The sequence below is a fragment of the Puccinia triticina genome, chromosome 16A (assembly GCF_026914185.1).
Source record: "Puccinia triticina chromosome 16A, complete sequence".
Classification (NCBI taxonomy): Eukaryota; Fungi; Basidiomycota; class Pucciniomycetes; order Pucciniales; family Pucciniaceae; genus Puccinia; species Puccinia triticina.
In genome coordinates this window covers 1,368,400-1,480,969 of record NC_070573.1, presented here as the reverse complement: position 1 = coordinate 1,480,969, position 112,570 = coordinate 1,368,400, and the positions used below count along the sequence as shown (strand labels likewise).

At 47.9% G+C, this 112,570-nt stretch overlaps 12 protein-coding genes across 12 annotated transcripts; 7 read left to right on the top strand and 5 right to left on the bottom strand.

Moving 5' to 3' along the window:
* Positions 1-5,788: 5,788 nt before the first annotated feature.
* On the top strand, positions 5,789-10,519 carry PtA15_16A159 (uncharacterized protein; the record flags this gene model as incomplete). Its single annotated transcript, XM_053163821.1, has 8 exons — positions 5,789-5,816; positions 5,884-6,312; positions 6,379-6,534; positions 6,720-8,840; positions 8,903-9,029; positions 9,097-9,241; positions 9,308-9,754; positions 9,878-10,519. The coding sequence occupies 8 exons, from the start codon at positions 5,789-5,791 to the stop codon at positions 10,517-10,519; spliced, it is 4,095 nt and encodes a 1,364-aa protein (XP_053027808.1).
* Positions 10,520-26,784: 16,265 nt separating this feature from the next.
* Positions 26,785-28,429, bottom strand: PtA15_16A158 (uncharacterized protein; the record flags this gene model as incomplete). Its single annotated transcript, XM_053163820.1, has 5 exons — positions 26,785-26,912; positions 27,030-27,136; positions 27,205-27,482; positions 27,573-28,226; positions 28,325-28,429. The coding sequence occupies 5 exons, from the start codon at positions 28,427-28,429 to the stop codon at positions 26,785-26,787; spliced, it is 1,272 nt and encodes a 423-aa protein (XP_053027807.1).
* A 541-nt stretch (positions 28,430-28,970) lies between these two features.
* On the bottom strand, positions 28,971-29,754 carry PtA15_16A157 (uncharacterized protein; the record flags this gene model as incomplete). Its single annotated transcript, XM_053163819.1, has 4 exons — positions 28,971-29,052; positions 29,164-29,276; positions 29,378-29,503; positions 29,605-29,754. 4 exons carry the CDS (start codon positions 29,752-29,754, stop codon positions 28,971-28,973), a joined length of 471 nt encoding a protein of 156 aa, XP_053027806.1.
* Positions 29,755-30,108: 354 nt separating this feature from the next.
* Positions 30,109-33,047, top strand: PtA15_16A156 (uncharacterized protein; the record flags this gene model as incomplete). The annotated part of the gene is made up of 7 exons (XM_053163818.1): positions 30,109-30,302; positions 30,410-30,755; positions 30,828-31,394; positions 31,482-32,055; positions 32,142-32,320; positions 32,399-32,663; positions 32,746-33,047. The coding sequence occupies 7 exons, from the start codon at positions 30,109-30,111 to the stop codon at positions 33,045-33,047; spliced, it is 2,427 nt and encodes an 808-aa protein (XP_053027805.1).
* Positions 33,048-33,766: 719 nt separating this feature from the next.
* PtA15_16A155 (uncharacterized protein) lies at positions 33,767-36,093 on the top strand (the record flags this gene model as incomplete). Its single annotated transcript, XM_053163817.1, has 7 exons — positions 33,767-34,262; positions 34,453-34,560; positions 34,627-34,706; positions 34,812-34,908; positions 34,993-35,228; positions 35,296-35,661; positions 35,749-36,093. The coding sequence occupies 7 exons, from the start codon at positions 33,767-33,769 to the stop codon at positions 36,091-36,093; spliced, it is 1,728 nt and encodes a 575-aa protein (XP_053027804.1).
* Positions 36,094-39,509: 3,416 nt separating this feature from the next.
* PtA15_16A154 (uncharacterized protein) lies at positions 39,510-43,310 on the top strand (the record flags this gene model as incomplete). Its single annotated transcript, XM_053163816.1, has 5 exons — positions 39,510-39,726; positions 39,829-39,959; positions 41,868-42,064; positions 42,111-42,248; positions 43,139-43,310. 5 exons carry the CDS (start codon positions 39,510-39,512, stop codon positions 43,308-43,310), a joined length of 855 nt encoding a protein of 284 aa, XP_053027803.1.
* A 1,256-nt stretch (positions 43,311-44,566) lies between these two features.
* On the top strand, positions 44,567-45,481 carry PtA15_16A153 (uncharacterized protein; the record flags this gene model as incomplete). The annotated part of the gene is made up of 2 exons (XM_053163815.1): positions 44,567-44,765; positions 44,955-45,481. 2 exons carry the CDS (start codon positions 44,567-44,569, stop codon positions 45,479-45,481), a joined length of 726 nt encoding a protein of 241 aa, XP_053027802.1.
* A 1,482-nt stretch (positions 45,482-46,963) lies between these two features.
* PtA15_16A152 (uncharacterized protein) lies at positions 46,964-48,297 on the bottom strand (the record flags this gene model as incomplete). Its single annotated transcript, XM_053163814.1, has 2 exons — positions 46,964-47,496; positions 47,604-48,297. The coding sequence occupies 2 exons, from the start codon at positions 48,295-48,297 to the stop codon at positions 46,964-46,966; spliced, it is 1,227 nt and encodes a 408-aa protein (XP_053027801.1).
* A 2,245-nt stretch (positions 48,298-50,542) lies between these two features.
* Positions 50,543-53,085, bottom strand: PtA15_16A151 (uncharacterized protein; the record flags this gene model as incomplete). The annotated part of the gene is made up of 7 exons (XM_053163813.1): positions 50,543-51,162; positions 51,234-51,287; positions 51,356-51,641; positions 51,715-51,932; positions 52,015-52,021; positions 52,148-52,524; positions 53,010-53,085. 7 exons carry the CDS (start codon positions 53,083-53,085, stop codon positions 50,543-50,545), a joined length of 1,638 nt encoding a protein of 545 aa, XP_053027800.1.
* Positions 53,086-55,660: 2,575 nt separating this feature from the next.
* On the bottom strand, positions 55,661-59,270 carry PtA15_16A150 (uncharacterized protein; the record flags this gene model as incomplete). Its single annotated transcript, XM_053163812.1, has 4 exons — positions 55,661-55,925; positions 55,998-56,169; positions 58,017-58,319; positions 58,787-59,270. 4 exons carry the CDS (start codon positions 59,268-59,270, stop codon positions 55,661-55,663), a joined length of 1,224 nt encoding a protein of 407 aa, XP_053027799.1.
* A 20,568-nt stretch (positions 59,271-79,838) lies between these two features.
* On the top strand, positions 79,839-81,263 carry PtA15_16A149 (uncharacterized protein; the record flags this gene model as incomplete). The annotated part of the gene is made up of 5 exons (XM_053163810.1): positions 79,839-79,962; positions 80,039-80,442; positions 80,516-80,668; positions 80,737-80,834; positions 80,900-81,263. 5 exons carry the CDS (start codon positions 79,839-79,841, stop codon positions 81,261-81,263), a joined length of 1,143 nt encoding a protein of 380 aa, XP_053027798.1.
* A 426-nt stretch (positions 81,264-81,689) lies between these two features.
* Positions 81,690-82,199, top strand: PtA15_16A148 (uncharacterized protein; the record flags this gene model as incomplete). Its single annotated transcript, XM_053163809.1, has 1 exon — positions 81,690-82,199. The coding sequence occupies one exon, from the start codon at positions 81,690-81,692 to the stop codon at positions 82,197-82,199; it is 510 nt and encodes a 169-aa protein (XP_053027797.1).
* Between the last annotated feature and the right edge of the window lie 30,371 nt (positions 82,200-112,570).

Sequence of the window (112,570 nt, the reverse complement as noted above, 5' to 3'; positions counted from 1 at the left end):
TAGTAAGTTAGCTGAAACATGCTCTTGGAAAGGGATGAAAACCCAAATAGGGGTGTTCAAAGTTGAAATGATGAATTTTTCAAATCATAAAACCATAACACTTTTGAGTAATAATTTTGATGTACCATTTTAGAATCATTGCTCTATTTTGAGTGATTGGGTGTTGTAATTAGAATACAGGCCCAGGGGACCAGCAGGGACCAGCACTCTGCTCACAAAATGAGGAGGGTGCTGCAAACCACATCAGCTGTGGAGCTAGGTAAGCAAAGTGAACCTCTCTCCGCAGCCCAAGCTGCCTGTGGAGAGTGCATCACACTTTGATGAATGCTGCAGGTACATACCAACAATCTGAGCAGTGTGACAGTACAGTGACATCCGCACTTCAGGAGGAAAGGGGTTACGGAGAAGGAGTGGGGAACCGTGTAGCTTGATTACATACTCTGCTTAGGGTTTGCTTCTTTGTAGATAGATCCGTGTAGAGCCTGTATCTCTCTTCTCTTGCTATGCAATTCACTCATCTAGTCATTATTGTTCTTCACCTCAATAGGTGAATACCTCTTCTTCTTGTGTCCTTTGCTTCTGACAATCTCCCTTGTGCTCATCTGTGGTCCACTGGCACTTCTCAAGCAGCAAGATCAATAAAGTAGAAAAACTCTGCCAATTGTCATTACTGGAAAGGATCTTGATCAACACATCAGGCAAGTCCTTGATTTCCTGAACAGCTGGTAGACTAGCTAGCTAACAGCTCCTCTCCGCTTGAACCGGTAAACTGCCTGCAAACAAGACCAGAGCAGCCACAACCTGAAACCAAAACAATTAGATTGCAGGACACTACAAACATTATGTACTTTACATGCATGTATAGCAGTTCAAAGTTATGGTATAGCGGTTGCATTTTTTTAAAGTAATGCAGATTAGAGATGGCCATTTTGCACCCGCTGGCGGGTACCCGCCACCTTTCAGGATGCAACTGTGCGCCCTGGCAGGTACCCAGGGCTGTTGTGGAGTGAATTCCTTGAATTTTTACTAGGATTGAACATCTCACACCGCCATGGGTACCTGAAAGGGCGCACAGTTGCCTTGTGAAAGGTGGCGGGTACCTGCCAGCGGGTTCAAAATGGCCATCTCTAATGCAGATTGTATTGTTGAATTGAAGAAGCAATTGAATTTGTATACTCTCAAATTTACATCTTCATGTCAAAATGCATCTTTGAAAATGGCCCATTAGCGGCATTTTCCCTCATCATCTGGAATAGAAGTAGCTTAGAGCATGCACATTGGGGTGGACAAGTTCCGCAACTGTGAATCAAATGGTGCCCAAATGTTCTCCATTGAATAATCTTCCATAATAAATAATATTCTCACTGATTGTGGCATTACACACTGGTGCAAAACAGCAAAAACAGGTGAAAATCCTGCTATTTAGCTGGCTGCAAGCATGCACATTGGGGTGGAAAAATGCCGCAACTGTAAATTGAATGGTGCCCAAATGTTCTCCATTCAATATTATCTCATAATCGACACTCTCCTCACTGATTGGATGATTTCCCGTGGGCTAAAAATTCAGATCTGTCAGGCCAGGTTAAACCTTACTGGCTGGTGAGAACTTGATCTCAATCACTTTTCACCAGCAAGTAAGGTTTAGATCTGTGGAATTTTAGTCTGTACAGGGGGTGTAGATCCTACGGGAAGTCTTCCATTGTCCATGGCATTACACACTGGTGCAAAACAGCAAAAACAGGTGAAAATCCCGCTATTCAGGCTGCAAGTATGCACATTGGTGTGGAAAAATGCCGCAACTGTAAATAAGATGGTGAATTTTCTCCATTAGGGGGGTTCACAATTGAATCTTACTAAACTTTGGAGCCAAGTTTAAGGCCTTTATGAACAAACTTTTAAAATTTTGGGAAAATGCACAGCAGCAGGTGAGACTGATCAATCAGTGCAATTTATCATTTTTTTTTTTTTTAAAAATGTTCATAAACACCTTAAAATGTGTCCCAAAGTTTTGTAAATTTGAATTGTGAACCCCTATTGAATAAGGGGGTTGAGAAATCAACTCCCACAAATTAAAAAATTGACTCCCACAAATTAAAAAATCGACTCCCACAAATTAAAAAATCGACTCCCAAACACAATTTACGTCGCGCGGACCGCCTTGGGATGTCTTTCCCGGGTCCTCGCGACTGCATTTTGACCCGGGGGCGCTTTGGGAGTCGGAATTGTAATTCCGCAATCACAAACGGGAGTCGGGATTTTAATTTTACAAAAAATCCCAGAAAATAGAGAAATATTTATATCTCCTCACTGGAGCACCCAAAAGCTCCCAAAATTTTACAGCAATCTAGATACACTGTCTAGAAAAGATTTTGATATTTACAGCAGTAGACACCATCTGGAAGGCCTTGTGGAACAGGGGGGTTAATTTGGCAGATTTCCTACTAAGGCAAACCCCAGAAACCTTATCTAAGGTGCTCCAAATGGCCCCAATTTTGTTCTGCCACAAGAATACACTCTTTAAAAGATATGCTGAGCTTCACGGCATTCGCACTCCTCAGGGAGACCCTGTGTAGCCGGGGGGGCGGATTTGGCGGATTTCCTACTAAGGCAAACCCCCAAAACCTTATCTCTGGTGCTCCAAACGGCCCCAAATTTTTTCTGCCATAAGAATACACTCTCTAGAAGATATTTCAAGCTTCAAGGAGGTATTACACATCAGGAACACCTTCTATTGACCGTGGTGTAGCGTAGCGCAGCATAGATGCACTATTTTTTAGTGTAGCCTTAGCGCAATTGCGTGCATCTGAGCTAAATGTAGGCGCACAGGGTGAAAATCCATTTCAGCTTTTAGCGTAGCGTTAGCGCAGATAGGCGCAATTGCACTTATGCTACACTAAAAAATAGCGCATCTACGCTGCGCTACGCTACACCATAGTCAATAGAAGGTGTTCCTGATGTGTAATACCTCCTTGGAGCTTGAAATATCCTCTAGAGAGTGTATTCTTATGGCAGAAAAAAATTGGGGCCGTATGGAGCACCAGAGATAAGGTTTTGGGGGTTTGCCTTAGTAGGAAATCCGCCAAATCCGCCCCCCGGCTACACAGGGTCTCCCTGAGGATTGCTAATGCCGTGAAGCTTAAAATATGTTTGAAAGAGTGTATTCTTCAGGCATAAAAAATTTGGGGCCGTTTGGAGCACCATAGATAAGGTTTTGGGGGTTTGCCTTAGTAGGAAATCCGCCAAATCACCCCCCTGGCTACACAAGGTGTCCCTGAGGTGTTCTAATGCCGTGAAGCTCAGCATATCTTTTAAAGAGTGTATTCCTGTGGAAGAACAAAATTGGGGCTATTTGGACCACCTTAGATAAGGTTTCTGGGGTTTGCCTTAGTAGGAAATCTGCCAAATTAACCCCCCCCCCCTGTTCCACAAGGCCTTCCAGATGGTTTCTACTGCTGTAAAGATCAAAATCTTTTCTAGACAGTGTATCTAGATTGCTGTAAAATTTTGGGAGCTTTTGGGTGCTCCAGTGAGGAGATATAAATATTTCTCTATTTTCTGGGATTTTTTGTAAAATTAAAATCCCGACTCCCGTTTGGGATTGCAGAATTACAATTCCGACTCCCAAAACTCCCTGGGTCAAAATGCAGTTGCAAGGACCCGGGAAAGACGTTGTAAGACTCAAAAGTGGTTGTGAAACCCTTTTGCTGAATGGAGAAGGGGATGATGGAGGTGCAAACTCTGCCCTTCTATACTATCAGATAACAAGACCCACCAAGCTAAGCTTGGCAAGTTTTAATCAAGTGATAGGTCTGGTCTAGTTCCAGATGAAGTTGTTTGATGACAGGTATGTGAGATTTGAGAGTGAGTTCAGTAGTTATTTGCAAATATAAGGGTTGTAGTGATGGGTGAAGGTGATGGTAAGTGTGAAGGGTGGTATGTAAATAACTGGGGAATACTGAGCTGAGGGAAAAACAACTGGGGGGGAGAGAGCTCCTTATATAGACAAATGTGAGGGATTTTAGCTACAAGGGGGACCCTGGATGAGGGATTTTAGCTGGTGGGCTGCATACAAGTGGTGTCAGAAGATACTAAATACAGGCAGAAAGTGGGGTGAGAAATGAAAGATGATGTCATACTAATGCAAGGAGCGCATAAACAAAGCGGAGAATGTCAAATACAGAGGTACTTCATGCAAGGGGTGCATGAGTGGTGTCAGACTAATGCAAGGAGTGCAGAAATGGGGTCAGAAGACTGCATGCAGCTGCAAGGGGTGCATAAATGAAGTGGGGACATGTCAAATACAGAAGAAATGGGGTTGGTCCCCTGCATATGCAGTGGAGATAAGAGGGATAGAAAAGAGTATGTGTTTGGCTGGGGCTGAGTATGCGTATACCTGGGAAAGGTGACTTGAGGGGTGTGACAGGTTAATGACTGAGGCTGGCCGTGTCCATGAGGGTCCAAGAGGGTGTAACTTCCAATCCTGCGGGGTTCCAGTGACGCTTCCAGTGGTGACTAAGGGTAAAATTGGCCATAGAATCCATTTCTGAGGTCCATTTGGTATATATCTTGAGGCGTATTGTGAGTAAATATGTAGTATAGAAAAAACTTTTGATTTTTCACTTTTCCGTCTACCACAACGTCCTGAGGCGGTCCGTGCAATGTAAATTGTGTTTGGGAGTTGATTTTTTAATTTGTGTGAGTTGATTTCTCAACCCCCTTGAATAATATTCCATAACAAGTACTCCTCTCACTGATTGTGGCATTACACACTGGTGCAAAACAGCAAAAACAGTTAAAAATCCTGCTATTTAGCTGGCTGCAAGCATGCACATTGGGGTGGAAAAATGTGGCAAATGTAAATTGAATGGTCCCCAATTGTTCTTGATTGGATATTATCTCACAAAAAACACTCTCCTCACTGATTGTCCATGGGATTACACACTGATGCAAACCAACTTATATTCCAGATAATGGAGCCAAATCCTGCTAATGGCAAATTTTCAAAGACGCATGGTGTGCTCAATGAGCTGTGAATTTTGAACAATACCAAGTCAAATCCTCTTTCAATTTGATAATTTTCATTTGTAGTACTCAAAAAAAATGCAACCGCTATATGTTGAACTGCTATACATGCATGTAAAGTACATACATAATGTTTGTAGTGGGAGGTGAGCTGTAAGGACAAGAGCACGAAAAAAGAGTCTAAGACGGCTGATTCTGTGCCAGCAGTGCAGCCCGATCATTGTGCCTGAGCTAGGCCAACAAGAGGTTACAAGCCCGGCCAAGTCTTAGTAAGCAATCTAAGAAGAAGAAGGAAATAGGGGATGCTGAGACAACACATTAAACAGACGCTCTCACTTCTCTCTCTTATGAACCCCTGGCCAGGGGGAAACAGATTTGAATTTTTGCACTGTCAAGCTCAGCTATAGTGATGATACACTGTCAGATGGTGTTGGATATTTTCTTTTTTCAGGTTGAAATGTTTGTGGTGTGTGGAGTGCCATAGGGAGTGTTCTGTCTGAGCTGGGGTTATTCTCTTGAAGGCTGCCAGAGTGCAGTGGATAGCTTTCGAGTGGCTGTGGATCAGTCAGTGGGATGCTGATGTGTCAGTTTGTATGGCTTGTGTTCTGCTGTGTTGTTGAGCTGTGGATGGATTGATTCGATATTGGAGCTGGTTGGGTTGGGAATATGATTTAGCTGCTTCTCTTCTTCTTCTTCTTCTTCTTCTCACTCTCACTCTCTGATCACTCTCCTTCGACCAGCCAGCAGCCAGCAGCCAGCCGCGGCGATGGCCGACGACCCTCGACCGGGCACGGGTGAGTCTGTCGGCTGTCAGTCTGTCATCTGGAATCATCGAATTGACTTCCTTTGATCGCCCAGCAGCAGCCATCCTCATCTCCCCCCCACTAGACCGAGCCAGCTCCCCCGCCGAGAGCTCCACCCTGCGCCTCAGCAGCAGGCGCTCATCCTCCTCACGCTTCTCCCTCAGACACTCCCCAAACCCAGCAACACCACCCAACACCACCACCAGCCCAACACCCAACACCGCCTCCACAAACAGACTGTCCAGCGCCATGAAATCACTCTTCAACCGCAAACCATCGATCACCTCCTCCTCAGGCTCAAGCTTCTCAAACACCTCCTCACACTACTCCCGCAGACCCATCCCCACCGACCCAAGCCGCGACCAGCCTGAACCCGACAACGACCGCGACCTGATCACCGACAACTGCCCCGTCTGCATCGAAGACCTGCGCATGAACCTCATCGGCGAGAAGCCACTGGTGATCCCCAAGTGCGGCCACCGTCTGCGTCAGTACACCCAACCTTGTCCATCCCCGCCCCCATCCCCAAGCTTACATTCACACACACACACAGATGCCTCGTGCTTCGAGGCCGTCTACGGCCCACTCGACGAGGCCAGGCGCACCGGCGCCGTCCTCGGCCTCTGCGGGATATGCCGCAAGGACATGCGCCTCGTCGCCTCGGGAGCCGCCTCCAAGAAGACCCTCGACCTGAACCGCTCCAAGATCAGTTGAGTTTGAACACACACATCATCATCATCTCATCATCATCATCATCATCATCATCATCATCATCATCTACTCATCTCGTAACCATCTCATAACCATCTCATAATCATCTCGTAACCATCTCATAATCATCTAATCATTTCATAATCATCGTCTAATCATCTCATAATCATATCTCTTCTTTAGAAATACCGCCTCCCTCGACAGCCACTCACAAGATCCACTCCATCACCCGCAAGACCCTGCCGACCACCGACATGATCGACGAGGACTCGGACGACGACGAGGATGTCCAGCCCTCGGAATCCGAGCTCGAGCGGGAAGACGAACTGCTGGGCTCCTGGAACGAGCTCGACCAGCCCGGTCTGCTCCACCCCGGCGGCATCGAGAGCCTCCGGATCGAACACAAGCGCCAGCAGACCGCCAAGAAACCCCCGATCCTCAAGCCCACCCTCACCCTGCTGGCCGAGAACCCGAACCTGTTCCTCAACAAGGACTCCGACAAGTCCCAGCACCTCACCTGCATGCTCTCCATCCAGCTCCCCAGCGCCTATGCCCCCGCCCAGCCGGCATACCCCACCCCGCTCTCCCCCACCGGCCTGCCCTCCGATATCCATCACCACGGATCCCCCTTCCCCGGCAGAAGCGCCTCCGTCGCCCCCATGTCCCCCCCGCCCAGCTCCGGCTCGCGATCGATCTTGCTATCCCCAGCTACCAGCCAGCACCCCCACGACAAGACCCGCCCCGCCGATTGCAACGGAATCCTCAAATCCCCCATCACCCGCGAGAACTCCATCACCTTCATCCCGCCCCTTCCCGTCCACCACGACCACCTCCCCCCCTTACCCGTCGACGGCTCACCCCGCCACTCCTTACAGCCCGTGCTCGACGATCTGCTCGATCGGATGCAAGACTGGAAGGGCCACTCGTCCAAAGACTTTGGAGTCTTGCAAAAATACGACCAGCTCTACGTCGAAAAGGAGGCCAACTGCCGCCAGTTTCTTGTTTACCTCTTCGAGGACGCTCTCCTCTGCGTCTCTGCAGTCCAGCGAGACTCGATCACCCAGGGCTGGACCCAGCAGGACGGCCCTAGTGGGCGCCCCGCCCCGCCGTTGAAGCTCAAGGGCCGGGTGTACATCCGCCACATGCACTCGGTCTCGGTGATCCCCAACGACGCTTCCAACGTCTATTTCCTTCGGGTGAAGATGAAGGACGAAAAGATGGATGCGTTTACGATGCGCTTCGACGATCTGGGCCAGCTCGAAGACTGGCACTCGCACATCAACGCCTTGATCCACAAGCGGAACAACCCCGTTGCCGATCCCTCCCCGCTCCAAGCGCCCTTCCGGATGCGAGAGATGGATCACTCTACGCCGATCGGCATCCCCTCCACCCCGCTCAGCCTGCCGCCGACGCCCGTGACGACCAACTACCCCGGCGTCGGCCCAGCGCTCGACCGCGACTCGCTGCGCATCGCCGCCAACTCCACCCGCTCCTCCCGCTCGGACAGCCTCCAGTCTGCATGCGATTCGCGGAACAACGACGGCGGGACGGCCAGCTCGCTGATGTCCGGCTCCACCAAGACCACCCTGGTCACCTCGATCTCCACCCTCTCGTCGGTGGGCGAAGAGTACACCGAAGGAAGCTGTCCGGACAACAACCCGAGCTTCTCGAACCCGTTCCAGACCGACCAGCAGCAGCAGCAGCATCCGTTCTCCTTCCGGGACGTGCCCTCGCTGCAGACCAATCCTGCCTTCCGATCCGCCTCCCTCCGCCACGACTTCCGGCCCATCGACCTGGCCCTCGTCATCTCCATCCCGTTCCCTGAGCCCTCCGGGTCCCCCAGCAGCTCCTCGTCCTCGTCGACCTCCCTGAAGCTGCGCCTGCTGAAACAGTCTCTCCAGTTCGTAGTCTACCACCTGCACCCGCGCTCCCGGCTCAGTCTGGTGGCCTTCACCGTCGGCACCAACAACAACGGAGGAGGCGGAGGGGCGGCGCGAGGCCAGGGCCAGCTGCTCTACACGCCCTTCCTCACCGTCGGCAAGGCGGCGAGTCTGAAGCGGGTCGAGTTCGCCATCGAGCAGCTCGCCCGTTCCGGCCGCACCGAAGGCATCCTCACAGCCCAGAACTGGAAGTACTTCGGCGAGGACATCGTCGTCGCCCAGCAGGCCGAGGACTGCGCCAACGGGTTTGCTGGCCTCGCAGTCGCCGACGATCCTCGGAGCGTCCAGGATAGGGTCCAGAGACGACTCCGGATGCTTGAGAGACACGAGGACAAGGTGTCTGTCGTCACCGCTGTCAATCTAGGTACACACACTCTCATCCTCATCATCTGCGTCGTCGGGGATACTGACCTGGCTTCTGTATAGCATACGACATGATCCTGCCCCGGAAACAGAAAAACCCGCTCAGTGGGATCATGCTGCTTAATGACTCGAGAGACTGCTCGACCAAGCCGGAGATGACGCTGGTGATGACCCGCGCCGAGGCGATCCAGTAGGTCATCTTTCTCTTCTCTCGATCGGCGTGTATTATTAGAAGCCGATCCTTGTCGCGTGTCTAGGATCCCGATCCAGTCGATCGGCTGGGGCGAGAGCCATAACCCCAGCTCGCTTTGGCAGCTGTCCAACCATACCGGCGGGACCTACAGCTTTGTCCGCGACCATCAGTCGATCAAGGAGGCGATTGCAGGCTGTGTCGGGGGGATGGTAAGCGCGGCGTGGTGTTTTTGTTTTGCTTGCTCAGTGAGACTGATTGGGAGATATTGTGTTCAGCTCTCGGTGGGCATGTCGAATGCGCGGGTGAGCATCGGGATCGCGGAGCCGAAGTGGTTCAAGATGAAGAAAGTCTCTGGGATCACCCACGTGATCTCCTCGGATGGCCAGCACGCGGATCTCGAGCTGGGCCAGCTGCGGTTCGGCGAGCGGCGGGACGTGCTGGTGGAGGTGGAGATGCGGTCGGCGCGGGAGGTGTACCGGACGCAGAGCCGGCGGTCGCGCGATGGCGACCAGGCGCTGTTGGGCCTGACCGGCCCCGCGCCGATCGAGACGGGCACGGATGCGTTCTTCCGGAGCCAGCTGGGCGGGGATGCGCATCTGGGGATGATGGGGGAGATGGACGCGTTTACGCGGTTCTACGAGGCGCAGTTCGACGACATGAACGACGACATGGGGCTTCTGGAGGTGAATGTGACGTACCGGGACGTGCAGGCGGGGAAGAACGTAGGCAAGCTCGGGCGGGCGGCGGTGCTGAGTGTGACGGTGACGCCGACGGCGGAGCCTCCGACGACGACGACGGTGCTGGGCGCGGCGAGCGAGCCGACGATCGTGCGGCGGCGGGTGGAGCTGCTGACGTCGGACTCGCTGAGCCGGGTGCTGTTGCTGGTGTCGCGCAGGATGGACGGGCAAGGGCTGCGGCTGATGCACGAGAGCCGACGGATCGTGGCGACGCTGCTGACGAACCTGTTCCACCTGGACCCGGGCTCGACGGAGGCGGTGGTCGGCCGACGCGCCCTGGCCCTTCTCGACGGCTCTGTCCGCCAAGCCCTTGCCCCGGACCACGCCGAGACCTTCGTCGTGCTGGCGGGCTGCTTGCAAGTGCTTCAGCGGATGATCGAGGGCCTGGACGAGCTCCGCCGGGGTCTCTCCGAGCTCGTCCACCCTTCGCCTGGCGGCCGGGCCCACGAAGAGGGTCTCCGGGCCCAGCTGTATGCCCGGTTCGAGGCCGGCATGCGCAACTTCGCCGCCGAACAGGCCGGCATCCTGCGCGACCAGAAAGCCTGGCTCGTCCATCCGGCCTCTGCGCCCCTGCTCCCCTCCTCCGTCCCCGGCACGCCCGGCGCCTCCCAGCCCTCCTTCGGCCCGCTCCCGCCCTCAAGGCCCCTCCCCGACGCACACACATCGGTCCTCGAGGAGACCTACTTCCGGGCCGACTTCGCCGTCTGGATGCGCAACATGATGGAGCACTGGATGCCTGAGCGCTACTGACCGCCCCAAGGCCGATCCTCCCTTGCTTGCTCATATGCAGCGGCCGGCTGCGGGCTGCTGCCGGCTCCCCGGGATATCTTCCGCTCCTTGCCCCGCGCTCTTCCGTGCTCTGCTCGTGTGCCCGGCCCTTTGTATCCAGCCACGATCAGCGCGGCTCTTCTTCTTCTTCCCCTTCTTCTCCTTCTCCTTCTCCTCCTTCTCCTTCTCCTTGTCCTTGTCCTTGTCCTTGTCCTTGTCCTTCTCTTCCTTCTCCTTCTTGGCTGTTTTCTTTCCGGATTGGTTTCTTCCAGGCTGTTTTCGTTTCGGATGGCTTTCTTCTCGGACTGCGTTGCTTGTGTGTACATATAATGGGCTGTTGTGGGTTGTTGCGGGGGACGTATTTATAGGAAAACACGCGGTGTCTGGGGCCCCCTGAGGCGCTGGCTGGCGGGCCTGGGCTTGGCCGTCCGGTACTCATACATGGCTCGGACACTCCTCGTCATGTGCGTTTGTCACTGCAGGCACGATCAAGAAATGCTTTCAGAACTAGGAATCTGTTCCCGCCAGCCGTCGGTGCTATGCCGCTGGAGGAGCATTGACCAAGGGGGAGAAAACAGCCGTCACGGGGACGTTCCTGTTCTGTCGCGTGTGCATGGCGCAGTCTGCACAATCTTGAGAGCCGGTCACTGAGCGCCCGAGACAGCTTGCTCATCCTCAAACTCAGCAAGTCCGAAGGCGGGGGCGCGAGCTGACTTACCTGCGTCCCTCTATTGGAGAGGGGGACGCCGTCCCGCAGGGACCCTCCGCTTCGCTCCCCCGAGGAGGGAATTAAGTAGCTCCACCGGAGGGACTTTGCGGTATTGGTGATTCGGGCCTGAGAGGGATGGCGAAAAACACGATTTCCAGCATCGTTGCAAGAGCTCGCTTGCCTCCAAAGGGGTCGTCAAGACGTCTGGATGCCATGAATGCCCAGGATCTTGTCTATTTCTGACGCGCCTCGAGCATCGCCTTTGCGCATTCCTTGCCCACAACAACCCGTTGAAGATGGGGGGCTGCACGAGCCACGCCCGAGGATTGTACAGCATAATTTGCAGTGGAAATCTGCATGCGTCGTGCCTTGAGAAAGGAAATGACAGGTATCCAGGACTGATGTCTATACTTGACTTGTTCTTGCCAGGATGAATGTTGAGATGGTGGGGCCCGTATGTAGTCTTTGTATGCTTGTACTTAGATATGCGTCTACGAAGCAGCCCATCACTCCAGTCTACCGGCTTCTCACTAGCTTTTCTTTTCCCTCCTGAATATCAGACTTCTCATTCACTGTCAAGCCCTAACTTAACAAAGTCCCTCTATTTGAGGGGGGACACTGTCCCGCCGGGACCCTCCGAAGGAGGGACTTACACCCAATGTCCAAGTTTGGGCTGACAGAATCAGAACTATGTCTTTTTTCAAACGTTTCTGGCTTCACCCTTTTGCATTGGGCAGCAAAGGTTTGGGGGAACAAAAGATTCTCAAGATCAAGGAGAATCTCTCCAAATTTTTCTGAATTTTTCAAGGCCTTCAGAACCCCTCAGATCCATTTTTTGTGACTGTCTGTGGTCCGCTTCATCCTATATTACAAAGTTCACACTGTACAGAATCCAAAACTCATGATGTTACAAGGGACATTGCAGATCAAGAAGACAGGTTGGGGATAGGTGGGTATAGTACATGGATAAAGGAGACTTTGGTCATCATGCAAATCCAAACAATAATGAAATTGGACAGGAAATGGATGGGTGAGAGCAGTTTTAAAAAAGTCCCCATCAAAAAACCAAATGCTGTCAGCCTGTAAGTCCGTTTAGCGCATAAGTCCCTCCCTCCGGTCGGCGCAATGCGACCAGTGTTTTACCACTCCACCTGTAGGAGGGTGGGACTTAGTTAAGTTAGTGTCAAGCCCCCCTGCATGAGTAACAGTAGCCGCCATTGTTTCAGTCCCTGGTGTCCCTCAACAATGAATTTTTTGCTTACTACACACCTGGTATCTTGGGTTTGGGAAGGAGAAAAATGGAAACAAAGGTGCCAGGAGATGGCCAGGCATCTGATGAAGTTTCCATGTAGAGGATGATTACACCAAGACAGCACTGTGCAGGGGCCTCAGCATAAAAAAGCAAGGATTATTGGCATTTCTCTCAGGCAAATTTCACCAATAAGTCCTAAGCCCCTCCCAGCGGGAGGCCTTCAGCCTCCCTCAGGAGGGACTTAGTTAAGTTTGGCTCATCCTGCACTCTGCCGTCTTAGGATCCAGGACGCTCAGGTCCCACCAGCCTCCATCTTCCTCTGCCCAGAACAAAAAAAAAACAAAAAACAACACCAAGAAGGAGATGGGACTGTTGGTTTATGGGGGATCAGACCTGAGACTATGCTGCACACTCCCCTGGCCTGCCCGCCCGTGCTGGGTACCTGGTCCTGTGCCAAGTACTCAAGATTCAAGACAGCCTCTGTGCAAGCTCAAGAAGACTTGCCCGCACTGGCAGTGGGCACATGTCCCTATAATCTGGATATCTGCAAGCCAAACCTAGCCAATGCAGGCCATTCCTCATAAGATCCCGCCATCGACTTGCGGCTGCCTCTTTGGCAGATAATCACTATCTCTGCCCTATATCTGCTTCCTTCCTACTCTTTTCTGTTCCCTCAATCTGGCTTCAAATCTGTCAAACATCTGCTCTAAAAGGTGTTGAGCTTCACAGGTTGTATGCTTTCACACATTTTCCTTTCTTTTCCCTTTTCTGGGGCATCTTGGTTGTAGTGTAGTTCTGGAGCAGCGGGGTCGGAAGATCCTTTCCTCATCCTTCCGCACCCATCCTCATCTTGACACTGCCTTGTGTCTTGCTGAGTTTTTCTCTTCCAGATTGTTTATTTTCATTTCCATTTCTCTTTCTCTTTAATTGAGTGTGCAATCAATTCTGATCTTTCCTCACCCCTCCTCATATCAACACTGCCTTGTGTCTTGCTGCTCCAGATCATTCATTGCAAGAAAAAGCACAATCAACAGTCATGCAGTATCTTTGATCAACTCAATCAGCTCTGAATTCAACTTCATCTTGTCCTAGCTCAACTGCGTGTTAAGATGCCTGTATTCTAGTATTCTTCTATGAAATCCTATGCGGTATTTAGTCTACGCTGGCTCTGATCCAACAACACTCACTGAATCAAAAAAAATATTATCTTTGTGTTCAGCAACTGTCACAAGACCCTGTACCGTCTTTTACTTCCAGTCCCTCAGGCTTCAGCCTGGCTTGCCTCAACACCCAGTACTTCAAAAATGCATCAATGAAACTCTCATTTTGGAGACTCACTTTATTCTCTCTTTGATTAATTTTATTCTTACTGATCAGTGATCTTGTTTATTTATCTTTCAGTCCTGATTCCTTCTTTCCTGTTCTCATTTCTTTTTGTAGTTTTCTGTGAGATCTTGATATATGATCATTGGTTATTCTTTATTATTACTTGATTTTATTCTTTTTTTTGTTTCTCTAACATTTTTTCTTCTAGTTCTGGTCTTTGGTCTTTAGAAATCAATCATAGGCTTTTTACCATCCACATCAAAGATGCTGCTGGCAAGAGGGGGGGGGGGGGGGGGGGCAGAGGAAACTGGACAGAGGAATGCTACCGGGGGGTAACAGTGGGTGGCTACTTTACTCTACAATAACCAGGCCTGAAGAGTAAAGTAGCAACCTTCAGTTATTTTTTTCATGGTTATTGTTAACGCTAGCGCGCGGATAGCCGTGTCACATTTATTGTAACTGGCAATTCTCCATACGGCCGTGACTGGTAAAGTAATACTTTATTGTAATGAAAGGCTAATTTTTCCCTAAAATGGCCCTTTCATACTGCTGTCACCAACGGTGAAACAGTACGGTACATGTGTTGGTATTTATTGGTATTGGTATTTTTTTTGAGTCCAATACACTGTATTGGTATTGGATCAAGCAACGGTGAAACAAATACAATACATGTATCTGTATCTGCCTGTATTTGTGTCTGTTTTGCACCCAATACTATCTATTTGTATTGTATTCAAAGACCAATAATATACAAATGTATTCAAACTTTGGTATCTTGTTGCAAATACAGCCCAATACAAGATACTGTATTTTTATGTTTTTTGATAGTTTTCCTGTACACAGTCCACAGTGGCCAAAACAAGAAAATCAAGTTTTAATAATTTATTGATACAATACTATGGTATTGTATCTTCAGGCAGATACAATACATTTGTATTTACAATTTTGTATTTTTCAACAGATACAATACACAAGTATCTGAAGATACTGTATTGTATAGTATCTGTTTCACCGTTGGATCAAGTCACCAAACCAACAAAATCCATGGTATTGTATTGCCAATACATTCTGATACAATACAATACAGATGTATTGCTGGGAGGGGCCATTGGATTGAGCTCCAATTGCCCAGAAAAGGCGTTGTTTTTTTAGATAAAATACCACCATATTGTATCTTTTTTTCAATACAATACATGGTATTGAATTCTGATGTATCAAAAAAACAATACTATACGCAGTATTGGCCAATACCAATCCCGTATTGCATTGTTTCACCATTGCCGTCACTGGTAAATTAACACATTGATAAGCAATGAAAGGCCAAGGTTGTCCTAAAATGGCCTTTTATTGCTCAACTAGACTCTTAGGGCGGCTGCGACGCTGCTTGTATCAGGCTTATCATTAATGAACAGGATTAAAAAAAATTATCTCAAAAATTCCTATTGAATTGTAATTTGCGCTTAAATTCCTGGTTTTTGTGTAGAAATACCTTGTGTGGACCCAAAAATTTGGTTTCCTGGCATTGTCAAATTTCAAGGCAGCATAGTAAAATTGCTTCTTGCTGCAAGGCACTCAGGCTTAAGACATCTTGCAAGGAACTTGTAAACTAACAATCATTTTAATGGGAAAAATGTTTTAAAGTAAGAAACCGGAAGTCATAATCATTTTTGAACATAAGTGAAACTCAAGAAGCCTGATATATAAGCTGTACTTCTCAAACTCTAATGTTCCCTAGACTTCCAGAAGAGACAAAAATGACAAATATCCTTTACCCTCTTTATTTGAAGATAAATCAACACATGACTACTTCAAATAGCCAGTTTCCCCGGAAACTCAAGCCTGACTGTCTCACAAAAGTATTATTGGCTGCATGTAAGCTCTTTGGATCAGATTCATCCACATCTACAACTTGGGGCCATTGGATAATCCCAGTAAACTTCAATCAAGTTGATTGTAATCAAATCCTGAGTAACCCACTGCTGAAAAATTGAAAAAACTGATGATACATAGTCAGCATTTAGTCCAATTTTCATGCATATTTGACGCCATCATCCTTCCCAAATTCCTCAACATTTAATCCTGGCCCTCACTCATTCATCAATTCTAGCCCCAGACGCCTTGGCATGTTTGATGGATAGTACCTCCCGAAGGTTTTTATTGGAAGCTTTCTGAGAACTGCTATTGTCAGGCTACGGCTGATCCTATTTTTCAGGCCAAGTTAATGAGCCATTACAAGTACTTGCACCATCCATAACGCCGGCGTGACCAGGAGTCACGGTGGCGTCACCTTGATACACTGCGGTCAGCCCAAGCCTTAGGAGGCGTCAGCAGGTGAACCACTGCTGTGGGTGCTGCTGCAAAAGGGTGTAACAGCTGCGCTACACGCTTTTTTCTGTATCTCTAAAAATAGAAGGAAAGATGTCAGCAGTACATAGATTATTTTGGATATTCAGAATTCTCCTGCTCCCCGGAATCAAAAGCACATCTTTGTATTCTTGGCACTGGGATTATGTGGCTTTAAATCCATGAAGCAGGTGAATTTGAAAAGCTCAGGACAGCTGCGCTGAAAATAGCACCCAAATGACACCAAAGGACTACCACTTCAATAAAGAAAATTTAAAAAAGCCTTTTTTGATTCATGGATGTTGGGAGTGGGAGGATCCAGAATATCCAAAAATATTTCTGTAATTTATTTTTGGAGATACAGGTAAAAACATGCAGCGTAGCTGTTACACCCTTGGACTGCTGGTTGCAGATGCGGGTCACAGCATCAGTCGGAAGACTCAGAGGGTTGCCACTGAGGCATTAAGGTTGGGGTGGTGTCCTCCGGTACTGCCAGCTGTTGGCGGCACCGGATTGCACCGGTCATGCAGCCACCCACTGAGGTCCCTGTCATATGAGCATCCTGGTTGCTCGCCTGCCTAATACTTTGCACTCTCCTTGGATGGAAGGAATCCCTTCCGGTTGAAGGGGTTGTATAGCCTCTTCAACTGTAAGGCATCCCTTCCGGTCAGAGAGGTTTTACAGCCTATTTGGCTGGAAGGAATCCCTTCCAGTTGAAGGGGTTGTACAGCCTCTTTGACTGGAAGGAATCCCTTCTGGTCAAAGGGGTTTTACAGCCTCTTTGACTGGAATTTTTTCCTTCCATTCAAAAAGAATATAAAGAGGGCTGCAATTTCAAGGGTGAATTCACCCCATGCTCCCCCACCTGGGCACTTTAAAGCCAAGGGGGAGTGTTGAGCTCTAGTGTTTTTGTTTCATGTTTCTCTCATGTTTTCCTGCTTCAAACCTTTCTCTCATCTTTCACAGCCGTGACATCCTGTATGTAGTTACCTGAGGCAGCAGAGACGTGGAAGCCCTTTTCCTCATCCTTCCACGAACTCACTCATCTCTGTGTTCTGCTGCCCCAGGTTAGTGTTTCTTTCTTTTTCTCTTTTTCTTCTTTTTCCTGTTCTTTCATTTCTATGATGCAATGAATCATCCTTCCACAAACTCACTCATCTCTGTGTTCTGCTGCCCCAGGATGATTCATCTCATCATGGGGGCTTAGGGTGCTGGTTAGCGGGATTTGCCCCAGCCCTACTGAGTTGGATAAAACCATAAACTCTGGGTTTTTTGGCTCAATAAACAGGGGGAACCCTTGAACCAAACATCCATGAGTTACAGGTTTTATTAAACTGAGATATTTTGCTTGATAACTGCTGCTCTGCGCATAGATATCTTAGAATCCTTGAAAAAAAAACCCTCCTTCAGTGCTTTATTGATATTGCTGTTCAGTTGTCTGTTAGTCTGCTACCATGATACATTACCACAGTATGGAGGGCTGTTGGATTGACCCATGAGCACTACCAACCAACCACCCAGCTGGTAGCCACAAGTGTCTGTAGCCTAGTTGGTAAAGGAAGCACTCTAGTTTCTGTCTCATCATAGCTGAGGTTGTGAGTTTGACTCTCACCAGACACATCTTCATTTTACAGTCTCTACAGCTTATGAGCCCCGAGCTACCTGAGCGCTACTTGCTTATAATAGAGAATTGATGAAGTTGTGAATTCTTACTAGTAAGACCACACAAACACCTATAAGCCTACATCTAGATCATGGGTTCAATCCCTACGCTGTGAGAACTCCTTTGGGACGGGTGGCAGTTCTGCGAGGGGGAAATACCAGTTATAATATTTCAAATATGTAAGAAGCTATTACAACTGTTACGGGTGGTTTGAAAGACCTGCCCCTCTATGATACTACACAAGAGCTATCACAACAAATTTATTTATTGTTGTGGCAAACTAATGATAGAGAAAACTATGTGCAGCAGTCTGTTATCAGACCTAGATCAAACTTGAATTCAGCGGAAAGTGGATTTTGTATGGGAAATGGAGTTGGAGTGGTTTACAGCAGCCTTGAGTCAGATAATGGAAATGAGTCTTAATGTAAGATATGTTTTATATGGTTTTATATGTTTGTGATATGAAATTGGAGATAAACTGATACAAGACTTCTGATAGAACTGATGTTATATGTGAACTATTCAAAGTGTCTTTGCCCTCTTCCTTAACCTTCTGTTAAGAGCAAAATTGGTTAAGATCACTTTGACTTGTTAAGAGCACAAGTGGTGATACTAGCTACTTGACTACTTGGAACTACTCTGTGGCATGAAAGATGTTGATGGGCAACTTGATTGAGATCACATTGCTGGATTTATGTGGATGAGGCTTGTAACTCTGAGTGAGATGTGTGTTCTGGTTAGGATTGCCTGAGTGGCATGCCAAAACTGAGGAGGGAAAAGGTCCTCCTTTTATAGTAAAATGTGAGGGATTTTTGCTGGTGGGGATCCTTGTGAGGGATTTTTGCTGGTGTGACCACCACACAGGTGTCCATGTGGTGATGGTATCCACGTGGTTGTGGTGGTGGTGTCCATATGGTATCCACGTGGTTGTGGTGGTGGTGTCCATGGCGCCTACACAATTATGGAGGTGTCCACAGGTGGAGCCATGCTGTGGTACGTGGGTGGAGCCAAACAACAACCCTGGAGGTGTCCACAGGTGGAACCATGCTGTGGTGTGTGGGTGGAGCCAAACAACAATCATGGAGTTGTCCACAGGTGGAACCATGCCATGGGCAGAGCCAAACCACACCACTACATTAAAAATCATTAATTACGTCAACAAGGACTTTTTTTGCGCAGCGTTTCCCCTTGTAGGGTTGCGGAATAAGTGCCTGTCTGCGTAATCAATGATTTTTAATAAAAGGAACAACCTGAGAGGACGACTATTATGGCAAAGCCAGTCAATACCTCCCAAGGCCCTGTGACTCAAAATATGAAGCGAAATTGGAATACGTATTTATATGTGGGTGAAATTTGAGTATCTTAGCTCGATGTGTTGCTTCGGCTGCTCCGGTGATTCAGATGACCAAATCAAAGGTAGCAGAGAAGCTCCTATTTATATTCTCCACCGTCACATGAGGAGCGCGGGCCAACGGCATTTCCACGCACAGCAACTGGTCCTGGACATTTTGTCTTGCACGCTGTTCTTTGTTCTTTTTCAAAGGCAATCAGTTCCGGCCATCGACTCCCAATGAACAAAGCTCCCCAATACGAATTCTGCCATAACTGGCTCCGACCCACCCGGTGCATTTCTATATCAAACAACCTGATGATCCAAATGCGGAATTGCTAACGCCAGACATTGAAATTGTATCAACTCCTCGTCGCAAATGGAATAGCTTTTATCAAGTTGCTTTTCAACATCAAACCCCACTTGGTTAAAAGTAGATCAGCAACTACAATAACTGCTTTTTTTGGTTCATTGTGAGTGTTTATCCCACTTCCCAATTCCTCTTCATTTCCAAACCTGTTGCTAATCCTGTTCTTGGAACCAAAAAACCACTGCATTCTGTATATTGTGCTGCTAACTTTGCCATAAGTGGTAACCATTTTGACGCATCCTTAGTCCGTGGCTACGATTTTCTTGCTCAACCCTGCGCGAAGGCATCACACTTTTCCAACAACAAAATATTGTTCTGACGCCACAATCTTGAGCATGCCAATGCGGCAGTTCCGCCTCGCTACCGCGAAAAAAAAAACAGGACTGACAATATTTAATCACCTTCTATACACGTTCGACGCCTCCCCGTTTAACCCATTTCCTCCTCCCCTTTGTTCTTGTATGCGCTGAGCAGAGCGCTGGTCGTGGATTTACACCAATTCCGGGTAGCTTGATCCCTGGTCGGCCCCACCTATTGTTCTGTCGCGGTTGATTAAATCAATCCTACAGCTGCCGAGTTGTGTCCATTGGCCAACGTCGAAAATTTCTTCTCCCCGCTGTGGATCAAGTCTTTATTACTCATCTCATTACACTACCAGACACAAAATATTCAGAATGCCACCTGATTTTGATCCAGGCGTAGTCACTAGATTAGCATCCCATCACCATGAATCTCATATTTTAGAAAACCTCAGGCACAAGATACCTCATCGGCTTGGCCCGTGTGATGATGTGTGTATCAAATGCGGAGCGATTCACTGGGCGCTGGAGAGGAATGTCGCGGACGCCCGGAGCCCTCAAGCGAAATTTCCCAGCTGTTGTCAAATGGGTGCTGCATTAATCCCTACAAATAATACCACCTCATATCATGAACTGCTTTGGAACTTACTCGTGAATCACGATTCAGGTATGTGGTTTCTGTTCCGACTTGAGGACTTGGAAGGTGCACTGATGCATATTTTTACGTCCAGTGTCACTGGAACTTCAAAGGCACATACGTGCGTACAACGACGCATTATCCTTTGCTTCCCTGGGAGCGGAAGTCGACCGTTCAACGCAAGGCCCGCACGGCATATTCAACTTCCGAGTCAAGGGTAACTTATACCATAATGTGAGGGCATTGCAACCAGCCGGACAAGTGGCCGCCGGTTTCTCCCAAATTTACGTGGTTGGCTCTGGCGACAAAGACGAGGCTGAGGTCCGCGTTGTCAAATCTGGAGTAGACCTCGACTTGCGTTTGATGTTGCACTTGCAGACTTTGATGGATGTTGTTAATCCATATGCCCAATTCTACCGCCGGGTTATGGCTGTGACGCGAGAATCCCCCACCGCGAAGTTGGTGTTGCGTAATATCACTGCTCACAACTTTAACGCAAAGACCTACAATGCGCCCAACGTATCAGAGGTTGCCATGGTCATCCATCAACCAAAAAAAGACCAAATTCACCTGAGAGACGTTGTGTTACACAATAAGACTGGCGAAATTGAACGGATCACCGACGAATACTCTGGCTACTTGGCATTACGGTATCCAATCCTATTTCCTAGGGGCGAGGGTGGTTGGGTGCATCAAAGCCCCAGTTCTTCTGTCAATAGAAGTAAGTTTTGTAAATGTTTTCTGCATGTGGCGGGAAATGCTAATTGTGATGGATTTTTTCTCAGAAATGACTATTTCTCAGACTGAGTGGTATGCGTCAATGCTATTTGCGAGGCAGAACACGTTCAACCACCTCCACTGGTCCCGCTCCCTGTTTCAAGAGTTGGTCGTGGACCTGTATATATGTGTAGAGCGGACGAGACTGGACTTTGTTCAAAAAGAAAAGCGCAAGTTAAAAGCAGACCTTTATAAAGGCATTGAAGAGGCTATACGCAATGAGCTTGATATCGGAGGCAGGAAAGTGATATTGCCCTCTACATTCATCGGATCTCCCCGGCATATGGTACAGCTGTACCAGGATTCGATGGCCATCGTTGACCATTATGGAAAACCTTCTCTATTTGTCACAATGACGGCGAACCCGCAATGGCCTAAGATCAAGTCTTTATTGCAGGATGATCAATCAGCTACCAATTGCCCTGATGTTGTGGCTCGCGTGTTCCGGCTGAAACTGAAATTGCTTATATATGACCTGACCAAAAATCATAGACTTGGACGAGTCTTAGCTTTTGTCTACTGTGTGGAGTTTCAAAAGCGTGGCCTACCGCATTGTCACATTATGCTTATGTTACACCCGGCAGACATTCCCAGGACCCCCGAGGCTATTGACGCTTTAGTTTCCGCCGAGCTTCCGGACTACAAAACAGAACCTTTGCTGTTCAAGCAGGTAAAATTCTCAATGATCCATGGCCCATGTTCTGGACGAAAGGGTTGCTTGGTGGATGGAGTTTGTTCCAAGAAATTCCCTAAAGCCTGGCAATGCAAGACTGTGCTCAGTGATGACTCTTATCCACTGTACTGCCGCAGAGATCTTGGCAGAACTGTTGTGAAGTCAGGAAATAAATATACAAGTCAACATGTACTGGGAGGCATTCCAGACAATGCAGCAGGTTGGATCTTTTTGTGGGCCGGCCTGTTTTTGGGAAGCAGTTTCAATGCTGCCTCACGGTGCTAAATACACTCCCGCGGCGCAGCCGCAATTTCCCTAGTACACTATAAATATGTCCTTGAGTCTAATTCTATACTATGTACTATCAAAATATCTCTACAGTATGTAATTATGCTTATGAACACAGTATAATACTAGTAACTTTTGACTGAGTGCAGCTAGCCTAGTGGTTCCAGTGAGTGACTAGGGGTTAAATGACCTGTACTAGAATCCAATTATGCAATAATACATCTAGAAATATGTCTCCTTCTCAATAGTAAACTGTGACTTTATGTGATTTGATACTTGAAACACATTTGGTACACCACAACGCTGATCATCTTTCCTGGGTCTCATTCCCACTCTCTCTTGGGGTTAATCCCCACTTCCCATCATGTAGCAAGGGGGGGAATAGTCTGCTACCATGATGTATCACCACAGTATGGAGGGCTGTCAGATCAACCATGAGCACTTTCAACCAACCAACCAGCTGGCAGCCACAAGCGTCACACATCTTCATTTTACAGTCTCTACAATTGCACCACATTTCACCATGGTTACCAGTCCTGTTAGAGTGGAGTGACCAAAACTTGCTACAATAACCCTCTTGAACAGCAGATTCCCATAAACTTTTGATTACTGCCCCCCCTCTAAAAAAGATCTATAAATTTGGGGTGATTACCCTTACTGCTTGGGGTGTGTACCATATCTGTTTTTTGATCAAAAATCCATCCATTTTTGTGATTGTGTTCCACTGGGTCCTCTTCAGAAGCACCTCAAGCTGAAAATTTTATGATTTCCCAACATGTGTACAATGGGTATTGAATGTTTTTGGCTCCACATTTTTGAATTCAGAAGCTCAGGCCACAGCCTTTAAGTCATGGGATTGGCTACAGGGGTGGAAAATAAGTTCCCAAGAATGATTATGAAATAAAAAAATGAATTAAAATGTGGAAATTTTCTAATTTCTTGCAAATTTCTCAGAATTTTCATTACTGTTCAAACCAAGGAGGGAAAATTGGAGAGCAAAGTATGGCATGCAAAAAGAATGATAAAAAAATCAAAAAAAATTGAAACCATTTTCAATGATTTTTTGGGTGGATGGGTTATCCACCAATTTCAAATTGAACTCAGGGACTCTAGCCCAAGTCACCACTAATTTGACTCAATTTATTTGATCCAATAAAAATCATTGGCAATGGTTTCAAAAAATTTCATTTTTTATCATTCTTGTTGCATGCCCTATTGTGCTCTCCAATTTTTTCCCTCCTTGGTTTGACCAGTAAAGAACATTCTGAGAAATTTGCAAGAAATTAGAAAATTCCCACGTTTTTCATTCTTTTATTTCATAATCATTCTTGCAAACTTATTTTCCACCCCTGTAGCCAATCTCATGACTTAAAGGCTGTGGCCTGAGCTTCTGCATTCAAAAATATGGAGCCAAAAACATTCAATAGCCCACCGTACTTGGAAATGTGAACACTCCTGCTGGTTTGTGCTGCTTATGCAAGCCAACTGCAGCTAAATTTCTGGCATCAGGCTGCATGAGTAGTCCTCTATTTTTAGCAAAGTTTGGGAACAACTTAAAATTCCACAATCCACCTTATTTGAACAATTTATTGTTGAATTAATCATGACACCACAGTGTTGGTATTTTCTTGCTGTACTCCAGCCCCTGAGGCTGTAGCAGCAAAAACCTACAATTTTATTCTGTCTGCACACAGAATGCTAACACCAAGCCTATTAACAGCTTGTCATGGAGCTGGTAGCAGGATTACATTGCACTAACCTACAACTAAGCTCATTTTAGCATAGCAAGCACATCCTTGGATGAATCACCAGGAAAAAAAAAGTAGTCACTTGATGGCAAGTGACATGACACAGCTTTGTTTCCAGCTCCAACACTGCTCCAATGCTGCTCCTCTCAACCAGCACATCTGGGGCTCACATGATAGGTGTCAGGATCAAAGCACTCAATGTGAAAAAACCAGCTGATGCTCAACTTTGGCCCTGGCCCAGCTGATGCTCAGCTTTTACCCTGGCTCAGCTGATGCTCAGTTTTTCCCCTGGCCCAGCTGATGCTCAGCTTTGGAACTGGCCACCTGATGATCATCTTTGGCCCTGGCACAGCTGATGCTCAGCCTTGTCAATGACTCAGCTGATGCTCAGCTTTGGCCCTGGCCTAGCTGATTTTCAGCTCTGGTCCTGTCCAAGCTGATTCCCATCTTTTTCCCTGGCCTGGCTCAGCTGATACTCAGCAAGCTGAGCATCAGCTGGCCAGCTAGCCCAGGACTGGGCCAAAGCTGAGCATCAGCTGGGACAGGACTAGGAGAAGGCTGAGCAAGGACTGGTACAAAGCTGAGCATCAGCTGCGCCAGGACTAGTACAAAGCTGAGCATCACCTAAGCAAGGAATGGTCAAACGGCTTTATTCCAATTCTGAGAGTGAGCTGCATGAAAAAGCTGAGGATGAGCTGGGCAGAAAAGCTGAGTATGAGCTGGGTGCCAAAGCTGAGTATCAGCTGGATAGAACTGAGGATCAGTTGGTCTCATCAAAAACTGAACAGGACCTCCTTGGTAAATTTTGGAAGTTGAGGAGATGGTTGGGAGATTGGGGTAGATAGTGGATAGATATTGGATAGATGGTGGGTAGCTGGCTGGAGCTGGTGTAATGTCACTTGGCATCAACTGACTATTTTATTTTCCTGGTGAATGGAAGGTCAAAAAAAGATCCAAAAGAGTGAATAAGAAATTTAAAATTTTGAACTTTACATAGTAAAACATTTATATTAAATATAACAGATATGTATTACATGTTGGAAATCTGGAGAGATTTATCATTTGTATACATTTCCAATCAAGCATTAGTATTTATAGAAGTAAGACATGGGGAATTGATCAAGATTCAAGAGCAAGATCACCAGCTTGGAATTTTAAATTTCAATTATTTGATGTGAAAAGAAGTGATCTTAGCCAACTTGGGCATCAGATCCTGATCAACAGACATGTGAACTAGAATTCTGAATGTCACATGATTGAATATTGTTACTTGTTAGGAATGAAAGAGCATATAGTTCTATCAACCAGAATTGGGATTACGTTGACAGTTTAGCCCAAAATTCTTTCCCAGGACCGTTGAGATTTTGGAGGTTGCTGTGACGGTCTGGAGTTGTATATTATAGGGTAATCAAAAACAGAAAAGTGGTAATGAGCACTAGGTTGTGAAAGAAGATATTTTCAATACATACTGGAAGATTACTACAACATTGTCCCATTCCATCTTTGATCTTTTGTCCTGTTGCCCTTTTAACTGCTTGATTACAATTGGTAGCATCTTTGATCAACCTGGGATTGTATACCGTCAAAGCTACAGACAATTGGGTAATGTATGTGTCAGAGGTAAGATTAAAGGAGATTCACTTGCAGGTGGATGGTGAATTATGCGTAATAGTTTACTGAAGGCTTACGCTGTGATTGCGGTAACGTGTCAAATTGCGACTTTGAGAAGCAAAAAAGTTGACTATTAGCACATGGAGGTGGATCTGCCGGTGGTTGCTTCACTGGCCTGCGTTGCCCAACAACCATCAGTGTTACTGTCAGTAAAAAAGTTATCAGAACTGAGCGGTAGAACATTTTTAATAGCACTTGAATTTTGTGATGAAATGTTGGTAGATAATTGAAGCAAGCGGAAAACCCGTTTCTTAGCAGGCTAATCAAGTAATCTGTCGAGTCGAAAAAATCAAGACGAAGTAATGCTACTATGTATGTAGTAGTCTAGATGAGGATGATATGATGATGAGGTGGGAAAATGATGTGGGACTTTCACCCTAGTTTTATAACTGCGGAGGAGCACGACTGGAGAACCGCCCGAGGTCAACTTGCAGGAAATCAGCATTAGAGCTAAACGACCGGTTGCGGTTCGGCATAGTTACACACATTAATCCGGCTCACGTTGACCGGCTTCGGTTGTGTTGAGGAGTATGCATATAGCTGACAAACCTTGCATAGAAGGTTATGGAATATTCTAGATTATTTCACACATTGTGTATATAGTTTAGCTGGTTTTATCCATACGAAATATACTCAAGGGTTATTTCTCTTCTCTCACTTACAACAGGTTGGTTCGGGGTCGTAAATGTCCATTAAGCAATAAGTTGACTTGGTTACACATCAACCCTGTTCACGTTCGCAACCTCAACGGCAATTTTATCGCGTTCACTATGAGATCTTCAAGTTGTTCGAACTCGTTGGAAGCGACTACCTTGATGGGCAAGTTTCCAAAGAAAGTTTTTGTAGAAACATATTTAAGATTGGGATCAAGGTTCCCAACAGACCTGGGGAAAGTGGAAACGTGATGTGTTTTTAAAAACGACTGGCGCTGGTCACCGGTCACGTTGTCTTCTTGGGGCAGCATCTCTACCATTTCAAGTCAATCTAGCGCTTCTTATGCTCGAGTTCAAAAAGCCAACTGGCAGATTGAAAAGATAACCCAAAATTGAAAATTACATGCTGGCAACTGAACTTAAGATGTAAAATGAATATCTATGGTGATGGTCAAAAGGATACAGGCTGTCGTGTGGTCAAACAGGCGATCCAGGGTAAAGATAGGTGCTATGCGAAAACAAATGGAGGAGAGGAAAAGTTGCTTTCAACTCGAACCTCGTTTTCTTCCTGATCAATGAGTTCCATATCTAAAGGATACGTCAAAATTGCTGCGACTCCTGTCAATTCATTCAGTCCTGTTGATAGATAAAAAAACCGGGTTGGAATTATTCAGCTACCTTGTCCTGTTTTGGTTAGCAAATAGCCTCTTTCTTGACGAGGGATCTCGGCTTAAAGTAGGTTATGAACTCAACTTGTACCAGTCGAATGCATGCTAGAAAAAACCAAAACTTCGCCGCCGAATTGCTGAACGCTTTCAGTCAACTTAATGAACTTTTTCCGCTTTTCCGGTTCTGGATTCCTACGGATAAAAAAATACCTGTTTGAGTCACGTGCTGTGACATCCAATGGAAGGATAAAAAAGCATACCTGAATAAGGAATCTGAGATCAACAGCGTACCGATGGCAGCCCTTTCGGCAGCCCGATCGACATGTAATTCCCCATACAAAGCTCGCTGGACATCTTCCTCCAACATCTTCTGAAACTTATTTAAAGCTTGGATTTCCTTCGAATACTTGGTGTCCTTTAGCTGATTCAAAATCTCTGGAGTGCTCAATATCTGGTTTAAAGATTGGAGATGGATCGTTGGGGTGTAGATCCTTTGAAATTTAGATTTCGAGGTAATCATTGGCTTGTTGTTGGCTTTCTGCCGAACCAAGTTATCCAAGTGGGAAGTTCTTAGCATACAATTGTAAGAACTGTGCATGATTTCAATATCAGGAAAGCGAAAACTTACCACTGCTTGTGAGAAGATTGATTCAAACACTGTATCTTTGGTATTGCCCGGGCTAGCGATGATGACCATCCGCAGCAGAGAGAAATTGAAGTGTTTGATGATTGAATCATATATCTGCTTATAGTATTTATCGAGCGTTTTATCTGTAGCTTGTCCAGGTTTCTTGTTCTTTGAGAGAGGGACCTCGATGCGTTGTTTGATGAGAGTGGTATGAGTTCCGATCAAACAGATCGTCGCCCGGCCGGTATCGTCGGCGAGAATCGCTCCAACTTCAGCAGATTTAGAGGCATCGGTTGCGTCGGCTAGTCTTTGGACGTTGACCGAATCCCATCCGTCGGGCCCCTTGATGATCGTGAATTCTCTCTCGGGCTCGAGGTCCAGTGTATGGAAGGCACCCATCTTGACGTGCTCGTTTTGCTTAGAGATTTGCCCAGAAATGTGTAAGGAGGCGCCGCCCGATGAGGAGCTGCTTGGTTGACCTGCAATCGAAAGCCCGTTGTCGCTCGACTCGCTCGGCATCTCTACCCCCGAATAGCTCACTTTCTTGACTTCGATCGTTAAATTCAGCTTGACCCGATGCGAATCCTTGGACCCAGTTGCTGAGTTAGTTTCGACTATAACTTTCCTGACGGCCATTGACCTAACTTCGTCGCCCTAAATTTAATTTTGGAAAGAAAGAAAAACACCGTGAAGATGTATTGGTCGGCATCAGAGGCAATTCGGTCGAAATTTATGGCAATCGACCAACGAACCACTGTAACTAGGTTGTAGGCATGCCACATGTCTTCGTCATTTTCGGCTTTCAGGGTAACAAATCCAGACCGGTTCTTTTCGATCTGACTTCGGACTTGCTTCATTGTTCAACTTATGTATATTGGTAGGTAATAATCCTTTCAAATGGATTTCTGAGGGTTATTCAACGTTCCACCGAATGTGTTGGGCAGTGGCCAATGGAGCTGTGATCGCATACATAGTTCGTAGTTTTTGAGAAGTATATTAGCACGCATGTCGTTATGAGGGACTACATATTTATCATGAGACTGACGAACCTAAATATGTAGATATTTTTTACTACGTTATCGTTTGAACTGATTTGATCGGGTTAATGGGAGAATGGTTCGATAGCATCAGTCCAGTTTGCTGTGGTGTTTCCCGGTTCCTTGTCGTTGGTGCTTGAAGTTGTGGTTCATAGGGGAAACCACAAAGGGGTGCTGGGTGAAACAAGTTGTGACAACCACCCATCGGAGAAAGGGTTCGCAGCAAAACAGTATCTCACTTGGAAGGGGAAAAATCGCTCAACACACCCAATGTTGTACCTTCCTCATCAAATCTTTTGATCATAAATATTGGATTTAAACATGTATGCAGAAAGGAATTAATCAAGCTGAGCGTAAACAATTATACAAATCCATCCCAAAATAGCACCAAAGTAAACACCGATAAAACTAGACAAGTGGCCATGATCATAAAGCCGGAAAAGCTAAAAAGTTTCCCATTCAAAAGGCGAGAAAAGAAGGAAGTGCGGTGTCAATGTTATGACCACTTCCGTATTGTTAAGAATAACATAAATAAGTGAATAAATCAGGCTCACAACCCGGATTGAACAAAACCTCTCTTGATAGACATTGCTTGATGAACCGAGAGATATTCAAAAAATCCTAGCAAAGGCAAGACGATTGACAAAGCAAGAAAGGTTACACCAAACTTGGAGGAATGGCAAGTGTGCCCAATGTTAGCCTTTGTGGGAAGTGAACATTGGTACATAGCTAATTAGCGCCCAGAGAAGATGAGTATTTTGTTTGTACCGGATTTAAATATTCTTCAGAATGTTTATCATCCTCCGGATCTCCATGATCGTGCTCATCAGAATCAGATGGAAAGCTTATACAGGTGGCCAGTGAGACCAATACCAACAAGGTACTCAATCTGATCTGATATTTAGATGGAGAAGTTCGCAAGCAAAGCAACAACAGCAAATGTCAACCGAACATGTTGTTGCAGGCGAGATAAAAACTGTAAGAGAAGAATGAACCCATTGCATCCATGTCCTATCGCGGCCTAAATGATCTCGGGCAGTCGAACCATCGTTGGGAATGATCAACGGTGAACTGAACCACGAGTGTATCGGCGAGTCCGGTTTGACTGAGGTCAGATCCAGGTTGGTAGAAGCTTCGTGGTCCATGTTTGATGGTTATCTGGTAGACCATAGCTCCGACAGTGATGCTCACCACTTCCGGCCGGACACAGTGACAGTTGGCAGGTGCCGGCTCCGCGGATGCCTTCCAGCCTGTCACAAGAGCTTCACCGGGCCGATTGCTCCTGCGGGACCCCTGTCACAGATAGCCCAATCCCCCCTTCTGTTCCTTGGAACACTTCCCTTGACTCAACTTCGACTTTCCACATAAATATATAGGACTCCTACCAAGACTCAGGACACCACACCCTTCCCGGCAGTACCCTGACGAACATAGCAGCTAAATCGTAATATTTGGAGCGATCCCTCAAGAGCTCTTGGTTCTCCGCCGGCATTCAGACCATGTCGACTAGTGCGCAGACCGGCCAAACTTCATCTGGTGGATTACCTGCACCACGACAGGGACGAAGGGGTAGAAATTTCGGAGCTCTTCTGACCACCTCAGACGCAGCGGATTCGCCAGCAGCAGCGACCAGCTCTCCAAGACAATCAGGCGATACCTCTCGCTCCGAAGCATCAGGCAAGAAGGGCGCAGGGTGAGTCATACATGCCAACTTGAGAAGTATGTCGATTTGAAAGCTTGAATATTGATTTGGTTGTCTTTCTGTTTGGTTGTACTTGTTATGTACAATGTCATATTTAGCCTTACATCTTCCAAGAAACCCACTCCGAAGGCGAGGAAGAAAGATAAAGATACTCCTCCCCACCAGGCACCGGCGGCGCCCCAAACCAAAGACTCGAAGCGGCCTGAACAGGCAGACTCGGCTCGGCCCAAGCCCCTGCCATCCCCGGCAACCAATGGCCAAAGCCAATCCCTCATCAAACATTCCAGTCCTGACAGCAGTACGCCAGCCAGTGGAGAGACCTGCTTGATTTGCGCCGAGTCGATCAAGTACTTCGCCCTGGGAACATGTTCACATCGCACCTGCCATATCTGTGCCATCCGAATGCGAGCACTCTACAAGAAACGTGATTGTGCATTATGCAAGGTAAGCTGCCGAATTCCGATCTGGTCGGTGGCTTTATAACTGATTTCTCAATTTTTTGGATCTTGTCTCCAGACGGAGTTGAAGGACGTCGTCATCACCACCGATCCTCAGGCCAACTTCGCCAGCTATGATCTCTCGGACATCAAATTCAAGGACCCTCACCTCTCGATCTATTGCGAGACGTTTGAGCAGCTGGACGAATTACTGGCCTATCTCAAGTTCAACTGCCCCCATCCGGACTGTTCCAGCGTGCTTCAGAATTGGAAGGATCTCAAGTCCCACACCCGGTCTGTCCACAATGGTCTCTCACTCTGCGACCTCTGCTGCTCGAACAAGAAGGTCTTTGCACACGAGCACACCCTCTTTACCGCCAAGGGCATCACCGTCCACATGAACCAGGGCTCGGTTGGTGTTGGTAAAGGTCTTCGCCGGTCTCGGCTTATGGGCGACGAGGGACCAGGAACAGCTGGAGAGGATGATGATGGCTTCAAGGGCCATCCACGTTGCGGCTTCTGTAGTGTTTACTACTACGATGACGATCAACTCTATCAGCACTGTCGAGATAAACATGAACAGTGCTTCATCTGTGTCCGCAATGGAGTGGGGCGATGGCAGTACTACTTGGATTACCAGCATTTGGTAAACCAAGTTCCATCTTAGCGACATCATTTTAGATATAAGCACACTCACGCCTTTTTTTGTGCTTGGTACTGATTTACTTTGAAGGAAAGTCATTTTCGTGATGATCACTATCTGTGTAGTCAATCGACCTGTTTGCAGGCTAGATTTGTGGTGTATGAAACAGCGCTGGAGCTTCAAACCCATCAGATTGAGGTTCATGGGGCTGAAATGGGTGTGAAAGCTATGAAGGATGCTCGAAAGCTGGAAACAAATTTCGTCTATACCGGTGGCCAGGAGCAACAACACTCACAGACGCACACCAACCGGCAAGCACCACGAGATCAACGCGCCGGACGTGGGATAGCCGTGATGGATATACCGCCTATCAGTGGTGAGGGATCCACCACTCTGTCTAACGCTAATCGCATTGTCCCAGGTCTGGCACCGAACCGCGGGCGAAACGATAGCAGCAGGCCGCACAAAGGCAAGTCTAAATCTGCACCAGCACAAGAACCAGAAGACTCTGGGCAACAATCTTCTAGTAATACCGATAACATCAACCAAGGCGGCAGCAGCTCTTCCACTAAATACGACGTTCAACGCCACGCTGTGCTGATGCAACGGGTGAGCGAGGCTGTGAATGGCGCGGAAGCTAAGACTACATCGTTTAAAGTTGCCGGTAAGTGGATATCTTTCTGCTACGAGATCAATCACCAAAGATGATCGATCGGCTCTTACTAAGTTCTAACTTTTGTTTTCCAATAGTCAGGACATACCGTAACAACGAGATGGCTGCCTCTGATTTTCTCGATACTCTCTGTAACATATTCGACCATCGGTCTGAGACTATTGGACCGATCCTCAGTAACCTTTTAGACCTACTAGACATTCAAGACGAGCGAAAGGGACAACTTTTGGAAAGATGGCTTGATCTCAAACTCGAAGTAAGTGGAATAATCAGATCATGCTCCTGTTTCTCGTGTCAGGTTCTCACGCATTTCTTTGCCCCTTACGTTTTGCAGCAAACTCAATACCCGTCGCTTGATGGTAACAATTTTTCAAAAGGCCCGTCAGTCGGGAACCATTCAAATTTCCAGTCAGATGGTAGCACGGCAGCGTTGGGCCCTCTGCACACCTCTTCCTGGGTCCGTCAGCAGCCCCATTATTCCAAGTTGGTCGAGAAATCTTCTCGGACCCAGAATCGCGAGGTGCCAGGCCTGGTGACCAAGAAACTCAAATCTGGTGCCAAAGCTACCCCATGGGCGTCTGGTTCGAGTAGCACACCAAGTGGGTCTCTCTTTTCGCCTCTTGATCATTTTTGTTATCATCTCAAAGATCGTTACTAAATCCAAAAACAAAACAAAAACAGATACTCGTGTGAATACTACCAATGCGACTACATCGTCGACCACTATTCATGCCAATCAGTCCCGCCATGTCGTTCCCAAACCGACCGCGGCAGCCCAAAACACCCATTTTCCCAGTCTGCCCACGAAACAAGTCCCGACCGCCAAGCCGAGCTGGAAGCCCAACGGGGCCCGTCCCGACGGGGGCGCGGCCCAATGGGTGGCGCCGATCAACGAGCTCCCCGCAGGCCCTTCGTCCAACCAAGCTTCGGCGGGTGGGAGCAAAAAATCGAAGAAGATCCTCTTGTTCACTAATTCTCGCTGATCTGTGTACCTTCTTTCTCTGCTTGTGGACCATCCCAGATGTATGGAGTACTACCATCCCTTCATTGTGTCTAGACTTCAGTAGCATTCGTTTATACAGTGTCTTGACTATTCAGAGTAGCCGTAGTTCAATATTAATATAGTGTCTAGACTCAGTAGCTTCCTCTCATCCTCGTACGTAGATATCTGGGATATTTTGATCATATAGAGCATGATACATTGTGTAGCACTATTTTCCACAGGTCTGCTTCGCTTTGCATTTCGGTGGTGATGATGTGTACATAAATACCGCCCCTTTCCTTAATCCCCCCATAACATGTCATCTTTGGATGTCTTTGATTAGCTATACAGAACCGTCTACTCTTGTTCGGCCCACTATCTTATTGAATAAACGAGTTATACTTGGGATTCATTTGATGATAGCAAATATTAGCCGCTTCAGGACTTGCTCTTAATTTTGCCGGCTTCGCTGAGGCACCTTCCGGTGGAAAGTCGATTGTTTCAATCGGCCATGGATTTGACCGGATGATGTAAATATGTTTTACCGCAGTTCCAAGGTAAGCGTTTCTGAGATAGTTGGGTTCTGTCTCGGACAAGCTCCTGCAGCTATCATCACCCTCAACAAACCTCAGAAACTGTCCATCACACTCTCAAACACCCTGCTCGGGTTTCATCGTCGAGCCCAATCGCCATCGTGTAGTGCTTATAGTCTTTAAAACGATGTCTCTATCCTCCCATCTCCGTGATCCAGAGGCCCAGGGACGTGAGACTGAAGAGTGCCATACGATCATCAGCATAATATCCGAGAAACCTGACATTCGTTTATCCCCAGCCTACAGTCCTCCCAGTGCCAACCGTGCTACCGGGGACGAGCTACCCTGCTACATTTCCACCACTCCCTCCGCCAAAAGGAAAGACTCAGTTATCACCCCCACCGACCTGATGAGTTTCATCCGGCCCAAAAAGCTCTGGCTCAACTGCCTGGCCTCCACCCTCCTCGCCGCCATCTTGATCCTTGCCGTCTACCGTCCAGCCGGCCTGGCTTCCCCTCTCCGTACCTCTGAACAGGACCAAGTCCAGTTCCAGATCGGCTTCCAATCAAACACTTCGACTACCACTACCTATCCTGACGTCAATCCCCTCTCCCAGGAGTCTCCTGACCAACTTTCATCCGATCAAATCAGCCGCAGAATCTTAGATGCTGCTCCGGTCTTAGGTAGGCTTTATAAATAATTCACCTCTTTCCTCTCTCAGTAGTTACATCATAAATATCAGAGAGAGAGAAAAAAATCTATCAGGTGACCTTGACACACACATAAAAACATCTCTGCCAAAACAAAAATCCAAAAGAATTCACCAATAACAAGATTGGACCATTGAACTCTAACAACCAACATCTTTTACAGGGTTTTACGAACAATCTCATGGAAAACTGTCCAACTGGATGGCAAACGTCCCAGACCATGTCCCCATAACAAGCATGTCCATTCCGGGCACCCACGACGCAGCCACATGTAAGCCATCTTCGGACCAAGATCATTCGGTTTTCAATCATGTTTTCTGATATTCTTTTGGCACAGGGAACTACACCCAAGCTACCCAAACGCTCCTTGAACCCGTGACCGGGAAACTGCCTCCGGCCATCGCATTTCAATGCCAGGTAAGTAACCAATCCATCCAACACTTCTAATTATTATGCCCTTCAACCGTGTCCTCTTCCTCGCCCCGCGAACTGATCCGGGCTGTCTTGTTTCCCATCATTCAGGATAGAAGTCTGTTCCAGATGCTCGGAGATGGGATCCGATTCTTCGATCTCAGAGTAGGATTTTTACCTGACCACCGACAACTAGGATTTTTTCATGGTAAGAAGCATAACCATCCTTCCTGCAATTCACGAGTATTAGAAGACCTGATGCAAAGCAATTTACAATGGTTACGATGTCCAGCTTCGGCACTATTGAGCACGACTGCAACGCTACCTGATGCCCTGCTGGGATTTTATAAGTGGCTCGATGACCATCCCTCCGAAACTATCCTTATCTCCATCAAAGTTGATAATGCTACATACGGAAACCCTCCTGACAAGGGACAACCTTCCAGTAAAATACTCCAACTCATGCTCTACGAGCTTCTTACTGGTTCCGAGATGGCCCGAAATCACTGGTTACAGGAAGATAGCAAGGTTTGTATGGTGGTTTGACTTAGCCAAGCATCCAATTGTTCAGGCGTTGACTGTCGGTTTATCTTAGCTTGGAACGTTGGGACCAGCGCGAGGAAAGCTGATATTCATCCAACGAATCGACTGGGACGAGATCCGAGGCAGTCCAGAATACAAGCCTATCGGGATCCCCCTCCCACCGCCGCAGTTCAACGACAACGACGGCAACTTCACGATCATGTACAACCCAGAAGACCGCGCGCGCGCATTCGTCGAGGATTTCTACAACATCCTGCCGAACCCGACTTCCATCCAGAAGAAGTTCGAGCTCAAGTTCCAGGCCGTTCAGAGCCATTTGGAGCTGGCTAACAGTAGCAATCCTGACTCCGTCGATCAGCTTTTCATCACCTTCGCAAGCGGCGGAGCGCTCCGCAACTCGCCCCCTGTAACACCCAAGGTGAATAACCAGACTGTCCCTCTTCTTCTTCACAAAAACGGAAATGCGCTCTTGATAGAAAGCTGACGGATATTGCTATGTTTAAAGATGTTGGCGATCGGATCGGGAGAAGGGCCGAGTCTGGCCGGCTCAGTGAACGGCAGAATCGAGCGGCTGATTGCCGAGAGATCGAGTGCTGGGGATGGGGCGGATGGACAGCCGGCACAGAGACTGGGCATCTTGATCTTCGATTGGTACCACCAGCTCCCCAATCTTGTCCAAGCCGTCATCAACCAAAACCCTTCCGACACTCCCGCTCCCCCTGCTCCTTCTTTGGATCCCGCTTCCCCTGCTCCTTCTTTGGAAACTCCTCCTCCCGCTTCTTCTGAATCTCAATCTTACGGCTATGATGGCTCTAATTACGACCCCGACTACTCTCAATCCGTCTCCTGATCCGTCTTTGGGTCAAGCCGGGATACCGTCCCCGCCCCTCTTCTCTTTTCTTCTGGTTTTTTAAGGGGCGGGTCCATTCACTCTCTCTTTCTACTAATAATTTGTAACCACCATCATCTCAATCGAGCAGATCACGCCCCATCCCTTGCCACTTGCCCCTCTGCCCAACGTCCTCAGCATTTTTTTTGTCTTCTTTTTGCGTTCTTTGTAGCTCTGATCATGTGTATTGAACAAGGCCGTTCCATTCATTCAGTAAATCCTAGATGATTCCTCTTTGTAGCAAAGGAACATTGGTGTCCTTTCACATTTTCTGTTGACTTCCTCTCCCATATCTACATAACCATTAGTTCAGTTTTCCTCAAAACGGAAAATTCATTAATAATTAATATTGTTTCAAGCACATTTGATTCTGTCCTTTTGCAATAATGATGATGAGGATGAGCAGATAGATATGATTATGGATTTAGGGTGTTCAAAGTTGACTTGCATAAAATCATAACACCATGAAATCATAAAATTCTGAGCGGAGAAAAATATGTACCACCCAAACACTCAAATTACAGCAACATTTCTAGAATGGTACATATGAAATCATCACTTGAAAGTTTTATGATTTTATGATTTTATGTATTGTAAATTTTATGATTTCAACTTTGAACACCTTAATTGAGTGGTCAATTATGGTATTCAAAATTGCATATGTCACTATCCCACTTTCTTAAATCCACAGAAATCTAGACTTCTGGATCTAAGTTTTGGGGTGTTTTTTTCTCACAATTGGCACAAACAGCCACACAAAAAACAGTAAACATTGAAATCCCCAAAGGCCCAAAGGCCCTATGGATGACCCTCCAGCTGTGCCGCAGCAATGAGCAAAAGTGGGCCGGTTGTTAGAGTAGTCCAGGAAGGCCCTAATCAAGTGATTAGCAGGCTTCCAGGGAGGGGGTAGGACAAAACCAGAGCCCCTGGGGCATCAATCCCGCGCAAATCCACCCTCCTTAAATAAGCTTTCAATACATTTGTACTCGCCCTTTCCATCTGCCTTCTGTCTCCAATGCCCCGCCGCAACTGCACACACCCCACGCCGCCGCCCCCAACGCGCGTTTCCACTGTCCCCTTGGTACCACTTGCCACTGCCCTCCCCACCACACTAACAACAGGCCCTTCGCATCCGAAAAAGGTACGCCCATTACCGCAGGTATTGCCACCACATCTGGCCCGGACAATCCTCACCGTGGTGCCCACTAACTGTATCCGCACTTATCACAACAGGTCACGCGCGGCGCTACCGACCAATGGGCAAACACGTCTTGGGCAGACTTGATCACCTCGCGTTTTGGCACAGGCATGCACCCTTGTACGTTCCCAACACTTCTCCCCCCCTTATCCTTAACTGTAAACAGCTCTAAATCTCGCCACCCCACGTCACCAGCGGCCAATTTGTCACCCCTCAACGCCTTGTCCATTGGTCCTTCAATGGCTTCCAGGCCAGTCCAGCTCAACTCAGTTTATATCAAATCGAACTGGCCTGGTTTGTGTCGCCGGCCCACCTATGTTCAACGTTGCGAGTGGGCGCATTCATTCATTGAAACGTGGTGGTGTTCGGACCGCACCCCAATCAGAAGCGTCCCATCCCTCCTCACCATATAAAGCACTCTCTTCTTCACTTCCACCCCTACTCACCACCTCCATCCCATTCTCAATCTTTTCATACCCCAAATACCACCCATTCCAATACCACCTTCCAGAATGTCTATCAATCGTACCCCCAACCACCCTGCCAGCATGACAGGTTTATTTGAACCCCTTGGCGAGGTGAGTCCTCCTGTTCCCTCAATTAACCTACCCGCTGCTTACTATTCATTCCAGTCCATTCCCAATGCTATCAGGGCCAACCAGTACGGGAATGTGACTACACCAAGCTACCTTCAGTGTGCCAGCGCACTGAACAACAAGAGCGAGGACTTCAAGATTCAATTGACCACCAACACGGCCCTCAATAATCTGCTCAATCCCACATTCATCCATTACTTGACCGGGAAGTTTTTGCCGCTCAACGATGGCTCCACACCCAAGCTCACATACGTTCAGGAGATGGCTTTGCCTGTGATGCCTATTGCTGACAACACACTCAATTTCTCGAATAGAGCAGCAGTCAACTCGCTTGGCATGGTCACCTCTCGTCAAGAAGTCGTCTCCGCTAGCGGGGATGGGACTGCTAACTTGGAAGTCATTGTTGCCCACAGCGACTGGGACCCACAAGTAAGCCGTACTATTACTCCATCTTTGACCAACAGTCATTCATGTACTCACCGCTATTCAGGAGCGGGCCCATAAACGCTTCTCAATCAAGTACATAGTGCCCGGCTCTAAATTGCAGGTCAAAACGTTCAACCTTTTCATTGTTGGCCACGAATTCAAAATAGCAGGCCGCTTGGTCGACTTTGAAATGGAATCCACCATGGCAGTTGGTGGTGAGCCTCAATTTCCAATCACCGTATAACTCCAGCTTACGCTCCTTGTCAGGTCTCTCACGTTGCAGTCACATTGGGTCACCAGATTGGGATGGCTTCATTGTTACCCTCCACGAGTGCTCATAGTGGGCAAGCACCAAAGGCAGCCCGAACTTTGTACGTCGCCATCTTACCGTTTCACCTGTTTACGCCTCTGACATGCATCACGCCCATCTGCCAGAACTAAATTCCAACCCAACAAACCCAGCGCACCCAAACACCCCAACCCAGGCAGCTCAAAGAAAGATAAGTTGCAGCACACATTTGCCACTTTGAAGCCAACAAAAGGGAAAGCTAAGGCAACAAATACCACACCTGACCCTTTGGACGACGGTGAAACAGCATCTGAGGAAGAATCCGAAGAAGAGAGCAAAGAAGAAGTCGCCCCCATACGGAAGCCCTAGAGGGACACGGATCCGGCCACCAATTTGAAAAATTGGAAAATGTGATTTTGCAAAATACAGATGCACAAGACATGTATCATATGTACATACCTTCCAAATGGTTCATTTCATGAAACGCAAAGTCGCATCGGTACATAGTTCATTTCATGAAACGCAAAGTTGCATTGGCTTCCCTAGAATTACATATAACATTCAAAAGAACTGTTATTTTTGACCAGTGAAACACAAATCAAGCAAAACCACACCAACATAACTGATTTCCAGTTGCCTTGAGACTTTTCTTCAAGCAAAACCGCACCAAAATAACTGATTTCCAGTTGCGTCGAGACTTGTTTACCAAAAAAAGGTGAAACATCTTCCAAGTACAGTCGGCTTCTTGCATTGGCTTCCCTTTACACGGAACCTGAGGAACCCGCTAAATGAATTGCTGCATTCACCCTTGGTGCACTGGTGATCGCAATAACCCTCACTTATCCTTCCCTAGTCGCTATTGCCCTCCATGGAAGAAATATCAACTTCAGAGTACGATGAACTTTCTGGTCCTGATGACGAATTGGGTTCTGATTACTGTGATTCTAGCTCAGATGAAGAACCTGAAAGTTTCACAAGAAATCTTGTTGAGAAGCTCCTCCTAAAGGGTCTCAAAGGGCCAAAAGTACTTGAAATATTGCACAATCATGGTATAAAAATGCATGAACGCACCTTCACACGCAAACGTCGAGAATGGGGCCTTCAGCAACGCGATCTTCCCAAAATTAAACCGGCTTCAGTAATAACTCCCCAAGTTTGAGCATCCCTGATTTCATCTCACTCCAAAGGACTGAGTGTTGCCGAGATCCAAGCGCGCCTAGCCAAAGAGACCAATGTTGATGTTTACTGCCGGACAGTCAAACGATACCTGAAAGAGCTCAACTTGAAGCTGGAGATCAATGATGTCCTGAAAGGCAAGGTCACAATACCTCAAGTTTATGAAGCAATTACACATGCACGAGAATTTCTAGGGTACGGAAATGCGGGCTATCAAAGAATGAACATCATACTCAAGACACAATATGCAATCCATGTACCTAGGTGAGTCACCTTACCTTGATTTTATTCAAACCCAAATTGAAGAGCTTTTTATTCCAAAACAGGCAGATGGTGGCCGACTTCCTCAAAGAAATAGACCCCGAAGGAACGCAAGCTCGTCTCCGACAAACATGCAAACGCCGCGTTTTTCGTACCTATGGCCCTAATCACATTTGGTCTTGTGATGGCCACGATAAATTAAAGCCTTATGGAATCACTGTCTATGGATTCATTGATGCCTGGTCTCAAAAGGTTTTGGGGATGTTTGTTCATGTCACAAACAATGACCCCCGCCACATTGGTGTCTACTTCCTCCACCTTGCTTCAAAGATTGGTGGCATTCCATCAAAAGTGACAGTTGACAGTGGAACTGAGACTGGAAACATGGGAACCTTGATTATGTATCTTTCTCATCAATATGCAAGTTTTGAAGGTAGACAGCTCACAGTGGAAGAAGCAACAGCCCGTATGCATTGGACCAAATCAACCAGAAACCAACGTATTGAATCACTTTGGTCTCAGATGATGAAGCAACACAATCGATCAATAATTGGAAATATCATTGATGAAATTGATGGAGGAAATTATGATCAGGAAGACCAAATTCAAAGGTCTGTGGATGGATATGCATAATTGATTGAAAAATTGTACTGACCCCCTTCAAAAATAGGCTTATTTTCCTTTTTCTGTGGATTCCAGTTTTCCAGGCTAGTGTTGACATTTGGGTTGATATCAACAATAACTCTTGAAAGCGTTGAGACCATTCAATATCAACCCCAACTGCATGCAGCCCAGAATTTTCATATGGAACATCAGAATTCTATGGTACAACGGATTATTTAGTCAAAGTTTCCAATGAACGCATTCAATCCATGCTCCAAGAAGACTACCCAGAAATGATGCGAATGTTTACTCATACACCTGGCTGGTTCCACAAAGTTGCAACACAAATTATGTTGGAATTGGGCTTCACTTTTGATCAAATGAATGTTGGGAATGTGTGGCATGTTTTTCACCACATGTTGCCACATCTTAAGTAGCACTTTGGAGAGAATTTCTACCGCACCCCATCACTGGAATATGCCTCCTCAGAAGAAGGTTCAGAAAATACTCCACCAGCTGAATAATTTTGAATTACCTGTCATTCACTGTAGCCTGTAAGCGTATTCTCACACTTGTCAATATTCAATCAGAAAAAGTGCTGACCAGTCATCCATGGTGCTTGTATTATCTTTTAGCCATCTCCTTAGGTGGGATGATCAAGCAACACTACCATTATCCCCTTCCTTCAATTTATACCTCTTTTCTCTTGTTTGTCAGGTTGATTGATGTGGAGGATAATTCTGGGTTTGCAGCCTCTGGGAGGGGCAAAACACACATGTCTTGAATCAAGCTGGAAGCCTTAACACCAGTTAGCACCCAAAAGGAGGCCTTTTTGGGCCCGTCTGGCATGGATGCCGCACAAGCTGAGTCTAATCCCCTCTGTGATTTACACAACGGCATCCTAGTCAATTTTGAACTCGGATTAAGCCTGTGGCTTGGGTTATATATTGAATATCAAAACAGGTTCAAGCTGGTCATAGAAAACTTCACTATATACATAATGAGGCCAGAATGAATGGGGAAGAGTGTTGCAGGCTGGGTGTGGGGGTTCAAATGATGGGTGAAACTTGAAGGAAGGGCTGGGGGATGGTGTGTGGAGGTGGGCCCTCATTGTTGATGAGCGCACCGTTGGTGAGAGTGCTAGAGTCTTGAGACAAGACTTTAGGGGCATCGCTGGTCAAGGAAGTCCAGCGCCTCGGTGAAGTACAAGGACCGGACGGCCACGCTCGAAGCCGAGTTGGCGGGACTCAAAAGATCGGACCCGTCAGCAACGGCGGTGGACGGGGCGGAGATGTGGGAGGAGATGAAGGGCCAGCTGAACAAACTCACCCAGCAGCTCTCGTCTCTGCGCAACAGCTCGCGTGCTTCAAGCTTAGAGAACGAGTAGCTGCAGCGGCGGATGCTTGGGATCCGGCAAGAAAACAACAAGACATGCGCGCGCCAAGCAGGCCCCGATCCACGAGCTCCACGAGGAGCTCGGCCAGCTCCAGAGTCTCCACCAGATGCTCAAGGACGACTTCGACCGACTGGGGGCGGAGAACGGCATAGCAGATAGTTCGTTATCAAGGTCGGTGGTGGGAGACGTATTGAGGGACTGATTGCCGTCGATCCGAGAGCCTCTCTGGTGGCACAGAATTCGTGGCGTGGTGTAGTCGGGCAGGCTACAAGGCTATGGAAATGGGCCTGCGGCGGAGCAAAGCTACACGCGGCTAAATGACAAAGAAAAAGATGTCTGGATTTCCAACAACAGAGGATGGATGCGGAAAACAGACATACAAGAGAGGCCCTTTTATAAGGGCCGGCAATGGAAAAGAAAGCCAAACAACAAGAAGAAACCGATGAATAGTAGTTCAACGGTACAGGCAATATGGGCGTGTACAGATCACGCCTGGTCTGAGAAAGGAAGGAAGAAACAGAAACCCACAACCCCTTGCATGCAGTACGCAGGGGCTTTGGCACCTTTAACTCCTGGCTCGTGCGGAGCCGGAGCCGGAAAAACCTAACACGCGTACAGCGCGCCCCTAGTATGGGCGCCTGTTGCGTAACCAATTGTAGCACGGCTACAGTGGGAGGCGGCGGGTCGCATCCTTCTCCGACACCACAAAATCACTTGCTCTTCACTCTCGGGTCACTTGTGACCATCACCTTCCAGGGACATTCAACATCCCACTTGATCGCTTGCTCAACACCATCTTCCTCCGCTCAATTGAGCACCATCGTCTTCCAGGGATCCTCAATATCCCACTCAATCTTTCTCCTGAAGTTGTTCTGGACGTCCTGCTTGATCACTTGGTCAACATCATCATCTTTCGGGAACCTTCAACGTGTCACTTGGATCCTCCGGACCCACATCATCACCCCCCCCCCCCATTGCCGCTGTCTTCTCCTCACGAAAACTCCTTGACGAACGTTATCAAATCTCAAAACCAAGTCTTGTTCATTATCGGCTGTTTCTAGTCCCGGCCGTGCCCAGCTCTTCGCACCACTATCTTCACCACAACAACTCAACAGCCAAGTCATCGATTGGTCTGCGTTTTTGTCGGTTGACCGGACCAACACCATCATCCTTGCCAGAATCACGGGATCCTGTCGGATATTTGATCAACTCAACCCCCTCGTCATCGTTTAGCTTGCCTTCACTTTGGTGTGTGTACCTGCGGCTCAATTGGTCACTCTCCTCTTTGCTGATCAAGCACTCGCCGTGTATGTCAGAATCTCATTCATTCTTCTTACTTCAATGACCTTTGAGGTTGAATTTTTGTAATTCCCCTTGGTTTCTGAAAAGGACAACAAATCAAGTGTTGGACGATGTCGGCTGAATGGCGATATCCCTATCGTCGCAATCATTGCTCTCCTACTGATTTCTCAACAGTACAATCAGGATTTGGCCAACCCCCATCAGCAAGGGTTCACAGTGGTTTGTTGCGGATGGAGAATCAACCTCGATACCATCCTAGCCATCACTCCAGATCACAGTCAAGATCAAACCATCCGCAATCAGCAAGGGGTCATTGTGGTGCCTTGCTGATTGAGGATCGACTTCGAAACAATGGTAGCAATGGCTCCAACGAACTTGGACACTACTCTTGCGACCGCTCCCGATCCAACCATCCGCAATCAGCAAGGGGTCATTGTGGTGCCTTGCTGATTGAGGATCGACTTTGAAACAATGGTAGCAATGGCTCCAACGAACTTGGACACTACTCTTGCAACCGCTCCCAATCCAACCATCCGCAATCAGCAAGGGGTCATTGTGGTGCCTTGCTGATTGAGGATCGACTTCAAAACAATGGTAGCAATGGCTCCAACGAACTTGGACACTACTCTCGCGACCGCTCCCAATCCAACCATCCGCAATCAGCAAGGGGTCATTGTGGTGCCTTGCTGATTGAGGATCGACTTCAAAACAATGGTAGCAATGGCTCCAACAAACTTGGAGACTACTCTCACAACCGCTCCCGACCCAACCATATGCAATCAGCAAGGGGTCATCGTGGTGCCTTGCTGATTGAGGATCAACCTTGAAAAAATTGTAGCAATGGCTCCCAAGAGCTTGGACGCTATTCTCGCGACCGCTCTCAATTACCATCAAGATCCAACCACCCCAAATCAGCAACGGGCCATTGTGGCACCTTGCCAATTGAGGATCAACCACAAGATTATCCTAGCGAGTGCCTGAAAGTGCCTTCCAGATCCAAACATCATCTCACTGAGCGGCAAAAAAAGAACATCAAGATTCAGCACAACATCAACACCAAGACGTTTCCACTTGTTCCAAAAGACCAAACCCAACCGTACGTGCTAAGGCTGAATCGAGAGCCACTGAACACCATCCGAGTCCATGCCAATGCATTTGAAAGTAAGAAGGTTGTGGCAACAGACAACATGGGAAGTCAGATTCTGTTTTTAGCTCAGTTCCACAACCTTGAAGATGATAATCCAGTTGTCAACGCTCTCTGGCAAGTTGTAAAAGACTTGCACCTGATGGGTAAGAATCAATACCCCATCAAGCCTGCCACAATGCTCAGTGGGACTATGAAAGGCATTGGATTCCGACCAGGTATGGAGCATGATAAAACTGCTGGTTAGTACTCCTCTTGCCCATGACATGGTTTAAGTGATGCGGACTCTTGCTAAAATTGATTATCAGGTGCCTATGCTTGAATATCTAGGATCCATGAAAAGTTGCGACACAAAGATGAGCGTTTATGGGATCAGCTTCCACAACACAATGAGTTCTTGTGCAGTCGACTGAAACATTTTTTGAATCAAGCCTTCGAGAACAATGCAGCACTCATGAAAACGTTTGGACTTCCCAGCTGGTCGGACAGTGAATGGACAGACTTTTTGAATGACAGCACCCAAGCATTTACAAGTGCAATTGTAACCAACAATGACTTCACCAATGAACCTCATCCAGATGACGATGTCAATGGCTTTACTTATGGCATCTTCACTTACATCAATCCCAAAACTGGCGATCCAATAACTCCGAACATCTCTGAATCCTCCAGTGGCCATGCACTAAGATTTCCTGAATTCAACTGCAAAATTGACTTTGGAATGTCACCTGGGATCATCGAAATTGCCTGGGCTAGTAATCGAGTAATTCATCATACAACCAAGCCTCCTAAATCACTTCAGACCACAAAATTTCTTACCCACTTCGGATCTTCTCTTCAAACTGCGAAGGCACTAATTTATTGGGCTCAAATGCTAGCAGAGCTCCCTCTTGAAAGAAAGCTCAAGCAACAGTTGGACGCTGTGAAAGAAACAGAATTGAAGATAGTAGGCTGTTAGACCAAAAAAAGTAGTATTTCTTCACTTGTGTGTAGTCTATTCTTCGACTTAAGACTACAACCCAGTTTTCTCTCATGGCTGCTCTCAGCGCTCTGTTTTTCATCTATTGTATTTCTATCTTCGCTTGAACTATCTCTTTGTTAGATCTCCATTTAAATCAGATGCCTTACATCAACAATGGGCCAGCTTTATGGTGGTGTAGTGTAGCGGAATTATGCTTACTTTTAGCATAGCATTAGGGGAATTGTGCCATCTCCACACTAAGCTATGCAGCTATTTTGCCTGTTAGAGTGGCGTTAGCACAGATGCAATCAATTAATGCTACACACAGAGGGCACCAAAGAGTGCACCCTACGCTTCTAAAAGTGCTGTAGTGCAGCATAGCATAGCTTAGGGACTGTAGCGGCACACTCACACTAACAAAGAATTGGTGCGCTGTGATCACCACTGAAAATTAGTGCAGTGTAGCAGCGCTAACAGCGCACTAATGCTATCCAAAAATTGGAGGGCACTTCTTGCCACTATACCAAAATAGCTTAGCTTAGTGGAACAGCCCACCCTTGACATGAAAGTTCAATTGCCTAGAATGGAGCAGCTTCGTTTTATGTGGAGTCTTCACAAGAAATACCACAAGGCTGGGTTGTTTCTTCCATCACACAATTGAGAATTTAGAATGAAAAAAGGATCACAGAAAATATAATCTGATTCATGGAGAGACACAAAAATTTGGTGGGGATTTAAGTGTGGAAAGCGGCTGAAATGCTCTTGGGAAGAGTATTTAATTGTACTTGGTTTCATTTTGGTCACAAGTGTTTTGCGGGTTTCCTGAGGTGCTTTGAGTAGCAAAGAAGTCATGTGGCTCTGGAAGCCGATTGGATGCCAAAATGTGAGGTATGGAACCACCAGAGCGCACAGGTTGAGAATGATGTGTTGGGTTTCCTGAGTGTCCAGGATGAGGGTGTCAAGGAGTGATTGAAGATTGGGTATTCTGGTCTGGTCTTCTCCAACCAAGATCAACTGCTTCACTAAGCTCTAAAGCATTACAGACCGGATTGCAAACATGATTTTCAAGAAACAGTTGAATTCCTGAAGCTGCATTGTTTCCATCTGCCCATCGGCTAAGTTTTGTGTAAAAGTTAGTTCTTGACTTTAACTGGATCGCAACACAAGATGGATAAAAAACTAACACATGATCTAGGTCAATGATCTGTGGGTCAGTCACAATAGTTCCAACACCTTGCAGGTCGCACACCAAGCTTTGTCCCCGAGAGGTGACATAGTACCAATGAGTGAATGCGTTCATCAGATGTAAATTGCTGATGTCCATGCCAGCTTGATCCTGAGTAACATTGAAATTGATGTTGCTTGAATACTTCACATATGGACCCTCAAGAGCCGCTTCCAGGAAGTAAATTTCGGTTGGATAATTGACATCGCCAATGACAACAACACAATGCCAAACAAGCTGAAATAGTGTTTGAGTTAGTTAGTAGACACATCCTTGTAAAATAAGGAGGTAAAACTGACATGGAAATCGGATGCTCTCTGTTTTAGACCATTAGTGAGCAGTGGACTTTCTGCATCAGCAACCACCCGCTTGAATTCCCTGAGGAGGAGGCCACAAGCTTGGTACATTCGAGCATCGGTGGCATGGTTTGAAAGTGATGGAATATGATCAATAAATCGGTGCTTGGCAACATAGTCAGTGATCTCTTCACTTCCGTCCTTGAGCAGGCTCTTGACTTGGGCAGCGTAAGCAACTTGCATGCTTCCTCTTCCAACTTCATTAGTCTTATCGACTTTCAAGGTGATTGCGCGTGGGGTGCTTTTGAGGCCATAGACAATCAAGCTTGGTTCTTGACCTCGCACTGAAGTAACATCATCATTATCAAACTCAAGTCGCTGTCCAATAACCCATGCCTCTTCATTCCAACTCAGTGCATGGTCAGCCAATGGTTGTCCAAGGTACGCCAATTGTGTCAAGAGACTTGCATGACCACGAGCTGGGAGAGTTCCTGAAATTTGGCAAAAAATCAACATCATGACAAGCAACATATTCAAAATTTGCAAGACTTGCCAGCAATGCCACCAAGGGCCCAAGTCTCAAGGTTCCCACCGCTACTTGCAATTGTATGATTTCTGTTTCGAACAACCGTGTCTAGGTTGAAATTCGGTTTAGCTGGGACATCCTTTTGGACTGCACGCTTTCTAGTGCTTCGCACTTGGGATGAGCTGACAGAGGTGGTGATTCCAGTTTCAAGCTCGCTAGAGAGATCCTCATAAATGAGATCAACTTGAACTGGTTTTTTCTTGGTGTGTTCAAGATGGGAGAGCAGGGTGCTGAGGTCTGGGAGGCGGCTTTGACCATGGCTCAAGCAGGTTTGTTCAAGAGGATTATTGGGAAGAGGACCAATGAGGCCTTTCTTAATTAGTTCAGGCGAAAACAAGGCCCACAATTCGGACCAAAGCTTGAAATATAAATTTGGGTCGCTCATTTCAATCCGGTGCATACTCTTGATTGTTGAGGTAAGTTTTTTGTTGAACTTTTCATCTTGTAGGATAAGTATACCGCAATTAATAAGTGTAAATTGAGAGGATGGTTCGGCAGCAGATTTGGAGGATGATTGTTGAGAGCTTCTAGAGTAAGGGGCAGGGAGAGGCTTCTTTGTGCGCTTAGCTTTTCCAATAGCTTGGAAGTGTGCCTTAGTACCGGCTGACATTTGTATTTCAGCGGCATTGAAGGCAGGAATGACTGGAACAGCAGGAATGGCAGGAACAACGGCAGGAACGGCTAGTTGAGGCGCAGGTGGTGGCATTGATTCAGCAATACGAAGTGGAGAGGGGGCGATTGTGTTCAAGCCAGATGTCATAGCTAATTTGAATGAAGGATCACTATCGGCATTTATTCCCACATCACCAAGGCATTTTTGGCACTATCCAGCAAAATGGGGACCCATAGACCAAGCGCTGCACCGGACGCATTTGGCCATTATGAGCAGAGATGTAAATTTTGACTAGGGAGAGATGGAAGTCAACACTGAGTCAACTTCCACTTTAAATGTGCTCCGAATATTATTTCCTGGCCAGCTTGTGGTTATTCTCTCCATGTATTGGAAGATGTTTCACTTTTTTTTTGGTAAAGGTGAATGTTTCTCAAGACAAGTCTTGACACAACTTGGTTTTTGGGAATCAGTTATTTTGGTGCGTTGTTGGTTGAGTTGTGTTTCACTGGTCAAAAATAACAGTTCTTTTGAATGTTATATGTAATTCTAGCGAAGCCAATGCGACTTCGCGTTTCATGAAATGAACCATTTGGAAGGTATGTACATATGATACATGTCTTGTGCATCTGTATTTTGTGAAATCACATTTTCCAATTTTTCAAATTGGTGGCCGGATCCGTGTCCCTCTAGGGCTTCCGTACCCCCAAGAGGCGTGGTCACCCGCGCAAGGATATTCTTAAGGATGCCGCCAAGCGTATGAAGCGCTCTTGAATCAATCGTTCTGCCCTCTTGCACTTTTGATCGATTATCATAGCTCATTTAAATTTTTGCCGTCCAAACCTGTGTTGTCCAAACACCATCAAATCAGACCAACCCAATTTTCCGTTTCTTGTTTCTACCCTCCTATTACTTGTTATTCCCGTTGTTGCGTTCCCATGTACATAAATTTTACTTGATCTTTTTTCACCAATCCTCACCAGAGATATTGCCACCCCATTGCACCACCTTAATTGCGCAATCTCGAGTCACCGTTACCCCATCAGTATGACCCCCAATCTCAAAGCCCGAGTGACAATGAAGGGCAATACAACTGTATGACACTGCCTCCCGCAGAACATAATTGCATGCTCAGCCCTTAACAGTCCCAACCGCGTCCCCACTACTTGAACCGGACTGATTGGTTTTATGCTTTAGTTACTATGGTTTTCCGTAAATGGAGGATTCTGGTGGCTTCACCAAAAACTTGGGGAGACCACGGACTATTTACGTGGCCGCCCCTCATAAGTTAAACGCACATGTCCCGCACCTCTCCAGGTTTAGTTAAAGACTGCCACCAAAACCCCTTTCACCTGTTCATCAGCCCACGGCCTTGTCCCCAATCTTGCCCGGTTGCATTCCCCACGACTCAAAAAAACCTCATCAATCAGTCATAAAACTGGTCGCAATGGCCCCCGGCATTCCGAACACGCCTGGTAAAGTCATCACGACCACCTGTGTACACCCCCTCTACCTATACTGCGCAGACACACAAACGCGCATCTAAGAGGGGGCCCACCCCCCCAAACACAGCCAAAAAATTAAAATGTCTGGCATGTCTACATTTTCTGTAATGCCAGCCACTTAGAGCCTCAGAACTTCTGGTAGTCCGCTCACAAAAGTCGGACTCCCCCCGAGCATATCACCCATAACAACCACCCACCAGCCGAGATCACTCGGCGTCATTTACACATCACGCTAGGACACCCGCACCTGTCAAATCCACAACAAACTGCTCACATCACTACTCACCGGTGTCACTCCTTCACACATCACACTACACCAAACACCGCCACCAGCTGCTCCACAACAAACCAACATTACCACCGGTGAACATTACAATACACAACCAAAGCAGTCAGCCAACCTCTGGTGAAAGCACCAGTGAGTCCGGTTCTTCAACACTCAAGCACAGGTATCACTTAATTAGGTGATTAAAGATTAAAAAATTGATGTCTTCTTTCTCCTGCTTTGAAGGATTCCAGATTCTCTGATTTCTCTTGCTTGTATGTACTCCTTGTATTTATGTATGGATTTTTGTTTAATATAACAGGAGAAATCATTTGGGAGTAGTCGTGTATTCTTATTGTACAACTTGAGAGAAGACTGCATGCAAGTTATAGTTATATGATTATTTAAGAGGATGGCGAGTTGTTTGTTTATTTAAGATGATGGAAGTACAACACGACCATCAGGAGTCATTGCCATTGAGGGCATACATGATACACAATACAGAAGAGACACACTCCAAAAAAGAAAAGAAAGATCAATCGGCCCTCAGACAAAAAAATAAAAAAAGAAATCAATCCTGATCTTCGCTACCATCCTCTTCAGGCTCAGATTCTACCACCCATTCAGAAGCCTTCCCATGAGGAGTGAAAACCGAGGTGTGATTGGATTCATCACTGCTGGACTCATCAGGCTCTTCCTCTTCTTCTTCGGATGTGTCTGATTTATCCTCCTCCTCCTCCGATGACGAGATGACTGCTTTGGATTTGTACTTTCGCTTCGAGACTGCAGCCTTGGTCTTGGCACAACACGGCTTCTTGTTTGGCTTCCCGTCTGCCCCGCCTGTTGCAGTTGAACTAGTTGATGGGCGTCTTCGTTTGGTGCCCGACTTGGTGCTTTTGCTTCGCTGAGAGCTACCTTGATCGAGATGTTGGTAGGTGTCCGACGCATCCAAAACTTCTACCGAATCGACATCTGGCCCAATTAGTTCAAACCAACCCTCCTCACCCGCCACAAGTAGCCTCTGCAGCTCGCCACGCTTCAAACGGTCCAGCTTATGACAAAAATTGTTTGGGGTTACCAGGAGGTTGTTTCGCTTGACTCGCATCTTGACGCCAAGTGAATTAAGCTGCTCAACTGTGCTCGAACCTGGCCAACCATTCCCAACAGCCCATCGGCCATGGGTAGCTTTATCTGAATTTCAATTTTGAATGATTCAAGTCAGACTCCACTCGGAAATTTAAAGTGAATAAGAAGAGATGTACTTAGCGCTTCCACAAGTTTAGGTCTAACTGCGTCGAGCTGCTTGGCCTTGGTTCCTGTTTGAAAATGCAAAGAAGATGATTAAAAGGTGCTTGAGGTTCTAGGGGGTGGGAAAAACACTTACCACGATTATATTGAGGGTATAGGTCTCCTGGTAGATCTGCTTTGCCCTTTCGCGGCTTTCTTGCCTTTTTGGGCGGAGGTGGGAGGGAACCAGTTATCTTCTCAATCGATTTTTGGCCTTTTACAAAGTCGATGAAACCCGTACGCAGGTCTTCTTTCGCAGGAAACATATTGAGAAAGCGAGTACCCAGTTCGCTTCCTCCTGAGATCATGATTGTTCGTTTTCTACCGCGCAAAGCGAAAATCAATAGGCCTTCAACTCCATAGGCAGCGCTTAATTTCCTGAGCTGAAACCCAAATACCAAACAATCAGCAATCAATCAAGTAATGAAGCAAAGGAATACAGCTACTTGTACTTACGTCCAATATAACCTTGCTTGCCCATCTGTCGGCTTTCATGTCGACATACGTTTTCTTCTTCTTTTTTTCCAAATCGTTTTCAGCTGCTTCCTTGGCGGGTCCTTCATAAGGGTTAGGAAGAGAGTCGAGGTATTCAAGATCATTCCACTTATCCTTATCTTCTTCCTTGGCCCACAGGGCACCCAGTTCCTTTGAGCGATCATCGTTTGACATTGATTCTACACAAGCAAGAGCAGGAAGTTAATTAGTGTGTGTATTCTTAGAGAAGACTGTTACAATTGAGGGTAAAATATAACTTACTGTCGGCCTTGACCTTGCAGGCTTCAGGAGCGTACTGACAGAAGTTGTTGTAGTTCGTTGTCCCCTTGATGCGAGTTTTTTCCCCTAAATAAGCCAAAACGGGATCGATTTCGAGTTTATTCTTGATCGCCACCAGATACATCTCTTGCTGGTAATTCTCATAGACTTCTGTTAGTTCCACACAGTCTTCTGCACAAAGACGTGCATTCTCGCCATGCTCGTTCACCAAACGACGCAGTTCATCAATGGGGAGATGCCGGTACTGATCCACGACATCTTCCTCTAATCTGACACGGGCCGCTCGGGCTGGTTTCAGGCCGCGCGGTAAGTCTGTCTTGGTTGATGGCTGATCGGGTAAAGGCGAATGGGAAACTTGAGAAGTTGCTGGATTAACAGGGGGCCGGCGTTTGCGAGTCGACCTGGGCTTGGATTTTTTGTTGGCCTGGCGCACCTGGTTAACTGCAGCCTCAGCTTCGTGGGTGAGTTGATCAAAGGTTGGAAGTGGGGTGGCTGTTTGAGGCCGAGGCTGAGACTGAGGTCGGTGTGGGAGAGGTACAGGGTTTTGCTGGGGGAAAAGTGCTCGATTTTGGGGGGGGGGGGGGTGATGTTGATCATTTGGATGGAGGGGTATCCACTGCGAGTGAGGCGTGAAATCCGGCTGGGGGCGGTTACTAGGGCCAGGCTGGAGGGGGATCCACTGCGGGTGAGGTGTAAAGTCTGGCTGGGGGTGGTTCTTGGGGAAAGTTTGGTGGTGGTGTGGTCGTGGTTGAAGACGGTTGTGTGGTGGTGGCTGCTGATGGTGGTGCAGTGGTGGCTGATGATGGTTGCGCGGTCGTGATTGAAGATGCTGATTGGATGGCTGAGCTGTTTGATGTGAGTGGTTGTGATTTGGATCAGCAGAGGCGCTCGATGGTGCAGTCCCTACTTATTAAAAAGGGTAACTACATCAGTGAAGGGCCAAGACGATCTATTCACCACTGGAAAACGGAACACACCTTGCACAAGTGATTCCAAGGTGAGCGTGCGACAATCGGATGGACGGTTGGTGAAATTGCCGAATGGATGCTGCATGGTTGGTTGTTGCATCCTAACTTGCCCGGGGATGTTGATCAAACCTACAAGATTCAAGGAATTACGTTTGGATGATGTAGATGGAATCAAGGTCAATGATGCCAGAGGTGGAGAACATATGGAGGGGGGGGGGGGGGGGTTGAGATTTACGAGAGTTTGGATGGTTGCTGATTCCCCAGAGAAGAGAATCACGGGGGTCAGCAGTTGTATTTCTACGATGGGAGCGGATTCTATTCATTGTAGTTGGGTGATTTGCGAGGACTGAGGCGGGGAAGGATCATAAACAAAGACGGACTATAAATAGACAAATTTGCTTACCAGGGGCTCCAAGGATGCGTTGGAGAAGACTGACACCTATTGCTGCGTGAGTGGAATTCACTTCGTGCTGTGAATGTGATATATCTGCTAATGATGATATGGTCGTGAGCTGTCAGCTGAATGGGTTCCGGATGGCAAAAGCAGAAAGGGGTGTTATCCACTGGAAAATTCAAGGAATAAACAGAACTTACTCACGGATATCCAAAAGTTTAATATCGGTTGGAGTTAGCCGTATCAAACAAGTTTAGCCGTATCAAACGAGTTCAGTGTGTAAAGCTGAGGTTTTGAAGAAGGTTGATGCAATGGTTGTTATTGGTAGTCAATTGAGTTTGCCCTCTGAGGTGGTAGCCAACGGATATCAGCCAGTTGCCAACGGATATCAGCCAGTTGCCAACGGATATCAGCCAGTTCGGTATCGGTTGTTGGTCAAGTTTGCGGTTTGATCGATTGCGAGGTAGTAGCCAACAGATATCAGGCAGTTCAGCCAAGAAGGGTCATTGATCGGAGCATGGTAGGTAGCAGAAGCAGAACTTAGGTCAAGTGGCTACCGGTGTGAGTTTCACAGGGCTTGCGGAAGGGAACCCCGCCCACAAGCAGTGTGAAGCCCCCTGTGACATGTGCACTGCGGGGGGATGCCAAAACTAACAAAAGATATCAAAAAGATATATCTAATGGATAAATCGTGAACTTTCAATGCCAGGCATTTGGCAGTATGTACTTTTGATGGAGGAGATTCATATTCTGAAAGAAAAATGGCGAAATTCCAAGAGGATTGGAAGTTACAGCGGTTGGAAGGTGCAAGTGCCAGCGCATGTTGTGGTTTGTTTGACTGTATAATAATGGGTAGTGGAGTGATTATTGATATGCCAAGGACAGAAAAATTGTAGTTTATAGTTTTATTATAGGGGAAAATGATTCTGAAGAAAAAATTGCAAGATCTTCATTAGATCTCAAGATATTTTGATTTTTATGTGAAAATGTACCACACACGTGTGCCTGTTGAGGATGTGCACTAGCTGTGGGAGCCACAGTTGAGCTAATGAGATGATTCCAAAGCTGGGAATAATTTTTCTAATGATAAAAAAAATTATTCTCAGCTTTGGAATCATCTCATTAGGTCTACTGTGGCCCCCACTGGCTAAGTGTGCTTGATAAATCACATGTTTTTCAAAAAGTGCACATTTTCACACTGGCCATTAGCCAGTTGGGGTGTGAGTAGACATAATGAGATGATTCCAAAGGTGGGAATAATTTTTCTAATGATAAAAAAAAATTATTCCCAGCTTTGGAATGTCTACTCACACCCCAACTGGCTAAGTGTGCTCGATATATCACATGTTTTTCAAAAAGTGCACATTTTCACACTGGCCATTAGCCAGTTGGGGTGTGAGTAGACATAATGAGATGATTCCAAAGCTGGGAATAATTTTTTTTATCATTAGAAAAATTATTCCCAGCTTTGGAATCATCTCATTAGGTCAACTGTGGCCCCCACTGGCTAAGTGTGCTCGATAAATCACATGTTTTTCAAAAAGTGAACATTTTCACACTGGCCATTAGCCAGTTGGGGCCAGTAGACCTAATGAGATGATTCCAAAGCTGGGAATAATTTTTTTTATCATTAGAAAAATTATTCCCAGCTTTGGAATCATCTCATTAGCTCAACTGTGGCTCCCACAGCTAGTGCACATCCTCAACAGGCACATGTGTGTGGTACATTTTCACATAAAAATCAAAATATCTTGAGATCTAATGAAGATCTTGCAATTTTTTCTTCAGAATCATTTTCCCCTATAATAAAACTATAAACTACAATTTTTCTGTCCTTGGCATATCAATAATCACTCCACTACCCATTATTATACAGTCAAACAAACCACAACATGCGCTGGCACTTGCACCTTCCAACCGCTGTAACTTCCAATCCTCTTGGAATTTCGCCATTTTTCTTTCAGAATATGAATCTCCTCCATCAAAAGTACATACTTCCAAATGCCTGGCATTGAAAGTTCAATACTCATCCCACAAAACTCTCTAACAGATACCAAAACTCTACTATTTGATTTTTTGGCACCTGAAAAAACAATCAATCCTTCTCAAGAAGGATCAATTGCTAGGTGATTTTAAAACATAGTTTTTTAAAGTTCTGACACATCAAGCAGGATGATTTATTTAAGCGGATAGACATATCACACATCTTACAGCACACATAGAAGTATACATGGAAGTAAATAGCTCAAAACATGTTTCTATTAAGTTACTCGGGGATTGATGGCGCAGATCTATCAGGTACATTCAATTCTTCAGGTACTGGTGAAGAGATCCGGGCCTCTGATTCCTGCGGTAAAGGTGGGGCGACCTCGGCTGGTAAAGGTGGGGCGACCTTGGGTGTATCATCATATCCAATCTCATCGACCCAATCATCTTCGGCGTAATCCCCATCGTCCCCCTCATTATCCAACAATACGTCTTCCAATTCCTCATCGATATCTGGTACTTCTAGATTAACGCCAGCGTCCGACCTACTTCATTCTGCAAGTCGAATCCATTCAGATATGTTGGGTTTGTTTTGTGGCGGCTGACACTTGTCCCACAGCCACATCACATCATCCGACCAATCTTGCACCAATACCTTATGAGTCGAAAGACGTAAGCGTAACTCTTGGTTGATACATTTCAGCTTTTGGCGATATGTCATCCCGGCCATTGGCAGAGAATCAATGTGCTCGTCTGGAGGTCTTGTATCATCTGTTTCGCTAGAAAGGTCTGGGTTCAACGCAGTGGGGCAAAGATTGGTCAGCTCATAAATAATTATGTAGTAAAATGGAAAACATACATAGCGCATGAATGTATCTGATGTTTGAACGAAGTAGATTGTTCTGGCTAATTGCCCATCCAACCGCGCGACTCAACTCTTGAGAAATTAACTGAAATTCTTCCTGGATTCTACTGAGTATCAGAACACAATTGATTCCAGTGCGTACATCGGGATCAATTGCCCAAGGAGCACGGGAATGGAAGTACAATCCGCCGTTCCAAAATGTATCGTCAAGAGACATTGCTGAAAACTCCTCATAAGTCAAACTGCCATTGAAATTCGGAATTATTTGGCTTTGGTCTGGAAATTGTGCGACAAACTTTGCATGGCATGAGTTGAAGTAATTGATCAGTTTGACTACGGCCGGCCGTCGTGCTGCGATGGCTTTGTAAATTTTTTCCTTCAGCTTAGTTCCAAGTTGTGTACCCATATTTTTTGAGTTCAGAATTGGTTCCCGTTCGGCACAGAGGTGGACTGCCTGCACAAAAAGGTCGGATTTGGCATCCCAAAGTAGCAGTAACAGCCGTTCTTCCTCAAGTTTCTCGGCAGCTGATGACAAGTCAGCAAAATTGCAACCAACTAGAGTAAACGGAATCAAAAGCTCACATTGATTGGTTGAGTTACCCCTGTTCAATGCCTCCGCTTTGCGCTTGAGTTGCTCGGTTTTGTCTACTATTTGGTCAAGGAGTACTCGCAATTCCTCCTCAGTTGCCTAAAATATCTCAGGGCCTTGGAGCCGTTTCCTAGCGGGTTCAGGTAGATACGTGTAAACAAGAGCAAACGTTATGATCACACAATAATAAGCCATACATACCTGAGGTGTTCCAACGCAGCCTCATCTTTATACAGTTGGACTAACTCTTGCCGTCAATCGTCCTCTTCTTGAGTATGAGCAGTCTGAAACTCGCGCTGCTTTCGCCACTGCTTTAAAAAATATCCCTCTGTGTACTTTCGGCCGTTTCGCTTGTGGGGATTCGGAAGTCCAAGGAGAGCAGCAAGCAATGACCTAGTCTCACGCCGGCGTTTCACAGCATTACCAAATTTCCTGCGAAGCCAATAAACTAAAATCATATTGCAGTGAGTAACATAATGTATCCTCAAGTGATGCGGTGAGACTTACTGAGGCTGTTTTTACTACGTCGATTGTGGTATTTTAGTCGATGTGCAAGGGCAGCCAGTCGATGGTTGCGTGTAGCATATCTCAAGGGGCTGACAAGTGATGACAAGTATGACCACAGGCGTTCCAGGCCTTTGCCGTCCGATAAGCCCCAGCCGTCGTTAAACCTTGGATTGTATTTGAGTTGACAGGCCCAATTGTGCACGTACGCGTGAAAGATTGAGGTCCCGAACTTCACGCGTGCTCTGTCTCGTCCCAAGAGGTTCCGCTGGCAGAAGAAAGAAAATTGATCAGTTTTTTCTGTTCCATTTTGTTGTGGGAGATAATTGGGAATAGCAAACCAATACTCACTGAGCTTGCATATTTATCAAGAGAGCAACCGATGTCGTACAGTATGCTCAGTGGACGATCTGACTCAACTGCAGATAATAATAGGCGGATGATAGCCATCGGGAGGTTCCTCTGCTCGCCGGATTTGTGAATATTAGCGAAGTAAACGGCTGCATCGTGCCGGCAGCAGCATCCCATGAGGCCAGTGTCGTCACACCCCTTCCAAGTTGATTCGTTCCTTTTGTCATCAGCTGCTTTGTGTGATTCAGTACATCGATTGGCCTGATAACAATGGGGTAGAGAATGTGGGTCAGTACAACAATATCAGGATATGAGCAATTGCCGAACCGGCTAAGCCTACCTGGGATGGGGGTGTTAATAACTGTTCTTGCCGCCGGATGTATTGGGTGGTTGCTTCCACCTGGTCGGGATGAATGAAAATCCGTGGTATAACCAGTGGAACATTGTCACGACTGGCTAGGGTATGATGCCAATGCTGAAAGTTGCCGTCCAAGCAGATGATGAGTTGGTCACGGGTGGAATTTGGATAGAGACTGCTGTTGGGAGGTCGGGGCCCAAAGCATGCCGGACAAGATTCCTGCGCCAAGATTTGCTGTTCGGTTAGCTTGAGGTACGAGAATATTGTCTTGTCTGTCATGTCGTGCAGGAGTCGGAACAGGTCAACTGCTGCAGAGAGAGGTCTCCGTAATTCTCGAGCCTAGGAAATTATGGGTGTCAATCGGGAGCAATTAGTTTGATTGGTGTATTGGTGTATTGGTGTACAGCTCCTGGGACTTACATGATTCCGGTTCCTGGCTCGCAACCTCTGAGACCTTGGTTCAACAAACTCTCTTAAAGCAACGGTAAATGGGAGAGTGCCGATGTTGCAGCTGTTCCATAGATGGTTATGGAGCTGCATTAGTGGCATCGAGAATGCGGTCTGAGGCTTCATTGGCGATCCCGCCATGTATCCAAGTTTGAGTAGGGTGAAGACATCGAGCGTGCATTGGCAGAACTTGACCTTTACTTGGCGCTGTCCTATTATCAAAATTTCATCATTGCAGCGGGTATGTGAGCAATGTGAACATGGATGACACGATAGATTTTGGTCTACTAACCGGAAACATCGACTAAATCCACCGGTTGTGATGTCTTGGTGTGCGGCAGACAGTTGCAGTCGCGGAAGTCGTAGAAAGTATTGGAACCGGTCCAGTCATTGGTCTTGTATTTTAAAACAAGGTACACCGAGTGCAGGCTTTGAATCATGGCCGAGTAATTGTACTGCCGTGCTTGTTGTTGATGCTGTGCTTTCCGAGCTTTGATTGCTGCATCAATTGGGTTAACAGGCTCTTCTTTGGTAAGTACCACCCAGTTTCTTTTGTCATTGTCATTCTCTTCATCGTCTGATGTGTCTTCTTCCTGAGGGTGGTTGTAAGGGTCGTCTAGGATGTTTTCGTGGCGAAATTCTTCCTGTTCATGGTGTAATTGCTGTCGTTGGCGGAATTGGGTGTAAGTCTCTGCATTACGAGCAGCATTCACGTGTTGTCTGAGTCTGTCAGCTCGAGTACCGGGCCGATCAGAGTTGTATCTCGTTCGTGCCATACTGATGAAGGGCTAGACCTAAACAAGAAACACAAACAACTGGATCATCAGTTGAAGTGGTGGAAGAGGCCGGGTATGAATGCGACTCAAGCCAACAGCACCCCTTCCACCGGTAAATATCAATACTTGCTTCAAGGTGAAGTAAACTTACATTTGGGTGTGGTGAGGGGAGTGGAGTAATCCAGAACTAGTGGTTCATGTTGAGCGTTTGGATCAAAGGAGCAAAAGACGATTGCTGTTGGTTGTCGGGGTTGATATCCTGGGGGAGGGGTGAGCGTGATGTGATGCGACCGGCACCGGTGGTGTGGAGGAGTGATGTGTAAATGACGCCGGGTGATCTCGGCTGGCGGGTGGTTGTTCGGGGTGATATGCTTGGGGGGAGTCCGACTTTTGTGAGCGGACTACCAGACGTTCTGAGGCTCTAAGTGGCTGGCATTACAGAAAATCTAGACATGCCAGACATTTTAATTTTTTGGCTGTGTTTGGGGGGGTGGGCCCCCTCTTAGATGCACGTTTGTGTGTCTGCGCAGTATAGGTAGAGGGGGTGTACACAGGTGATCACGACAACATATTCGAACACCAAGAGTCGAATTATCAATTCATCTGATTTCAGCGTGCCACATCGCCTCGGCCCCTGTAATGTACAGTGTTCCAAGTGCCGAGCGTTACACTTCCACGAGGAGGCCGCCGTTGCTGACCGTTCAAAAACACAAATCAGCTTCTCGACTTGTTGCCAGAAGAACAAAGTGACCCTCCCTTCCTTTGCTCCCTCCGCCCAACCGTATCCCTCTGAGTTAAAGCAGTTGTTTGACGGCACCAGTCCAGGTAAGAATCATCGCCCCTTGAATAACAGGAAACTGAAAAATGATTTCAGATTCAGGCAACTTCATCGAACTCATTTGGATGTACAACAACGCTGTTTCATTCACATCCCTTGCGGCAAATGTTGACCCTTCAGTACAGGGGCCTTACGGGATCAACGTGTTCCGAATGTCGGGCGGATTGGTACACCTCATATCAAGTATTGAACCTCTCAACAACAACAACCCCGGATTTGCTCAAATATTTGTTGTCGGTGACCGCGGAACTAACAAAGCACAGCTCAGGATTGACAAAGCACAAGGCAGAGGAGGTGACACCGGCCGCGGACATCGCATGAAGCTATCAACAGTTCAGAAATTGATGGACTTTCTATATCATCATAATCCCTACACAATGGTGTAAATGACTGCCCGCAAAGTTCTGCAACAGTCAGGAGCACTCACCTTCAAACTGCAAGGTGTTCCACGACCTGGTTGTGACCCGAAGAGATATAATCAACCCACAACTGACGAAGTTGCAGTAATCGTGAGGGGCGCCGGCGAGATTATTCAGGAGCGCCAGATCTTGCTGCACCGCGCAGATGGTCAGTTGCAGGCAATATCGGACACTCACTCAGGATATTTTCCCCTCCGTTATCCTGTTTTCTTTCCGTTTGGCGAGCAACAGTGGGACAATATGTACCAAGCGGTAACTTTGCGGGGTGAGTTTTTCTGTGGTTTCACCGATTAGTGGCGAGACTGACACTTCCACAGTCCAAGGCCGAGTCGTTGGCCCGTTGGAATGGTTCGCATTCCTTCTATTCGAGCGACCCGATCACTTCTCTGCAATCCTGGCGGGGCGGGCACTCCTACAGGAACTTGTTTGCGATATGTACATTTGCGTGGAGCGCTCACGCACAACCTTCATCGAGTCAAACCAGAACAAACTCAAAGCTGATAAATACAACACACTTTTCAGAGGACTGGAAAACGGGACCGTCATAACTGGCAGAAAAATTATCCTGCCTTCAACTTTTATAGGCAGTCCTCGGGGCATGTCGGAACTATATCACGATTCGATGGCCATTGTGCGGAAGTTCGGCCCTCCATCTTTATTCATCACAATGACTGCCAATCCTAACTGGCCGGAAATTGTCACCATCATCTCCGCTGGCGAGTCGGCCGTTGACCACCCAACAATAGTCTCCAGAGTATTCCATCTCAAGGTGAAAGCTTTAATGTTTCAACTCGTGAAGATGGGCCGGTTGGGCAATGTGGTCGCATTTGTTTCGGTCATTGAGTTCCAGAAGAGGGGGCTTCCCCATCTGCATCTCATGATCACGCTTCATCCGGACGATCAACCCCTGACCCCCAAACAAGTCAATCGGCTGGTATCTGCTGAAATTCCCGATGAGTATTTCGAGCCATGTCTCCACGAGCTTGTGACTCAGTTCATGCTACACGGGCCTTGTGTTGGCCGATCATGCTGGACCGGCGACCACTGCAAATTGGCTTATCCAAAACCTTACATGCCCCGAACTGTCATCATTGACAGAGCATATCCTGCTTACCTGCGGCGCAACAATGGAGCCTCCATCCAGAAACACACTACAACATTCACCAATGGGAACATTGTCCCTTATAACAAATTCCTCACCCTCATGTTTGAATGCCACATCAATATCAAAATTCCGGTCAACACAATGGCTATCAAGTACCTTGATAAATACATCACAAAGGGTCACGACAGCACCAGGAAAAAAAAATAGTCACTTGATGACAAGTGACATCATGCCAGCTCCAGCGGGCTACCCACCATCTACCCAACATCTACCCATCATCTACCCACCATCTACCCACCATCTAACCAGTTCAAGAATTTCCACAGGAGATCTTCAGTTTTTGCTGGGCACCACTGATCCCCATTTCTGGTCAGCTGATACTCAGCTTTAGCTCCCAGATTATGCTCAGCTTTGGTGCCCAGCTCATGCTCAGCTTTGTTGCCCAGATCAGAACCAGTCCTGGCCCAGCTTATTTTCAGCTTTATTCCAGTCATGGCTCAGCTTAGACTCAGATTAGGACTATCATTGGCCCAGCCAATGCTCAGCTTTGGACCAGTATTGGCTCAGCTGATTTTCAGCTTTGGATAAATCTCGGCCCAGCCAATGCTCAGATTCTGAGTCTGACCACTCCTGTAAAAGCTTATGCTCATCTGTGGACCAGCCTTGGCTCAGCTGATGCTCAGCTGTGGAACAACCTTGGCTAAGACAATGCTCAGCTGTGGACAAGCCTTGGCTCAGCTGATGCTCAGCTGTGGACCAGCCTTGGCTCAGCTGATGCTCAGCTGTGGACCAGCCTTGGCTCAGCTGATGCTCAGCTGTGGACCAGCCTTGGCTCAGCTGATGCTCAGCTGTGGACCAGCCTTGGCTCAGCTGATGCTCAGCTGTGGACCAGCCTTGGCTCAGCTGATGCTCAGCTGTGGACCAGCCTTGGATCAGCTGATGCTCAGCTGTGGAACACCCTTGGCTCAGGTTATATTAATGTTTTGAATAGTCTCAAAAAATCTGATACTCAGCTTTGGAACAGCCTTGGCTCAGCCAATGCTCAGCTTGTACCGCATTGGCTCAGCCAATGCTCAGCTTTTGAAAATTTTTGGCCCAGCTGGTGTTAATCTTTGGAACAGTATTGTCCCAGCTGATCCTAAGCTCTGCACTAGCCTTTTTCAAGATGATGCTCAGCTTTGGACCATTGTTGGCTAAGCTGATGCTCAGATTTGGAATATTCTTGGTCCAGCTGACACTTGGATTTGTTTCAGGCTTGGAATATCCAATGCTCAGCTGTGGCCCAGGCTCAGCCAATGCTCAGCTTTGGCCCAGGCTCAGTCAATGCCTACTGCTCAGCTTATGATGAGCATCAGCTGTTCCTGGGAAAAAAATTAGGATCAGCTGACTGTGCCACATTGAGTGCTCTGGTGCATTCCTGCAAGCTCTACAAGTGCTGGTGGAGCAGACTTGGAGCAGCGCTGGAGTAGCTCTGGAGCAGAAACCAAAGCTGCATCATGTCACTTGCCATCAAGTGACTATTTTTTTTTCCTGGTGCAGGTCGTACATGGCGGTTGATGTGGCAAATGAAGTGCAAGCTTACCTTGACGCACGGTATATAAGCCCGCCCAAAGGTGTGTTACTTGACTGAACTTGACTACACTCGCGCGCAACTAACATCGAACACAGCTTGTTGGAGATTATTCAAATTTCCCTTATCAGATCGATCTCCTTCCGTCACGCGTCTGGCAATTCACGACGCCGGCGAACAACTCGTCTATTTTGACTCAAACGAGGGGGCAGAAGGCCAGATTAAGTCGGGCAAGGCAACGCAAACAAACCTTATCGGATTTTTCAAGTTGAACCAGAAGAATACGGTGGGCGCCGAAGGCCGCGCAGCCCAAACATTACTGTACAAAGAAATACCAAATTTCTTCTGGTGGGATAAAGGCAAGAAAGCTTGGTTCCCCCGGAAGACCAAATCTGACGCCGTTGGGAGGATGTATTCTGTGTCTTTTCTTGCGGGAGAGAAGTTCTATTTGCGGGTCCTTTTATTACATTGTAGAGGGGCGCGTTCGCACAAGGAGCTCCGCACCGTTGACGGCCGACGCGCGTTAATTATATACCAGATTGCTTGCAACTGGCTAGGGTTACTTGTGGACGATTACTTATACGATCAGACTCTTCGAGAAGCTGCCGCAGCCCAAACCGGTTACAAACTCGCTGAAATGTACGCGATGATGTGTATTCATTTAATTGACGACGAAGAGGAGTGTAGACCTGAGGCAGCGAGTAGCTGTGAGTAACAGCGAGCAGTCAACGAGACTGATGAAGAAGATCACACCTGAGGCAGCGAGTAGCTGTGAGTAACAGCAAGCAGTCAACAAGACTGATGAAGAAGATCACACCTGAGACCGGAGGATAGAAGGTGTGATGGATGAGTTTGAATTGAATGACAATGAGATGAGAACAATAACAAAGATGATGAGAAACATGAACCAACCTGAGGCAGCGAGTAGCTGTGAGTAACAGCAAGCAGTCAACAAGACTGATGAAGAAGATCACACCTGAGGCAGCGAGTAGCTGTGAGTAACAGCAAGCAGTCAACAAGACTGATGAAGAAGATCACACCTGAGACCGGAGGATAGAAGGTGTGATGGATGAGTTTGAATTGAATGACAATGAGATGAGAACAATAACAAAGATGATGAGAAACATGAACCAACCTGAGGCAGCGAGTAGCTGTGAGTAAAAGCAAGCAGTCAACAAGACTGATGAAGAAGATCACACCTAAAGCAATGATGAAAGAAGCAATGTGGAAACCAGACAATGAGTGAAGAATGGCGGAGGAGAACGGGAAATACACAGCATACCTGAGACCGGAGGATAGAAGGTGTGATGGATGAGTTTGAATTGAATGACAATGAGATGAGAACAATAACAAAGATGATAGGAAACAACTGAGAGAAACTAAGTTGAATTATATAGTCTACTTTAGGGTTTGCGAGTCTCATCGATGATATTCAAACCTAACTCATCAACAGTCCGCAGTACGGTACAAGAGAGACCGTCCGGCTTACTTAAGCCTCAATACCCCCCCTCTCTCATTGCCGGCTGATCTTCAGAGTGGTGATGATTTCTTGATGTTTCTGTTGACCAAGTGCTTTCGTGCACATGTCGGCTTTCATGTGTTGAGTTGAGACGTAGTTGATGTGAATAAGACCGGTGTCGTGGACTTCTCGCAGCCAGTGATAAATTATGTCGATGTGTTTTGACCGTTGTTGAAAAATTGGATTTGTTGCCAAAGCGATAGCGCTCTGATTGTCCACGAAGATCTCAAATTTCTTCTTGAATTTGATGTTGAGACTGGTGAAGAGGTACTTGAGCCATACGGATTCTTGCACTCCTTCAAACAGTGCGCGGTATTCCGCTTCTGTTGTTGAGGTCTGTAAGCGCCCAGATTTGGGGTACTTCACTGAGTGGGCTAAGGGGACAAAGGGCGAAGGCACGACGTTCTAGAACCTCTGTGTGAATTGCAAAGGGGCACTAGTTCGGGGGACGTCTCAGTACTTCCCTCGAAATACAAATTGAAAGAGAGAGAGAGGGAAACGGAAAAGAAGGAAAGGTCTTGCTCACCTAGTTCGGGGGAAGTCTCAGTACTTCCCTGCCGAACTAGGATAGCGAGAGCTGGGGACTAAGTCGGTGGTCGATGTCGGTCGGTGATACTCCTGTGAACCTCTCTGTGAGCTCGCGGGAGCCGCGGCTCACATTCTCCCCCTCTATAGAACAAGCTTGCCCGGAGGGGCAATTGGCGAAGCGTGAATGGACGGTCCTCGAATTGTTTAGCGCGGTGGGGAGTGATAATGGGTGTCAGGGGAAGGGGAGTTGGTGGACTGCGCGAAGCAGGGCTCGATTTCATCTTTGAATGTTGTGAGGATTGCTCAGTCTTGGCTCGTCCATGTGATCCGATGTTGAGAGGGTTGACAGACTTCTTGGAAGGGGGTTCAGTCGAGGGGGTACAAATGAAAAAAATTGGAGAGTGATCGTGGGAATGAAACGGGATTAGGAAGAGTGGGGAATTGGTAGAGGGTGAGAGTATTGGGCTCGGGGGCCGGTCTCTGGCGAGTATTGAGGTGGGGAGCGTGAGGAGTTTCAATCTCAGCCTAATCACTTGTCTCGTTATCCGCACTGTTAGGATTTTCCTACGTAAGCTTCTTCCTTTATGGAGGAGGTGTAGGTTCTTGTGGATCCTAGGGGAATATCTCACATACCCCGCGTCCTGTCCTAGGATGGTGCTATCGATGAGGGATGAGAGCAAAGAGGCAAAGCTAGTCTGCATGTCGTCAAAGTGTTGGACTGCGGCGGCTTCCGTTTCCTCGGTGATCAAGTCCTCGTCCTCCCCATAGCCTTGAGCTATGGCCGAGTCGAGTTCATCAATTGCCGCCGTTGCTGCTTTTTCCATTTCTGGGTATAGGTCGTCTTGATCGTCGGATACGCTGGCCACACCCGCTGGGCGAGAGGTTGCTCGACCGGCGCTGGTGTTGGGGGGACGGTTAGATGGACCTTTCAAAGAGCTCCACGCTTGTGGGGCGGAGTAGTTAGACGGTTTGACCGGAGTAACCCAACTGTCAGGGACATTGACTCGATTTTTGTCGCGGGGGGCCGAGCAGGTGCCATTCGGTGAACCACAGTGTTCCCTGCACCAGTGACAGCGTCCTAACGAATCCAAATACAAATGGATCCTCCAACGTAACTCATCCGACATCCATCCGGTTGGTTTTCCATCTGAGGATGCTTGAGTGGTTGCATTTGCCTGGGAGTTCAGCGGCTTGCCTCGGTTTGATGGTGGTAGGCGTTTTGGCAGGGCCTCGTAGAAGGTTCGGACACGCTTCGCAAAGCGGTTGTATTCAAAGGGCTCCGCTTCGAGCAACTCAAATTTTTGTACGTTGCCTTGCAGTTCCTCCGGGAGGCCGATGGTCATCCATTCCGCAAGACTGAGGTCCGAGATAACTGGGGATTCGCAGTCAAAGTTGACCATTCGCTGGAGTGTTCAAGCGCGCGTTTCGAACTGAGTGAAAGTCTCCGTGTTTTCCATTTTCAATCCACGGATCTTCGTTTTGAGCGAGTGACGCCAACGAACTGGAATCGCCGTCTCGAAAAGTGCTTCCTTGAAGTCCTTCCAAGGTCTTCCCAGATAATTCTTTGCTTTGTTTGAATAGAAGGAAAGTAGGTTGGTTTCTTTGATTAATGTCCCGGTGATTTTGATCTTGTTGTCATCCAGAGATATCGTTTTTGTGTTGAAGAAAATTTGTAAGCTGTTGATCCACGACAGGAATGGCTCCGTTTCTTGGAACGGGCCGGTGTAGGCGGGGCCGTCAGAAGTACGAAAACGTCGGAGATCTACATGGTCGTCTTTTGGGGCTGTGGCTGGGGTTTGAGACGACTCTCTTTTTGCAGACGATCGGATGAAGGCCTCCTCCATTCTTGCCAATCGTTTGGCGTCCACTTTTGCCCGCTTGTCCGCTGCTTCTTGTGCTGCTACTGCCCTTTGTTCCGCTGCTCTCTGCGCGTCCAAGCTAGCCTGTTGGATTTGCAGGGACATACGTTGCATCTCTGCAATTAGCCCCAGTGCGTCGACGCCCGTGCTGCGGTTCTGGGTCGGTGCTCCTGGGAATGTCTCTTCGACAGGATTATCTCCTGCGTTTGCCGACATCTTGTAAAGGCTCAGTCAAGCCTTTCACTGAGTACTACTATTCTCAGTGTAGTCCGTATACAAGACCGATATGTCTCGGAGAGAACCTGAATTCTAGGACCAACAATTATATTGCAAATGCTAGCTCAGTAGAAAGAGTCAGTCGTGGTTCTCTACTCTATGTACAATTGGGAATGGTGAAAGATAGAAATGAAAGGTGATGGAGCTTACCTAGCTCAGTAGAAAGAGTCAGTCGTGGTTCTCTACTGAGCTAGGAGGGGCGGGGAGTCGCGGACTAAGTGTGCGGCTCTGAGGTCGTCCTGTGATAGCGTTGTGACACCCGCGTGGAGCGCGGTGCTCACAGTCCTCCCTCCTATAATGTGCGAGAAGGTACAGGAGGGGTGGGGCTAGGGTGCCACAAAGCGGGGGGAGCGTCGAGGCGAATCTTGCGGAGTCGAATGGACGGATGGCGGCTGTGGGGAGGGCTGGGGGGGTGGATCATCTTCAGGAAGAGGCGGGTCTGGTTCTTCAGCTGCGTCCCCAATTGGAAGGACACGTGGTTTGAGCTTGGATACGTGAAAGGTTGGGTGACGTCGGTCGCTTTCTGGTAGGGCAAGTTCAACGCTCTGGCCATTGTTGAACACCTTCAGAACGCGGTAAGGACCCTCAAAGCGCTCTTTGAGTTTGTCCACGCCGCCCTGATGACGGCCGCGCCAATCGGCCGAGTCCAGGAACACCCAAGAACCGGGGAGAATCTGAGGCCGGTCCCGGCGGCGTCGATTATGCTGAATTGCTTGTCTGACCCGGGCAGTCCATAGTCCGTCCTTAGCGTCCGCCCACGCTCCTTCTCGGGTCTTGAGCCACTTGTCGAGTGCGGGGGCGGAATCTATTGGCCCGTCGGAGGAGGGGAAGAGTTGGGGTTGGCGGCCGAAGAATAACTCGAACGGGCTGTAGCCCGTGGACACATTGACCGCCAAGTTGATGGCAAATTCCACCGCAGGCAGTGATTCTAGCCATTTGCTTTGCCGTTTAGCGGTGAACGTACGAAGAATCTGGCCAACGGTCTTGTTGGTGCGTTCACTCCGCCCGTCTGCTTGTGGGTGGAAAGCCGAGGTCATGTGAAACTGTATATGTAGTTTGTCCATGAGGGCTTTCCAGAACCGGGAAGTCCATGTCTTGTCACAGTCGCTGATGATTGTCCGTGGCGCTCCAAAAATAGCAACCCAGCTGCTGAAGAACCAAGTCGCCGTTTTCTCCGCCGTGTCTGTCTGCAGGACCGGAATTATGCGCGTGTATCCTGACAGCCGGCAGGTGCACGTCAGGATCATGTCAAAATGGGATGATTGGCGCAAGGGTCCTACGAAATCGATGGCTATTTCAGACAGCGGCGTCGATGGGAAGGCGGGAGTCTGCATCTTGCCGGTTGGCGCAGTGGTTGGCGCCTTAGTGCGTTGGCAGACGTCACAGCCCTTGACGAAGTTGAGCGTGTCTTTGGAAATTCCGGGCCAGAAGAAATCGCGCCGCAGCTCGACAACGGTCTTGAGGTACCCGAGGTGTCCGAGGCGCAGGTGGGCTTCTTTTATAAGGTTCATTCGCAAGGGAGTGTCGGCCGGGATGACGAGGCGGTGGTCGATGAAAAGCAGCCCATTGAGCTCGGTGTAGTCTTCGCAAAGGGGGAGGGCCTCCTTCAGTGCCTTGCAGAAACCGTCCGATTCATAGCCAAGCCGAACGCGGTCTTGAATTGCTGGGGAGAGAGAAGATCCGAGTTCTGTGAGTGCTGCTACGCAAGCAATATCGCCGGCGTCAATTTGTAACTCCTCGGTGTCCTTCCTTGACAGAGCATCCGCAACCGAATTTTCCTCTCCACGGATGTACTCGAAGCAAAGATCGAAGTCGGCTAGAAGCTCTGTCCAGCGTGCTTGTCGACGGCTAAGGTTTTGTTGTTTCAAGAAATGGATGAGCGAGTGGTGGTCCGTCAACACATTGACTTTCATCCCGAGGAGCAGCATTTTCCATTTCTGGAGGGCGTGCACCACGGCCAAGAGCTCCTGTTCATGCACTGGGTAGTTGCGTTCCGCAGCTGTCATCTGATGGGACTCGTACGCAATTGGTGATGCGCCCTTCCACTCCTTGCCTTGGAAGAGCGCGGCGCCAAGGCCAGTCCCGCTGGCGTCAGTGAACAGCCATAACGGATCGTCGGACTCGTAATCCACGTTTTTCAAGCACGGGAGCGAGGTCATGATCCGTTTGATGTTGTTGAAGGCCTCGTCTTCTGCTTTTCCCCAGTTGAACTCTTTGGGATCGCGTTTACTGCTGGTAAGGGGGGTCAGCGTGCCTACATATTGTTGTAGCCCCCAGATGAACTTTTTCATCCATTGTACTGTTCCAAGGAATTTCTTGACCCCTTTTGAGGACCGTGGTGTTGGCCAGTCCTGCACAGCTGTGATTTTACTGTCGTCCGGTTGAATGCCGTCAGCCAAAATCCAATGTCCCAAGAACTTAATCTTGTGTTGAAAAAGTTTGGTCTTTTTGGGACTGCAATATAACTTTGCAGCTTGGATCCGATCCAAGACCCGGCGGACGTGCTGTTCGTGCTCGTCGAAAGAGTTCGAGAATATGACGATGTCGTCCAAGTAGACGACGCAGATGTCCCCAATGAGTTCCCCAAGCGCCTCCTCAAGCCGGGCCTGGTGTGTAGCCGGTGCATTGGTGAGACCCATTGGCATGACGCGCCACTCGTACAGTCCCCACGGAGTCTTCACCGCAGTCAACGGTATGTCAGCCTCGCGCATCTGAGTCTGGAAGAAAGCGTTGGTTTGATCGAGGATCGAAAACGCCTTACCAGTTGCTACCAGGCGGACCAGTTCATCTACGTTTGGGAGGGGCGACCGGTCTTTGACTGTCAGGTTATTAAGTTTCCTGTAGTCACAGACCCAACGGGGAAGAGCTTCCGGGTCCTTCTTTGGGATGATAAGACTGGGAGACGCGTATTGACTAGTAGATCTGCAAAGGCGTCCTGCTGCGACGTGTTGGTCGAGAAGTTTCCGCCAGGCAGCAAGGTACTTTTGAGGGTATGAGTACTGCTTTTCGTTTATGGAGGCGTTTGGGTCGGTGAGGATAATTCGATGGCGGACTCTAGAGCTTTCGTCCTGCATGATATCAGGGAAGGGTCCGTCGGGGAAGAAGGTGTGCGTCTCGCTGTCTTCGGGGACTGCAGGGATATCGGTGGGGAATAGATCTCGGAATTCATTCAACATCATCTGTTCCGCACGTTCCTGCGATTCACTCGAGTCTGATATCCCAGCTACGTGGGTCGTTCTCGTGTCTAGTGCTCGGTAGTCATGGATTGTGATCGCTGGCGAGCGACAAGAGATGCATCGGTCAGGGAAGGAGAACGATACTTGGGCCTGTTGGAGAAAAGGAGTCCCAAGGATCGCGTCGAGGCCACCGTTGATTGGTCCAAGGTGGAAAGGAGTGTCGTGAATCTTGGCTCCCGAGGTGGGGTCGACAATTGTCGCATGTGTGTAAAATTGTAGCAACAGAGGTGTGGGCGACTTGTTGTCCATTGCAAGACCAATTTTTATAGGTCTCATCAGTTGAAGTCGCTTGAGGCCCGCGGATACGACCGTTTGAGGCGAGATGAGGTTTAATTCGGATCCTGTGTCCAACATAGCCTTGATCAGGGAGTTGCCCAGTCGAAGTTGAAAGATCAAGCGATCCGGGCGCGAGGAAATTGAGGGTTTCATGGTGGAAACCAGAGGAGAAATGAGTTCGTCGGGAGTTCTGCGTAGCACGTTGTTGGTACGAGAAAAAAAAAGTGTAAAGGCTCAGTCAAGCCTTTCACTGAGTACTACTATTCTCAGTGTAGTCCGTATACAAGACCGATATGTCTCGGAGAGAACCTGGATTCTAGGACCAACAATTATATTGCAAATGCTAGCTCAGTAGAAAGAGTCAGTTGTGGTTCTCTACTCTATGTACAATTGGGAATGGTGAAAGATAGAAATGAAAGGTGATGGAGCTTACCTAGCTCAGTAGAAAGAGTCAGTCGTGGTTCTCTACTGAGCTAGGAGGGGCGGGGAGTCGCGGACTAAGTGTGCGGCTCTGAGGTTGTCCTGTGATAGCGTTGTGACACCCGCGTGGAGCGCGGTGCTCACACATCTTCTCTAGAGCGGTTGGCGTGGGAGGGATGGAACTGGCGGAGCGGTTTGTGGAGGGGTCTGGTGGGCTTCTTGTGTCTGCTACTTTCGCTGGAGGTGGGAGTGCTGGGAGTGTGGAAAGTAGTGGGTTGAAAGGTCCTGGAGGCGGGGGAGGGGGTCTAATCGATTCCGGGCCAATTGGCGACCAAGCTTTAACTACTGGGGGAATGTCGCTATCAGCCGAGAAGAAGGAGGTTGCTGGACTGTTCGGGAAGCCTATTGCTGGAGGGAGCGTTAAAGAGACTGAAAGCAAAGCCGGGCACAAGTTGGTCTCGAGATGATGGGGCGCCGGAATTGGTTGGGTGCGGCTCGAGGAAGCCTCTCTGGAGGCTGCTGTTTCTACAAGCTCTGCTGATTTGGCTGCTCTTGCTGCCGCTGCCGCCGTTTGTTTTGCCTTATTTGCTGCCCGGAGGAGCGCTTCCGTGTCTGTCGGTGGGTGAAGTTGATCGGATGAGGTGGTTCTCCTCGTGGACATGAGAGACCTATTAGTCGGAGACAAGGGGGGGCACGAAGGGTTTGGGTGTTGCTGGGTGCGAAGAGTGGGAGCAGGTCTAAAGCAAAACGAAGCAAATCGAAGCGAAGCGAGGCGAAGCAAGGGGGTCGAGGGTGTCGAATTGGAGGTTCGAGAAAAAAAAAGTGTAAGCGCCCAGATTTGGGGTACTTCACTGAGTGGGCTAAGGGGACGAAGGGCGAAGGCACGACGTTCTAGAACCTCTGTGTGAATTGCAAAGGGGCACTAGTTCGGGGGAAGTCTCAGTACTTCCCTCGAAATACAAATTGAAAGAGAGAGAGAGGGAAACGGAAAAGAAGGAAAGGTCTTGCTCACCTAGTTCGGGGGAAGTCTCAGTACTTCCCTGCCGAACTAGGATAGCGAGAGCTGGGGACTAAGTCGGTGGTCGATGTTGGTCAGTGATACTCCTGTGAACCTCTCTGTGAGCTCGCGGGAGCCGCGGCTCACAAGGTCAATACAGTTTGTTGCTTTTTGGAGCGCCATGACAGAAGACTCCCCCCAAGCATTGTTACATAGCCCAAGTATGAACGCCTGTCATCGGTACAATTTGCGAAGTCAGCATCAGTGTAAACTGCGACTTCGTCGAGATTGCCGGATCCGTCCAAGAGGATACCGTGATTTTTGGTTCCCGCCAGATACCGAAGCAGGTGTTGAACAGCCTTCCAGTGAGTGATTCCCGGCCGCTCCAGATGTTGTGACAGCTGCGACACGGTGAATGAAATATTGGGTTGAGTTGAGACCAAGAGATAGTTTAGAAGGCCGAGCGCCTCCCTGTAATTGACTTTGAGTTGCAGAAAAGCCTGGTGATTGGCTTTGGAGCTCTTGACCAGTCAAGAATTGGCAACCATTGGAGTATTGGTTGTGCGACAATCACCCATGTTGAAGTTGTCAAGGATAGACTGGGTGTAGAGTTCTTGGCTGAGTAAGAGCTGTTTTGGCGCTGGTCGAGTGATTTTGATGCCAAGTAAATGTTTGACTTCGCCCAGATCTTCCATCCTGAACTTTTCGGAGATGAGCTTTTTGAATCTGGCTACATCGTGACTTATGATGATCATATCATCAATGTAGACATGGACAAAGCATTCCCAACCTGGAACGTGTGAGGTGAACAGAAATGGATCTGCTGGCAAAGGGCGAAAGGATATAGACTCGAAGAAACATTTGAGCTCAGCGTCCCACACTCAAGGAGCCTGTCTTAGTCCGTAAATTGCCTTGTGTAATTTGAGACAGTACCCCTTCGGCACTGCGAGCCCCGGCGAAGGACAAAGATACACGGACTCTTTCAGCTTCCCGTTCAGGAATGCGTTTTTCGCATCCATCTGGTGAATGTTGTAGCCTCGCGAGAGTCCAACAACAAGCGCCGCCCGCAAGCTGGTCGAACGCCCAGTCGGTGCGTAAGTGAATCCTACACCGTCCTTTTGCTGAGATCCTTGAGCACACAGTTGTGCCTTGAATTTCACAACAATTCCTTCTGAATCCTTCTTTTTTCGGAAAACCCAGACCGTGCCAAGAAGGGATTCATCCCCAGGGATGATTTCGATGGTCCAAACTTTCTGATCCGCCATTGCCGAGAGCTCAGACTCGACAGCTTGAGTCCACGAAGAGGTGTCAGACGAAAGCATAGCTTCCCGGTAAGTGCGTGGGATTTCGGAAGCCAACAGTGCTCTAGCCAGGTTGGCTCTCCTCTTGGTGTGGAGAATGTGCGCCGGATCAATATTAGAGCTAATGTTTTTTGGTGCGATATTTGAGGTGAGGACAAGATTGTAGCCAGGTTTTGGGCAAGACGGTTGGTCGGAGACAGAAGATGAATTGGAAGGGGTACCTGTTGGTGCAGGATTTAGGGAAGCGATTGTAGGAGTGGGAAGGGGACCTGCTGAGTCAGGGTTTTGAAAGAATGTGCTGACGTCGATGGTCAAAGAATCAAGATCGAGCTCGTCTTCTGCCGATCTCCAGTCAAGCACCTCAAGTAATGAATCCTTGGATGCCCTCGACGGAAGAGACGGTGATTGGTCGATTTCATCAAAATCGAAAGGCGTCAGAGGATCAAAGTGATAAGACGGGTCAGCTGGAGAGAAAATGGAGACTCCTGGGAAGTCTGTCTTGACAAATGTGACGTCGTGACAGCGCTCCACTTTCCCTCCTGGGAGGAGGACGCGCCAGTTATGCGTCCCCAGCTGATAGCCAACAAGCAGACTTTTCTTGGCGGTGTTGCCAAACTTTCCGTCGCGAAGTTGCTTCGGAATATTGACGTACGCAAGGCAGCCAAACGGTTTGAGTCAAGAAGTGTTGAATGGTGAACCAAACCACAGGTTGTGGGGAGTGTCCCACTTGAGCTTTCTCATTGGGGTGATATTTTCAAGCAGCACAGCCGTGGAGACGGCCTCCGCCCAGTATTTGGATGGGAGGTGGGCCTGCTTGAGCATACATTGTGCCTTCTCAGATGTAGAACAATTACCCCTCTCAGCCACCGAGTTTTGTTGAGGGGTGTATGGCGCCGTGACTTGAACGGTGATGCCTTTGCTTTTGAGAAAGTCAAGAAATTTGGTTGAATTAAACTTGCCTCCTCCGTCAAAGACTACAGTCTTGATGTTGGTTGAGTGATGATTTGTAACTTCATTGTAGTATTGCAAAAAAAATGAAAATGTTTCAGATTTCTTAGAGAGGAGGTACACATGGCGATAGCAAGTATAATAGTTGGTTATCTTAAAGTAATATTCTTTTCCACCAAAGGATCGAGGATTGATCCTTCCGCTGAGGTCCATATAGACGAACTCAAGCGGACGAGTGGCTTCAGGTAGGGAACCAGGAAAAGGAAGGTGATGTGACTTTGATAGAGAACAGGCTTCGCAGTTGATTTTTGAAGCTTTGATATTTGGAAACATTTTCTTCAAAGCCTTGATGTGAGGGTGTCCTGCTGACCTGTGAAGAGTGTCAATGTCAGTTGATGTCGCCACTTTAGCAAGAACGGTCAAAGACTGACCTTGAGAACCGGGAGCAAGCTTGATGTTGCAGACACCTCCGATGACCGCCGTCGAGAGAATGACTGTGTTGTTCCGGACTAGATCGAACGAACTCAAACTAGTCCTAACAACGTCACAACCGCGCTCAAACAACCTTTCAAAACTGATCAGAGTACCGGACAATCCCGGAACATGGAGAGTCTTGAGTTTCAACTCCGTGCCATCGTTGGCGATGATTCGCACATAGCCTTCTCCTATTGACTCAAGGTGGTTACCGTCCGCAAGGGATATCTGAGTCGTCCTGCTGCAGTAGTCAGTGAAGCGCTTCTTATCGCTGAACATGTGGTGGCTGGCGCCACTGTCGAGGAAGCAGACGTCGTCGGTCTGAACTGCAGAGAGAGCCTTGCGAATGCAGAGAATTCCACTGCTTGTGGTGCTGATTGAAGAGGCATCAGCATCGTCGTCGTCGTCGCTGATTGGTTGTTTAGAGGTTGCTGCTTTAGCGGTCGGCTTTTTCTTCCTTTTGAGAGCCTTGCAATCGGCTGCCGAGTGCTTAGTCGCCGGGTTGTGAGTCCCGGGGGCACAGAATGGAGGTGTGGTGGTGGCCGACATTGCCGACTCTTGTTTTATGACCGGGGCTGCCCCAATCGAGGTGGTGTGATGGGAGACTGACAACGAGCCAGTGCGTTCGTTTTCAAGAGCGGTCTTGATCATTTCAATGCTGATTGGTCGTTGGTTGAATAGACTCGCCTTGAGGTGTTTGTAGTCGTCCGCAGGGAGTTTGTTCAGAATGATTTCGCAGAGCAGAGACTCCTTGAGATCGGCTTTTTCTGGTTTGCCAATGAGGAGACCGACTGAAGCCACTCGGCTCAGACCGGCGTTGAGATCATCAATGAAGGCCGACACGCTGCCCCTGTATGGAAAGGTGCAGAAGTTGAGGTAGACAACCGACTGGTTCTGGGCCGAATGGGATTCGTAGTACCCCACGAGTAGAGCCCAGATGAGGTTTGGTTTCTTCTCATTCTGCGGTGTGACGAACCGTTGGTGATTGATTTGTCCGATGGATTGGTGGAGGATACCAGCGACCTGTTCTTCTTTATCGAGATGATCAGCCCGAAGTGCCTCATCCGCGGGAATAGCACAGCCCTCGAGGTATTTAGCCAGCTTGTGCTGCATGCAGTAGCCGCGGATTTTGAGCTTCCAGGCATCCCAGTTGGTGTCGGTGAGGATTGGAAATGACTTGTTGTCAGACATTTTGAGCGTGACGGTTTACGAGAGCTAAACGGAGCGCGGGCTCATAACCTAATGGACGACGAAGAGGAGTGTAGACCTGAGGCAGCGAGTAGCTGTGAGTAACAGCAAGCAGTCAACGAGACTGATGAAGAAGATCACACCTGAGGCAGCGAGTAGCTGTGAGTAACAGCAAGCAGTCAACAAGACTGATGAAGAAGATCACACCTGAGACCGGAGGATAGAAGGTGTGATGGATGAGTTTGAATTGAATGACAATGAGATGAGAACAATAACAAAGATGATGAGAAACATGAACCAACCTGAGGCAGCGAGTAGCTGTGAGTAACAGCAAGCAGTCAACAAGACTGATGAAGAAGATCACACCTAAAGCAATGATGAAAGAAGCAATGTGGAAACCAGACAATGAGTGAAGAATGGCGGAGGAGAACGGGAAATACACAGCATACCTGAGACCGGAGGATAGAAGGTGTGATGGATGAGTTTGAATTGAATGACAATGAGATGAGAACAATAACAAAGATGATAGGAAACAACTGAGAGAAACTAAGTTGAATTATATAGTCTACGTTAGGGTTTGCGAGTCTCATCGATGATATTCAAACCTAACTCATCAACAGTCCGCAGTACGGTACAAGAGAGACCGTCCGGCTTACTTAAGCCTCAATATCATTCGCCTCCTTCTGATCCAAAGCGGCTTTTCGAACGTCACTTCGACTCCTTCACGGATGACACGCCGAGGGTTGACATGCAGAGCAGATCGAGCCGCGCCCTGCGTCCCGAGGAGAGGCGGGTCCTGGCTCTTTTCCGTCTGGCAGAAATCTTGTGCGAAATGGGAAGCACCTTAGAAACATGTGGCATCACCATTAGCCGCGCCGACAAACGTTCATTGGCTCGTCTCGAAAACAAACGGCTTGGAAATGAAGACTTATCCGTCATTCATTCTCGCCTCCGAGATAACAAAGCGATGTTCAACCCCGGCCAGTTAGTATTCTTCAACAGTGTTAAGAGCTCGTTGAACAATAATAGGCCACGAATCTTCTACTTGGACGGTCCTGGTGGAACGGGAAAGACATTCATCCTGAATTCAATCATCGATTTTGCAACTACTAAGCGCATGCAGAAAATCATCACAGCCTCATCGGGTGTCGCCGCCCTCTTGCTCAAGTTCGGGCAAACGGCCCACTCGGCGTTCAATATTCCACTCGATACTGAGAGGGACGTCGAGTGTCCCATTGAATCCGACTCCACATTTGCTAGCAAATTTATCTCAGCCCGTTTGATTATCTGGGATGAAGTCGTAACTATTCACAAGAACTGTGTCGATGCTGTGGATCGGACGCTTCAACGTCTGTGCAACTCTACTCAACCCTTTGGCGGGAAAACCGTGATCTTCGCCGGTGATTTCCGGCAAATCTTGCCTGTAGTCAAATATAACGAGTTTCCCCCATCGTATGCGGCAACAATTAAATCGTCGACTATCTGGGGGACAGTGACAGAATTCAAGCTCCATCAAAACATGCGACTTGCGGCAGCGTTACGCGGCGAAGGGACTCATAACAATCAAGTATTTGCTACGGCTCTCCTCCGTTTGGGCGAGGGGAAACATCAGATAAACGATTTCGGTATCCTCCCTCTTGATGGAATGAGGATTGAATCGTTCCTTAATACCAGGGAAATGAGTGCTCGAGTCACGGATTTTGTTTATGGCGGACTACATGCTATCGATCCCCTCAACCAATCCCAGCTGGTCAATCATTTGAATGAAAGGTGTATCCTCGCTCCTCTGAACCGCGATGTCAAGCAAGTTAATGAGGACATGATGAACAGTTTGCCCGGGGAGGTGACGCAATTAAAGTCTATCGACACGCCTGATCCCGACGGATGTGATAGCCTTCCAGAAGAATGCCTGAACAAAATTTCAATTTCGGGTTTTCCAGAGCACTCAATATCTCTCAAAATTGGAATGCCTGTCGTCGTGACGAGGAACATGAATATCAATGGCGGCATATGCAACGGCACTCAAATGCTGATTCTAGCCTTCTCCCATTCCTATATCAAGGGCTAATTGATGACAGGACCATTCAAAGGAAGGACTATTATGTTACCTCGAGTCAAGTTGCATAATAAAGGATCACCTCGCTCCGGACTGAGCTTTTATCGGTATCAGTTCCCTATCACTCCCGCGTATGCGATGTCAATCAACAAAGCACAAGGTCAGACCTTTGGGCGAGTTGGTGTATTCTTGTGCACAGACGTTTTTTCGCATGGGCAGCTCTATGTGGCACTTTCGCGTGTTTCGAATGTAGAAGATTTACTACCTTGAAAGGTCGTAGATCCTGCGACCGAAGGTCGTGGGTTCGCGCCGAAGGCGCGTGGGTGCGCCGCAGGCGCTGGTTCCGCCCCGAAGGGGCGGTTTGCAGGCAAGGACTTTTAGACGAGTGAAGTATGAGTGATCCGACTTAGAGGAGCACACGAGCGAGACACAAGAAAAGCCAACCTTTTAGACGAGTGAAGTATGAGTGATCCGACTTAGAGGAGCACACGAGCGAGACACAAGAAAAGCCAACCTAGAGAAAGACCTGAGTGAGACAAGAGCAAAAGAACAGAAGATAGTGAAAGACAACAGTACCTGAGACACGGGGAGCGTGGATCAGTGTTTGAGGGAAAAACCGAGTTGAATGAATGAAGAAAAGAGATTGGGTACAATGTGCCCGAAGGCTCTTAACTAACTACAACTAGGTTTAGACTACTGCGGCGAAGCTAAGTTGATACTATAACAAGGTGACTAAATGAAACCGCAGAATAGTTCAATAAGGACATCAAATTCCCGCCCCGAAGGGGCGGTCACCAGGCCGGAAGGACATCAAATTCCTGTTTCAATTTCATAGCCGTGCTACGGCCGTATTTTCTGTACGTTGTCTCTTGGTTTGGGTGTTTTTTTGCTTAGAAGGTTGTGACTCTTTGCACTATGCAACTCTCAATTTTTTCTCTCAGTTCGGATTGTTGTTTCTCTACGAAATTTATCTCACTTTTGTTTTGTTCAGGTTTGGGTTTTTTGAAATTTCAAGTCAAGTTTTTTTATTTTGATTCCTCTCCAGAGGAATGGAGGATGACAGACTCGGACAAGCTCCCGCCTTTTATGGTGCTGCTTTGCGCCTCTGCACGGGTACTGTTCATCCGAAAAAATTTCCTTTCTAGGCACCCACAAGTGAGCCAACAATCTGTATTCCCTGTTTAGATGTACAGCTGCATCACGTTATGTAGACGACAAAACAAGCCCAGGCCTGTTCGCATGACATGAAGCCTCAAAACTCAGTGTACAGCAACAATTGGAAACTTCGAGTATATAACGGCTCTGAACAATCAACAAGAGCTCAATGACGTCAAATTAAGAACATTCTACAAGAGTTCAATGAAGTGCGGTTCAATGTGCGGTCTGTGTGCTATGTACGTTGCATCACGAAATGGCAGATTGATTGACTTTATGGCTCCAAATCCACCAGGATGTATTCTCGGATGGTACAAGCGCCCGAAAAATATGTACACAGAGCCTTCCAGATGCAGTCCCGTCTAAATAGTTTTTGCTTGCTATAAAAACCAGGACCTATCTCATGGAGCAGGAAGTTCCTCATCACCGCATCCGACATCAAGATATGGGAATGTCCACCCAAAAGCGTCCAACCCGGCCAATGTATTTCCTCGGACCTTTTGACATCATCCAAGAGGCAAGTCACAGTCCGTTTAGCAACTCTGTATCAGCCTAAACTTCCGTAGCACGCCAATCCTTACACTCTTGCATCTCTGCAGAAAGGAAAGGATGTAAAATCTGGAAAAACATACGGACTTTTCCACTATTCCAGCTCTATAGTGGTGGCGGACCCAACGGAGGGCGAAGCAAGATATTTAGTTGATATCTCAGGATATGGATCAGAAAATTCGAAGTTGCTGACCGACAACGTGTATTTTATTGGGGGCCGACTGCTCAAGACCAGTGCTGGGACCTATTGCTGTTTTTATGAGCCCGCCCTCACAATTTCTATCGGAAGTGCCAACACCTATGTAGATGCCAGGAAACGTTCCAAGTTGATCGGAAAAGTCAACGTCTTTGGGTTCGGGACAATCACCCGCGTCGAGACTGTGAGTGGTGTCGGCCTCAACGGCTCTGCTCAGGAGAATCTTGAGGTGACGATGATGCATCACGATTGGGACAATGTTGTAAGCCTCGCTATCATTCTCTCTTGGCTCCTTAACAATACAGCTATCCAATGATGTATCATCCACTTTGTAGAAACGAACAACAGAAGATTTTCCATGTCTCTACACCATACCGGGCAACTCGGTCCTCAAGAATGCCCATTCCTTCTTTATTGTTGGGCTCGAAGCCATTATCATTGGCAATATCACTGGCCTAAATGAGCAGACCGGAATTTGGAATGTCACAGTAAGCTGATCTCTTGCGTCAATTTACGAACGCAATGCCAAAAGTGTATGTCTACCTTGAATACGTAGGCATGTCTATTCTCTATCACCTCGCCCCCGGGCCACGATAACAGACCCCCAGCGACCCCCTCCATTCCCGGCACTCCGGGTCCATTGAGACCAAACCTGTAAGTGACCCACCCCGACATCAAGTAACCATATTACCGTACCTGATACTGGATTTTGTCAACAGGAGACAAATTGGAGGTGGGGCCACCCCTTCCCCGGCAAGCAGAGCCCTTCCAAGGGAGCTCAGCACTCCCAGACCCGCGGGAATCCAACCAATGGCTACATCAAGCAACGTGCGGCCTATTCCCGGAGGCTCGAGTAGCCACCGACCTGCGGATCCGGCAGACAGCTGTGAAGCAGGCGAGATCTTCGAGGACAACACTCAAGCCCCCGAAGATGAAGACGACAAGCACTTTGTTAGTACTGATAAGAATGGGAAGCGTGTAGCTAAAAGCTTACCCAAGCCAACCCCAACTCCGGTTGCAAACTCTGGCTCCAGCTCAAAGAGCCTCTTAGAGGCCGCAAAGAAGATGCGAACCATGTCTTGATTGCAAACACCGATGTTACACATTACATTCCTATATGCCCCCTCCTTCCTGTCAAGCCCGTGTAAATAGCTCCCATGAATTTTACGACTCCCATCAGTAACACATCGCAAATTACAGGCTTAAGTGTCAGGAGTTTCATCCTATGTGTCCCTTGCACACATCAGCCGCACCAGGTGCAGAGGGTAAGACCTGTGTTCGGGATTGAGAGTAAGACCTGCACTTTGCTGTTAGAATTGTCACCTGTAACGGTGTCTGTGAATACAGCAATGTGTACCGGTTGAGGCTTCAAACTGTTGCCTGTAATATAATCCTTAAACTACAGTTTTGAGGGTTCAAGTTCAACTCTGGAATGAAAATTCTCGAAGCCGGCAGACACACTCCCTTCTGGATCTCAACCTTGCGGGGTTTTTTTTTGGAACGAACACAATGGCACCCACCGGTCGAACTGGGAATGCTGCCCTTGCATCCCGCGCAAGAGCACTTTTCAACCGAAGACGCTCCTCAACATCTCAACAAACACCTGCTAACCCAGCTAGAGCTAACAGACCTAGACGCGCGCCTGCAGTCCGCCCACAGAATCCTAACGACATATTCAATTTTTTGCCTGCTGAACGTCCTGTTGCTACTCGCCCAGAGAGTAATGTCGAGTCGGAGATAATTCGTCGGTTTGGTGACGAGATCCCTCTAGACGTTGGGGACATGAATGATGAATGCTCCAGTTGCGGTGCACTTCACTTTCTGGGCGAACGAACGCAGAACGACATGGGATTATTGAATGCAAGTTATTCCACCTGCTGCAGGAAAGGCCAAGTGGTATTGCCTGTCAGATACGATGAAATAGACTACCCAAGCTTTCTGGCCGAGTTGCTGGTTGGACAAGATGATGGTGAGATGGTCAACCTGCCTATTTTAACGCACAAGTCCCATGGACCCTGACCTCCTCCTCACGTCTGTAAAACAGCTTCTTTGGAATTTCAAAACCACACCCGAGCTTACAACAACGCATTGGCATTCTCTTCTTGCGGTACCCAGGTCAATCGCAGTGTCCAAGGCCAGTTTGGCATATACACTTTCAGAGTCACAGGTGGGCTCTACCACGATATTGGATCAGTTTTTCCTAACAAAGGCAGCAGGCCAGCCTTTGCACAAATCTATGTCACTGGCGGAGACGACGAAGCGGAAGCACAGAACCGAGCCCAGCAAGCCAGATCTCCGGTTAACGTACCTCTGCTTCTTAGGCTGCAAAACTGGATGTCGACAAATAACACTTATGCACAATGGTTCCGAATGATCGGTCGGGAAATGACACCGGAGGATTGTGTACAATACTATCTTCGCAATTACGCTACCCCTGGGCTAGATCAACGAGTTTACAATGCGCCCCGGACACTAGAGATTGGTATGGTCATCGACAACGACAACCCCAAACGAATAGGCGAAAGAGACATCCTTCTGAGGACAATTGGCGGGGGTCTCTATCACATCACCGATGACTACAGCGGCTATCTTCCTATCCGCTACCCCCTCTTCTTCCCATACGGAGAACAAGGGTGGATTCATGGGTGGCCCAGCGGGACTGATAGGGGTGAATTCTACTCTTAGTAAACCATTGTGTTAGCTTCAATTAACACACTTGACTTGCAGGAGCCTCAATATCGCAATGCAAATGGTACGCTTCAATGATATTCAATCGAAACAACAAGTTCTCCGCAATCTTGAATGGGAAGCATCTGTTTCAAGAGCTGTTGGTAGACTTATACATATGTGTTGAACGATCTCGGCTCAACTTCTTTGTCTTCAATCAAGCTCAGATAAAAGCACAGATCTATCAGGGTATCCAAGAATCCTTTAGGAATGATCTCGACGTTGAGGGTCGACAAATTATACTCCCATCTTCGTTTTCCGGTTCGCCTCGAAATATGCTTCAGCTGTACCAAGACTCCATGGCCAGCGTCTGCCACTTCGGACCACCCTCTCTGTTCATAACAATGACTGCTAATCCACATTGGCCAGAGGTTATTTGACTTCTCAAGCCACATCAACGGCCTGTTGACCGACCTGACATTGTCACAAGGATATTCCGACTGAAGCTCACTTCTCTCATTAAGTACATTGTAAAGCGTCAACGACTCGGCAAAGTCGCTGCTTGGGTCTATACCATTGAATTCCAAAAGAGAGGACTACCACATGCTCATATCATCGTCATACTGGAACGTGGAAGTGTACCGACAACACCCGATGCAATAGACTCAATCGTCACTGCTGAGATTCCAGATCCAATCAGAGAACCTCGACTTCATGCCATTGTGACCAACTGCATGCTTCACGGTCCATGTAATTCAGGAAGCATGTGCTGGAAGGATGGTCAATGCGGTAAAGGTTTCCCTGAGCCTTTTTCGCCCAACACACAATTGGTCGACGATTCTTATCCAAGTTACCGGAGACGAGACGATGGACGCACCTTTGTAAAGAATAATACTGAATTCCACAACGGACATGTTGTTCCGTACAATAAGTACTTGCTCTTGCGCTACAATTGCCACATCAATGTGGAGATCCCGTATGGGATACACACACTCAAGTATCTTTTCAAGTATATCACTAAGGGAGTCGACAGGTCCTCAATGCGAATGACCGAAGGGGATGAGACAAGAAGATTCATCAATGGCAGGTACATTGGGCCATCAGAGGGTAAATCTGATTCTTTGGACATCAGCGTACACACTTCCCAATCAGAGTCTGATATCTTTATTTGTATCCTACAGCAGTTTACCGGCTCCTGAGATTTGAGACAAATGAACGTTACCCGGCAATACAACGCTTAGCTATCCACCTTGAGGATCAACAATTAGTCTACTACGTGGACGAAGAGGGTCTCCGCCAGCAAATGAGCACCGGCTCCGCAACAAGAACGACTCTGACCGAATTCTTCAGACTCAACCGGCTCGACGCGATGGGGATGGGAGTCAGAGCTCGCACACTCCTCTATCATGAAATTCCGAAATACTTTACCTGGGCAAAAGGCAAGAGGTTCAAGGCAAGGCAGCGCAGCTCAGAAATGATCGGACGTTTGTATCACGCGTCTATAAATCAAGGCGAACGTTACTTTTTGAGGCTGCTCTTGCTTCATGTACGTGGTCCAACAAGCTTTTCACACCTGAGAACAGTGGATGGTACTACATATCAGACGTACTGGGAAGCTTGCGACGCCCTTGGTCTCTTAGTATCCGACCAACATTACAGACAGTCTATGATCGACGCAGCGCATTGGATGACCGGAGCTGCCTTACGGTCGATGTTCTGCATGATTTTGATTCACAGTCCTCCTTCCAGCCCGCAAGACCTGCTTGAGGAGTTCATCGACGTGCTATCGGACGACTTAATATATAGATTACAGCGTACCTATCGCATTGCTGAGCCAACGATCGCCCAAAGAAACTCTTTGTGCTACTTTCTCATCACCCAAATCATTTTGGAGAACGGGAAGACTCTCGAGAATGTGGGACTTGCTCACATACCGACTGACAATGATCTTTGGCGATTGTTTGAAAATGAATCAGCCGCCGAGGCGGAGCAGAGGACACGAGACCATGTCAACCAATTCCTCCAAATGTCTGAAAGGTTGAACGAGAGACAAACCTTGATCATGGAAGCCATCATTGGTCTGCATGAAAGTAACGAATCTGGACTGATATACATCGATGGACCGGGTGGATGTGGAAAAACATACTTAATGAACACCATAATCCACTACCTCAGCGCCAATCGCGTGCCGGTGATAACTGTAGCTTCGTCCGGTGTTGCAGGGTTAATGTTGGTGAACGGAGCGACTGCTCATTCAAGATTCAAAATTCCGCTTGATTTGGACGAGAATTCTCAGTGCATTTGGAACACTCGCTCCACCTCAACAGAGGTCCTGCGAAGTACAAACTTTATAATCTGGGACGAGATATCGATGCAGAGCAGATACGCGGTCGAGGCTGTGGACCAAGCATTCAAAGAGCTCATGGACAACGATGAGCCCTTCGGAGGCAAAACGGTCATCTTCGGCGGTGACTTCCGGCAAACGTTGCCGGTCGTGCCGGGCGGGTCAATACTTGATCAAGGACATTCGTGCATGATCAACTCGGCCATCTTGAGTCAGGTGGTTGTTTTCCAACTCACTCAGAATCTCCGATTGATCACTACCGACGATCCCGGGTCTGCGCAGGCCAACGCGATATTCTATCGTTGGCTTCTATCCATTGGAAACGGATCTGACCAGACTGACTTCACAGCTGATGTCAACCTCGCCTTTGGAGCGGTCTACACGAACTCCGACCTGTCCGTAGTTGCTGAACGGGCTATCCACACCGTCTACGGTGACATGACCTATGTCCTGAGTACAAGCGAAGATCAAGCTTGCGAGTACTTCGCCAGTCGGTTAATCTTGGCACCGCTGAATGCTGACGTCAACCGAGTCAACTCTCTTTGTCTATCACGCATGGGCGGTGATGTGTTCACCTCACACTCAATAAACCAAATGCGCAACAAAGAGGACGGTGAAGATAGTGATGAAGCCATACCCGAAGAAGTGTTACGTACGTTTTCAATACCCGGTTTCCCCGAATCCGACCTCTCCTTAAAGGTTGGAATGCCCGTGATCTTATTACGGAACTTGAGTTTGAAGAAAGGAATTTCAAACGGCACCAGACTCATGGTTCTCGCGATTAGGACTGATGCACTATGGTGCAAGATACTCACAGGTTGCTGTGTTGGTGAAAAGGTCTTGATCCCTAAAATCACATTGATTCACAAGCCAGACCGTGTATACGCCGTCACGTTCTCCCGACACCAGTTCCCGGTGGCGATTGCCTTTGCATTGACCATCAACAAAGCTCAAGGTCAATCTCTATCAAAGGTTGCGGTCTACCTACCGCAGCCTGTCTTTGGGCACGGACAGCTATACATGGCGCTGTCACGAGTGACAACTATAGCCGGGTTGTCCATCTGCATGGTTCAAGATCCTCAATTGCCACCAACGACTTCAAATTTTGTCAACCTTGACATCATCAGGAGATGCCATGGAGATGTATCCGCCAATTAATGTGAGCACTATGTTCTACATAATGTACATGTCACCCATACAAGCCTGACTTTCTCCCTTCTGCCCCTGTCCCCAGAATACAACACTGGCAACGAAATTCATCATCCTCTCACTAAACAAACTCTACATACAAGATCTGATATGTTCTTCTTAGCTGATGTGATTGTTCGCAGTTGTGTAGCGCATGTGTTGAAAAGTATTCATACAGCCCAATTTGCCCAGTGACAAGATTCCCCCCCAGGGAGGTATGCAAGTCAAGGGGCAAAGCCAAGCATGAGGGACAGATTTCTCTGCAACAAACAGGGGACTTTATACCATTTGGATCTACGGCCAAGTTGTGGTTCCCATGTATGTACATAAATACATTTACATATAAATAGTGTACAGATGAGAATTCATCAGTTCGCATCCTAAACATATTTATTGTTATATGTACAAAATAAATCAAATGTGTCATTATGCCACAATGTAGAGTTTCAAATCAAGGTGTGTAACATGTTCCAGATCCCAGTTCCTAGGGGACCGGGGCGCTCGCCGCCCCGTCTCCCCTAGTTTGCTTATCACAAAGCCTCAAGAACAATGCGGCGTAGTCAATTTGGTTCATCGAGATATATTCCTCACGCGCGTGAGTCGGAGTTGATCATGAGTGTCCGTAATAATACCGTCACTAATTATTTGCTCCACTCAAGCAGCAGCCTACCGAACGGCACCCTCACATCGCCTAATTGGCCTTCCGGGTAAAATGATACATGGCAAGCTATCAGGAGCATGCCACTCTTGAAATCTGTACTGCCCGCGAACTCGCGGTCTGCGGGCACAATAGCAGATCATCGATGTAATATATGTATTACTAAATATGGCTTCCGTCCAATACAAAAAGGTGTGACTATCACGTTGAAAGATCAATACATCAATTGTAGTCCACCAGATTCCACCGTCTGTCATTATGTGTTGAGAGCGAGGAATCAAGGGTTGTTGAGCATGCAATGGTCACTTGATTGGTGGGATGAGAGGTTCATTTCGATGAAGGTGTTCATTATTTGTAGAAAACGTTTTGCGTGATCAACTGCGCTGCCGCGTCGACTTCAGACTGTAGCCGTGCTACAATTTGTCACGCGACAGGCGCCCATATTATGGGCGCACTGTACGCGCTAGAGATTCCCGGCTCCGGCTCCGGCCCCACTACAAGCCAGGAGTTATGGATGCCGAAGCCCTTGCGTAGCACGCAAGGGGGTAGTTTCCTTTTCTGTTCTTGTATCAGACACGTCATCCTGTACGTGTCTGTATCCCTGTACCGTTGAATTCTCATTCAACGGCTTTTCTTTCCGTTGTGTCTTGTTTTCTCCTGTCATCGGCTCTTATATCAGAGCCGCCCTTGTGTCTGTTTCCCCTTTTTCTCATCCATCTATTCGAGTGGAAATCTAGACTCGCTCTTCTCTCAGTTCCATCTTGAGCCGCGTGTAGCCTTTGCTCCGCCGCAGACCCACTTCATCCTTCCTGTAGCGCGCCCTGCTACAAGTGGTAGCGAGTAATCCTTTTCTTTTTGACGATACTCCAAAAAACGGCACCGCTTTTTTCTCCTACAAACCAATCAACCTACCCCGTAAAAAAAAACTACTATCTCTTTTGCGCTTCGGCAAATACTCATTGAGGTTAGCAGTTTTGTTGATTTGGTCTGGTTAGCGAGTGCCTCAGTTGGAGTTACCCCAATCTCTTGTTGATTGGACCTCTGGGGCAGGGTTCTGTTTGGCGTTGCTTGCGCAAATAGTCTGGCGTTTTTTCTTCGTGGTTACTAACCCGTTGAATCCCTTTTCTCGCTTTATCCGTGATAGATGCCGGTCGAACACAGTCCCCGAGGACAAACAAAAATCTTGCCCGCCGTTGGAGGCAAGGTCGTCCTCCAAGCCCCGAAAGACGGCATCCGCTACTCAAAGGAGGAAGTGGAGGCGATGAACCCGGCCGAGCGTTTGTGGTACGATAACCACCGAGATCGCCCTGAGTGTCAGGAAGATCTCATCGGATATGATGAGGACGTAAGTTCCTCCTCCACTGACAGCAGTGGTGCTATGATGATATTAACCCAGTTGGTTGGGCAGATGAAAATCGACCCTCCGGGCAATCCGGAGCCGGAGGATCCGAAGCGTTTCGGCCCGGCCCCACCTGTTAACGCGGAGCCAATCCAACCGTCGTACAAGACGGAACCCCTCAAGGTCCTCAAATATTGGCCTGAGGAGCACCCAAAATTTAAAGGGTTGCCGGGCGACAACGCCGTGTCCTGGCTTGGTCGGCTGGCGGTTCACCTTCACAACCGTGGCGCTCACCCTGCCATTTGGCACAAGGTGGGTGGCCTTTGATTAGGTGGCAAGGCCTCCAACGATTGGTGCGATGCGTCCATCGCTGGCACCCGCCCCGCGACTTGGGACGGGTTCAAGGACTGGTTAGTTAGGTTAAGCCCGCTTGGTACCAGCTTGACGGCACTTGCTAGGGAGCTTGATGCTTTGCAACAAGGCCCGAACGAAACCCTCCAGGCGTTTTACGCTAGGTTTCGTGTTTGGATGTCCCGTGCAAGGACGCACGGGTATCCTTTTGACCCAATCACCTGCCTTGTCAAGCGATTGACAAAGGGGCTCAGCAAGAAGGTGGCTGAGGAGATTACTCATGCCAAGGTTTAACGCCGCCCGTTGGACTTGGATCAGGTCGTGGTTACTGCCATGGAGTACGACAGCGCGTACCGTGGTGAAGCTGCCTTGGCTTCGACTTTGGCGGCCGGTTCTGGTTCAAAATCCGGCAAGCGCCGGACTGAGGGAGGCGGGGAGAAATCGGGCAAGAAGAAGTTGTATTGCTACAACTGCCGGTCAAAGGACCATCTCCTCGCTGATTGCAAGGAGCCGAAGACGGAACGTCAAAAGGCTTACGAAGCCGCTAACCCTCAACCCGCTAAAGAAAAAAAAGCTTAGTCGACGTGCAATTGTCTCTGCCGTCGACATCTGTTGTAGTTACTGTGATTTCTCCCCCTTCTTCTCCCCCTCACCAAAATCAATCCTTTGTCACAGTCTCTGCCAAGCCTCAGGGTGAAATACCCTCCCCTGAGTATGATGCATCGTTAAGTTTTGTTGATACCCCAGGCGTGGGGACAACCACTTCGGTAGCGCAGTCTGCGGACGCCACCGATGTTGTTTATGATAGTTTGAGTTCAGTTCCGTTAGCCGCCGCAAACGCGGTGGCCGAGTCGAGTACCATCCGTGTGGATTTCCTACACAAAGTTGAAGGGCACTTGGCCAGGGTCCTTCTTGACACGGGCGCAGGCTCGTCCTATGTGTCTTCTGTTTTTGTTTCTTCTCACTCACTTCCTTCTTACTCCTCCCCTAACTCCTTCTGCGCCGCAGGCGCGTTTGGGGACAAAATAACTGATAATCAACTTGCTGACATCCATTTCTCTTTTTCCGAGGTGGATTTCTTGTGTGTCTGTAGGGTAGCTCCCCTTTCTAGCTTCGATTTGATTCTGGGACGCGATTGGATCGCGACACACGCTTCGTCGACGGATTGGGAAAGCAATTCGTGGCGACTTAAGGGACCAGACGGTAAAGTTGTGCTTTTCCAACCCAGTGTCCCCGCTATCTCCTTAATCCAGGAGACTGTCCTCGCGCCGCTGACGAACGAGGATGAGATTATTTTCCCTAAGCATCTTAGACGCCGCGGTATCTGGGAGGGGGCGGCTGAGAAGCTCCTTGCCCTGACGGAATCGGACGGCGTGGAAGGACCGCGTGACGAAAGGGTAGCCGCGCTCCCATCCGTGTTTGGAGATGGGGAATTGGGAAGCAAACTTCGCCTATTGATTGACGATTTCGCCGACCTCTTCTCTCCTATTGTTAAAGCCTCGACGCGCAAGCGCGTGATCAAGCATTTGGTTGATACTGGCACAAATCCACCGATTTACCAGCCAGTTCGTCAGCTGTCGCCTGCCTTGTTAGGAACGCTGAAGGAAAGGCTCACTGGCTTACAGGACGCCGGATTTATCCGGCCCTCTACGTTGGCGTGGTCTTCGCCAATCGTTTTTGTTAAAAATCCTTCCTCTGGGAAGGTACGCCTATGCGTCGACTACCGGCAGGTGAATGCTGTCACTAAAAAGGACAGACATCCACTGCCGGTGATTCAAGAATGTTTTGATGCGCTTCGCGGCGCTAGATTCTATTCAAAGATAGATTTGCAGCAAGGCTTTCATCAGATGCGCATTGCGGATGCTGATGTGCCTAAGACAGCCTTCGGGACCAAGTATGGTCATTTCGAATGGCTTGTTATGCCGTTTGGTTTGGTTAACGCGCCGAGCACGTTTCAGCGCATGATGACGCACATTTTGCGTGAGTTCATCAATGATTTCGTCCAAGTTTACTTGGACGACATCCTTGTCTACTCTGCTTCTTATTGAGGCGCATGGCATTGCGGCCGCCGGAGTATTGTGCTGCGGAGTTAGTGATAGTAGAAACCTAGTCTAGATGTATATAGTTTCATCGTTATTCCCACGTTGTACCTTATTCATCTCTGTTTCTCATCACTCGCAACTCACTTCCACTTCCGGTCTCCGCAGGTATGCCCCATAGTCATCTCCTCTCATTCCAGTGTTCATTTCTTCTCACCTCACTGTCTCTCACTATCAGGTGTGCCTCCACCACGATACCGTGTCGTAGTTGTTCGTGTGCAGCTCACAGATTCGCTGCTGGTCTCTTAGGTTTGTATGCTTGTCGTTGTTCATTTCTCATCATTCATCTCTGTTTCTCATCACTCGCAACTCACTTCCACTTCCGGTCTCCGCAGGTGTGCCTCCACCACGATACCGTGTCGTAGTTGTTCGTGTGCAGCTCACAGATTTGCTGCTGGTCTCTTAGGTGTGCCTCCACCACGATACCGTGTCGTAGTTGTTCGTGTGCAGCTCACAGATTCGCTGCTGGTCTCTTAGATCCCACAGCTCTTCGTTCATTAGGTTATGAGCCCAGGAGCGTAACTGGATCTAAAGACGAAAATACCAAACAAGTCAACTACCATGGCCGAACACAAAAGCGTTCTCCAATCGTTGGACAACATCCCCTTTTCGACATGGAAAGGTCAGATGAAAGGCTACCTTCAAGTCCAAGGACTTAAAATGTACATCGACGCCACTGTCACACCTCCCACCGACGCTACCGAACTGTCAACCCACAACAAGGAGATGGGAAAAGCTGCCGGTATCATTTCACTCTATCTAGGACAAAAATACCGCACCCAGTTCGTCAAACCCGAGAACGAAAACAACCCTCGTGCGATTTGGATTCTGATCGAGAACCACTTCGAAGCCAAGACTGGTGAAAACCAAGCAAAAGTGGTTCAAGAGTTCTTTTCGATCAAATTCAAGGGTGAAGACGTCGCGGCTTTTCTCTTCGATCTTAACACACACCTCAGCAACATCGCAGCAGTCGGCGTCGAGATAATCAAAGCTCCAGAGAAGTTCACCCTCCACGAGACCTGGATGGCTGAATTTCTTCTCTCACGGGTACCTTCGTCTCTCAATGTTCGCGATATACTCCTCACCAAGCGACCTCTTACTATCGACATTCTAAGAGACTTGCTCGAAGGCAAACGCAGGGACCAAGTCTCTAATATCTCTACTCCCGTGATCAAACAGGAGTCGGCTCTAGCGGCGGCACAGTCAAACAACTGGCCGACGTGTTCACCTGGGGTCCACAATCCGGATACCAAGCACCCGGCATCTAAGTGCAGACAACTCAAGAAGAAGAAGCCGACAGCCAAGGCCGCAACTTCTACCCCAACCGAAGAAGTCGACGACACATCATCGATTAGCACCACCAGCAGTGGCTTGCTTTGCATCAGGCAAGCTCTTTCCGCTGTCAAATCCTCCGATGTCTGTTTTCTCAACAGTGGCGCCAGCCATCACATGTTCGCCGACCGATCTCGCTTCAAAGATTACCACTCAAGATCTACCTCGATCTCTCTAGCCGACGGGAACACCCTCAATTCAATTGGTGAAGGATTTGTTACCATCATTGCCAACGACGGCACTGAGCTAAAACTCAAGGCACTTCACGTTCCCGATCTAGCCGGCACTCTCATCAGCTTCGGCAGGCTCTTCGAGCGAGGCTGTGACGTGAAGAGGACAAGCCCTAAGACGTTTGATCTAGTCCGAAACAATTCAGTGATCTTGTCAGCGGCGATTATTGGTGGCGTGTGCAACATCAAGCTCGGCTCTGGCTCTCAAGGTCAGTCTGTCGCTAAATTCGCCAACCAAGATCGCTGTTCTGACATTCAATCGCTACACAGGGCAGCAGGACACCCAAACCTCAAGGCTCTGAAGAAGCTGTTTCCAGGAATACGCGCCGAAAAATTTCACTGCGAAGCTTGTTCCTTATCTAAGTCTCATCGTCTTCCTTTTCCCGGTTCACTTCCTGAAGCTACTCGACCGCTAGAGTACGTCTTCATGGACCTCAGCGGTCGAATCAATCCTAGATCGTTTGGTGGCAAAGAATATTACTTCAAGATTACCGATTACTTCACTAGATATCGTCATGTATATTTGTTATCCAAGAAATCAGAAACATTCTCTTTCTTTAAGCAATATTACAATGAAGTAACCAACCATCACTCTGCAAACATCAAGACAGTCATCTTCGATGGGGGAGGGGAATTTAATTCCAATGAGTTCTTGGAATTCTTGAGGAATAAAGGCGTCACAGTTCAAGTCACCGCTCCATACACGCCTCAACAAAACTCGGTTGCTGAACGCGGCAATCGCTCAACTTCTGAAAAGGCTCGCTGTATGTTAAAGCAAGCTAATCTGCCTTCCGAATACTGGGGCGAGGCGGTTTCTACGGCAGTACTTCTGGAGAATATCACTCCGATGCGGAAGCTCAAATGGGACACCCCCCACAACTTGTGGTTCGGGTCACCATTCAACGTCACTCGCCTGAAGCCGTTCGGATGTCAAGCCTATGTGAACATTCCAAAGCAGCTGCGCGATGGAAAGTTCGGAGACACGGCAAAGAAAGGGCTGCTCGTAGGGTACCAGCTGGGGACGCATAACTGGCGCGTCCTCCTTCCAGGGGGGAAAGTGGAGCGCTGTCACGACGTAACCTTTGACGTGACAGAGTTTCCAGGAGTCTCCACATTCTCCCCAGCTGACCCGTCAAGCCATTTCGACCCACTCACACCTAGCCAATTCGACGAAATTTTCACATCAGAACCGGCAGATTCCTCGACGCGTGAAGAACTAGGGCAGGAAGTCTTGAACTGGCGATCTGTTGAAGATGAACTCGATCCGGATTCATCAACCATCGACGTGAACACATTCTTCAACAACTCAGAGACCTCGGACTCTCAAGTTCAAACCGAACCTCCCGCTCCAGCAATCCCTCCGCCACCACCGGTTCCAACAGAGCCACCAACTGCATCTTCGACTGCTCCACCTCGGCCTGGTTATGACATTCTACTCACTTCCAACATAGCCCCAAAGAACATAAGCTCGAACATAGACCCCTCCCACATCCTTCATACAAAGAGAAGGGCTAATCTGGCCATGGCGTTATCTGCTTCGGATATCCCGAAAACTCACCGAGAAGCGATGCTATCCTCGGACGCCTCCTCGTGGACGCAGGCAGTTGAATCCGAGTTAGCGGCCATGAAAGACCTCAAAGTCTGGTCGATAGAGATTATGCCCGGCGACGAGCAACTGTTGGGAACAGTATGGGTCTTCAGAAAAAAGAGAAATTCAGAAGGAATCGTCGTGAAATTCAAAGCTAGGCTTTGCGCCCAAGGATCACAACAGAAGGACGGTTACGGTTTTACCTATGCACCGACGGGACGTTCGACTAGTCTCAGGGCAGCTCTGATTGTTGGTCTATCTCGAGGCTACGCCATCCATCAAATGGACGCGAAAAACGCCTTCTTAAACGGCAAATTGAAAGAATCGGTGTATCTTCGTCCTCCTCCAGGCTTGGACGTGCCGAAAGGTTACTGTCTGAAGTTACATAAAGCCATTTACGGGCTAAAGCAAGCGCCGCGGGTATGGTACGCGGAACTTAAGAAGTTTTTCGACTCCATCGACTTCAAAGCGTGTCCAGCCGATCCATGTCTTTTCACTTCGTCGGTGGAAGGATGGGAGTGCTTTGTGCATGTGTATGTTGACGACATGATAATCATTAGTCATGACGTTGATAGATTCAAAACACTCATCTCAGCAAAGTTCCGGATGGAAGATCTTGGCGAGGCAAAGCACATTCTTGGAATCAAATTGTCAAGACCGTCAAGCTCAAGCATGCTACTAAGTCAAGAAAGTTACACGCAGTCAATTCTCGAAAATTATGGCTTCACAGACTGTCGGACAACGTCGACGCCCATGGTGCAGAACACGAGACTCGTGAAATGCTCAGAGGAAGAGCATCAATCCTTCCTCCAACTGAAGATCAACTATCGGGAAGCACTCGGCCTCCTCAACTACCTCTCGGTCTCAACACGACCTGATATTTCTTTCACAGTCTCGCAACTTTCACAACACCTCGAGAAGCCTGGGATAACGCACTGGAAGGCAGTGCAGCACCTGCTCAGGTACCTCGCAGGTACAAAATCGCATGGAATTCTACTCGAAGGCACCAGCGATCTCAACGACATCTCGGTTTACACGGACGCCGACTTTGCAAATTGCACGGATGACAGGCGATCCTATTCGGGTTATGTCACTCTGTTGGGCGGAAATCTTCTGTCCTGGCGTTCGAAGAAACAACAAACTGTCTCAACATCAACCACGGAAGCGGAGTACCGTGCTCTCTTCGAGGGAGTTCAAGAATCTGTTTGGCTAAAGTATCTATTCACAAGTTTATCAATCAAACCCGGCAAACAGTTTGAAATATTTGTTGACAATCAAAGCGCTATCGCACTAGCAACCAATCCGATTTTCCAACAACGCTCAAAGCATATCGACATAGTGTACCATTGGCTTCGCGAAGTTCACGACACGGGCCTCATTCACATCAACTACATATCAACTCAAAAAATGAAGGCTGACATGTGCACGAAGGCACTGGGACGACAGAAGCATCTGAAGATCATCGCCGACCTCAAGATCCACCGGCAATGAGAGAGGGGGGGTATTGAGGCGCATGGCATTGCGGCCGCCGGAGTATTGTGCTGCGGAGTTAGTGATAGTAGAAACCTAGTCTAGATGTATATAGTTTCATCGTTATTCCCACGTTGTACCTTATTCATCTCTGTTTCTCATCACTCGCAACTCACTTCCACTTCCGGTCTCCGCAGGTATGCCCCATAGTCATCTCCTCTCATTCCAGTGTTCATTTCTTCTCACCTCACTGTCTCTCACTATCAGGTGTGCCTCCACCACGATACCGTGTCGTAGTTGTTCGTGTGCAGCTCACAGATTCGCTGCTGGTCTCTTAGGTTTGTATGCTTGTCGTTGTTCATTTCTCATCATTCATCTCTGTTTCTCATCACTCGCAACTCACTTCCACTTCCGGTCTCCGCAGGTGTGCCTCCACCACGATACCGTGTCGTAGTTGTTCGTGTGCAGCTCACAGATTCGCTGCTGGTCTCTTAGATCCCACAGCTCTTCGTTCATTACTTCTGCAGAGGAGCATCTTGTGCATGTTCGTCGAGTACTCCAAGTCCTGCGGGACGAGGAGCTCAAGTGTTCAGGAGCAAATTGCTCCTTTAGTTTAGGTGAAATCCAATATGTTGGACATGTTGTTGGTTTTAATACCATCCGGCCGATGAGAGAAAAGATTGAATATATTCAATCTTGGCCACGCCCTGCGACTGTCTATGACGTCCGGGCTTTTCTGGGTCTTTGCGGTTTCTACCGCCGTTATGTCAAGAGTTTCGCGAAAATAGCCGCTCCTCTACATGGCTTAACCGCCGGAGAAGTCAAAAAGCGCGAGAAAATCTTGTGGTTGCCTGTCCACAATACGGCTTTTGTAATGCTCAAAGAGGCTCTGGTTTCTACGCCAATCCTCATCACCCCAGATACGCTGAAAGCCTTCATAATGGAGACTGACGCGTCAGATTTTGCTGTTGGAGCGGTGCTATTACAGTACGGCGACGACGATAAGTTACATCCAGTGGCTTTTGAGAGCTGTAAGCTCAATAAGGCTCAGATTAATTACCCCGCACAGGAGCGGGAGTTGTTGGCCATAATCCACGCGTGGAGAAAATGGCACGTTTATTTAGATGGCGCCGTGGCCACCACTATTGTGTATACGGACCACGCGTCCCTGGTCTACCTGAAATGCCAGAAGCTCCCTTCCAAGCGGCTCTGCCGTTGGTTGGAGGAATTCGCTGAAATGGATATCGAAATCCGTTACAAGAAAGGTGTTGACAATGTGGTTCCTGATGCGCTTTCGCGACGGAGTGATCTATCACTCGTCGACGACATTGGCGATGTTCTGGATGAAACGGATTGGCCCCTTTTGATTCCTTACTTACATGATAAACGGGAAATCCCGTCATGGGTCCCTGAGGGGCTCGTGATTAGAGCTGAGCAGAACATAAAGCTCTTTGAGTACGACCCGGATGACGAGAACTTGATTTATCTTGGTCGTCCTGGGCTGCTTGAGCGCTCGCCGTTTACTCCTCTGGCGCACCGGTTTGAATTGCTTCGGGCGGTTCATGATGATTTAGGCCATTGTGGCCGTGATTGCACCCTACAAGTGCTACGCGGTCGTGGATGGTGGCCTCGACGCTATGAGGATGTTAAAAGTTATGTTGCCACTTGCGCGCAGTGCCAAGTACATGAACGTGCGCATGCTACGCAGGAGACGGGACTTCAGGTCCCTCTGCCGGCGGTGATGCCGTTTGAGAGGTGGCCCTCCGACTTTATTAAAATGCCGGAGAGTTACAAAGCAGGATACAACTGGATCCTGACCATCGTCGACCATTGCACCTCCTGGCCGATAGCCATCCCTTTGAAGAATGCAACGGCTGATGCCATTGCGGAGGCTGTTTTTGATCATGTGATCACGCCGCTTGGTTTGCCTCGTGAGTTCTTGACGGACCGCGGGTCTAATTTTCTATCCGCTGGGTTTGCCAGTTTCTTGGCCAAAGCGGGCGTTAAGAAGTTGAACACTTCAGGTTATCACCCCCGTACCAACGGGAAATGTGAAAGGTTTAACGGGATCCTGGAGAAGGCTTTATTCCGCCTTAACACTACCGGTGATCCAAAGCGCTGGGAGGACTTCCTCCCCGCAGCGCTGTTTTCTACAAGGATTCACGCGAGTGATAGTAGTAAATTTTCCCCATTTGAGCTAGTTTACGGCGTTAAGCCGCGACTCTTGGGTGATAAGCGGCGAATGGTTGCCGCGGATGAGGCCTGTCCTGGCGAGCACGAGTTGGCCACCAGGATTGAGCAGCTGAATAAGCTCAGGTTGGCTGCGGGTCCCAGTGGCTTAGTGAAAAGGTCTGCCAACTGATTGACAGTGCTTGTCCAATTGAGTTTGATGCCTTCTTCACAAATCAGGTCATTCACAAAACAAAAGGCGCACTTCAGATATTTTGTTTTCTTGTTTGACGTGTTATCCGATGCTATTAGAATCGCGGCTTGATTATCCACATGTATTGAAGTTTGCGGTTTGTAATCAAAATCTTCAAGCATGTTGATCACATGAGATAAGATCTGTGAGCCCTCTGATAGGGCGATATATGTATTCCGCTGCACATGTGGATAGTGCCACCACAGTTTGCCTCCAAGAACCCCACGCCACCGCTTCACCAAAGTGAGTGAGGATGTGAAGCCCCTCTCGACATCGGGTCTCCACACGAAAGGTTACGAGATTACGTAACCCCCGCGCACCGTATACATAGTCTGAACCTCCGCTTCCCTAGTCCGGCAGAGAGCTTTTCCTCTCTCCCGGCTAGGTAAGCCTGATTCCAGTTTCATTCTTCCGCTAGTCTTCCTTATCTCCTGATATTGTATTTAGACTAACGAGAGAGCTTTTCCTCTCTCCCGGCTAGCTCGAGCAATTCAACACCCAGAGTTTGGACCTAGAAACTCTCCTGGCGTACCGCCCTCGTTCCCGTGTCCCACTTCTTAGTCACATCTCAGTGAGGGTCCACGTGACCCTTACACTTTTTTTTTCTTGTTCCAAACAAACCGACCTTCTTGGTCTCATCATCGACCTCGCTCAGACTCATCGACTTTGCAAGCTCTCTGGTTCAGTATCCAGTCAGCTCCTTCTGACCTCGCCTTTGCCCTCGCTATCGTTCTCTGTCCTCGCTTTCGCTTTGCTCTTCGAGCCTCGACCTCTGCCTCGCTCTCTGCCCTCGACTTCCCCCTTTTTTTCAGTTTTCCTCCAACGCCGACTTCGTGACCTCTAGAACCTCTCCTTTCCCCTTTCGTCATCGAAAATCAGGGTCTGTTTTCCCACGGTGGTTGATGACCACAAGAAACTCGAATTCGGGACCCCTGCTACCTATCTCTGATCCCAAGGAAATCCTCCGTGCCGCTCGTCGACGGGCTCGCTTAGACGCTCTTGCAGCATCGAACAACGCTGCGATTGCCCAAGCGCTATTGGAAATCGAACAAGCTCCATCAAACAGCCAACCAGAAACACCGTCTGATCATCCAAACTACGACCCAACTGTCCCTGATCCCCCAACGGAACGTACGATGAATCCGGGTTCTAACCCGGCCGTTAACCAACCAGAAGAGGTTGAAGAGGACCTCTCCATCACTGATTCTCTGAAGGAAATCCTCACAATCCAGAAGAACACGGCACTTCAGTTCCAGGCGGCACAGAAGCAAGCCGAAGAACAACGACGCATTGATGCGGAACAAAGACGTCTTGACGCCGAACAAAGGAAAGCCGAGGCAGACCGCTTTGCCGAACAGCGCAAGATCGATTGTGAACGGATCAAAGCTCTCAAAAAGGCGGCATTGACTGGTGGCATAAAGCAGGAAGTGGCCCCGACTCCGCACCCGGGCCGAGTAGACTTGCCCAAATTCAGGACTTCCGACGGGCCACAATTTAATGGACCTCTTCAGAACGCCAAGATTTTTCTTACCTGGATCCAAGCCGTCACTATCTTCTTTGATACCAAGGCGGTCACTCACGCCGACGACAAACGTCTCATCCTTGGTTCCCTGATCTCTGACACCAACCTCACTGCCTTCTATCGAGTCGAAAGCCCGAAGTTTGCTGGAAAATTGTGGGTAGAATTTCGTGACCGGCTCTTTGAGTTCTGTCTCCCAGAAGACTGGCAAGCTGACCTTTGCCGATCAATCGTTTGTCTTGAAATGTCCGGGTCGGAATCATTCCTTCAATATAGCAGCCGGGCCCGCACCCTTCAATCGCTTGTCAACTTTGAGAAAGATGTCTTCGACGACCTTGATCTGGAGGAATTTGTTGTTCTTGGATTGCCCCACGTTCTTCAAAGCAAAGTTCGTGACTTCCAACTTCTCCTCCAAAAGCCGTTCAAATACGGCGCCTTCGAGAACCGAATCAATGGATTTTACATTGATCTCCCTCACAACCGTCAACCCTCTTACCGTTCCGTTGCCACGCCACTGGGCTCGAACCGCCTCGAACTCGATTTATACCTTTGGAAGATGCACGCCTATCTTGATTCGGTAGGAAAGTGCCATTTTTGCAAGAAGCACTGCGGCAACCCCGCAGGGGCTTGTCCTGGCCCTCCCGACCGATCTAGAGTTTACATTCCACCAGCATTTCAAGTGCCGCCCAAGCCACCGAACTATGTGGCCCCACGGGCCTGGTCGAATTCGAATCAAAAGCCGACGAATCCCACAGTGGCGGGCAGACCTACTGGCAAACCAGCAGCAGTGGTGGGCATGGATGAAGCCCCGCCCTTTGAACACTCCCAAGTCTCTCTTGTCTCGGCGATCGACGGGCAACTTGAAGCGACGGCCTTGGCGTACGGCGATCAACCTCTCAATGAAATCGAGATAGAGGACCAGCTTGCCCCGAAATCAGATGACGAAGCCTGTCTGCTCCCAGAAGAACCTACCGACACCTCCGACCTTATGGATGTGCACGCGATTGATAACAAGGTGGAGTCGATCCTTGATAAGTGGTTCCCCATGGACAGTGACGGGACCACGGAGTATGTGCCATTTTCCACTGTCCCCTTCACTGCCCCTGCTGCGCATTTCCCCACCCAAAAGCTCCATGAGTTTCACGCTGGGCGACGCTTACGCGTCATTACCCACACAGGCCCACGTCAACAGCTAAAGATCCATTGACCACTGCCACCAAGGGCTCCATCAATAGTCGAGACCAATAATTCCATTCTCCTTCCACTACACTCAACGGTTCCTGCTTTCATTTTATGCCCAATTCTCTCCATCCCTGAACCCCAGTCCTCATGTGTCCCAGACCAAGGAAGATTGAAAGACATACACGACACGCAATCCTACCAAGTCAAATCATGCGGACCACCGATTGAGAAGACAAGACTTCATCGCCATGTTTTTCCCATCCCGACAGGCCCCCCCTTCCGCTCCCGCCCTCTCTACCCCCGTTTCCGTTCCCCTTCTCTTACGACTGTTTTTCCTCACGCCCATCGATATCGGTCCCCCTTTCCTCGTTCATTCCGACTCAGCCCAGATTGTCATCTACATTCTTTTCCGCCTTCCTTCCCTTTTCACATAGGAGGGGAGACTGTGAAGCCCCTCTCGACATCGGGTCTCCACACAAAGGGTTACGAGATTATGTAACCCCCGCGCACCGTATACATAGTCTGAACCTCCGCTTCCCTAGTCCGGCAGAGAGCTTTTCCTCTCTCCCGGCTAGGTAAGCCTGATTCCAGTTTCATTCTTCCGCTAGTCTTCCTTATCTCCTGATATTGTATTTAGACTAACGAGAGAGCTTTTCCTCTCTCCCGGCTAGCTTGAGCAATTCAACACCCAGAGTTTGGACCTAGAAACTCTCCTGGCGTACCGCCCTCGTTCCCGTGTCCCACTTCTTAGTCACATCTCAGTGAGGGTCCACGTGACCCTTACAGAGGACATACCCCGTCGTCAATTGTTCATGCTTGCCCCCCCAATTTGCATTGGTCCACAACTGAAGACCCACCCCGCTCGCCGTGTAAACCAATTTTCAATCCACTGTTTTCTCCACGTATCTGATCAAACATCCAGAGCCTCCCAATGTTTGACCGATGGATTTGCAGAAAAGCGCGCCAACAAGTTAACCGGAAAAGCTAGATCTGGTCGAGTGCCAATCCTATAATTGAGCGGTATTCCGTTGGATCCACCGGGTTGCCTGCAGAAATTTCTATATCATTTGACGTCAAAGGTGAGTCTTGCTGGTAAGCCTTCCTGTGATATTTGGCAACTGTTTGTTCAGCTAGCAATTTTTGACTGAGTTCCGTACTGTTCTTCTTCATTTTGATGTTGATGCCAACTAGTCCCTCAACGGAAGACGGCCACTTAATCTCAAGGTCATAGTCATACCTCTGAGCAGCTCATCCAGCAGTCCCTGATTGGACGCCAACACAAACCCGTTGTCAACATGCAACCAGATAATCACAAAACCGGTGTCTTTCTTGAAAAGGTATAACAATGGTTCTATTTCACTAGCCGCGAAGCCGAGGCCTTCAACCGTTTGCTTGAAGAATTTCCACCAGCACCTCGCCGCCTGCTTTGTGCCATAAATTACCTTCTTGAGGAGCATCACTTTTCCTTTTAGCTCAGGACAGATTTCAATAGGAGGCTGAACGTAGACCTCTTCCTCGATAGGACTATACAGGTAGGCCGAGCTGACTTCAAAATTTGCAGTGGGATAGTTGTATTTCAGTGCAATGACAATCAGAAGCTGCAGGGTGTTCAACAAGGCTGTAGGTGCGTAGTTCTCGTTGCAATCTTCTCCCATCCGCTGATTAAAACCTTTAGCAACGTATCTTGCTCTGAATTTATCAACTGACCCATCTTGCTTCCTCTTGATAGAGAATACCCAATGTGCGCCCAAAACCTTCACGCCTTTGTGCGCATCCACTGGTTCCCAGACCCCCAACTCGCCAAATTTTCCCATCTCGTATCTCGCCGCCATTCACCATTCCTCCGCGTCCTTCGCCGAAAGCGCCTGCTTGATTGTCCTTGGAAGCTTGTGTTTGGGTCCAACATGTAGGTGAGCAAGCTGTTGTTTTTCCTCTGCTGCATACTCTTCAGTCTTCTCTTCCCCAAGTTGGAGAAGGATTTTATTCAAGATGAGCTCAAGATTGGTCTTTTTGGGATATCTCTTGATTGGCAAATTCTGGAAGTCAGGGAACCAAACAGATGCTGAATGGACCATTCTTTTCTCCACGGGAAGCCAGAATAACCAGCCAAGGCCCGCATCCAGATATCCAAGCAGAAGACCCTCTTGAGCACGCTCATCTAGTTTCTTGCAACGCTCTTTTGGTATGTGAACAATGGCCTTGGCTCCAAAAGGGAAGATGCTGTTTGGATCAGGGTCAGTCCCATAGAACAGCTGCACAACACACTTGTCGCCCTTCCTTGAATTTGGGATCCTGTTGTGCATATAGGCTGCCGTCGAGTAGGCGTAACTCCAAAACCTCCGCGGCAAATTGCTTTCATGTAACAGGGTACGGCCATATCACCCAACGTGCGGTTGAGCCGTTCCGCCTCTCCATTTTGCTGAGGTCTATACGGTGTTGCTGGAGCTAATGCAACTCCAGCTTCTTCTAGCAGCGGCTTGAGGGACTCAACATATTTGGGGGCATTGTCACAAAAAAGGTAAGACGGACAACGCCCAAACTTATTCTTGATGTGATGCATCCACAACATGATCCTCGCCGGCAAATTGGATTTAGCAATCATTGAAGTACAGTAAGTGTACGTACTTGCATGATCACGGAGGGTGACAATGTAGCAGCTCCCACTGATGTCCTAATCAAACGGTCCTGCAACATTGGAAACCATGAAGTCAAGCGGTTTGTCCCAGGGAATTTGGGAACCAAGTACCATGGTCTTCTTGTCAACGCTCTTTGACTTCGCACAGCGCTCGCAGAAGAAAGACGTGACTTTGAGCTTCAGATTGGGGAAATTGTAAGAGCCGAAGCTCTTCACTGGGCTAGAGGGTTGGCACAGGGGAGACGAGGGTCTCAGGAGTTCTGATACCAACGTGGGTCTTGTATTGCACGTCTAGCTCAGGAGAGATGAGTAGTCAGTCGGGATCTCTGCTCCATATACAACTAAGTGGAAGGGAAATGGAAGAATGAAAAGGGGAGGCTCACCTAGCTCAGGAGAGATGAGTAGTCAGTCAGGATCTCTGCTGAGCTAGGATGAGACCGGGGAACAGGCTATATCGGATCGAAGTGGAGTCTTGTGAAAGGCTTGTGAAATCCGCGGCGCCTTCGGCGCGGGGGTTTTACAGAAATTCACACAGAGGTACATCCAAACAATATCCTCACATGCGTGTCCTAGGCAACATGCCAGACTAGGGATGGCAATTGGGTGGGCCCGCCAATGGGCCGCCCGAACCCGGCCAGGTTTGGGCTGGGCGTGGGCCGGCATTTTGGGGAATATTCAAAAGTTGACCCGGCCCGCCAGACCCGCAGCAGAAATTGGGCGGGTCCGGGTAGCCCGACGGGTGCCAAACGAGCGCCCCCCATATCCCCACCCACCGGGATCCCCCGGAGCAGATATTGTATATACTAGCAAGTCAGTCCGATTGGCCAGATATCTGACTTTGTGAGACCGCCAAAAACCACGGAGACTCCAACTATGGTGCGGCAAACCTCTCAGAACAAGGACAACATTGAGGTTCCTCCTAGTATCAACCTGGAAAGAAATGAAGAAATACCTGAGCCTTGGATGATCCCAACTACCTTGGTTGCTTCTGAATCAGCATTCTCTACGGGTGGGCGGGTTCTTGACAACTATCAAATGCACCTGAAAGAGGAATCAGTTGAGGCTTTAATCTGAACTCAAGACTGGATCAAGGCCAGGAAGCTAGCTGCAAAGTGAGTTGCGGCAATGTAACTCAACTCCCTATATTTCCTTTTTATCAATTCCTTTGTATATTGCTGTGATGCATATGGTGTAGAAACCACTGCATCAACCCTTCCCTCTGCCAAAATACAAGATTTTTTTTTATTATATCATTTCTGGCTGGGGTTCGTCGGCAGCCCACGGGCGACCCAATTAATAAACAGGCTTGGGTCGGGCAGCCATTTCAGTAAAAATGACCCGGCCCAACCCGCCCACTAATATTGCGGCCCAAACCCGCCCAATTGCCATCCCTATGCCAGACATAGGGGTCAAAAGAAGGTACTGATGTGACTTTCTTGATTGTAGCATTGCATGTTGTTTTCAGGCTCCAACAGTAGTTGTGAAATACAGTGGAGTAGGAGTTAAGAAAGGGATCAAATAGTGTGGCCTTTTTTCCCTCACAAGACAACCTCCAACTGTCCGACAACAAGCGGCCAGTTGACAAAATGATACCATCGACGCCGGGTACATGATATACATCATGGATGGTGATGGTCCTTGTCAGAGTCGGTATCTTCACTGTCCCGATTCTGTCAAGGGTTACGTTGCATTCAGATACAGCAAGATAGAACGTTTGCGGTCTTGTCAGCTTCAATCCAGGAATGAAGAGGGATGAATCGCCACTCACGTGAGCCAAAGCACCGCAGTCGAGCAAAAAAAGTTCAGAAACATTTGGGAATTCAACTTTGCGGACGTGACATTCGGAACATCTTGGAGGAATGTAAGTTGATGTCTTTGAGTTGTAATCAGCTGGTGGTGGTTCAGTTTCATTCAATGCCACCACTCGCCAGTAGTCAATGCAATCAGGGTGCCAGTGACCATCCTTATGGCAGTAGTCGCAGATAGTACTGTGCTTTGCGCAAAGTTCCTCCAACTGTCCTTTTCTTTTGAAGAAACGGGCCCGATCAACCAAGAACCTGGGGTGACTGACTTGCGATTTATCAGGCGTCGTGGATCTTAGATGAGGGCTGGCGTACTTCCTAGAAGAGCGGCCTTGGAAAGCATTGATGCGGTCAAGGTCCATCAAATTTGGATCAGCTGTTTTCGCCTTGGTCTTGCCCTTGCTTGTTGCAAATTGGATCACCAACGCAACATCTTTCAACGACGGGGACGTCTTGGCATTGAGAGTTTGCAATACGCTGAAGTCAAAAGTGGTCCAATCCACACCAGCCGGAGGTTTGTAAGAGCTTTGAAAAAAGATGCCAAGCGCTTTGTACAGTGTAATCTTCAGCTGAGAAAGATTGGTCCCAAGTTGAGTCCACCTAACTAGGGTTGAATCATTAGCTAAGTTTGGGTCAGCTATCAACCTTGCTAAGCAGGGCGATCTTGTGACGGCAGTCGGAATGTGGGCATTGCGAAACAATGAACTCGTAGAGCGCCTTGGTTGATTCATGGGTAGTGGCTTGTACTATGTCAAGCAAGGTCGGCTCAAGGGTGTTGCAAATCAGACTGTCAACAATGACCAATTCTTCTTGTTCCAGGCTGTCAAAGTTGATGAGTGTGTTGAGGAACAAGGCGGCGACGCAGAAGGCATGCGCTAGAGTCCTATCCAGCGCTTTTCTCCAGAGTTGGAAGTGAATGCCATCGGTGTCAAGCACAGGATGGTTGGGGTTAAGCTCCTTGTGCATGGTTAGGGGCTTGTTCAGGAACTTTGAGTAGATGATGTTCTGTCAAGATTGGATGTTCAATCAAACTGCAGGTGTGGGGGGTGCAGCTTTGAGGTGGGCAAGTTGGGCTGACAAGTTGTTGACTTGTTGTTGAAGTTGCGCAAAAGCGGCTTCGGCAGTGTTGGGATTCACCATCGGGGGTGGAGGAGTCTCAGGCAGCAGATGAGGTGGTTTATCTCTATTTCTAAGCACTTATTCTCTTCTTCTTTTGTAATATTCTTGCTCTTCTTTCTTTTTCTCTTCCATCAACGGTGGGCCAGCTACGCTAACATTACCGCTAGCATAGCGTAGTGTTAGCTTTTTAAGCTACGATACAGTGGCGCTAGTGTTAGCGGCCTGATTTTCCCGCTAACACTACTAAGATAGAAGAAAGCACTTGTGTAGCACTAGCGTAGCGTTAGCGGTTGTTTTTTTACAGCCGCTAACGCTACAATTTCGTCTGGATAGCGTTAGCGTAGCGGTGTTAGCTTAGAAGAAAGCTACACTAACTTTTAACATAGATTTTGTGTATGCTAGCGCCGCCTGAGGAAAAAACTGGGCAGAAACAGCCCAATTTTGTCCCCGCGCAACTACAGAGATGAAACTGGGCAGAAATAACACTCCATTTTTTTCCTGCAGTCACACAAATGCAGGAAAAAAACTAGAATGTCATTTCTGCCCAGTTTCTGCCGCCCTAGCGTAGCGGGAATTCATTGCGCTACGCTACCGGGGGAGCAAAAATCCGTTAGCGCCTATCCCCTTACGCTAACCGTTAGCGTAGCAGATTTGTTTTTGCGCTAACGCTAAAAAAAGCGTTAGCGCAGAAAAAAAAGCTACGCTAAAGCTTGGTGTTAGCGGCGTAAAATCCTGCTAACACTACAGGAAAACTGGCCTCCTATTAGCGCCGCTACGCTAACGCTAAGTGGCCCTCTAGCGTAGTGTAGCGTAGCGGCCCAGTGTTGCTTCTATCTCTTTTTTGTAATTTTCTTCTCAATCTTTTATCTTTTTATCTAATTCTTTCTTCTTCTGCTGCCTCGAGCTCATTCACTCCTTGACCAAACATTGTTTCAGAGAACACAGGATAACAGAATGTGTAAGACGGATGAGCCGGCTTTTAACTTATAAGGACTCAGGGCTATACAATGATAGCACGGTGTGGTAAGCTCTCCACACGTCCGGTTCCGGTCTCCTAATCTCGATAACATTGCATGACAACACCAACCTATACAATGATAGCATGGTGTGGTAATCTCTCCACACGTCCGGGTCCGGTCTACTAATCTTGATGAGGAAAGAGAATAGGAGCCGGGCCGGGCTACCACATATAGTCTACATACAAGGTTAGGTTTTGGGAACAAGCGGTATCACTCTACTAGGTTTGGCTGTTGAGTAAGTACATAGTTTGGATATGTACTATGCAATCTTGAATAATCTTCTAACACAGGTTGGCCTGACCCTACCCAACCTCCCGTCGGCTGTTCCTACTGACGGAAAGGGCAGGCGGACCTAGTCTGACCATGCCGACCCGCAAGGCAGCATGGTTGGCTTGTCTGATGGGTCCGGCCAACCCATCTGTCCGGTGGGTCAGCATGGTTGGCTCGCCCTCAAGATCGTCAACAGGTCAGCTGCCCCTGGAAATGAGCCAACCTTCCCGATGAGTCACCGGACTAGTCAACCTTTCCGTTGGCCCAAGGGCAGAAACTCACTTGAAAAAGTGAGTTTCCTGAGACCACCAGTACAATCTGCCAAGCGTGCTGGCGGATTTTACATAGAAGAAAAAAAAATTGGGACTTTGCACTGTTTGCTCTTCATGAAAAGTAGGGAGTGTGGTATATGATGTTGACTGTGGCGGTGGATATCATCAGGATTTTTGTTCCCGTAGTGATTGTGAGATTGCACTGGTGAGTGAACAGCATCTGACTGCATCATGGCTTGGTCGCCAGATATCATCAACTCCTCCATGCAACTCTTTTTCACATCTCGGATGTCATCATCACCCAGCTGGGCCCTGCGGCCGACGTCTGGGTAATCCCAGCTTGAAGCCCAATGTTGTGGTGCTCCATTGGCGTGACAATGCCAAAAGCACATTGCAGAGGTATTGGGACAGCATAGATACAGCTATCATTCATTATAAGAGGAGGAAGTTATATATAATACAAGCAGTGTATGTGTACATGGGAGGGATGGAGTCATTACAGACGGAGGGATGATGGATGGTGTTATCACGTATGGAACGGCAGACTAGGATTATGTAGGATGGATGGCGTGATCAGGGATGGAATGGAGGACCATGACCGGGTAGGATGGCAGGGAGGTGGAAGGATGTTATCAATAGAAGAGGTGGAAGGTATTGGGAGCACATGTCTCAACCAGGAATGGAAGGGAGGATGGTGTGGTGTATCAAGTAAAACAGTGTTATAAGGGTATATTACTTGGATAAGGGTATACTATCTTTATAAGGGTGGTATATTACTTTATAAGGGTCTAGGATTCAGTATGATGGGATATGGATGGAAGTATTAATTAGGTGAGGAGGAAGAAGGAAGGAAGGAGCAATGTGGGAGGAGAGGCTTTGACCCCCAATATTCTGGATGGGAGAAGGCAACAGCTGGACATGCAGGCATATGGTAGGTTACAGAAGGTTGTTTGGGTCACCTAGCAACACATGATATCATGCAGTGCAGCATATGCAGGCAGATAAGGCGTTCAAGGAGTTTCCTGCAGAATTAATTACATCATTGTTTGGCAGGCAGTGCAACACATGCATATATTGCTGTGCAACTGATATCCCCTCCTGCAGAATCCATTACCTCATTTTTTTGGCAGGCAGTGCAACACATGCATATCTTGCTGTGCAAATGTTATCCCCTGCAGAAAATAGCCCTCACAATTAGGAGTTCCCCTGGAGCTAAATTCCCTCACCCTTCAATATATAAGGAGGCCTCTTTCCCCCCTTCATCAGATCTTTTCCCCATCAGCCTAGGAAGGTTTGGTCACAGTGGTTAGTTTAGTTACAGTGGTAGTTTAGTGGTAGTTTAGTGGTAGTGATAGTGGTAGTGTTAAGTTTAAATCAGTAGTAGTAGTAGTAGTCAGGAGCTCTAGTAGTAATTAAAGTGCCTTATCAAGAGATTGTTAAGGAAGAGATTATTACCAACTTCATCAACAACAATTATAACAAGTAGTAGTAGTAGTAGTAGTAGTAGTGTAGTAGCAACCAGAAGTTCTGGTATTGATTAAAGTGCCTTATCAAGAAATTGTTTAAGGAAGAGATCATTACCAACCTTCTCATCAACAACCCATCATCAACAACACTTTTATTTTACATAATTAATCCCACTGGATTATATTATCCCCCATCATCAGAAGTTGTAACAGATCTGCAAGAATAGTGATTTGAGGAATCTAGGTCTGATAGAGATTACTATACAAAAGTAAGATCTATCTTGGAATCAGCCACATCTTTATAAATATTGATTACAAGACTCTTAGTTATTTGCATAGTACCATTAGAGGGGCAGGTCTTTCAAACCACCCGTAAGTTGTAATACCCTTTCAACCTATTAGCAATTTATTTCCCCCTCAGAGGATATTTTCACCAAATAAAACATTTAGTGTCCCACAAGAGTCCCTACAACGTCCGGGTGGAATTTGTGGCCTAGCCGCTGTTGAGGTCAGCCCCAAGCTTGCGTCTCCAAAGGAGAGGCTTACCTCTAAAGTCACACCATTGGCCCTACACACTCAAGAATTTCTGGCAAAAAAACACATATTTTCTTTTCAAAATGTTTTTAAAAATGTAGTTTTTAGTTTAAAAAAAATCTGAGTAGACAGACTTGTAGCCTGCAATCTCAGCTTCCATTTCATAGTTTTTTTTACCTAGCTGACACACATAATTACTAGCCCACTCCACCTACTGTGAAGTGGTTCTGGAGTGGTGATCCAGCGGTTTTTGGGCTCAAAATTTGAAATTCCCTGATCCCGCGCGGGCTCAAAGGGGGGGATTGGGTACAGAAATCCACCATGTAACAACATTTACAGGATGTTTCTTACCAGGGGGGATGGATACAGGGGAGTTTGAAGTGGGGTGAAATAAGCTAAGAAGCTGGTGATTGTAATGGCATTGGTGCCAAAGGCAAGGAGAGGATTGGAAGTCTAGAGGGTGATATTGGGAAAATGGGGGAGTGTGGCATCCTCCCTGCCATTTGTCTTGATCCTGTAGGGCCAGAAATGCAACTTTAGAGGCAAGTCCCTCCTTTGGAGGTCGCTACGCTCCCCCAAGGAGGGTACGCTTGTGTTAAGTTTGGGTCAGCCCGACCTTCTGGACTTTTCCTCCTCCCAACGTCCGCTCTGCAAACCTTTCCTGCAGCCTCAGGGGCAGATGGGGGGCGGCCAACGTTGGCGCGGACGTCTGCCCACCGTCCAACTGCACCGTAGTGTATTCCCGTGCCTTGGACTTGGCCCACCTCCCGCTCTAATGTAGCTTAAACTAGCTTAACACAAGCCCCTCGTTTCAGAGGGAGGCGGGTGAAACACCGCCGGGCCCCTCCTCTTCCAGAGGCTCGCTTGGCGAGGCGCCCCCGGCGCGCCGGTCCCCCGGCCCCTGGAACGAGGGGACCGCTGCGCTCCCGGTAAGCAAACAGGAACTCGCCGGTTCCCGCTTGATCCCCCGTAAACAAAGCGATCATCACCCACACCACACCACACAAGATGACGAACTTAACACAAGTCCCTCCCTGTGCTCGCGGGGCGCAAGCACCCTCCTGCTTGCGGGAGGGACTTGTGCCTAATGTCCGATATTTGGCCTGAGCAACACTGGGTCAGCTACGCTAACAATAGCTGTAGCGCAGCGTAGTGTTAGCTTTTTTTAGCTACGCTACACCAAAGTTACTGTTAGCGCTCAAAATTGACAGCTAACACTATTTTTTTTTCAAAAAAAATAAAATAACTATTAGCGTAGTGTTAGCTGACATGAGGAGAAGGAAGTTAACGCTTAAAAAAAATTATGATTGCTGAAATTTAGCGGTTTTAGCAACTCAGAACGCTACGCTATGTATGAGCGTAGCGATTACATCAGCTACGCTATGTATGAGCGTAGCAATTACATCAGCTACGCTATGTATGAGCGTAGCGATTATATCAGCTACGCTATGTATTAGCGTAGCGATTACATCAGCTACGCTAAGTACTAACACCTAGCGTAACTTGTGCTAAATCATAGTGTAACTTGTGCTAAATCTTAGTGTAACTTGCGCTAAATCTTAGCGTAACTTGCACTAAATCTAACCAATCAATATTTTCTGGATACCCAATATGAAACCGGCACAATCAATTACTTGAAAAAAAAAAATTAAAAAAAAAACAAGTAATTGGGTGTGCAGGGAAGTCAATATGAACATAGAAAGGGGATTTTTTTTTGTGGTTGGGGATGTGGAAAAAGTTGAAATAAGACTAGTCATAACATCAATCTGTTTTTTTTCTAATTGTTTTTCCATGATTTTTTTGTCTGATTTTTTATGTGATTTTTTTTGTAGGTAAGAAAAACTTGATTCAGACGTGCAAAACAGTGAGAAAAATACTTGAAAAATATTACTTTTGGTTTTCAGAAAATTCAGTATAAGCAGAAACAATACTTTGTGCTTTTGAAAAACTTCCTGTAACTTGTACGCCTTCTTTGAGCCAGAGATGACTACTAACGCATTGCTCAATAGTACGCGGTATTAAGCTACCGCGCCCACTTGAGCAGACATCAGCAGCAGAAGAAAAGATACGCTCGGCCGCACAAGAAGATGCTGAGCAAGCGAGATAGTCCTTTGCCAAGGATGCAAGAACGGGATAAGTTGATGAATGATCCTGTAGGTTGTGAAAAATGAGTGTAATTTCCAAATTGAAAAGAGTTTATTAAAAAACACACCTTCCACCATACCAACAGGGCCTTTGGATCTTTTGCACTCGGTCCTGGTAGGCAATCCATGTTTTTTATGTAAACTTCAAGCTCTTTGCTTTCTTCGGTGGCTGAAGCACTGAATAGCTCAAAGATATTATCTTGATCGATCGTTGGAGTCTTTTTCTTCAAGTTGTTTTCATCTTCAGCTTTACGTTGTTTTAGTATATCGTCTCGCTTGAAAAAGTGTTGCTCCAATAATTTCTTTGCCTCGTCAGCTTTTTCAGGCCAGCAATGTGTGAAAAGATTCAATCGGAATGTTGGATGGAGAATCGTTGCCATGACAAGAGTTTCACATTCAAGCGCCTCGTCCTGGTAAGTCTTGAGCTTTTCGATCATTTTGATATACATTGGATGCAATGCATCTCCACGGTCGGATCCTTCCTCTTTCCTTTTCAAATTGTTAATTGTTTGATAGTAATTTGGCAACACAAAAGCACCTGTAGCCCCGTCACCCTCCATTAATTTGGTGAGATGGTTGAAAGGCTGATAAAAAAATCAGCTTATTGAAAAAAGTCATATATACGTTTTTTGTAATTTTTTATCTTACTTCCAACTCCTCGTTCAATTCTTTAATCATCAACCATTCTTTATTTGAGAACTGAATTTCCTTAAAGTGACCAAACTTTTTGCAATTTTCTT